Here is a 144179-nt window from a genome sequence, read left to right on the forward strand (position 1 = left end):
TGTATCCTTCTAGGGCATCTGTCAAAGATTGGTTGTCATTATTGTTCGTCAAGTTGTCCACATTAATATCACCCATAATGACTATTGGATTGTTTATACAGTGTATTTTGTCCAGTTCAGCTGATAATGCATCCAGTGAGTTTTCTAGCCTGCTGTGTGGTGATCTGTAGATTCCCATTAAGTAAAAGTTGGATTTTCTAAAAGTTATCTTTAGTAAAATGGCTTCACATTATAGCTCAGATGATATGTCAGAGATGGATACTATGCTGATTGTATTTTTTAATTTAGAGCTAACAAATACAGCAACTCCTCCCTTCCTGTGGTGAGTTCTGGAGAAGCCTCAGATGAATTCGTATTCAGGTATCCTGGTGTTTTTCAAGTGATCACTATTTAGCCCATGTTCTGTTAGAATTATTATGTGTGGATTGAACTTGTGGAGGAAGTGTGTCAATCTTTCTATTTTGTTTTTTAGGCCATCTATATTTTGGTGAGCTATTGAGATTTGATCCTGGGTTTTTTGTTTCATTCCATTATATTCTCTTGTCGTGTTCCTTCCTCTAAAAAAGTGTTCTCTGTGCAAGTTGTTGGACTGTTGTCTGTGGAACTATTATATTATATTATATATATTTGTTATAAACTAAAAACTTGAAGTCAACATAACATTTTGTATGAAATGTATATTAGATACTTTAAAGATTACAAAATTAGGTATGTAATGGGTAATAGAGAGGCCCTTCAATATTTTGCCCAGAGTTACAGTTGTAGAACAATACAATAAATTCTTTGGTTTTAAGTAGGGTTATGACAAAACAAGGAAAATGTAATTTTTTAAATACGGTATACAAAAAACTAATATGATATTATTGGACACTTTATATTTTTCAAAATAGGAAATTTTTAGATCTCTAGTACACAGTTTAGGTTTTCCATGTATTAATTAATAAAGCTATACATTTTTAGTTCACTATTACAAAAGCACTTATTTGAGCTTTCAATTTAGGAATCACCCATTAAAAAACTCACATCAATTTTGGAGATTAAAAATATGTATTGATCAGTTACAGGGTTAAGAACTTAGTTTCAGTTTTGCAATAAGAATTTATTTTGATATACCTCATGTTATACATAGTATTGGCTTGCAATGGAAATATGGTGGCACAAGTTCTTCACAATAACCAAACACAATGTTTTGTGAACTCTTCTGTGCCTGTCTTCTTTTACTCTGATAATTCACAAGCAGACATTGTCACCTTAATGATTTATGATGAAGACTACCTTGACTGAAAGGGAGCAATAGAATAAACAACAAATACAGTCTGAGAACTAGTACCTTACATATGAAAAGCCAAGATTTACAATTCGCCACATGTAATGATGCTGTGTTTTGTTTGTAGGCAGAAGGGGAAGCAGCAGGCATCAGTAGTGAGAGCCAGTATACCTCAACAAAGGACAGGGTAACAAGGGTTATAAGGACTCTAAGGAGAAGACAAACCGCTGCGCTGTGTGTCGCAAGAGGGTTGGACTGACAGGTGAGCCATTGTTGTGAAATATGAAACCATTACTATGCACACATTGTCATTAATAATTGAGTTCCATGAGCTATTTTTTACATGTGCCCTAATTTGATGGTATGTTAGAAGTTTTAATGCGGTCATTCAATATTGATCCATAACCATCATTATAACAATACCAAAAAATAAACCTTCCTTGAATTGTATAATGTAATACATTCTTTTTCTTTTTAGAAACATTTAAATTAAAGTTATAAATTCACAAAAACTTACAAAAAATACATATTTAACTTCAAATACACAATACCATAACACTATTATATAGTACAAGATTTTGTAATTAGTTTGTCTTCAATTTGCAGAAATCATTTTTAGAAATTTTATTGGTACAAACATTTTTGCAATTAGGCTACAAAAATTTCAATCATAAAGGTTATTCAATTCTCCCCAATTGATAAAAATGTTTTATATGTATTTAAAATTAAAGCAAAATAAGTATAACTTTAGAAAATGGCTAATATTAAACCATTTTTTGTTCAAACTTATGACATTCAATAAACAAATTTCTTCCTCATATGAACTAGCTATTTTCAGTAAGTGCCAAACTACCATAATTATGTTGAAATTTTGTTTATATTTTTTGTAATATTTTCTTAGTTGTTTGTTAGAATTGTTTGAAAAATAAGCGCAGTACAAATCAGATTATAAATACAATGATATGTACTAAATTTGGCTTTAAACATTCAAGTTCTGGTGTGCAAATTGTTACGAGAAGAGACCATATATAAAATAAGTTGTAATGAGATGAGATTATTACTGTGAGCTTATCACAGTAGCACAGTATAGTGAGTGTTGTTACTAATACAACTGTACTTGTGTAGGTATCAAGTGTCACTGCGGAGGCCTGTACTGTGGCATCTACAGATATTCGGACAAGCACGACTGCTCGTTTGACTACCGAGAGCTTAGGGCACAAGAGATCCAGGGCAACAATCCACGTGTTGTCAGTGAGAAGATTAAAAAGATATAAGAGTAGTTGATTGTGTGTGGACCCACCACATTTTAATGACAAAATATCTTAGTATAAATTAATACACCACGACATTTTTACTATAAAAATTGTTATTTTAGTAACATAGGTCATGTTTTATATGTATACGAGTGCACTGGAAGTTTTGAGTGCAAAGGTAGTGAGTGACTAGTATGAAAGACAGTCATTTTTTAGTCTGCATAGACAAGCCACTGAATGTACCTGTTATTTAAGGTGATATAAATTTTATTAACTTAGGGTAGTAATGAGTTATCTATTTTTTAATTGTTTTGATAGTGTAAATCCATAAACTTTGTTATTGTTCCACCTCTTTAACTTTATATTTATAAATATTCATCGATAACCACTTAAGTCTTTATCTAGTTTGCATGCTTGGACATTTTAATAAATGTGTGGTTGTAAGTAATTAACCAATTCATTCTTTATCTAGTTTGCATGCACTTGGACAGTATGAACACAAATTGTGTGAGTAGTTTTTGTTAATAGTTAATTTAAATTGTAATTCATGTTGTAGATTTTTTAGCCAAGCCCAACTGTTTTCCTAGAGAAAAACCAATAATGTACAATGTTTCTAAGTCTGCAAATTCAGTTTTCATGAAACATGTAATAACAAAATCAGTTGTTCAGTTTTAAGATCATGTATTATATGCAACAGTATTCATGTTTTGACCTTCTTAGTTAGCCTGGTAAAATTGTCACACTTTATCCATGAACTATAATGAAGGACCACAACTACTGTTAATAGTAACTACTTAGTTAAATTTAAGAATGTTGAACTAATAATAATAAATGCAGTACATATGTAATACATAATATACATTAAGTTATTAGGAATCTGTTAGTATTTAATAAACTTTTACTGGATACAATTTAATTTTATGTTTTTTGTATCTATTAATTGAGCCATTAAAACATGTTACGATACATGTATACATTTTGTACAAAACAGTTAAATTACTATTTCATTGTCAGTTTTAGAATGTGAATTCTTGAAACAGTTTTATGTAATAAATACCATTATTGTATTCTCTGAAAAAATGTTTTGCTATTTTATTATCATTAATGTGTTCTACTAGAGTAAATGTTGCCCAAGTTGAGTGCTCAATTTCAAATGTATGTACCAGAGCCAGTGCCAGACAAATTAGTAGCTTTTATTCTGTTTGGACATACTCATATTTGAGTTATTTATTCAGCAAATACAGGTCACATGTTTCAGTCAAGATTTTAGATTCATACATTGATGTATTCAATCTAATCATTCGCTTTAAATAGAGTTCTGTGATAGAGAAGAAAATAACTATTGAAAATTACTTAATTTCCTCCAAAATTCATCATGATGAGCTGATTCCTAATCAATATTAAATCCACATGAGGCTCTCCTCTCCGATCTGGTTTTCATAATCTACTGGAGTATCAACTGCTATATATGTATATTTGAGTCTATATGATTCCCATAACTGGCAGAGAAAGGTATTGTTTTTAAATACTAATATTAAATATGTTTGTAATTGAGCATTTTATTTTTCACAAGTAACAAAGAAAGGCTGATGTTATAAAAAGTTGTTATTATGTCAAATAAATTCTCCTGTGTTTTTTATGTTTAATTCTTCACCTATCCACAGCTAGAAAAAGAAAAGGCCACAGTTTCCCCACTGTTCATTACTACTTTTGATTACTGTACATTACGTTTTCAACTGTCTTAAAAATATATTTTGTAAATATTATATGTTTGGAAAGTATCCTCATTTGTTAACTGGACTTGCTAGAGTGAAAGTTAGTGAAACTTTTTCAATACATGGACATGCATTTCCAGTGATAAACATTTGCAGTGTAATTGATTTTATTCGGAATTAGTTGAAAATTTAGCTATGCGAAAGCTTATATAGTCATTAATAGCATGTTCATTTGAAGATAGTATCAAAACTTAAATAGTCTTTGGAGTTTCTTCCATAACTATATTGTTCTAAATTAATGGAATGTATTGAGGTATAATAAACAATATGAATAGTCCTTCTTTCGACCTAGTCAGTACTAGGCTTTAGATCAACCAATATCAATATCCATTCTTGTTTCGTTAAGAAGTTTTAAATAAAGTTTTTACCGGAATGTAAAGCAATGTCTAAGGATCACAGTTGAATATTAAATTTTCAATGATTTATTAAATATATAAAAATATTAAAATTAGCCATAAAAATGTAGTAATTTTTATATATCACTTGTATGATTAATTAAATTTTACGTCGTTCAATTTTATAGTGGAAGTACCTAATTGTCGTTATTACAATTTTGATGTATTATCGTGTTATAAAACAATGGGTTTTTTAAGACATAACTATTTATAACAAAAACTTTTAGTTTAACTCTGCAGATGCCATGTTAGGCCAATTGGCCTGACAGTCATAGTTGTTATGGTATAGCTTGTTGGGTAAAGTGGCCCAACAGGGTCACTAAGCAGATGGCTATTTTTATTAGCTTCTCTCTTGTGCTGCGTATGGATGGAATGTGAGGAAGCACATTTCACAGCACTCTGTCTTTTGTGAAGTTTATTTTCAGTAGACAACTTAGATTTAAAGATAGGTCATTATTGATGCCATATGTTAGTTACTTTATATACCTACTAGTTACTGATTAAATATTAACATATAAAGTACTTTTATATTTGATTCTTGTAAATTACCACAAACTTTCCAATATTTATTTCATTTTATATTAATATAATTATTTTTATTTATCATTTTTCCAATATTAATTTGTATTTATTGTTTAATATCAGTCTAATTTCATATTTTTCAATATTATTTTATTTTATTAACTTTAGAAATGGATCATTTGTGAAGTTGGCTGATAATAGAATTTTTGATTTTGAAAGGCCTTGCAAAAATAAAGTTAATATTGGAAAATGTGTAATAATTTACCACTGGTATTAAATTAAAAAATTTCCAATGCTTCAAGAATCTTTATAAAAAGTACTGGTATTTATTAATATAAAAAGTAACATAGTTCAATTATTTATAATTTACTGAATTACATACAAAAATACCCAATTTAATGGTAATGACATTTGGTAATAACTAGTTGTTGTTACTCATGGAATAAGCGTTTCTTTTTCAAGACCATCTGTGAACAGACCAATTCCTTTTTGAACTTAGTAAGTTTCCAACAAAGCTTTAAGGATGACCGTATAACTACAGTAGCCAAATGCACACAAAATATTGTGCTGCCTATCAATAAAACAAAATTTCTTAGAACAAAGTGTTGTGTATTTTGCCTATGTTATGACACTGCTATGTATGTTAATTAAAGGTTTTAACGATTTGGTAGGCGTAAGTATGACGATTTATAAACATAGTAACAACCATCTAATCATAGTAAAGTCCATTGAAGATATTTAAGTGAATATATCCAAATATACTTTGGCATTCTACCTTTAAAATAGAATTACTGAAGTTGGCAGTTAACATTTTACATAACTTTTGACACTATAGTTTTATTGTGCTATGGGGATTTGGAAATCTGGTGCAAAAATAAAGGCTTAATACAAACTCAGTATTTTACCTAATTTTGATCATATCTTTATAAATTAATATATAAAATACTAAAATTGTAAGCAAATAAACAGTAAATTTATAATAACATAAAGCTTTGAGACAGCATATCACACAATCTCAAACACATTTTTAAAACAAATAATTTCAGTACATACATAGCATATACGCAATACTGTATATTGTGTATACACCCCCCCCGCCACTGGGACCTCCATAGCTGCAATCTGCTTATAGAATTCTGTTTAGTACTGACAATAAAATTTATTGTCCTATATTAAATATAGGAATAAGAATAAATTTATTTTATGATTATTTAGCATATGACTAACTAAAAACTAGCCAAGATTTACTAGCCGTCTTGACAAGTCATGTTCATTAATTTCAATACTCAGTCAATATGTGGTGGGTTCAGAATACAAGTGAACTAAGGCCTTTTTAGCTTCTTTTGAACCACACAAATTTAAAGTTAAAGCTTCATAACAAAATTACCTGTTAAAATGTTTTTAAGTATATGTGTTCAATTTAATAAGTTAAGGAGTAACTTAGACATTTATATAGGTTTTATTGGCAAAATTTTATGTTATAACTCCAAAAAATCCAAAATAGTGGACTTGGCTCAAATGTATTCTGAAGATTTTTAGGGAGATAATGAACCAACTCCAAGTGTTTTTAATACACTTAATTTTTATATTAGAGATCAAATTAGAAATATTAAAAGAAAATATCTGTTCTTAGTTGAAAGGAATAGTGAATTGACGAAAAAACTAATCACTGGTGTCATACAAATGATGTCCTTGATTATATACTTAACCTCAGACTTTAACTCAATAGAGGAGTCTCTCAATGAGAATGGACCAATACCCTCCAACTGACGCTCTTTTGTAAAGACAACCAACCACTTCAGCCAAGGCGGGGTTGACACAGAGACCCATCCCATCACACCAGTTTCCTATAATGTTCAGAGTAGCATTGGTCAGTTCCGTGACTACTCTGTTGAACTTGAACAAAAATCACAAAAGAAAATCTGAAAAGAATAAAAATTTCTAAAATCAAGAATCAAGAATGTTTCTTGTTATCCCACATTAACAATATCACAAGATTGGCATGAATTAGGCTATATCATTTGTACTAGTTAGGCTTTCATTAAAACTAATTTGTTATAACTAAATTAAAGTTTCCTTATACAGTAATTAGTTTAAACTAGTTCTTAGATTATTTCTTACAAATAGATTACAGTTTCCTTATAACTAGATTAAAATTTCCCTAAAACTAGTTTAAAATGTCCTTATAGCTATTTTAAAATTTATTAAAATTAGTTTAAAATTTTAATATCATTAAAATCATGTAGGTAGCCTACACCTCTTCAACTTAATAAAATGCTTTCATTTTCAGTTACTTAAACAAAACATTCTTACGGTTCTTAGTGCACACTGTTTTGGCATAATGAGGTAACTTACTGAAAAGATTTGTACCAATGTAGACAAAGCTATGTTGGAACTTGCTTAGTCTAATGTATATCACATTAATTAGATTTGCAGATCAGGTATGAGAGTGTACATAATTTCTTAAACTAAACAAGATCAGATTTTCTTTTATATACACTAAGCTCTGTAAAATGTAGAGACTAAGGAATGTGTTAATATGCCTAATTCTATAAAGAAAGGTCTACAAGAATCTCTCTCTCATTAATGGTCATGTAGCTGAGGATAGCTTTTTTTACATTTAAAAAAATTCACTTGCACCAGGAGAGTTACCTCCAAAGAATACTGTCATTCAAAATGTGACAGTGAAAATGTGAAAAATAGGCGTTGGTAATTAAATTAGAACTTGTACTTAATTTAATTTTCTTTAGACAAAATATGACTCTGGAAAAGCGGGAGAAGAGAGTTGGTATAAAAGCACGCCAAGTAAGCGTAAAATCTAAATTAAGTCCTGAAAGCTTAACTGATTTATTTTCAGAGTCTGTTGGCCTACTACTTAAACTAAGAATTATCTCTTCAATTATTTTTTAAGTACGACATTGGAGAGAACAAAAACATGCTCAGATTTAGAATTGCTTAGCAATATTGCAATTTACAATATTACACACATCAGCAATGCTCACTTCAGACCAAGTAAAATTAGGTGAATCAGAGGATTTAATACCCGATGATTTTAATATATCTATTTGACAAGCACTGCTTATGATATCACTATTAGTATTTACAGTATCAATAATATTTACAAAGCAGTCATTAAACTCAGCAGATGTAATATAAAAAGAAGGCTGTACACCTTTTTCATGGCCGGTTGCAGAGTTAGTAACTGCCCAAGCAGCTTAGCATTGATTATTAGTATAGAAAGAAAGAATTAAACTATAGTAATGATCTAAATTAGTATACTGTAACACAATAATGCTCATTAGATTATTAGGCATGTATACTATTTTTCTCAAAAATGTTTCAAACAATTGGAATTTTGAATGTTAGTATGAAGCTATCAAGATTAAAATTTCAATGTTTTTAAGAATTGGAATAGCTTTGATAACCTTCCACTCTGCTGTGAAGACAACCTGAGTTATAGAGGAGTTGATCAAGAGAGTCAAGACATGGGATAATTCAAATCATATTTTTTTAATATTAAAGAAAACAAATAAAATCTCAGTTGTAAAATACTCATTTTAGGATGAGTAAATCCATCCAGAGACTAAAAGAACTGGATTTTTTTTAAAGGAAATTGAATTCAATATATAATCAGTAATGACAATTTTACAGTAGATTAAACAGTAGTAAGCTTGCCTATTTGAGGAAGAACAGGATTTAGATTTTAATGTTGACTATAATGGAATTCAGTCAAAATTTCTTTGAGATAGTGTATAACATCCGTTTTTCATTTATCCACCTTATGGAGACATGACAATTATGACAGTTTTAATTGTTAATAATTTTCTAGGTTGCTATCAAAGGGATTTTATTGGCAACAATCAAGTTCATGGTCATATTTTACTCTAGCGATAATTGTTACGTTCAAACTTATTTATCATAATTATTCAAATCTTGTTGGGTAATAATCTGCTAAATATAAGATATTCTTGAAGTTCTTGTCTCATATTTCTACTTTATGTTCTCACATGTTTTGTTTATAATAAACTGATATTGTTTAGTGAATTAAAGTTAATGCCCTGTTGAAGTGTGTTTTCAACATATGTTTTATTGAAAACACTAGTCCAATATTCTAGTTACAATATTTTCCAAAAGTTTTATTTGGTTTTCTTAATAAAGCTTTTTACTTAAATTTTTTTAGGTTCAGTATACATGCTACTGAGAAACTATTAAATAAAAAGGCATTTGTGGTCAGACAAGCGAGAATGGAGAGTTTATTAATTTGTTATGTGAAAGATGTTATCAATATCGTGCCACCTCTGTCATATCTCAGGTTGATGCATGTAATAGTTTGTCACTGAAACTAAGAAGAATATGTAATGTTGCGGTTATGACAAGCTACATGACATTAAAATATCCAAACTAAATAGATTGACTTTTCGTTGATTTATATGCGTGTAACTTATATTTGTTTATTTTTGCTAAAGTATCGCTCGCTTACATTTGTTTGTGCCTAACTTTGTTTATGAAACCCTGAAATTAAATAAAAAATTAATAAAATATCATATTTAACTAGAATTTTGTGTTTTCTAAGTCTATGTTCGTCTTATTAACCTATCAGCTGTAAAACACACGGCACAATTATTTATTTCATGTTTCACGATTAATAGTGTAGTTTTATATACAGTAAACATATACTCTATAAAAAATATATATTGATTTAAAAGCCAATAACTTTTTACTATGGATGGCATGGTTTTAGATTTTTTAACGTTTCAATGTACAAAACTTATTATTTAAATAAAAAACTCCCATTCTGAAGTAAAAGACACATAGGCTATTTTACAATCTATAAATTCATAGAAAAAGGTAAGGATGGGGCTTGTAGTTCTTAAGATACATCAATCTTCCAGAGCCTCTGTAAATACCTGTAAAATAACGTATTTTTTTATTTTTATGTGTTACAGAATGGTCTACAACAATTTGTATTTAAATAAGAATAAGAATGCAATCATAGACCTACATTTTCTCAGAGGGCTGCAAAACTTACAACTTTTAGTATTATAGTATTAAAACACATTCCGGTGAAATGCTCTTGACCCACCAGCTTGTCTAGGAGGGATTTTCCGGTAGTGGTAACCTCCTCCCCACTATTACGTCATTCGAGATCGCCTGTGGCCGAAGGTCACCTCCCGCGACAGTATATTGAGAATCTATCGCCGTATTCCGGTCAACGAAATGAACGGATAAGTCATTGGCCAATCAATAGTATAGATCTGTAACATTGACCTGTTACCAGCCGATCCACACTGTATTGTTATTTCCCAAAAACTTATTGCCCTATACACTGTTCTTTTATTTTATACTACAAACATGCTGTTACTGGCTATCATTGAATTTGCGTTATTAAGGTTCAAATAAACTGAGTCATTCTGAATCTACATACTTTGATATTCACACATTAATGTAGAACAGAATGTAAATACATTTTTATTGAAGTAATTGATACGATTAGCATGTGGTAAAACAAGATATTTGTACATAAGTTGCGTCAGCAAAAAGTCCAGGACATATTATAGAAATCCTTAATAAATATTCACTAATTATATTAAATTTTATACTTTGAGCTTAATGTTCTCACATTTAATTAATCATTTTCTAATGTTGCTGAATATTGTAGGCAACGTTTGCTATATTACAATATAATGTACAGTGCACTTTTTCTGGCTCAGTGTATTAAAATGCTTACACAAACTTACGCATGCTCGGCCTCCAACGCTTCTAACAGTGCATATGATATTATCTTGGCATATCTAAAATAGGCCTTGATTTAGTGTAAACATTCAACTGAAATCATAGCGGCCCAAGCCCAGACTGTCAATAAGTCTCGAATGGTGGAGAAACGGCTATATACATTGTATAGTTAGAATATAATTATGTATTTTGATTTTAATTCATTGAATACATTTCTTCTCAATATAACTTTATTGTGTAAAACTGCATAAGGTCTTACCTTACACCTTGCTCAGTTGTTTAATAAATTTGTACTATTCCAATACATAGGCTACTTATTAACTCTTTCCGGTTATAGTTTTACGAATGAACCAAAACACTTTAAACACATTTTTTATTCTTAGACCTAGATGCACAATGACATGTTTTAATTTAAAAACTGTTGTTTTTGTACGAGTACAAAAGAGAATATTTGTATGAATATATAACTTTTAGACTTAACAGATGATATATCAAATGTTTCTTTTTCAGCAAAACTAATTGTTTGTTACATCCCTCGTCAAAAAAGTAACGATGCGATATGTCAAACAACAATAGAATTTGATATTGTGTTTGAAATTAAATAAATAGTGTAATTCATATATTGATTGTTTTGTTTAATTTAATTTACGATACTAAAATACTCAAAGACGAGCAGCAGCGTCTAAAATTCGGCAATATAACTTCTCACTTATGTATATATTAGTACTGTGTATAGTCCTTTATTATAGATCCTTCTGGGTATAATCTAGGATACAGTATGGAATGTCTGTTTATTAATATGGGTTTGCTTCCATATCCGGTAAATTACGATACTTCCGGGTTCTCCTCTTTTCCATATCACTTCGGCGCCCATTATTACCAAGATCGTTCTGTATTTGATAAACGGATAAGCCAAATATAATTAAGTTTATATTTTTACTCATCCCTTTTTATTATCCTTTTCCTGTTATTCTTAGGTAAGAAAATAAGTTCCTTTAACTTTATTTAATGTTAGTTTGTATTAGATAAAATAGCTTAATAGGTTTTACATCTTCAGAAGTAACAGGTCACAATTGGGAAATTATTAAAAAAGAATTTTTAAAAGAAATAAATGTTGAAGTTAACTATAAGTTTCCAAGTACTATCAGTCAAGATGTATTCATTTAATATATGTTGTGTTTGCTAAATATGTTAATGGTTTTATTAAATTTGTTTATGTATTAATTTCATAGATATCTAAAGGCAACTATTAGACTATGGTCTCACTCAGACTATGAGACTAATAAAGCAATATTTATTTTGCTTAATGTTTAGTTTCACAGTAGTCATAGCTATGTATGATATTCGAGTATTTTAATAGAGCTTATATTTAGTGAACAGAAAATTAGGCTAAAGCATATATTTGGAGGAGGGCTAGCCTATAGCCAAGGTCTATCAAGAAATAACAAAAACTGTAGGTCATTAAACTTAATAAATGATTCTGGCTGTTTACATGTAATTTCGTAGGACCAAAATCTTATGTCCTGTGCTATAAGATATGTACCTGTTATGAAGATGCTACTATCTAACCCTAAATCCCATTATAACAATGACATAATATTTTTTCCAGAGACCACTTGTGTGTATTTCAATTAAGGACCTATGCCTGTATAAATTCCATTTATAAAATATGACAAGTTTATGTTTCTATACTCTACAATATGTTACATTCTGTAATTTAGTCTAAGCTTTCACTTGCCCTACGGACTCATTGCGTATTTACGAGGGTGCAAAAAATTATTTATGTAGAATTTTGCGATTAAAGATGAAATTAATAATGAAAGTGATGAATAACAACCAGTACCTACTATAGTAAGGATACGGCTGTACTAATACTATATAAATGGACTATGTGCTAGTGACGCGTCTCTGTGAAGTATATAAAATTAGTGCTGAACATACTGAATATATTTTATTAGGTCTGAAATTAAGCCAAAAGCTTATGCTTTTTATGTTTCCATTAAAAACTGGAAACTTTTAATGCTCCATTACCATTGCACCCCAAATATCACAACCCAAATCTGCCCATGTATCTGGTAACCGAAGTTGATCTACAGATTCTTTCTGTTGTTGGCATATATCTTGTAAAATTTTTTAATGTTTGGCTTCCTGTTGTAAATATTGTACTGACTTTGCTCATAAATGTTAGTTAAATGCAATATTTCTCTATTGCAGTGTTCTTAAATTAATTTAAAAAATAATAATTAGCGTAGATTATTTACATAGCAGCGACATATTGTTTGTGGAGTAAAACAAGTGCATTAAGGGCAGAACCACTGGCAGAACCAATTCATGTTATTCATAGTCATGGTCTGGAATGTGTATTATTATTGTACTAATGCGCATGGAAATGAGATTTTGTTCAATAAAGAATTTATTTTTCATATTTACATTCTTTTAGATAAAAGATGTTAATAACATTAATCCCATTTTTTTAAACAACTTTCATTGGAAAAATTGTCCTTTTGCAAGTATTAGTGAAACTTAATTTCAGATCATTTCATGTAACAATTAATTTTATTTAGTTATGATTAATTCGTGCATATAAAATCTTCACTGGAGTTTACATAATGCAGGATCCTGTGTGAGGATTGCACCTATTGATCAGATCCTGTAGCCTACGTAGGCATGTTATATAATATGATAGATACAGTACTAACTAGATACTCTGTATCATTGAGTGTATTATCACTAGATCCACTATTTAACTGGATAGACTGTACTTATGTAACACTGATTAAGAACATTGATTATGTGGTGCAGCACTAACTAGGTACAGTCTCTACCCCTCAGTGACTAATAAATGTAATATCTGAGGTGCATGGTTTTGTCTGAGGATCATATCAATCAGATCCTGTTGGCAAGTAATACTGTATATGATTGATACAGTACTCACTAGATCCACTGTATACATATGCTATACAACTGGGTAGAATATACTGATGCACCACTGATTAAGAACATTGATTATGTGGTGCAGCACTAACTAGGTACAGTCTCTACCCCTCAGTGACTATTAAATGTAATATCTGAGGTGCATGGTTTTGTCTGAGGATCATATCAATCAGATCCTGTTGGCAAGTAATACTGTATATGATTGATACAATACTCATTAGATCCACTGTATACATATGCTATACAACTGGGTAGAATATACTGATGCACCACTGATTAAGAACATTGATTATGTGGTGCAGCACTAACTAGGTACAGTCTCTACCCCTCAGTGCCTATTAAATGTAATATCTGAGGTGCATGACACTGATACAACATTAATTATGTACTCCGTGCAAAATTAACTAGATTGTCTACTGGCACAGCACTAATCTTAAAACATCCAGAAACAACACTTATTGCTAGGCTTGATTGTATAAAGACTTTGAATAATTGTAAGTACCATATTATAAGTGTCATTGGGTCTTAAATTACAATTTATTTTTAAACAAACAAAACAGTACGAAGGTAAGAGAGAAAATATAAGAAGAGACAGAGAGCACTGTACGTTCTGTTTGAGTCATAATAGCTATAACTGATTCCCGACCCTTCTATCTTTATTTTTCTAATATCTGATTTGATTTGATGAGCTCCAAAAAAATTAATATTGTAACATTATTTCTTTTTAAATTTTGTTATTGATTACTAAAGTGTTTTTTTAAACTTTGATTACAGAATGCTTCAGCCGAGGTATGATGAATTGGATTTAGTCTTCATTAAGAGAGGAGGGCTTTACTGCCAACAGCCACTTTGGCCCGCAATGATTCTTGATATCTTGAGAACAAGGGATGGACATTTGCCCATGTACAATGTTGAAATGTTTGGGAATCACAACCCGCCTTGCGTAGTTGTTTCTGAAAACCAAATAAGGGCAGCAACAAGCTACAGGATAAGACTCTATACAAACAGGGATCTTCATAGCCGCTTTCAAGTGGCATTGAATGAGATGGTGTCATTTTCCGAGATGACTAAAAACAGGCAAAGAGGAATAGGGAGGGCACAAGCCATTCCTAGGAATATACTTCCGGAACAGGACCAGATAGCAAGGGAGGATCGTCAGAGCATAAAGTGGAGAAGATTCATCCACGGAATCTTAAATGGCATAGTAGCCCTTTGCCAGGTAAGTAAAAGCTCTATAAAAACACCTTATCCTTAATACTTTGATTTATTTACTTCTGAAAAAAAATACTTCTTGTAATGTTTCTTCTTGGAACAAGAGATGGAAATAAAAAGCTCAAAAGGGAGACAGGGCTAGGTTTTTAACAAGAAGTAAAGAAAAAATGTAATTTAGGGATTATTTAATTAAATTTTTATTGTAATGAATATCACAAGTAAATTAATTCCATTTTTGTTCACTCTTAAAATAGTCTGAGGAAACCTCTTCATTTAAATTATAAAGGCCTTATTTGTAACATCCAGAGTAGCGTATTCAAATACCCTGTCTTTAAAATATACTATGTTCACAGAATTTCTACCGTAAAAAGCTTAAAAGGTTTCATAATGATCTATGAAACAGTGTAAAAATGATCAAATAAACCTACTTAGGAGGGTAAAAATATTTCAGTTTTATACATAATTAACAACTTTAACAGTTGCAGTACATAGCAGTTAGTTTTATTAGAAAAATGTGAAACTATGTTGCTGATATATCTGATTTGTGAAGTTAACAAGGATTTCCTGTTCCAAAAAGTGAAGTGATTGATCAAAGTAGAAATAGCAATTTAAAATTATTGTGGTACATTATTATAAATAACTTCTCACTTTTCTAAGATTAATATGATTGGAAATTAAGGTCTTATAATTAAAAATATTAATATTGATCCATTTTATTAAGTTTTAGGAACTTTAGAAACAAGCTTTCCACCAATTACATTTTTTAAATACTTAAAATCTCATCACTCACTAAAGATGAAGATATGTGTGCACATTTAAGAAGTGACTTTGTTGCAGTTTTTAGACAATAACTATTAATACATATATAATTGTTCAACATTTAAAAGTGAACCCCGGAGGTGTTTATCAGATTTCTTCAAATTTGCACTACATTTTATGCAACTTTCTGGCTCACTAAAGTTAAATTCCTAAAAAGTTTTATTTTTATTTACATATAAAGTGTTTGTTCATTAATTTTCTTCTTGAAAATCAGAAGATAAATCTACATATGTTGAAGTAATAAGAAAATGATTTATTTCTTATAGTACATATTGAATATATACCTACTTTGATGAGTGAAAAAAACGAGGATACATTATAGTGTTGACATCTAAATAAAATTTAACGTGTGTAGAAAATCCTAAACTGTAAGAAATCTAGTTTTAAAAATAAAAATGTAAAATGTTATGGACAAATGGTAATCAGTTTTATACTAATAAAAGTGCAGATTGTTCAAATCATATTTATTTTTAGTGGCCAAGCTACACAATTAAATAAATGTAATTAATTAAAACCTTTATTGAAATGTGTTATTTGTTATTTAGTTAATCAAACTAATTTTAAAGAATTTAACACTCGACAATAGATAGTAGCCAATAGAGATTAGCAACTCGACAAGGGATTGAAATATCAAGTAAATCAATTAAATGAAATTACTTATTAACATTTACTTGATGTATTGATGTTGGTCTGTAGCTAGTAAATTACGAATGCACCTGGTTTATATTGATTGCACTTTACAAGTTACCTCATCCACTGACTACAAATTGGTACACAACACTTTTAAGGTTAATTTCACCATATCAGGATCACACTCAAATATAAAATTCAACAATTATGCATCTTTCATCCATTTGCAAACACCCTACAACACTACTCTATAGGTAAGATGGGGGTAAATCAAGACATAATATGCCGTTATTAGAACCTGAATGGGTAATACTTGGCTAAAGACCTCAAAACTATGCCTGAGGATAGTTTGGTGCAAACATGGTGAATGTGTTCATTTCATGTTAACCCTCGATCTAGGTGTATTCCAAGACATTTTGTGCTGTAGACTTCATCCACAATTGATCTGCAACATGACAGCACGGCCACATTCTGAGTCTGGCTGCAGAGCAATGTTTATGACATTGGATATGGATGTATTTGTTTTGAGTTTGAGGCTGTTGAAATATTGAACACAATTGTTGGTTTCAAAAAAAGCCTTCCAAAAGAGATTTTTATGTTCTACTGAAACATAGTTGGGTCACCAGCATACTGCATGACATAGTACAGTGGTGGTGACACAATGTCATTGACATATGTGAGAAACAGAATAGGACTGAGAAACAGTCTTGATTCTGCAGGACCCAGTAGCTCAACTGGATTGGATTTTTAAAGTTGATTTGAGATTTAGATTTGGATCTTAAGTTCTGTCGCTTAGAAATTGTATAAGCTACAAGTATAACATGCCGTGGATTCCAGTTTTTCAAGCAGAGTTTTGTGATCAACATGGGCAAATGCCTTTGATGTTGAGAAATTGTAGTATTTCAATTTTCTGATCCCTCGACAAACAAGTCGACCAAATTCACAACAGCGTCTATAGACAAATTATATTTCCACAACTAAAACTGTTCATCTGAAATTTGGTTTTGTTTAACCAAATACTGCAGCATTCTCGTCGAAAATGTTTTTTTCAAAAACTGCCCAAAACTGCCATAATTGTTGAATCAGTATTTTGCCTTGTATTGTATTCTCCATATACAGTACTGTTTTATAAGAGCCGCCTTAGGCTAATGACAACTTTAACAAAATTTAGGTAGCATAACCCTGAAAATGGAACAGGCGTCTACATTTTAAAATTAAATAAACAAAGATAATGTTTAAAAAATGTATTAAGTAAAATGTTATTAATTAGGTAGTATGTTTATATTTCATTTTTAAATGTCAAATCACAAGTTGTGGCCTTCAATTTGTATTTAATGTAGTGCTTTTCATTCTTTGTTTCAGAGGATTGTACTTGGATGGTGGTAAACAGGCCAACATGAAAATGAGAATGAATGAGTCCAGTTTGTTAATATCCAAATATAATAACCAAGAAAAGAAGCATATACAGTGTTTGGATAGTTCTGAATGTTCACCTCCAGAGGTTCTTGAAGTTTATTTCGTCTTCAGTTATATATTATGATTAGCTACAGAAGATTTTGATGAACACTCTAATATTGTTTCCATGTATTATGTATTTGTATTCAAGAAAAAAATGATTTAAATTCTGTTTCATAAAATTTGTTTGTTGAAAATTATTAAATGTTTACCTTTAAAATTGCACCTTTAAATTGGATGATGAGTTCATAGTCATATTGCATTATATGGATAACATGCGATTCATTTTAAATTTATTTAGTATTTGAGATTTCAAGTTTTTAATTTCTCAAGTACAGTAAATCTTAAACAAAGTAGAAAGGTTTTTATTGTATTTTAATTCAATTAGTTCTGAGTAACTTATTAATTACTCTAATATTAACATTCTCTCAATGTTGATTCATAATTATTAACTCTTTGTGGTCAGATGTCTAGCATTGCAAGCCACTGCCATTTTATACTAGTTACGAGTTGATTTGTCTCCTCAGGTCTTGTGGCAAGCTCTCCTAGCTGTAATACTTTCTGAGTCATCTCCAACATATTTAGTCAATTGCTTTTATCCCTGTGATTGCATATCCATCATAACGTACCAGTAATATTTCTTTCATCCTTCTGATGTCTAAAGATATTTAAAATTTGTAATTTATTACATGTGGTTGCTGGAGAAATGGAAGAAAGATACAGGAAGCATGGACAGTTTTAGGGTTGTGCCCCCACATGAGGTGCCTTGGCAAGGGTTTCAAATTAAAAGAAATCATAAAATATACTCTATAAAAATCAGTTACATCTAATAGGAGAGTAGATACTGTTTTATAATATTACTAATATAATGGATTTGTGAAAAATCTTGTATTACATGCTTTACTTTCCTTCCCCATTCTTCTGAGGATTGAAAAATAAACTCGCTTGGCAATGCAGTAATGCCTTCCTGCTTACAGCTTGCCTGTGCTTCAAAGTGGAGTGTATTCAAAATTCAACAAATAAAACCAAACTACCTATTAATGTGTAACTGCAGCAGTATATTCAAATGCCCGGTACTTTCAAGACACTTTATATGGTCCAAGATTATGTGATTATTGGCTGAGCGTCACCGAAAATCATCTCTTAGGTGGCTTGCATAATTTCTAATCTGGCTTTATGTCTATGTGTCTATCGACTGTCCGTTTTCCTCAGAATATCTAGAGAATTCTATGAGATATGGATCTGAAAATGAAATGACATGTAACATCTTTAGAACTGTGTCCTCTAGATGGATAATTAAATTAGATATTAGAGTTTAATATTATTTATTAACACAAAACATTGTGTGTGCTAATGCAGCATGTTCTAAAATACAACTTGGCTGAGTGTTAGAGAAGCCTAAATGTATGCAAAATATATTGAGATGAAAACAAATTCTGTTCCTATACACTTTTAATTCCGTATGAATTTAATTAATATGTAGAAATTGAGGTTTACAGTTATTAATGTTTGCACAAGTAATTTGGCTGAGGGTCAGGAATATTTCGAGAGTCAATTGAGTTGTGGACTCTGCATTTTTAATATTCTTACATTTTTACATAGGAGCATTGAGTCTGATAACGGTGTTTGTCCCCCAATACGATTTGGGAGAGAGTGTCACCATAACCTAATCTTTTACAACATATCTTATGATCGATTTTACCCAAGGACTTACAATTTTGTATGAAACATCATCACTACATACAGAAGATCTTGTTTGATGATAGTGCATTTTCATACATATGACTCTGAGTATCAGTGAAGCTAGTGACTTATATTTCGACAACTAATATCACAGACTTAATATTTTCTATGAATCTTTACTTCTAAATGAAAGAAAACATTGAATTTTATGATGACACTTGTCCTTCCAGGATATTTTCCTGAGCATTAATGTGGCCTAAATATACACAGAATATCTAAAGAACGATAGGATCTTTAGACTTTACATTTTTTGTGAAACTTGATTCATACAATATTAACCGAGTTTGACAATGGGGCCTTTTAGTAAATGAGATATAGCTGAATGTCAGCAATTCAAACTACTCAGGAGAGGGGGGAACGTTGATAATGTACTTAATTATGAAAGTTATTATATTATCATCTGTACAATATTAAACCGAGTTTGACTATGGGGCCTTTTAGTAAATGAGATATAGCTGAATGTCAGCAATTCAAACTACTCAGGAGAGGGGGGAACGTTGATAATGTACTTAATTATGAAAGTTATTATATTATCATCTGTACAATATTAAACCGAGTTTGACTATGGGGCCTTTTAGTAAATGAGATATAGCTGAATGTAAGCAATTCAAACTACTCAGGAGTGGGGGGAAACGTTGATAATGTACTTAATTATGGAAGTTATTATATTATCATCTGTACAATATTAAACCGAGTTTGACTATGGGGCCTTTTAGTAAATGAGATATAGCTGAATGTAAGCAATTCAAACTACTCAGGAGTGGGGGGAAACGTTGATAATATACTTAATTATGGAAGTTATTATATTATCATCCGTACAATATTAAACCGAGTTTGACTATGGAGCCTTTTAGTAAACGAGATATAGCTGAATGTAAGCAATTCAAACTACTCAGGAGAGGGGGGAAATGTTGATAATGTACTTAATTATGGAAGTTATTATATTATCATCTGTACAATATACTTTGGGTTTGATGATGGTACAAGTTAGTCCATTTGATTTTGCTGTGAGTTTTTATATTTTTTTCAAATTTTGGTTATTTTAAGCACAGTTAACTATCATTAAATTGTATTTATTTGAAATGGGTTTTCTTACATAACTATTTACTAACCATAATTAGATCTGCTATATTAACACACACCCTGTAACAATATAAAATAAAATATGCGTAGATGAATGGAAACTAATAAAATCATTTTGTAATTACAACTTAGGAGTACTTGGCACCATGTGTTGTGTAATAAGCTTCGCTGAGGTTGCATTAATAATTTCTAGTCTATAACTCATTTAATTCTCAAGATACTCTGCAGATCGATCATAGAGAAAAGAAATGTTTACATCCATTTGATTCTGAAAAGAAAAACTTATTGTGTAAACCTAATCAAATGTGCATTGAACTCAAATTTTGTCACCAACTTTTATCAGTGACTTTCGAATCTATTTCTTTTTTGTTTTTCTCTATGAATAAAAGTTTATAAACAAATTACTATAATGTGTTGGAGAAGGTAGGCAAATGTTTTAATAGTAACAATTTACAAGTGGCTTCACCCACAATTCCTCTGCATTGTACTGCATTTAACATTCCATGTATTTAATTGAATAGCTCCAATGAATTCAGTAACACTGTAACTAATACCAATGATCAATGTTAAGAAATTCCAAAGTCAAAGTTCTTAGCTTTCTTAATGAAAGCATTTACGATATAATACGATGGATTGAAAAATGGACGCAATTTCCTTCGACAATTTCATGTAATTAAAAATATCATTTAGCGCCTGGTGTATTGCTTTGTAACTACAGTTGTTGTTACCTGAGTCTCTGCACACAATTTTGTAAGCTTTGTATGTGTATGATCACTTCTGGTTCGAGTGAATTATATTTCCAAGGCCAATGTTGAGTTTGCCTTTATCCTATGATAAAGAAAATCTGTCAAAAAGTCTATATTTAGGGCTTTTACATTTACTCTGTTCCTAATATTTCTGTTCCATAGTTGGTACTGTCTTGTTTCCCGATCAACAAAATAAATATAAGGTTTGAAGTAACACGTCTGAGAAGCCTTAATTACTTCAATGTACAACTAATATGGGTTTTATAACAATCAAAAATTTATAGAGAAGGTTAGATGGTAACTGTGTAATTTCTATCTGCATTGTAGTACTGACCAAGCACTGTATTTTTAACAATTTCTAAAATAAACTGTTAAAAGTACATTTTTTAAAGTATTTTAATATTATTGTCGGGACACTTTCTTATTCAGTCTTCAACAGAGATTGCAGAAAATGGTGTAGTAAGAAGTGTTGTTACTATCTAGCTTACTCTATGGTTTCATACTATATACGTAAACAAATTAAAAATAGTGGTTTAAATTAATGAAAACATAGTTGTGCTGTCATAAAACAATGTATACAGAGCAGTTGTATACATTTAACAAGCTACTTATATTAATATTTGACAACTACAACCTTAAAACAGGTTGGTGGGGGAAAACCCCATAAGTGAGTAAAGGAAATTTTGTGGTCCTGTTTTCTGGCTGAAATGCTGTGGTTTCTCTGTTTCTTTTAGAGTTAAAATTTACACCTGTGTCAAGTAAGATTTTTTCTTCAGTAACTAGGTGAACAATTTGTAACATTTATAAATTTGAAAGAAAAAAATGTTTAATTGTTCTATTTTTCAGCTATGCATAGACTTGAGTGAGTTATTAGTTAACACATGTGGAGATGACTTGATAACATAGTTGGTGCTGGACTATAGTTGCAGGGTGACCAGCCTGGTCTTATCTCTGCTGTTCTTATCTGTACTGGCCTTGGATTTCAATTGGCTGACAGCATTTATTCAATACTTATCAACTAGTCCAGATAGCTCAGTTGGTAGGGAGCCTATCTCTGAAAACTGTTAAACTGTAGGAGCATAGGTTGAAATCCCTTAATTGATCAATAATTTCTGTTAATTGTTTTATTGAACTAAATTATTGTATGACTTATTGTAGACGCCTATCATAATGTGTAACATTTTCATTTATTTCTTTTAAAATTGAATTTGAATATTTTTTTCATTTATTTAGTGCTCTAAATTAATATCAACATGACATTTAGGGTGGGAAACATTGTATTTGCTAAAATAAGAGGACATCCCCAATGGCCTGCTATTATTCTTCTGTCTTTACACAACAAAGGTGGTAGGAAAAAAATTTAATTAATTTTTTTTCTACTAATCAAACAGCATACTGTGTTATATCTTGCCTTAGGTCCTTTAAAGAAATAAAACAAATTCGTATGAATAAATCTTGAAACAAAAAAGCCTAAAGGATGCTATTACAGAGGCAGAAACAACTATGAATCATAGTAATTGTATATCTTCTATCCACCTGGAAATTAAGGATATTGATTTCCCTGTCTTAATTTAATTCATTGTACCCTTTCATCATATAGTGAATTATCAGCAACCGAGCTGTGTAAACATATTGATAGAGACAATGTTAACATTTCAATACAAGACGAAATGTTGAGCTTTTTGGTAGAGGAAAATGAAAGCCTGAGAGAGGAGCTTCATTACACAAAATTTAATATATCACTCAGAGAAAATGCTATTTAGGAAAAGTTTTTTGATAATATTACATCTCTTAACTCTAAAATTGAACATCTGGAATGATAAAAGTATGCTGAGTATAAAGTTGAACGAAATGAAACGTATGAAGCTATATTCTGAATTAGTTACACTCCAACTAACTGGAGGATAAAAAATATGTTATTTATTGAAAAGATTTTAAAAAATCTGTTTTCTCTGAAAAGTAAGCTAACCAATAGCAAGGCTTTTATCATTGATCTTGAAACTAAAAATGAAGACCTTATAACTCAACTAAAAACACAAATTAACACACAGTCACTGTGCTACAAAATACTTTAAAGGAAACAAAACAAAAACAATTCTGAAATACATCATCAACACAAGTTGTTATAAACCATAATAAAGAGGTATTGTAGTTGCAAAATGAATTTAAACTAGCTCAAAAAAAGGTTGAAGAATACAAAACCAGTTTATTAGACCTTGAAAAATTAAAACAGCTTTAATAGAGGAAAAAAATAAATCTTCACAAGATTTCATGAGAGTCAAACCCCAAAATGGACTGTCAACAGAAGCTAATCAGGTTATTACACTTACCATGACAGATAGAACTCTTATGAGCAATTCTTAACAACCACTGGCTCACTGACGATCCTGTACAGTTTTATTTCAACATTCTGTCCTCTACAGTTACCAAGAAAGAAATATATCTTATGGAGCCAATAGTATCCCAATCTCTAAAATGCCATAATGACAAAAATGATTATATCAACCAAGAAAGGTTGCAAAGTAACTATATATAATTATACCAGTAAATAATTCAACAGTAGTAGATACACTTAGTGGATCAGGGACTCATTGGAGCTTACTTCCTTATAGCAGGGATCAAAGAAGGTTTTTAATATTTCACCCCATGAACTTGTTTAAACTATGAGCATGCTAAGCAAATAGTCTCAGCCTTGGGTAAAAAACTTGAAGTGAACAAAACCTCTTATTTTACTGCGGTAAGAGTTCCACAGCAAAACCAATGGTATAGAGTGTGGGATTTATACACTTATTTTTGAAGAGACCATTGTACAAATCATTTTGATGGTAAACTCTTTGTGGGAAGATTCAATCCCAAACATTACTTAGAATATTGATCTTGCTAAGCGGGCTCAATTGATGTACTGTAAAAATCAACTTCTCCTGACAAAAAAATAGTATTATAAATGATGCACCATCCAAAGAAACTCTTCATGATACAGATTGTAGTGAAACTAAATGAACATGGTACAGTAGTAACTTGTGGTATTCTGAGGCACTAAAGCAGAGCAGTGGTGCTGTGATAGTTTTTAATTTTATCTGTTAATAGCTATAGTGCAAACCCAGTCACCCGATTCATCTTTAAACTTGCTGGTTCAAACAACCCTTCCGATAATATAGTTAAATCTCAGTCCTTTAAACTTTTCCATCAAAATATACAGCTTCTTTATTCCAGAATAAATTCATTTAAAATCATTTTTTAAGATAAAACCACAAAATATTATATTAACAGAACATGATACAAAAGAAGAAGAAACAGAATGAATTAGCATTAATAACTATACAGTAAAAGCTCCTTTTTCAAGAAAAAACAAATCAAAAGGAGTTGTAATGATATTAGCGGAGGAAGGATTTGATTTGATCCGGGTGACTATGCCAAACTCTTTAACTGCATGGATAATTGAAAAGAGGTAATTCGAGTTTAGTATGTTTAGCCTACTCCTAAAATTAAAACTAACCATTATCGTAAAATATATTGATAAAATAAAGTAGGGGGGACTTCAATATTGATGTTTAAAAAAATGATAATGGTTATAAATTAATTATTTAAAAAATCGTTAAGGGGCCAGATATGAAGTATTTAGTACATTCTCCCACAAGAGTAGCCGAATACTCAGAAACAGCTACTGACAATTTCTCAGTAAAAAAATATAGATTTAGATATTGTTAAAGTCAAATGCAGGATAACCAGTCTTTCAAATCACGATGGCACAAAAAGTGCCCTTAATTTGTTTAAATCTTATCTCTCTGACAGATCTCAATATGTAGAAATAAGTCATTTATAAAAACATAGTATAATTATAGAAGTCTCCACTCATTATAATGCTCTAAGGTTTGTATGACTCAAGGGTCTATCTTAGAGCCATTGCTGTTGTGTTACCTGAGCGGTATGGACAAGGCTCTGGCACATAAGCCTAATAGTGAGATTTGCCTTTATGCCGATGATGTAAACGTAGTGATATCATCAAAATCTCTAGAAGAATTATAAATTCATACAATTAATGAATTGTAAAATATTGCAAATTCAATAAAAAAAACATAATTTACTATTAAATTTAAAAAAGACAAATATAACATTTAAAACACCCCAAAACAGAATGTTAAAGTACTCAACAATAGTTTGTGATTCATTCCATACTGAAAAAAATAGCACAAATTTTCTAGGGTCAAAAATAGATCATATATGATAGAAAAATTGATCATTATCCAAATTGGGATGTATATGATCATAAGCTCTTAATTAAAATAAATTCCGGTGTCTATGTACTAACAAGAATGAGTTATTAAATATCGTGATCTAAAAACTTTGAAAAATGTATATTTTGCTTATGTTCATTCTTATGTTTCCTTTTAGACTGCCATATTTGGATCAACCAAACAAATAATTATGGATAATATTTTAAAACTACAAAAAAAGTTTGGCTGAGGCTAAAACATGATTCAGCTAAAGAATACCTTAAATATTTAAACATTTTTCCTGTTTATGGTCAATAAATTTTTTAGTGCTTAGTCACCCTTACAACACTAGAGCAAAATACAAAATTAACCCAGCTCATAGGCTAAAGTTTTTGGAAAAACCTACTTTATATTAGGAATAAATTTTAAAAATATATACCCACAAAATATACAAACTGAAAATGGCCCAAAGTTAAAAAATGTACTCAAAGATTATTTAATCAACAAGGCCCTCTACTTTATTGAGGAACTATCCACCTCTCTCTAATTTAAAATTGAGTTTCATGAATTGAGGATGTAAATATTGTAAATATTAATTTAAATTTGTAATTATTTTTAGTTTATAGAATATAGAAATTAGATGCTATTCAATGTATAGGCCTACACATGTACATAAAAAACGAATAAAGAATTTTGAATTGCATTGAAATTTAGAATCCAATATGGGACTTTTCATTACTTTATGAACCAGTAGGGAATAGCTGGGAGGAATATTTTAAATACGAATAGGCTTATGTTTATAACAGAAACCCTAAGAATGTTCATCTAAAATTTCAGTTCAATCTGTTGAATAGTTTTATGTGTAAAAGCAAATCAAGCAAATAAAGACATTTATTGCATTATTAGTTAGTCAAATGTTAAAATCTTGTACAATTATTCTTGTTTATACATTTATTTATTCTGCTATTTTCTTGTTGTTATTATGGTTACTCATAAGACCAATGTAAAGATATTCGCTAACGCTCAACCAAATTCAGAGTAGTGACATAAAGAATCATGGAAACCAGTATTTCTTACACACACACACATACATACATATATATATATATATATATATATATATATATATATATATATATATATATATATATATATATATATATATATATATATATATATATATATATATATACTATGAAGCATCATGCAAAATTTCAAGTCCATAGGTAAATTCATTTATGTGAAATTGTGCGTATATTCAGACAGAAATTAAACTCTTCCAGCTCCTTGAGGGATAGGCTTCGCTAAATATTTGGATAATAAAGGAAAGCCTTTTTGTAACTTTCATGTAAAAGCCAACATAAATATCACTTCACATATTACCACGTAATGGGCTTTAAATGATTTTAAGAAAAGCAAAGTTAGTTTTAATACTAGTGTCTTGATGATTTCATGTTTCTGGGACAATTACTATAGGTATTACAACAGTTTTTTTTGTAAAATTTGAATTTGTTTGAGTTTATTTTAAGATAATCACATGTCCTCAGAATAATAATAATAATAATAACCCCCCCCCCCCCCACCCCCCCCCCCCCCCACCCCCCCCCCCCCCCACCCCCCCCCCCCCCCACCCCCCCCCCCCCCCACCCCCCCCCCCCCCCACCCCCATGCCAAAACCAAAAAATTAGTGTTTAAAAAAATTGTAACACTGAAATCATTTTATATTTTTTCCTCTATTTTTTTAAAAATTTTTTCAGCTTTAATTTTACATGTCAAATATTGAAAAAACAAATCTATGGATATTCATACCTCAAAAACATACTAGCCGATTGTGATAAAACTTTCTATACACATTCAATACATAGTCTACTATATTATATTAATACCCTCATTCTTAGGCCAGATCTATTTTCAAATCTACATCGATTTTTACATTTCAAATACTTAAAAAACAAATGTATGTATGGTTGTATATAAAAAACATACAAGCCGATTTTAATAAAACGTTCTATATATATTAAAGACACAGTATACAGTACTACAATACAACCCTCATCTTAGAAATAATTTTACAAGTATTAGTATAATTTACAAATTAAAATATAATATAAATTTTTATTATTACAACAAAATAATAACATTTAATTACCTTATGTATTTTCAAGGAAAAAAAGTGATCGCTTGAGAAACAATGAATAAATGTACCTTTCAGTTTTGCTGCCATTAGTCAGTAACGTAATACCTGATGATAATTTTGAACTTTTTCCAAACACGATTTTACTTTGAATTAATTTAGACCGATAATGTTGAACTGAATTAAGTTTTCTGCCTTTAAAATCGTATTATAGAAGTTATATTTTTATATGTAAAATAAATGTATTTGTTTCAGATTACATAAAAGAACTAAACTTTATTTAAACAACGTGTGAGTTTTTTGTTTTTAGATACATCATGTTTGTTCTTACATTTCATGCAGCGAAACACTATTTGATATCCACCTTTAATTCTAGTTTTCAGCTCGACAATACTAACTTAACAATTCAGATTTAAAGGAGTAATGTCATTATCTTGTAACCATTTAAAACCATTGATTAGTGTTATAAAAACATTTTGAGGCAACATCTGCATATTCATTGTGATTATTCTTGTCGTTGTCTCTAGTCTTCTCCTACATAAATTAAATAACAACAGCTGGTAATGATATCACTACCAACAGCTGGTAAAGAAATCACTAGTCTAAATGAAGAAAGCTGGCAATGATGAATGTATATATATATATATATATATATATATATATATATATATATATATAATACTATGAATATCTATAGGTCAAATGTCATATTATATAATATCGATATTTAAAATCAATTATCAAAATCCAATTGTGTTGGTGACCGCTTATTATACTGTAGCCCAGGACAATTACTGCAAGAACCTATGGATGGCAGTACCTTAAATATGTACAAGTTGATTTTGATAAAAATTCCTATACACATTCAATACATTGTCTACTATATTATAAGTAGCTCCAAAAATAGGCACGACCTAAGAATGTGCATTACATTGAAGTATAATAGACTGTGTCTCAAATGTGTATAGAAAGTTTTATCGAAATTGGCTTATACGTTTTTGAAGTAGACTCATTTATAGATATGTTTTTTTTTATGTATTTGACTTGTAAAATTTAGTTGTCTTTGGTCATTAAAACTGGTGTTTGTTGTTTTGGAATGCCAGTTAAGTAGATTCTATAGATTTTATTTTATATTTATTCTGTTTGTATTACAATAAAATTCATTCCGTTTTGTTTAAAGAACTGGTTCAGGAACTAGGTTAGGATTCATGTCATAGGATTAGTTCTTTCTATGGATGTTTTAGGGGGTACAAATAACAAATAAGTATTTTTTATTAACTGAAATTTAAATGTCAATTTGTGTACTGTGCTTCTTGTTATCTATGGTTTTAAGAATTATCTGCTCCCGATAACTTATCCGAGTGTTCTGTGGTCTGAACAGCTTAGTACAGCATCAACACTATACTTATACTATATACCATGCAGTAGCTTTCACTGACTTAGATAACAGTAGCGTCCATTACCTGCGTTACTTTAATTAGTTTTGAAAGTGAGTTACATATTTGATTGTGGATTACTTGAGCAGTTATTAGAAAATAATTTATTCCGTTTTAATTAGACATTGTGTTTTATCAGAGTGAGGTCATGTAATCGTTTGTTATTTTTAAATCGAGAAAAGCCATTTTTATGTAATCCCTAAGTTACCACTTGGTATGTAAGTAGATATTGAGGGTGACCCTCATTGAAAGCGATCTGCATGAAGATTTCTTGCGCATAGGGGGGGGGATTAGGAGGAGCTTGACCACGCCTACCGCCACGCCCACTTTCATTGCTTGATCTATTTATTGCTGGTGTTTTGCTTCCCTGTGTTTGTGTTGTGGAGGATCACACTATTTTTTGTTATTCTTGTTGTTACATAATAACAAATATTATTATTTTTTTTAAGAATAGTGCATTGCATCTATTTAATATGTTAGTATAGTTAATGTTGTTTGTTTATTGTTTACAGCTGTTGTTATTATTACTGGGTTTGTAAAACAGCTGTTATGTAACACATACCCTACGAGTGTTAAAGTGGCGACTGATTGGTTGGTAAGGAATGTGGAGGGGGAAGTGAGTCCCGCACATCTTCTCCCTCTCCATATCTCTCTCTCTCTCACTTTCACACCCCCCCGCACTGTTCACTTAATAGGTCGCTTTCAAAGCAGCTCATCTATAAGTACATACAAATTTAAAAGTTACGTTTGTGTTAGATCTGCTCCTTTATTAAACTTATGTTTGTTTTTTATACTATTTGTTTGTAGAAAGTTTGGTTCGTAACGAGATTCATGTTATTCACCTAGTGAAATTGTCCTCCTGAACAAAATAGTATAAGGTTTTAAGGGGTGAAAATGTCAAATAATGAATAATTTTAGTATGTTAAAAGTTAAACAACTTTTCTTGCAAGGTAGTAAGTAGAAAGTTATGGTTACATGAATTTACAATATTTGTTTGTTTTGTCGAGTTTTGTTTCCTAGCTAGAAAGAATTTAATCTTACTACCTCGAGAGACGTTTTTTGTATGTCAGCCTAAACCCGCACTCATGGCCGGTGGCATTTGTGTTTGGCTGATATGATTTTTATTCATATAAACTTTAAATTAAGAAAAACATCTATTTATTTGGATCAAATTCTTCTGATTTTAGCGTTAATGTTATTTTATGTATTAATAGATGCTGTACGGCTGACATCAGCAGCTACCAATAGAAGGTTGATTCATGATCATAGCAAGATCACGTGTTGCCTGTAGAACAATTAAATATTACTTTGCTGGAGAAGTAGTTCCAGTTTTAATGTTCTATAACCTTGTTATTTGCCATCTGCACACCTTGTATTGATTTGTTTAAAGGTATGATAGCAATAGGTTAATAACGTGAAACTTTTCTTTTATCACTCCGGCCGAAAATAAGTTCATTACCTTTGTTGTTTTTCAAAAGGAATATGCTTAAAAAGTATAGGTAATTGTTTACTTTACATCATTTGGGTTTTTTTCAAGAGGGAAATAGCTAATTTTTACAAACCCAACTAATTATATTATTTTAAGTAGCAAGAGAACAATGGCCGACATTACATGCATGTAGCTTATATGCAAAGAATTTTAATTCCTGTTACAAATAAGCAATCTAAAACCACTTTAACAACTTCATAAAATAGTATAGGACTACTTTCATTTCCTGAAAGAGTTTTTAGGTAGTGACGAACCACATAAACTATAAAAGTGTTTGGTCTTAGGTTATGTCTTAACTCCATCAGTCTAGTGGACTGGGGGAATCAGATTTTCTGGGTGGGGGAGGATAACAAACTAAGTAGGGGTAGGTATAAAAGAGCGGATAATAGGGTTGTCAACATTCACAAGAAAAAGACGTGGCATATTATTAGGAAGATTAGGTCTACCAACTGCTCTTTAAGGGTAGCAGCAATTCAAGAGTTTTTCAGTACTTTTCCTGATGTTTTATCATTTAGACCAGTTTCTACCAAAATGATAAAGTTTATTGATTTTTCCTCTGTTACCATTTTTTGCTTAACTTATATGGGCACTTCAGATTTGATTTATTTTAGACATTTCTCGATTGCTTACATTTTGTTGTGTACTTCATTTTAAGAGCCAGATGAGGTGTTCTTTCTCTATTGTGGTGCTAGTAATTGTTACTAAGTAATGTTTTCTGAATATTCAATATAAAAGTTAGTGTTATCAGTGCATATTAAAGTAGACTACTATTATTGTGTCAGAATGGGCAGAAAAGACATACTTTTTAGTGAGAATTAACATTCCTTTTGTACTTCAAGTATAGCGGCCATTGTTCTGCTTCTTGAAATAATATGGTTCATTTGGTTACTTTGTTATAATTTTAACAGTAATAATTTAATAATGCTCCCAAGCATTAGTAATCAGCCTTTTAGACTAGATATTTTACTTGGTAATACTATCTTGAGGGGTGTTTTTCATTTGCCACCATCGGTATGGTGCGCTGGTGCCGTAACTACCAGTTTAGGTGAAACAACAATTAGGGTGAAGTAGCTAAAGTGAATATTTACTGTAGCAGTAATTGTATTATAAATACAGGTGATTATTTAAATTAGTTTATAATGCATTTTGTTTTTAGTTAATGTCTGAATAATATGGTTTTAGTGAAGGCTATTCCATAGTTACTGGTGTCACATCTCTAAAAGATTAACCTTCACAGTCACAACAAGAGTTTACCAAAATTGATGACTAATCTTATTGAGACATTACCGTTAATATCAGGAGCAATTTTTGTCATTTTTATTAAGGTTCAGAAACTTATCGATATGAATTAAATTAGCGGTCAAGAACTAACAATGGTGATTCTTCTCAAGACTCAGGAACTGTTATAAAGCATGTGGGTGAGTGCGTACTCTAAGAGAATACAACTGATGAATTAATTCAAAGTTTGATTGACAATTTTTACCAGATTGATTTAAGCACCAGCTAATCAAATCCAGCCAATCAAATCCAATATTTACAGGGTTTAAGCAACAAAACGTGTCATTAACAGATTTTGTACTAGATATTTGGCTGTGATTTTACTACCATCCACAACAGACAAGACTATACTTCACGCCGTTTTGACTGGTTTAAACAATTGAACCAGAGCACAGTTACCTGGTTTTCCATTTGCGAAATCATTATTTGGATTGTTGCAGTTAGCCCCCCACTGGAATTGATTAAAACAGTGCATCAACTGCACAATCATCCTAATCAGCAATTTAAATGGCCAACTTATATACAGTCTTACCATTGACCAGTTCCCTATGGCCGCCATAGAATTACTAAGAGCCCCGGTGCACCCACCCCCAGTTGTATACTCATGTCAACTGAGTAGTGATTGCACAGAGCCAATTCAAAATTTTCTGATACCCAAAATCATAAAGCAGGTTTCCAGGTTTTAAAAAATGACAGCCTTTTATTCAAAATTTATTAGACAGTACTTAGGAGATCTGTCAGCCTCCCAATGCCCCGAAGAGGAAGGTAGCCAAATTTATTTGGGGTCCAGATGAACAGACCGCTTTTCAAATGCGCAAACAATCTCTGCTGTCACATAATATTCTAAATTTGCCAGATTTCAAATGACAATTTGTGCTTCAAACAGATGCATCATGTATAGTGCTTGGAGCCCATGCCACCAGTAAGTAGTTACTGGGGGCATTTGCGTATAGAGCTCTTAACAAACACAGAGTAAACAAATCTGCTCTTGAACTTAAAGTATTTGCAGTAGTTTTTGGAAAATAGTGAGTTTGTATTGCAAAGCGATTGCTCGGCACACTTGTGACTGTTTATTCATGCTGAACATATCTTAGCAAACCAAAATCCGATCACCAATTGTTTGAGGCAAATGTTCAAGGAAACAGAAGAAATGGCAATGCCCCTATGTCAACCTGAGTTTAAATTATTTGAAGCTTCCCAACTAACAATCACACTATTACAGAAAATTTCCAAGGTTTTCAAAGATATCACAGAACTTCAAAGGGAAGATTGGGACATCTATAAAATAATTATAGAATAGAAAAGGCCAGAACATTTTATTCTGAAGCAAGGAGTTCTAATGCATCAGAGTTCCAACTAAAGAACACTTTAAATACTACTATTAAGTGCCAACGACGGCACAATATATAATCAGAACAACTTGTGCAGACAACCTGAACAATATTACAAAAGACCACGTGAAATTATATATAAAGTGTCAACGTTCCAAACAAGCATCATATCGAAATTGGGGATGATAATATAATTAATTCATAATTTAGAAACTCTATAGCTATATAATTTGTTATAACCATATTATTTATTTATAAAAACATGGATTATTTTGATATTTTTTTGAATTATGAGCTCATAACCAAAGGAGAATGCTGCACAGTTGAAACAGTACCATTTTAGAGAAAACCAAATCTTCATTGTGAAGTAACCGATAAATATGACAGATGATGAAAGTTAGCATTCTAAGGAGGCTCCAGCAGGAGCACCAAAACACTGAAAGTTTATTTCCGTTCCCCACGTTTACAAATTGCCCTAAATTTGCCTATTTTGTTGGTAAGGCTTTACACTCACCGCAAGCAGATCTTTGAATCAAACCAAAGCTTTTTGTTGGTCTTATGATTTATTAGACAGACATACAGGATAAACTTGTTATTTAGTGGGAGCGTGAGGCGCTCAGAAATTAAAGGGGTTCATGAAGATTTGAACTAAATTATGGCACGAGTGTAGTCTATATTTTCAACAATAACAATAAATGGACACACCGTACGTGCAGATTGAAAGTAGTCTACGGAAATATCAATATGATGTAATTGAACACTATTGATAAAACATGAATTATGCATAGGAATTTGATAATCTGTACACACCTTCACCAAACATTGATATTTTGTTACAAATTAGATATTCTGCAGATTTATTTAACATTTTGATACACATTATTAGGCAGGACAATAAAATTTTAATGTGTTGTTAGATATAACGACTTGCTGTACTGTAGCTTTGCTTGTTGATGTAAAACTGCTAAAAGCACATAGCAAAGAAAAAAGAAAATATTTCATGCAACTATTTGAAACATAAATATTTCCCCAGGGAACTCATAAACAATTTTTATGAGTTTGTGGACAGCAACCTCGGGGTTACTCGAGCTGAGTTTGTCATTACTTCCCTTACTTGTGACATTCTCCTTCAAGTAGGACCTATCTTTATTTTCGTGAAATAAGGTTTGTCACTCAATCTTTTAACTAACTGGCCTGCCTGGCCTTCATCTACTTCTGACACTAGAATTATGAAATACTTTAACAGGAAAACATTTTGAAAATAATATTTAATGACTAACAGTTCATTTAAATATTTTGTATGAAAAATTAAACAGTGTGTAGATATGTAATACTTGAATTATATGTTATGAGAAATAAAAGTAACTATACTATGAACACAAATTTAGATTTGTTTTAAGGAATGTTTATTTTATTGCAGGGAACCAGTGGAAGTGTCAAGCAGGATCGGCTGTGATATAATGTGTTCAGCTATGTACCAGGCAAAGAGGTAAAGGATGGATTTGATACTTCAATGACTGACGTTGGAAGAACTTGCTGTAACGCTCAGTCAATACAACAATCATGTTAGTGATGGTGAAGTTAACACTTCTGTATTATTCAGATCCCGTCTTTTTATAGAACTGATGGAGGAAGTGCATGAGGTGCATATAGATGGAAAATTCACAAGTAAGTTTTCAATTTGGATATTCTGACTGTCCTTATGTTTTATTATAATGCAGATAATTTTATTTAATATATTATTTCACATGTCAAATACACTGTATATTTTTATGTCAATTTGTATAATATATGCTGTAAAAATAAATATATTTTTATTTCACGAGTCTACGTACAGGCCATTAAGGCCCATGTTTCTCTCATATTATTTTTAACTATACAGAAATTATGTAGCAAATTGTGGAGATAAATGTGATTTGATTTGATTTTTACTTCAAAACTATGTAGCTTTATTCTCTGATTTTTTACAAGAAAAATGGTATATAACTCTACAAAATCTAAAAAATCAGGGCATACTTTAGAATTCTGATAGATGCTTCCAGGGTTTATAGTAAGCTTTTTTGAACTAAACAAAACTACTCCCATAAGATTAACATTGAAATTTAGGAAGCATTTATTTAGGGGAAGAGTATTACTGTAGCATACTGTATTCTGATGTATTTCAAATCCAAAAGAGGCACATCTAGAGGGTAAGAGTTTTCAATTGGTATGAAATAATATTTGTATACAATAATATTTGTAGATATGCCTAAAATGCCAAACTTCATCTAGAAATTCTTTTAATAATATTTATTTTAACTCAACCGCATTAACTGAATTTTCTGTATTGAGGATTAGTTTATGTATTACAATATTTTCTAGATGAAGTACAGCATTTTAGGCATATCTACACATTTCAATTAATACTAATCGAAAACTCTTACCCTCTAGATGTGCCTCTAGTGGATTTAAAATCCATCCCACTACAGTACGCTAAAGTAGTACTCTGCCATAAATGAATGCTTTTTAAATTACAATGTTAATGTTATGGGAGTAGTTTGTTTATTTCACAAAAGCTTATTATTAACTTTAGAAGCATTTATCATAATTCTAAAGCGCTGATTTTTATAGGTTTTACAGGATTGCTTTGTAAATGTTGTATAAAATATAGACTATAGCAATTACAAAAAAATTCACATGTTATAACAACATGTTTTCAAAAATATATTACAACATGTTTATGAATAGGTATTTAGTACCTACAAAAGATGCATATTTTATTATAAAACATATGATAACCTACATCTTCAGTTTTGACTAGTATAGGTTGTCTTACATTGTAGACATAATTTTTGTTACCTCGGTCTTTTATTATGTTTCTTTACATTTTGTTCATTATCACTGCAATTTTTATTGATTGCTTTGAATTAAAAATATATGAGGTTAAAACCAAATAAATGTACCGTATCTGTTCTACTTGAATATAATGATCATAGATTACAATAAGACCAAATAGATGGGCTATGCCTATCTTGCCAACATTGGGGCAGGTGAAGCCAGGTCCGCCATGTTTTCGTAGGATAGAAACTCAAAACTACGCTCCGATTAGTGTAAAAATTCAGTTCTCCCGTTTCAATCAACTCGTGATCTACCCTACTTAGAATAAAGAAAATACTTTGAAACTTTGTATGAGTGAAGTCAATAAGCTATGGATGCCTGTGGTATCATTCAAATGTTCAAAAAATTTAGTTTTGCAATTTAAATAATTAAATAAAGTCGAGAATTATGTTTACATTTTAAAACTTGACATAAGAAAGTTAGTCGGCTGCTACTTTTGCAATTTTTTAGGTCAGGCAAGTTTAAAAACGGTGGAATATGATGTTGAATAGTTGAAGTTTTCAGAATATATTTTCTTTTTTTAATTAGCTTTTATGGTTTAGCCAGAAAGTTATTGTTTGTAAGACGTTAGTTTACGAGTGCCGCGACCGCTTGGAGCTCAACGCTCCGTGCCGGGCCATCTGTTTCCTCGTATCGTGCATTATAGCATATTATAAAAAGTGAGTAGAACACGCTTTATTTGTACTTGTTTACAGTAATTACTTCAAATAAAATCACATAAGTTATGTAATTAATGAAGGAATTCAATCTGAGTCAATACTCTAAACAAGTACAACTAAGAGTTTATTTGCTATTTATTTTTTGCATACATACTATAATATGAGCAAAGTTTGTATATGCGGGTAAATTATTAGATGAGATAAACATGACTTTAAACCTTATAATCCTTCAGCTGAAAATATCCCAAAACACAACACAAACAAATTTTTTGACTGTTTACCGCAAAATATTAACCCTTTTACTGCCGACGTCCGACATATCGGACGTCGGCATTTTTGCCGAAAACGCCAACGTCCGATATGTCGGACGTCTGTTTTTTTTATTGTTACTGGCTACTGTTATGTTCAAATGCCGAAATATTCGGTATTTTGGTTGTTTAGGAGGAAAGGATAGTGAAAGAAGCCATTTGAAGAACTTTGGATTTCTATTTTCGTCTTTGACTAGAATTGACGAACTACCTACACAGCTGTCAAAACCAGGTGATCGGGTTAGGTTACTGAAATCTTCGTTCATTGTTGTTGTTTACAATGTTATCGAAAGTTTTTTGAAGTGTTACTTTTGTTGATCAAGGATAAAATGAGTAAGAGAGTTACATCTAACTCTCCTGTGAGTGAGGGAACAATAATTAACAGTCTAATTGATGGTGGTGTACAAGTGCAAGACGAACTGAGTGACGATTTCCTTCAGAATTTGTCAGATTCAGATGCCGAGAACGATTCTGATATTAGTGTTAGGGCTATTGTTGACAATCAAAGTGATGTGGATGACACTGATGACGATCCTGACTTTATCTTCATCAGATAATTAGGAGTTATTAGATAGTGAGGGGGATGTGGCACAGATAAGTTTACCTTCAACTTCCACTGGTAGGCCTAGAGAAGGCCTACCAGTTTTGGGAAAATCCTCATAGTGCAGCTATGTTTCAAGGTAGCACCTTCAAATTTGGTATATGTTCTAAGCAATTGCTCTAGTTTATAATGATATCATGCTCAAAATTTTAGTATAATTTTAAAAATAAATTATCAGATGACAAACACAATTTTTATTTTTTTATTTATTTGTTATTTACATAATTTTTAAAATTAAATAATGAGTTTGTTTCAAATTAAAATTTCTTTTTATTATTTAAAAAACAGCATTTAAATATGAGTAAATAAAGTAAAAATTCATGCAAATCTAATGAAAAATAAAAAAGATACAGCATTTTTTGTAAATGAATGCACGACAGCGATTTTCCCCCTTGGCAATTTTGACTGGTACAATAAAAAAATGGCCGGCAGTAAAAGGGTTAAACAAGAGAAAAATCCGAACAAATTTCTTAAATCATTAAAAAATTTTTTAATAAAATCTGCATTTTACTCAACTGAAGAGCTACTTACTCTAAGAAACCATTGAAATACATTGTGCTTTTCCCCTTTTCGTTTTATTCAAAAGAAAATTGTTAATGACTACTCTAATAGAACAGGTATGAAAGTTGAAAGAAGGTGAAAACACTTAATTTTAATATTTTTATTTGTAGGCTCAATGTTTGTATGATTGTTTGTAAAACCTGTATTTAGAACTAATGTTGTTCTGGCCCGAAGAAGGGGAAAACCCCTAAACTAATCTGCACAAACCTAGTTAAGAATGTGTAATTTTGTGTATAAAGAGGTTCTTGTTTTCTGTTTTGTCTCATTTGTTTTTATTGTTCATAGACATTGTAAATGTTTAAATTAAAACCAATTACTTTGTTGACACTATTTCTTGTACGATATGTACATTTTTATGAAATAAAGATGTTTGATTGATTGATTGATTGACAATATCTAAAGTTTATGTTTACATATTATAACAAAGTATATAAAGGTTTAATACAATATTTTGTTAAGTCTGTAAACACAGCAACATGCCGGAAGCACACGCGTCAGTAAGCGGAGTGTATAGCAGGTCACTACAGTAAACTCGACAAGGGCGAAGTGAAGAGCGGAGGTGCAAGGTGACGCTCCTCAGTAGGGTGACTCACGCCCGCGCCGCCATATTGTTGAGTATTAGCCACTCCGCAGTGGCTTCACCTGCGAGCATACAATGTCCTATCTATTGGTCTTATTGTAATCTATGATAATGATTTGATATTCTGTATCTGTTAAACTACTAATGTATTTATGATTTGGCCCCTAAATACATAAATAGAATATTATTATTTGTATTTTCATGTGGCCCTAATTTTGCCTCTGTACTTGTGTACAAATAATAAAATCGTGACTATTATTATGACTCTGACTATTTAGTATAATATGTACCGTAATGTTACAGAAGAGTGTTCAACTTCTTTCTATAATGAAATTATTCACTCACATCAGTGAGGAATATCTCTGACTATGAAAAACAACTGACAGAGGAAGGCGGCGTGTAGTATAAAATTTCTTTTAGATTTTATACTCAAGTTACTTCTTATCATGAATTAAACAGATGGCATGAGGTGAGAGGAAATCCTACATTAGCTTTGTGGATATCAAGACACAATTAACACCATAACTTGGTTGGTTATCTTAATTGCTGTAAAATCCAGACAGGTAGTCCATCAGATTTCATATGACTTCCAACAGACAATAATAATAATTATTTACATGTTTTAACCATGTTTGGGTTGTTTTGGTAGTCATATTAAGCAAATAAACTTGATCGGTTGTTTTCTGTGGTTTGTAGAAGTACCCAAAATAGCCAATTTTGATAGAAGAAAAAGTTATTATGAATAATTTAAAATAAGTTTCCTTTAAATACATAGATGACTGGAGTGATTAATACTCATATCGTGAGTGAGAGGGATAGGCAGAGGACATCATTTAAAATGCGCAGTAAAACATGCATGTGCAATGGAGTGTCAGGACTTTGTTTGGAAAAATATCAACAGTTTTTATTAGTAACTGTATTATTTTGTTAGTCAAAAGCGAAAAATAACCGTACCTGCCACAAAATGTCAGTTTTAAAATAAGACAACCCTAAAGTAATTTCATTTAACTTCGGGTAACGTATTAGTTTTCAAGACCCACTTTGCATGTTTTGTTGATTATTGGAAAGGAAAGTGGTTAATAAGTTAATAGTGCTTTATTAATTTCAGTATTATATAAATAAAAGTGAAGAAAAGACTACAAAACCGTAACAAATTTCCTCCATTAAAGAGGAAATCTCTCTTGGGTAGGGTGGTGTAAATCCTTAGGTGCTGCAATGGACGTAGGCAGCTTTAGCGGGCCCCAGACAAAACATTTGGTTATACCCCACTTAACTTGAAACTATTCTACCCCAATTATTTCTAAGTTGAACTAGCTGTATGTTTGTATTTACAAAAATTATAATTGCTTTTGATAGATTAATATAAAAGTGTGTTTTACTGGAAGGCTGTGTTATACTGTACAGGAGATAGCACACAAATGGATTCACTAATACCTGAGAAGCAGAACTCAGTGTGTTCAGATCCAGAATGCAGTATCGACTAGTATTAGAATATACCAAAGAGTCCCAAAGAGATCTATCTTATTTTTTTTCTTTTAAGACAAGAAGCTAAGAAATTGCACTAGTCCGAAAAGGAGCTTTGTGTCACTTAAGGAGTAAAAGGATATTCTGGGTAGGTAAGGTAAAGGTGGGGGTAGGGGTAACCTCCTGTCAAGATCCATGAGGAAGGATTTTGGGCATTAACCTCTCCTTGGAAGAAGAGAAAGCCAGCTCTATACCAGCCTCAGTTAAAGCAGAAAGGGGGGTGGCATGCCCTTATGTCTAGGCTAGCAACAGCCCTTAAAACTTAGGGAGGCCCACCAACTCCATCAGTCATCCTCCACAGTAGATGAGATCGATCTACCCTTGCACCCTAATATCTCGGCATTTGCGGTTAGGGCATCTATCCTACATTTAGATTCTCATATCTAAAAATAAAAAATAAACTGATTTAATGTAAATAACCATAAATAAAAATGTGTCATCCATTTCATTAGGGAGATTCCTAAATTTGCACGTACAGTATAGAATGTTTATATTTTTCAGTTTTATGGAAGTTAAGTTTAAATATTCTACCTTATTAGATCTAATTAGGTTCTACCTTATTATATCTATAATATATAAAGCTGTTATATGAAAATACTGATAGAAAAAAAAACCTTAGAACCACACACAAAAATGAAAAATTATCATTGAGATGAATTTAAAAACAATTCAAAGTGAATGTTTTTTACATTTTGTAAAACCACAGAAATTTAGGTTTACCTCATCTAATTTCCTATAACAATTTCTTTACAACAACAGCTTTTGCAACGGCTACCTCTTCTGTGGTTAATTTGTGCCATCTTCATCAGTTATTCTTTTGGGTTTTTTCACCCTCTTGGATTGTTTGGCTGAGTGATTGGGCCATACACATGTTCAGCTCATATTGTAATTTTAGTATACAGTTTTTCTATCCTACATTTAGATTCTCAAAGACAATGTCAATAGTCATGCTGCGAGTTTGATTTACATTGTTCTACTTGTAATTGGAAAAGACCAATACTTTTTAAGACTAGATAAATGTTATATATAACTAAGCAGTCTAACAACCACAAGTATTGTATATGTTAGAAATGTAGCATTACTAGATTGAGTGATCCCAGTCATTCTTAAAGTATAATTTCGATGTGGCCTATCGAATCGGGAAATGGTGGATGGTGAGATAGGGCCCGGTCTGGAGGCCCTGGCAAAAACACCCAAGAAAAACTACCTGACTACAGCCCAAGACCCTACAGAAAACCCCTTGGAAAGGCCTTGGGCCTTGGAAAGGGTTAAATGGCCTTGGGTAGAGTGATAAAGCCCACAGGAAGGGTAGTAGATCCTCAGGTTACCAAGATAGTCAGTATATTATTTATAAAGGATTCCCTACATTGAGGAATTTACTTCCTCATATGGAAATTTTGATATCAAGACTTTCCTCATTTCTTTCCTTTAATATCCCTATCCTTAAAACATTTTATCAAGTACTTTCCACTAAAATCATTAACTAAGCGTGGGAGGTGTAAGGGCGCTTGGGGCAATCCAAGGTGAAGAGATAGGAACGATTGAAAAATTGAAAGTAACTTTGAAAAATCTGTTATAGGAATCATTGGGGGCAGTATGCCGTTTGGTGAACTACTTCCACCAAGATATAATCTTCGAAAGATGCTGGAGGTCGTCTTGACGGGCCGTCCGGTCAACTCGAGGCAGGTTTCAGGTACGAATTCACCGGTATCCAGCAGAATATAAAAGAGTATTTACGGGAAGTGAGTGAGCTAGTAAATTTACTTCCTAGATGATGTGCCAAACGCACCCTAATATCTCGGCATTTGCGGTTAGTGATTTGCTGCTCCTGGACATTCATGGGGTTATCCAGGTTTAAGTTTTACATTGGATTTTGCTGATCCAAATGCAGGTTTAATTGGAAGGTATAAACCAGCCAGAAGTGAACCCCCATGGGGGTAAAGATGTGTTAGTATTGGCAAAATTGAATAAACTTGTGTTCTTCAGCAAGGAACAGCTATATAATATTATTAAACAATGTCATACCACAAACAAACACTCAGACAGACATTGCTTCTCATGTACTTAACAGATTTACAAATAGGCCTACTGTGGTTGAAGAAATAAATTTTATAGTGTAACAAGAAAAAATAAAACTGATTTAATGTAAATAACCATAAATAAAAATGTGTCATCCATTTCATTAGGGAGATTCCTAAATTTGCACGTACAGTATAGAATGTTTATATTTTTCAGTTTTATGGAAGTTAAGTTTAAATATTCTACCTTATTAGATCTAATTAGGTTCTACCTTATTATATCTATAATATATAAAGCTGTTATATGAAAATACTGATAGAAAAAAAACCTTAGAACCACACACAAAAATGAAAATTATCATTGAGATGAATTTAAAAACAATTGGGAGGGACTAGTGAACATGTATGGTCGTCTGCTGGTTTGTGCTTGTGTGGCAAGTTGCAAACTATTTTAAACCAAGTTTTTAATTTAAAAGTATTTCAAAGGTGTTGTTTGGATGTTGGATAAGTGAGTGTTCTCTATTCTGAAAGTACTGGAATAATAGGTATCAGTTTGTTTTTAAGTATTACATTAAACTTTGATCAAGAAAATTGCATGGACATTATAACCTATATACATGTTTATTATGCAAAACAGTTTAAATGTATTACACAACATTAATATCTTTTTAAAGTAACAGACTCTATATCAGATAATAAGAAACAACCTTCCAGACTAATAGTTTTTAATTCTGAATGGATTGTTATGTATGGTTGGAAAGTGAAGCTGAGTCATATGGCCTGTTTGCTGTGACATGGTATAAACAAGTTTGCCTGTCAATTGAATACCTTATCTAGCACTGATTAAGCTATCTTAACCATCAAGTATAATAGCTTAGTGGAAAGAGTCTCCGCTTGGTAACCTAGAGGTGCTGGGTTCAAATCTGACTTCAAGCTAATCTTTTTGCTTGATAAATCCTAATTGAGCCAATATTACCTAGTGATTTTTATTTTTATTTTATTGAACTGACAAAATAAATATTATTTATTTGACAGTAAAATTTGTATATTTTTATATGTAGGACAAACTGGACTTCTGTACATATTTTTATATATGGGGACTACCTGGATATCTGTAAATATTTTTATTTCCATTGTCACATAAATTATTGAAACTGTCTGTCCATTTGCACTGGCAGTTTGACCACTGCTAGAGGACAACTCTAATGAATTAATTATATTTTAAAGTACACAGACAAAGCTGTAAATAAACAATTACACACTGATATATACACCGTTTTATAACCAGACATCCGTCTGTCTGTCTGCTCACTTCGGCAGTCAGCTGTGAACAGTGACTAATAAATACTGGATATAACCATTATATACAAGCACAACAATGACAAACTTTCCCTGTGGCTCCTGTGGCATAGGGGCCAAGTACTCGTCAATTGCTTGCACAGGGCCCTGCAAGCACTGGTTCCACGCGAAATGTGCTGGAATGTCAAGCACTGAACTCAAAAAGATTATGAAAGCTGGATACACTACCTGGAAATGTAAACAGTGTGACATGCCCCCAATCACCATGCAGAATGAAAAATCACCTTGACAGAGAAGACAAGCCAACTGACCACGTGCAGAAACACATCTTATACCATTGTGGAAAAAATTCAGAACTTAGAAAACTCTGACAAAGATGACCTTGATCTATCCCTGACCCTGGCAGCTGAAGCGGGAAACGCCCTTCTACAGGAGAATATAAAGTTAAAAAAGAGAAAAAAGGTCAACTTCTTGAAAAGTGCATAAGACTCGAGGCAGAGCTGACAGCTACCCACAGAAGAATTAGAGAAAATAGAAAAAAATAAAGAAAAATGCCAAAATAAAGTTGACAGTCTACACCAAGAACTGGCAAACCTGCAAACTCAACTGGATAGAGAAAAACAAAAACAATTACAACTACAGCAGTTCTACGAAAGAGCACGACAATGACCAATGCAAACTCATTAGGAGCTACGAAAACAAAATTGCCAATCTAGAAATAACTGTAAAAACACTAAAAACTAAAACAGAACCAGGGCAAAATAAAGTAGAAATCCATCGAGACACAAACGGACATGTTGGCACACAAACATGCCCCACCCACCGGAGATAAACTTTTGCCACTGCCAACCAATTGCGAAGTGACAGACTGTAGTTGTAAGCTAGGTAATGACCATTCACTAATGCAAGATATGATAAATTTAAAAAACCCGCCAAGACCGAATTGAGAACTCTATGAAAGCACTACAGAGCCTGCTGCAGCACGACGCTGATGAACCCCAGCCCAGTCCAGTGAAGTGCCTACGCTCTAGCAAAGATAGAACCAAAACTGCAAAAAGCCACTTCAGTGTATCTCTGCAAATGGCTAAGAGCAGAAAGCATAACCAAAAACCAAAAAGCTGCACATGCTGCGTCAGTATCTGGCTTCCTGCATAAGCAGCCAACAGAAGCTGCCCCAGTGCTATCTCCAGAGCCTATCTTGAAAACAGACCAAAAGCCCACCCTTAAACTCAAAGCCAAGGGCTAAAGACGAGACTTGTGAGGTGTTTTTCTCTAAACACATCATGTTCTACAAGAACCACATGATCAAACACTATGGCTATCTGGCTGACAGTGACGACCCATCCCTGACTGGCCCTCATGCGCTAGTACCAATCCATCATGATCTGGATCAGCAACCCTCAACATCAGGCTGGCTGTCTCCTCCCGCAGCGCTCTCAATGTCGGATGTCCTGCTAAAACCGACCAACAGTTTTTTTTAGACCACAACAGCTTGATAAACAGCAAGCAGAAGTAGTTGTCAACTCTCCAGCCAACCCGGATTTGCCCACTCCAGAGGACAAAACACCGGTACTAAACTCAGAAATAGCAGAAATCCCAAAACACCAGAAAACCTCTCTCAGAATCCTGCACCAAAATATTGACTGGCTCTCAAATAAATAGAGCGGCTCTCTCTCCCACTTCCTCAGTGTGAAGATAAATCCAGATATCACAGTATTAACAGAACATGGACTATCCAAGGAGAACCTAGAAAACACATACATACCTGGTACTCTCTGGTTGGTGGCTTCTCTAGGAAAAATCATACAAAAGGGGGGGTTGCAGTATACATTAAAAAAGGCCTAGAAAGCACAATCCAACTTGTAAAAGTAAGTGAAGATAAATCAGAACTCATCTGTGAAGCTGCACTCTTTGAAATAAAAACTGAAAAGAGACACTCTGCTACTGTTAGGAGTCTACAGACCTCCAAGCGCCAGCCTAGATAATGCCATAGACATTCTGACAGAACTCCTGAACAAGCCACTCCAAACAGGCAAGAGAACAATATTCATGGGGGACATCAACGTGAACATTCTCCAGGAGAATAATGACAACACCAACATCGAAGAATTTCTTTCATGCTTTAATATATCAAGACTAAAAACTGCCACCTACTCGCATCACAAACACAACATCCACATCAAATAGATTGGATTTGTACGAACATAGAACCCGAAAACATTCAGACATCAGTCATTACATCAGGGTTATCTGATCATTCAGCACAGCTGGCTTTGTTGAATTTGAATATGAACATCGCCAAAAGCATTAGCTACAAAAAAAGAAACTTCACAGCCGGGGCTCAATTGAACTGCTCCAACTGAAACCTGAAGAACCAAGACTGGAGACAGGTTCACCAGACAGAGGAAGTAAACTCGGCCTACAACATATTTAACAATATTATACAGTCAAATTTAAATCTCTCTTGCCCGTTCACAAAATCCAGAACCAAACACAATAAAATTAGGCAATGTTGGGATGAAGAGTGCTCAAGATTGAAGAATGCTTACATACAAGCCCTTGACCAGGAAATTCTCTATGGACGGACAGAAGATAAAGCAGAAACAAAGACAAGGAAAAAGGAATACGACTTAAAATTGAAAACCCTATACGGAAACAGCAAACAGCCATGTACATCAACAGAGCAGACAACAAATCTAAGGCACTCTGGCATGTGATTAATAGGGAGAGGAAAACCTTAACCACCTCAGAGAAACTCCAGCTTCGAGTAAATGGACAAATCACAGAAGACCCAGTGGAAATAGCACATCATTTCAATTATTTCTTCTCAACAATAGCAGAAAAAACACTTCTATACAATAATATCGATCCCAGAACTACACACCAAAACAAATCCACCCATAGCTCCAACAACCAATATGTTTCAGTTTCAGACTATAACACAAAAAGACGTTCTAAAAGCTATAGACACGTTGAAGCCAAAAACATCGTCTGGTGCCGATGAAATAAGTGCTATGGTCACAAAGACGTGTAGAGAAGAACTGGCCTCTCCGCTGGCGGCTCTAATAAATAAATCTGTACAACAAGGAATTTTCCCAGAACAACTCAAACTCTCTAAAGTGTATCCCAAGTATAAAAAAGGCCCGAAAAAATGAAATAAACAGCTATCGACCGATCTCGCTCATCTCAACTTTCTCTAAAGTCATGGAGAAAATCGTTCTGGAACAGCTCACGAACTATCTTGACCAGAACAATGTGCTTACCAACCAGCAGCATGGATTCCTGAAAGGCAAATCAACGGCAACCGCACTGATACAACTAGTCGAATACATCATAGACAAACTAGAGGAAGGTTTGCATCGTTAACAGCCTTTTTCTGGATTTTAGCAAGGCCTTTGATTGTCTCAGCACAACTGCCTACTACAAAAAGCTACAAACAATAGGCATAGTAGGGAAATCAGCAGAATGGTTTCAGAGCTACCTAATAAATAGGAAACAGCAAGTGGAACTACAATATATATCTAACAATATATCACAGAAATATCAATCTGAACCCATCAGTATACAAAGAGGAGTTCCCCAAGGCTCTGTTTTGGGCCCCAATGCTGTTCCTCTTACTAACAAATGATCTCCCTGCTCCATCTGCAAGACAGCTGCCAGACTGTTATGTTCGCGGATGACACTGTTGTAACTCTTGCACGAAAAGATAAGGAACAACTCTTATCTAGCACTGAAGAGGCTTCACTGCGACCAACGAGTACTGTTCTTCCAACCACCTGGTCCTGAACAAATCTAAAACGGTACAGTTGGGCTTCACTACTAAGAGCAAGGAAGCAAACGTTATGGCACTGCCTGGCCTGGAATCCAGGAAAAATACTAAACACCTTGGTATCTTAATCGATTGCAACCTAAATTGGAAACCCCACATCGACCAATTGTGCAAGAAATTGAGCTCTGGGATATGTTATTCGCAGACTAATTCAAGTAAGCAACTCAGAGATAGCAAGAACTGCTTACTTTGCTCTGCTGGAATCTCATCTGAGATACGGCATAGCTACATGGGGGGGAACTGCCTCTTCTAAACCTAGAAAAGGTCCTTATCCGACAAAAAAAAAGCGGGTCAGACACCTAACAGGACTTGGCTACCGGGACAGCTGCAGAACGGCCTTTGTTGAGCTGAAAATTCTTACCGTTGTGGCAATCTACATACAAGAAGTCATCCTCCACACAATCTCAACTTCGCAGCTCAGAAATCAAGATGTCCACAAGTACGGAACAAGGAGCTCTACAGACTTTGTCCTGCCACCCCACCACTTGACACTCTACAGCAAGAAACCCACTTACGCCGGAAGCCAAGTTGTTCAACCTATTGCCAGATGACATGAAGAACCACAACCCCCAACAGCTGAAGCGGCATCTAAAGGACTGGCTGCTGAAAAGACCTTTCTACTCCATAGAAGAATATTTAAGATGGAAGGACTTCCCAGACTATACCTGACTTCGTTCCACAGCCCACGGACGATACTATACTACTTTCTCATTTCTCTGTAACAGTTGTGACGCCACGCTGATCTCCAAGATTATGCAAAAATAAAGATATTGTCTATTGTCTATTGTCTATTCAAAGTGAATGTTTTTTACATTTTGTAAAACCACAGAAATTTAGGTTTACCTCATCTAATTTCCTATAACAATTTCTTTACAACAACAGCTTTTGCAACGGCTACCTCTTCTGTGGTTAATTTGTGCCATCTTCATCAGTTATTCTTTTGGGTTTTTTCACCCTCTTGGATTGTTTGGCTGAGTGATTGGGCCATACATATGTTCAGCTCATATTGTAATTTTAGTATACAGTTTTTCTATCCTACATTTAGATTCTCAAAGACAATGTCAATAGTCATGCTGCGAGTTTGATTTACATTGTTCTACTTGTAATTGGAAAAGACCAATACTTTTTAAGACTAGATAAATGTTATATATAACTAAGCAGTCTAACAACCACAAGTATTGTATATGTTAGAAATGTAGCATTACTAGATTGAGTGATCCCAGTCATTCTTAAAGTATAATTTCGATGTGGCCTATCGAATCGGGAAATGGTGGATGGTGAGATAGGGTCCGGTCTGGAGGCCCTGGCAGAAACACCCAAGAAAAACTACCTGACTACAGCCCAAGACCCTACAGAAAACCCCTTGGAAAGGCCTTGGGCCTTGGAAAGGGTTAAATGGCCTTGGGTAGAGTGATAAAGCCCACAGGAAGGGTAGTAGATCCTCAGGTTACCAAGATAGTCAGTATATTATTTATAAAGGATTCCCTACATTGAGGAATTTACTTCCTCATATGGAAATTTTGATATCAAGACTTTCCTCATTTCTTTCCTTTAATATCCCTATCCTTAAAACATTTTATCAAGTACTTTCCACTAAAATCATTAACTAAGCGTGGGAGGTGTAAGGGCGCTTGGGGCAATCCAAGGTGAAGAGATAGGAACGATTGAAAAATTGAAAGTAACTTTGAAAAATCTGTTATAGGAATCATTGGGGGCAGTATGCCGTTTGGTGAACTACTTCCACCAAGATATAATCTTCGAAAGATGCTGGAGGTCGTCTTGACGGCCGGTCAACTCGAGGCAGGTTTCAGGTACGAATTCACCGGTATCCAGCAGAATATAAAAGAGTATTTACGGGAAGTGAGTGAGCTAGTAAATTTACTTCCTAGATGATGTGCCAAACGCACCCTAATATCTCGGCATTTGCGGTTAGTGATTTGCTGCTCCTGGACATTCATGGGGTTATCCAGGTTTAAGTTTTACATTGGATTTTGCTGATCCAAATGCAGGTTTAATTGGAAGGTATAAACCAGCCAGAAGTGAACCCCCATGGGGGTAAAGATGTGTTAGTATTGGCAAAATTGAATAAACTTGTGTTCTTCAGCAAGGAACAGCTATATAATATTATTAAACAATGTCATACCACAAACAAACACTCAGACAGACATTGCTTCTCATGTACTTAACAGATTTACAAATAGGCCTACTGTGGTTGAAGAAATAAATTTTATAGTGTAACAAGAAAAAATAAACTGATTTAATGTAAATAACCATAAATAAAAATGTGTCATCCATTTCATTAGGGAGATTCCTAAATTTGCACGTACAGTATAGAATGTTTATATTTTTCAGTTTTATGGAAGTTAAGTTTAAATATTCTACCTTATTAGATCTAATTAGGTTCTACCTTATTATATCTATAATATATAAAGCTGTTATATGAAAATACTGATAGAAAAAAAACCTTAGAACCACACACAAAAATGAAAATTATCATTGAGATGAATTTAAAAACAATTCAAAGTGAATGTTTTTTACATTTTGTAAAACCACAGAAATTTAGGTTTACCTCATCTAATTTCCTATAACAATTTCTTTACAACAACAGCTTTTGCAACGGCTACCTCTTCTGTGGTTAATTTGTGCCATCTTCATCAGTTATTCTTTTGGGTTTTTTCACCCTCTTGGATTGTTTGGCTGAGTGATTGGGCCATACATATGTTCAGCTCATATTGTAATTTTAGTATACAGTTTTTCTATCCTACATTTAGATTCTCAAAGACAATGTCAATAGTCATGCTGCGAGTTTGATTTACATTGTTCTACTTGTAATTGGAAAAGACCAATACTTTTTAAGACTAGATAAATGTTATATATAACTAAGCAGTCTAACAACCACAAGTATTGTATATGTTAGAAATGTAGCATTACTAGATTGAGTGATCCCAGTCATTCTTAAAGTATAATTTCGATGTGGCCTATCGAATCGGGAAATGGTGGATGGTGAGATAGGGTCCGGTCTGGAGGCCCTGGCAGAAACACCCAAGAAAAACTACCTGACTACAGCCCAAGACCCTACAGAAAACCCCTTGGAAAGGCCTTGGGCCTTGGAAAGGGTTAAATGGCCTTGGGTAGAGTGATAAAGCCCACAGGAAGGGTAGTAGATCCTCAGGTTACCAAGATAGTCAGTATATTATTTATAAAGGATTCCCTACATTGAGGAATTTACTTCCTCATATGGAAATTTTGATATCAAGACTTTCCTCATTTCTTTCCTTTAATATCCCTATCCTTAAAACATTTTATCAAGTACTTTCCACTAAAATCATTAACTAAGCGTGGGAGGTGTAAGGGCGCTTGGGGCAATCCAAGGTGAAGAGATAGGAACGATTGAAAAATTGAAAGTAACTTTGAAAAATCTGTTATAGGAATCATTGGGGGCAGTATGCCGTTTGGTGAGCTACTTCCACCAAGATATAATCTTCGAAAGATGCTGGAGGTCGTCTTGACGGCCGGTCAACTCGAGGCAGGTTTCAGGTACGAATTCACCGGTATCCAGCAGAATATAAAAGAGTATTTACGGGAAGTGAGTGAGCTAGTAAATTTACTTCCTAGACGACGTGCCAAATGTGGTCTGGTGGACACGGGCGGTCACGTCGTAAAATATCTTTTTGGTACTCTAGTTAGTTGCAATTTGGAAGGAATTATTAGTGATATAAAACGTCCTTATGACGCCTCTGATACTATGATCTATAATAGTCAGGAACAAATAACTATTCTGACCAATGTTCAGTCAGAATTAGTGAGTCATTCAAAAACAATAAATTCCGTATTATCAACTGTAAAAGCTTATCATGTGGTAATGCATCAAACAGTTATAGACTTTTCAAAAGTGACTAAATAAAGCAAAACACCAATTAAAGAAATTTGTGTTCATCAAAAGTAAATTGATTAGTTTCAGAAACCAAAAATACAATTCTGGAGAAAAATTAGAAGGGGGAAAGTTAAGCAGTGACTTAATTTTGCCCCTGGAGTTCCTAAAATTTCTGCAGGAAGTGGAAAAGGATGTACCCTCCCCAACCAAATTACACTTGCCAGTAAAGCTGGAAAATACTCATGGGTTTTATTCGGTTGTCATTGCCCGTAGCTATGTAATAGAGCAAACCCTCAGGGGGTTGCAATTGCTGCTAAAAAGCGACTATTAATGGTTTCAGGTATATAATGTTTACACGTATCCCATATACACACTCAAAACATGGTCTCAGTGGGATGTGACTAGACAAAATTTACTTATCAGTTAAGACAGGTTGTAATATACTTTGTATGATGAGGCTAAGTTCAGTCAAGAATGCCTGAACAGGTGACTTATAGACTTTCTGTTGGAGCAAGTTCTAATGAGTGTGGCTAAACGACCGCACTGTGTGTCTGAGCTGTTTATCGAAAAAATGTCCTCTTTCTGTGAGCGAAAGTTAATAACTGGATTGAGATCCCCTGTACTATTGAAGACACCTAACCACTGGGTGCACAGCACCTCTGAACCACACTGAGTGACCGTAAATTGTTATGAGAACATCGTTAAATAAATGGGACTTCCTTGCTGATGAGTGGTGTTGGAATAATTACGGAATCTTACAAATGTGATATTATCACGAATGAGTACAAAGTGCCTGCGCATATACATGGCAGCAGTACTCATGTGGGACAGTTAGGAAAAATGGTGATCCCAGATTTGAGATCGATACTCTCTGATGATGAGATGAATCTTATCACTATTAATGTAAACGCCACTCTAGAGGTCCTGAAGGTCCTCGACGATGAGCTGCGCTCCGTAGGTGTTAGGTATTTCCCCCTAGAATGAGCTCTCTTTCATTTGCGGTCCCCACCATGACTAGACGCAAGGGTACAAAAAATGTCAGTAGTAGCAGTGATAGGAACTTGTATTGTTTTGAGCCTTATCCTGCTGTGTGTGTTATAGACACTGGACAAGAGTTGCCACCTGGTGCCAGAGCTCCAGACTCCGTGTATGAGCGCGGGAATCAGCGACTCTGACCAGTGTGCTGGCGATGAGCGAGGCGGCGATGCCTGATGTTGAGATGGGCGGTGAAGCCCGTAGAACTGAGGAATTCGGGACTGCAGCCCCGGAAGTGACGACCGCTGGTGAACTATAGACTCAGACACCAAGAGCAAAGTGTCGTGAGTAGGCTAGTCTAACAAGAGATAGATTGAAAAAAACGAGTTTTAAATTAACATCTACGAGTCAACTAAAATAAAAGAACAAAGAACATTATGCCAATGACTGTATCGCGCATTAGGCGATGAGTGGTGGGGGACGCCCTGCATATGTCGTTAGGACTCTCATAAGAGTTGAGAAATTGCGAAGTTTGAGTGATAGTACATGTGAGAGCGTACTGAATGGACTCAGGAACTGTGGGCGAATTTAATTAAGTCTTATTGGCTGTAACATAGTTGTAATGTTAACAATTTTGGTTTATAATAGCAATGTTTATATATGTAAAGTATATATATGTTTATATATATGTAAAGTATATATATGTTTATATATATGTAAAGTACCAATATATTTTGTTTATGCTTAATTGTTTTAATATAAAGGTAGTTTTAAGAAATTTATGGAGCTGTAGGTATATTAATGATAATTCAATAATTCAATGTGATATTATAAATTTAGTATAGTTTAAAGGCAATAATAAATATATAAAGAGATAGACATGTTGTGGTTTATCAGGATCTTCTTCGCCAGGAAAGTTTTTGTAGTTAAGTTAAAGCATACTTAGTTGAAGATCGAGAGTTCACTCTCTTTTCTAGCACGGTCCTGGCCAGTGTAGGAGATTAAACTCAACTACAAAATCATTTTTTCCTTACGATATGGTATTTTCTTTATCACTGTAGCTCAACCATGGCGACCCCTGGCTGGAGTTCAAGGTGCCCCAGGGCGCCGCCACACACAATTTGGAAATCACTGCACTAGAAGATTGAGAGTATTGTTGAGCTTAAGGATGAGTATACTTCTTTATTATTTTTTCCTAATTTCTGTATTGTTCATCTGCTAAATTATTGGGCCCAATCAAGGACATGGATATGTGGGGCTGACATTCTTATAAAGTGGTTGGATTATTTCTAGAGATAATCCATGCAATATGTCTTATAATGAGTGAGATGCACTTGCATGGATGAAGACGTGGTCGAATGATTGTTTTCCGCATTTTGTGGGTTGCTGGAACTTAAACTGATGGGGCTCAAAAAAGAAGAACATGAATGAGTCAATTTCAATATCAAGATACCAACTAACTAATATAACTGCCATTGGTAGCCTCAGGCTTGATACCATGCTATTCGGGATAGCCAGTAGTCAAGACACCTTTTAGTGCTGGAATAATTTCTGAGGTCCTCAGTGTAAGAATATGACTGAAAGAGTATAACAGGTGTATATCTACAATAGCTTTCCCCAGCTAGCTTATTCTACAGTGATTAGAACTCACATCATTACTGTCCCACACAGTGTACTCTGTTAATACAATGTATACTGTTATGTTTTAAGAATGGAAAACTTTACTGAGGTTTTATTAAAAAAGAAAATCACTAAACTGATGCAATGGATTGTCAAAGAGCCCAACAGAAGATAACGATTTAAGTCCTACCAACCAAACTCAACAAAACAACTTTATCATGTGTCACGGGATAAAATTTCATATGATTGTAGTCAGATGTTAGAATTTCTCGTTGCGTTCAGTCGCCCATAAGACCAATTTTAAAATTATAGAATTTTATTTTCACACACAATTTTGAATTTTTGGCCAAATAGTCTATAAAGTTCTTTCTTGGACCAAGGGGAACCTACATACTAGGTTTTGTGTTTCTAGGACCCTTCTATCAGATGGATAGACAATTACTCAATTTTAAGATGGTCCAGTTCGATCCTTTATAATTAATCTTCTTTTATTAATAATTACTTTCCTTATGAAAGTATTTTTATTGGTACTGAAATACCAAAATTCTGTTATATCGATTTACTACATATAAAGAAAGTAATAAATGACACTATAGCAAACAAATTTAAATGTGTTTTCATTTAATTTATATCTAATAATATGGACTGAAATCACTAAAACATTATAATGCTGTTTCTTAGTGGAAAAAAGGTTACAAAACAGTAAAAGAGAATATTGTTCTAGTATTTTATTTAACATTATAATTCATAAATAAATAGGCAATAAAATTATAACAACATCAAAACATTTTGATTTCAAATCATATGTTTTTGTATTTCTCTCTCCACCTAAAGTTGTGCTCCACTGTTTGCTCCATACCATCCAAATCTGCAGGTGTCAAGCCTTTGCTTAGATTCATCATATTCTTTAGCTGCAAAAACCCAGACAGTAAATTACATTATTCTTTTATTATTTATAAATATGGTACATAAATAAAATTGTAATGACATCAACTCAAAATACAGACTCTCTTTGTAAAATGTGAGGAGAGTGAAAACATAAAGGTAAGAGTAAATTTCTTGTATAAATCTGAAAGTACCTGATAATTTTTGAAGAATTTCAGATAAGAAATGAATTTGAAGAATGTTTTAGGCCCATGGGCCATTCACAATTTCAAGTGATTGTGCCTCAAAGGGTGAAGTGCATCCAGACTGAACTCTTTAATAAACAACCCCTACCTTTTAGTAACAAATCGTTGGATATAGTATCCTAATTTGAAACAAGTTAATAGTAATATCACTTCTGAAAAACTGAAAACTAATATGAGTGCAAAGAGACTGAAGAAAAACTAATAGAGCAGAGGTCCAAAATAAATAATTGAAACAGTATTGAAAAAATAAAAAGTAATGTTATATTACAGATTACTTTAAAATATAAAAGATTTATTACTTAAATATAAAATATTTTGATTGTTAACCCTCCATCGGGCGCTTAAAATTAGAAACACCATCAGGCGCTCACGGAGGTTTCCTCCAGGTTGGCGAATAATGGATATCATAGTCGTTTAAACTGTTTTTATTTGTTTAAATATTCATACTGATTTAATTACAATGTAATATATTCATTTTTAGAAATATAATAAAAATTACACTCTTATGTAATGAATTTTCGAAATAAGAAATTCAAAATCTTAAAAAATGTTATTGTATAATAACAACATGATTAATTTTAAGGAATAATGCAATTAATTGTAAAAATGTTTAACCTGCTTTAAATATGTATGGAAATTAACTTAGTTTTTAACTTCTTACAAAACAACTTACTTCAATTCTTGAGATATTATACAATTGTAATGTCAATTATTGCTCTGAAATAAAAATTTATTCTTTACTAAAAATCTTTTTACACACTGCACAAAATTTCAAAAAATTTTCCTTCTGGTTCTTATAACGGCAATGTTCACTCCATAATCATTACTAAAATGTTCCCTAGCACACTGGTACTGTACTGACAAGTCTCTCGTCTTCATTCTCCATTTCAAAAAAATTCAAATAAAATATATGGTATAATTTAAAAAGAAACCATCACAGGTCACACATTTAGGCGCACACGGATTATTACAACATAAAAACTAAACACAATAAGGCGCTCACGGAGATTTCGTCCAAGCACTACAAACACACCATCGGGCGCTCACGGAGGAATCGTCCAGTCACGCACGGAAGTAGACCTCATACTGACACATTTTGATAAATAAAAGCGGGAGGGTATTGTTTCGTTTCCCCGAAAGATGCTCGTGAAGTACACTGCGGGAAACGACTGCCGACATCAGAAAAGTAGTACTATTTTTAATAATAAAACATACACGGAGGAAAACTCCGTTTAGCGCCCGATGGAGGGTTAATATTGTGACCATGTTTTTTCTGTATTGGAGTATTTTATGCTACTTTCTTGCGGGATAGCCTTCTCCAACAGCAAAGCTCTGGTCAAAGATTGGGAAAAGAGGATAAGAAACATTAATTGGAGTAGAGCCTCAGGATTAAGACTATCCAAAATGTTTATCTCTCCTTACATTAAAGAGTGGACAGCTCTCTTTGATCAGAGTAAGGAGAATATAAGACTGATATTAGGGATGTTGACAGGACATGGCCCCCTAGGGAAAAATCTTATGAGGGTGGGCCTTAGCCAGACTGACGAATGTAGACTCTGTGGAGAAGAGGAGGAATCAGCAGAGCATATTTGGTTAGATTGTCCTGCCATCTTAGAAACTCGGAAAAGATTCCTGGAAGCATATCTCCTCAGCCCCAAGGACATCAGAGGACAGGAGCCCTCAAATCTGATCGGTTTTTGCAAAAGCCTCGAACTTTAAGGACACAAAATTAAAGTAAGGGAGGTGCAAAGGTCCTTTTAGGACTAAGCGCGTAGACAAACTGGCCTTTTCCCTCAGGACAAAAAAATTGATGATATAAAATGTTCTCACAACATACACTATACAAACATGATATTAAAACTAAGTAATATATAATAGAAACAAGAAATTAGAAATACATTTTATTTGACATGTATTCAAAGGATGATAAGATAATGTTATAACATTAAATTGAATAGGAATTGCTTTTTTGTAAATAAGGTCTGATACAAACCCACAAGTTTCAAAACTACCACTAAAAAAATTGTATTACAGCAACATTAAGATATTATTTAGTAACATCTTAAATGAATACTGAGGTTTGCTAAGATAAGTTGGGGGATTAATTCATTAGTCATTTTAAACTTACCTGATTGAGTTGTTGTTGGGTAAATATTTGCTGAGAGAGATCTTTCAACATGGTCTGGTTCCACCTCAGCTTCCTTTTAGATCTGCAAAGTGTAAATTACAGAACACATTCAAAATACATCACCTACCAAAAGAAGCCAAAACTTTAAACTATGTCAAAAACTTAAACATAAACTTAAACATTCTTGAATGGATAAAAGATTTAAAGGCACTGTTACCGATTCTGGAAACCTAGTAAGGTTAAAACAAATGGCATTATGCATGGTAATTGGGAAATAAAATGCTAAAGCTCTAGCCCATATGTCTAAAAACTTAAATATTTGAAATAAAATTAAAATAATGTATCAAAATAAATTAAAATTAATTCTAGGTATTAAAATATATTTTGTTTGGAAAAGTAATAAATAAATTGTAGTTAGCAGAGCAGAAAGTTAAAAAAATATAATGTATCATGAAGTTGTCGATTTAATCTGACATTTTTATTGCGTTTTCTACGTGAGAATAAAACAGTTTTTGATTTTCGTGTATTTAATAGACAATAGTAATAATCCAACTGTTTGAGAAGTTCTCTATGTGACCTGGTAATGTTCTTCTCTACTTCAATATTGATTTTAGTAATGTAAACGGTGTTATATTACTCCATATAGACATATTTTATTTGCGTGATGATGAACAGTGGAGTTTTAACAATCTAGGGATCTAATGTAAACAAAATCACCTGTGCACATATTAAACCAATATAAACCAATTTCTTCTGTTTCCTCTCAAGTATAAAAATTGAAAAAGGCATAGCCTCAAATAGTATTAAGTTTAGTCTTATTAGCTTCAGGAAGCCAATATTCAACAACACAAACTAAAAACTAAAAATAACAGTATGGTAACTATATAAGCCGAAAAACTAAATATCAAGTTGATCCAGGTTACAGAGATAGCCTTAAATACCTGGATAAATAATGCAGGTGTTTTGTTAGGGGCTGACATAAACATTGAAACCACGATATAAACCTGAAAATGTTATTTGGCTCATTTATGTCAGAGTAATCCACTCTTCCAGGCCAGCATGACATAACGACATCCTCACTTCTAACACCACAGGAGTTTGAACCTTGCATGGCACACTGGTGGCTTCACTTAACCTCTAGATTTGTGAGCCCAGCATGACACATATCTGGTGTCCTCATTTCACCACAGATATGTAGATGTGTCTTTCTCCAATAAAGTCAGAGTTACTCAGGACACATAAGAGGAATCAGAATTACCATGTTCTTGTCATAAGACTACGAATAGATTAAGGTTCTTAGTTTTCTCAATGATACTCCAGTGATGTCACAGTAGACTGAGATATCAGTTGGTTGTTGAGGTCCTGAAGGAGAAGAGGGAGTTTGGACACCTTATTTTCGTATGGGAATACACGTACGTCTGAGATACTCAAATTGGAGTAGCGTCTTGAGGTAACTTTTTGTTTCCTTAACAATGTCAATTGATTTTTAATAGTGTTGTCAGAATACTAGCTGGAAATAAGTACAGCAGAATAGTAAATAAAACATGTCAAGTTGAATAAAATTTTTAAAGTTGTTTTTGCCCTTTGCTTTGGGAAGTTTAATCACTGGTAAGTATAGTTTTTTGCCCAAATAGTTATACTGACTATTCACAATAACAAACTTCACTTCTGGTTTTTTAGTAAATTTGTTTAATTCTCATGTTTTCCAGATAACAGTGTAAGGACATCTAATATACAAGTATTAAAGGCATGCTTTTTATACTGATACAGTACTTTATATGTTGTACACAGTGGCGGCTTGTCCATATTGTGCTCTAGGGCACAAGTATAAATAATATTTATATTACAAACTATATAAAAGTGTCCATCAGAATCAATTCAAAACAACACAATCCCAATAGCACAATATTTCAGTCAGCATTTCTATCACAGTCTCCACTGATGTTGTCAGAGTCACTCCCAAGGCATCATTGTAAATAAAAGGGCAAAAGCTCTTGCCAATGACTGTTATGTAGCCAAGTTATATGTGTTTGAGTACAGGGTTTTCTGCAGAGTCCTGAATACAATGATGCCACTATCTATGGTGGGCAGTGAATCAATTAAGTACACTAAGCAGACAATGTTGATGGTAATGTTTTGGTACTATTTATATATATTTCTGCCAAAAGAAGAATAATGAATAAGGGCCATTTATGCTTATTTTGCTATACCAATTTTAGAGTATAAATAATAATGCACGTGTTAATGTATTATGAATTACCCTCGTATAGCTAAATGTAGACTTACAATATAATAGAAAAATATTTTACACTCTAAAGCCATTTAGTCAAAATAACTTGTTGTTTTATACAATATTTTTATCCTACAAACACTAGTATGAATTAAATACAAGTTTTGCACTAGATTGAGGATTTCAAATGTGGTATGTTTAAAAATAATAAACAGATAGACAAGTTTTCATCATACTGTAACCATCAACAAGATAAGATAGATAATATTCACACATAGAATTTATTAAGTGAGATAACTTAAAATTTTATGCCAGTTTATTTATGTCTAAATGTCATAAAAAATTATTTTTAATTACTAATTAAAAAAACCCCACGGTTTATTCTCTAATGGTTGTAATCCGTATGTGAATAGCTCCTCCAACATTCACACATATGAGCCGCCATTGAGCTTATATGTTCTATGTCCTAAGCTGTAATTACTTCATTTCAAAACTGGCCTAAGTTGATCATATAATTAGATATAATGTTCAGTCCAGTTGGGATAAAACCCAGCATTTTAGATTCAGTACTTAGAAAAAAATATATGGCATATTTTTGTATAGCTAGTCAGACGTGTCACAAACAGGGCTGGATTTACATATAAGCCGAAGGGCTATAACCCTTTAATAAATTTATTATTTATTTTAAATAAGTAGATTTTCAAATCTGCCTCTGATCCCAAACTATTATAATATTTTGGAACGTTTTAAAGTAAGATAGATAGCAGTTTTCCCTCTGCTGGTTGGGAACCAGAAAAGAAAAAGAAAGAAAGTAAATGGACAAAAAGACAAAGCCAATCCGAAAAACTAAATAGTTCCCCTGGTAACCTAATAAACCCCTTTCTGATCTTTTAAATAGCACTGAAATTCAGAAGACGCTTACGCTTTTTTTATGTGTTATGTAAAAGAAAATTTGAATTATTCCCATAAATGTAAAATTTCTTACAACATTCAACTAATATGTCCACGTGTTTATTACTTTATATTAAGTGTATCACAAGTTAGCCTTTCAATACATATGCAACCTTTGTTCTAAAAATGTTATTGGTTGGCAAGATTTTTGTTCAAGTACTTTGATCTAAACATTTCTGACTTTGGTCAATTGATATCCTTTGGTTGAGCAACATCAATTAATATCTACAGAATACTTTACTGGTACTTGGATCAGGTAAGTGACAAGTAAGTCATATTTATGGTAACTGCTCACACAGTTTTGGTCTGTTAGCAGATGTTTTTGTTGATTTACACTTTCTTTTAGTCAATCACTTTTTTCTTTTGTGGATTACCCAAATTATGACAATTTGTATTCGAAAGTAGCTGGTAACAAAATAATCTTCAGTGAACAAACTTAACATCAGAACTTACACTGACTTTAGCTTCACCATTGAACTCTCCATAAAATCCAAGACAGGAGAAATGTCATTGTTGTATTGAACAAGACCTTGAAGGAGTTTTGTAAAGTCACGCTTTGTAGTAGTGGAATTCGCTAAGTAATTCTCCATAAAGCTGAAACAAAAGAGCACGAGTTCTGTTATTGGTAGTTAATAATATATGTGTACATACATACATCTGAAAGTGCTTTCTATGTTTGTCTGCTTGTATGTGTTTTAGGAAAAATATTTTAATTGCAAAAATGGTTTACATTACATCACTTGAATTTGGTAAATATATTTCAACTATCCTTAAGGATAATATTTAAATACAAGAATATTAAGACGTGTACAGTTTTCAAATTTTAATAAAAAATTTCATGAAAACTGAAGGTAATGAAATAAAATAGTGAAATATGTACAATTTCATTACAAACCCAATGATACCAAGTTCTTCATAATATGTCAAGGATTGGCTGAGTTATAATTTATTTCTAAATAATGTTATTACTATATTGGAGTACTAGATTTAAATATCTTTAAAATGTAGGCAGTAATATAATTAAATAACACTATCTTGTCATATGATCAGTGATTAGATGGTGATAGAGTGATTGCTTTAACATTTGTTTTTTTTTAGCAAAGATTATTCTTGAATGGATGTATTATTTTTAATTGTAAATTTTAAAATCCAACAAGATCAAGGGTTTTACTTAAAACAAAAACCAAACATGCATGTTTATGAAAAATGCAATAGTAACACTTGTACTACTACTATTGTGTGCAGAATGAGGTATCTTTGTTATTCTGCATGGTATTCTAGATGGTCAACATGACCTCTGGAAACCATAGCACGTGTGGCCTCTTTCCCTGTTTTACATGCTTCTCTCCAATAATTTATTAATTCTACAATTTTCAATGTATGTTTGGATGTACTTTATGCATGAAGAGATTGACTTGACTTTGTAAAGCACTTACCCGTAAAGCAGATGATACTTGTCACTACAGCCCAAAGCTGTGAACATAATGTCTCTATTGACTGGATCACGAGACGCCAATGCTCGCTCTTGGAGGAACTGGAAATGCTTTATTCCATGAAACCTTAATCCAGTGCAGTATACGCTGAATCGGAGATCTTGAGGTATCCTAACACGAATTCAGAATTAGTAAAACATGTTACAACAGTTATTAAATTCATAGTTTAAAGTTTTTGGCACACAACATTTTGGGAATTGATATCTGGCCTTTTTGTCATCCTGAAACATAAAGTTAAGCAATCAAAAAAGTAAACACATGGAGATGAAAACACGAAAGTCAAAGTTGACATGAAAATTAAAAACATCATAAAATATAAACATATCTGAAACCAAACCACCACTACCAAACCACAGGAAGCTTAAATGAGAAATTACGTCACAATAAAGATCAACCACCAATAAAAGATCCCTTACATTCCTTACAACTCATCTTACGTAATACCTCACCGCTAGAAGCTGACTAATTAGTAGTTAGAGACATCTGTACATTCCTCCCTCCTCTCCAAGCCATGCCATCCTATCTTTCAAATATATTCAGGTTTAAGAGCTGGTTGTAATGGCGGCATCATGATTTCAAGTGTAAATTTCAAACACTTTTCCACTTATGTTTTTGGTCATGGTGTTAAGGGAGATGTCTCATTTTTAAGTTGTATTTAACATGCATCAAAACACTAATTAGATTTTTTTATATTCTTATTTGTTATTAAAAAACCTCAAACTTATGTGTACTTTTTTGTTCAAATACTCAACACGAGAAAATTAAAACCCTTTGGATGCATATTGATCATATCTATAAGATAAAACGTAAGTGAGAGAGTGTTTTATATTTATCATTGTTGTTATGGGGCAGAGTTCAGTACAGCTAGCTCTATAGATACATGGACACTAATTTCAACATTATTCATGAATGTCATTAAAAGAGCCTAAAAATGTGTATGTACTGGTGATTTAAATCAAAACACCAAATTCAACATTAATTCAATAATGCCACTAATATAGCTAAATAAATGATACAGGGTATTCATAAAATGCTTTCTACAATTTTTCAACCACACATGTATTTCTTATCAAAGCATTAACACTTACATTTCAATTTGACTCTGTTGTTTCAATACAAATGTGTTATTTTAAATCACTAGGAAATTGAAAGTTTGCTCATATGTTGCACTTTGTCTTGAAGAAAAAAAATATATTTCCTGTCTTAAAATGGCAGACGATCGAAATATTTACATTTAACTAACATAAAATCTGCATTTTAAAAATAGTAAAGACCCAAATATTTGTTTAATGTATACAGGGTGTTCAGTTAAACTGTTCCAATACCTTGGGATTTTGTTATACACACAAAAATTAGCAAAAAGTTCACATGTCCTAAAACCTTTAGTTTTCCTGTCTATTTATCTGTATGTGTTTTTTATAACAAAATTATACAAGTATATTTTGAACCAGTTAAGATAAAGTTATGAAACTTGACAGTTGTATTAAGCTTTGGTATACATTTTTGAAAATAAAATATTAACAAAAGCATTTTACCCGTTTCGACATTTTGCCTGTTTAAAATTTGTAAAGTCAAACAACAACAGAAACCGGTATAGTTATAAAAGACGCATAGGATACCAATTACTTAGTCATTTTTATAACAATTCCAACGATACCTTTTCCAAAGAAATCCGTCAACGCATAAGCGAGCACGATCACTTTATAGGTATGCTTGCAGAAGCCGGGAGCAATTTAGATTTTGTCTTTTGATAGTTTTAATTTTGTTTAGTTTTAATACATAAAATTTATTATTTCAGTCGACGTTTTGGTACCGCTTCAGCCGTCACGAGACTGTACCGTAATGAAGACACACGTTATTAAATATTTCTTTAAACAATTAGTACGGGCTAACATGATAAAGTTTATGTATTAAAACTAAACAAAATAACATGTACTATACATATAAATATGTATTACCCCCATAAAAATATGAGCGTGACCGGCGTTTTGGTACCGCGTCGACCGTCACGAGCCGGTACCGTGATGAGTGGTTAATGGGTTAATGTATTTATTAACTGATATCTGTAATCTATCTTCATATACAGATTAATATTTTTAGCAACGGTTTATTATAGATAATATCTGAGGATGTTTCCAAAAATACTCACGGGTTGATCTTATCTGGTTGCTGTTGTTCCATCCATTTCTGGAATAATCTGCCAGCTCGGAGTACACAGTCAGGCAGCTGGTAGAGACATGCTTGCTGCACAATTTGGTTACGGTGTCGAACTAGAGGTACACTGTCATTCTTGCGGTTGCGTACACCCACCCTCTCAAACTCTGGAGCGAGCAGCTCACGTACTCGGTCCTGCACAGTACACCACACAACTGGTAAAGTCAAGTACTGTACCCATCTTTGTGCAGGCAGCTCACCACCATCTCAAACTCTGGAGCTTTCAGTTTACGTGTATGTACTTGGTTCTGCATAACAAATCAGACAACTGATAAAGACAAGTACCATGCCCTTCTCTGTACAGTGTAGCCAAGGCCGTACTCAGCTTCGACGGGGCCCCCGAAAAGGTATTCGGCCGGGCCCTATCATGTCTCGCCACACTGCTTCACTCCCCCCCCCACCGTTATCTCATTGAAAAAATTTAATTATTTTGTTAATGATAGTAAGATTCAATATATGTTGGTAAAAATAAGTACAGAAAAAAATCTTGTTAATTGGACCATTTTAAGCATTGTTTTCATAAATCATAACAGTTTAGGGAATTCTAAACAGACATAGTGATTAGTTTATTTGTTATCTGATATAAATTAATTTTAAATATTAATGATTGTGGAAAAATCTTTAAAAGGCGCACTTTTTAAATCTTATTTTCGTTTTCAACTAAGATTATTCGTCTTTCGTATTTACATTCCAGTTATGTTTTATCTGGTCAGACCGGACGCAACTGTTGAGGTATTTGCTGTTTGATCGCAAAAACTGATATTGACTTTTCCGCTTGAATGTACAATATAAATAAACACGATCGAGATTGTTAAATCAAAAGTAAGATTAAAAGTAATAGTCATAGTTTCTTCAAAATTGTAATGAACGATATTACAAGTTTAGCCTGTAATAGCGTTACAGTAATTAGATTGAGCTATCCCGTCCGTCGACACGGTACCATCAAATAGACGAGTGGCGGGGCCCGGGCCGGGTCCTTTGAGAGCCTGGGCCCCATAAAATGCCCGAAAATACTGGTCTGAGTACGGGCCTCGGTGCAGCTTACCACCCTCTTAAACTCTGGAGCGTGCAGTTTCAGTACTTGGTCCTGCACAACAAATCAGATAACTGATAAAGACAAGCAACATGCCTGAATGTATACAGTGCTTCCAATATTCGTTCTTGCTTTCCAATATTTGTTTCGTAATTTCTGATCCTACTTCAGTTCTGTATCTTTGGGTTCTTCCGAGACGCTGTCCTTTTGGTTACTTTGTTTGCATACAATAGGTGCTTGTTCATCATATATTCCTTTTATATTAAAACTGATTGCTTTTTCAATTTCATTTACATTTTTTTATTTCACAAATATATTCACCACTTTACGTCTGCAATGTGGCTAACAGGACGTTGACTATCAAACTTTGAAAAGTCTATATAAGTGGATATTTCGGCTTAGCCTTTCCTCCTCGAATTTCAATACTCAATATACACGTTTATGATTCGAAATCTGCATTTATTTGTGGTATTGTATATTTAATATGCTGACAAAGTGGTCTAACAAAGTGTGTGAGTATTTCGTCACCCGTGTTGGCTCATTTACCAGCTGAATTGTATTATTTTCTCTCAACAGTCGACGTAGATACTTAGCTTCACATGAAGTCTCTGACAGTAGGTCAATGTTAGTGTCACCGAGACAAATCACTGAGTTGACCTTGACCGCTAAGTCAACACACAAGGAGTGAAAACGAGGTGATATAGCTGTATCTGACACTCGGCGGTCTACTCACTCACACAAGCGTACCATTTCCCCTTGAAACCCCAGAGCATGTGTTATATTGAAGGGTCAATGTTTCCTGGTGGAACATACCTTTCATAGACAACGTTATCTCTAATGTAAATGGCGACTCCACCCACCTATCTGACTTCCTTTTTTGCTTGTACGCCTACCACAACGTACCAAGGAGTACCCTGATTTGTTTGTTGTAGTTGCCTGATGGGGTGTCAGGATTCAGCTACGTTACAGAGACACCAAACATATCAAAATGAAAATCTTTCACAAGTGAACACATCCAGAAGAAAGCTGTGTTCAGAGAATGTGTGTTCAGAAAAGCTACCTTGAGTCTCCGTTTGCTCTCTCCCCCCCCCCCTCAACCACACAATAAGCTAATTTTCCGAGACAAGCCTAAGCTCTCAAGAGACTCATGATTACTAAAAACGTCAATCCCGGGCTCGGAACCCAAAGCCACCGGAACAGCCCCATCCTGAGAACAAGGAAGGGTGGCTGCTACTGCAGAGCCCAGCACAGCTGAGATAACATCCAGTAGCTGGGAACCCAGGCGAGAGACCCCTCTGCTATTGAAATGGAGCCCATCTCGGGAGAGGTCCCTCTCGCCAACACAATAGCTGATTCGACAAATGTAACACCAAAGTTGTTACACATTAACTCCTTTTGACAATTGAAGTCATAAAAAGGCCGCTAGCCATGACTTGCCTAATTAAAACACCATTTATGATGATTTGGATTTTGGAACTGTGTCAAAGTAGTATATAACGAATCCGCCATATCGTGGAGAACACCACGTTTCCCATACCCGACGTTATACCCTGGACATCCCCGATATCCTTTTCTCAAAGTGTTACATCCAACATGAAAGTAAATTGCTGAGAATTCTACTCCTAGATAAGTTATTGACTAACCTTAATATCTAAGATCCCCTCCCGGACAACATTCTCTAAGTGGCTCCAGTTTAACACATTGATGCTCAAAAATTTCAAGTGTGAGTCCCCTACTACCAGTATACCGGCAAAAATGTTCCCACATTGCAGAGGAAAGGAAGATCTAGAGCCCTCAGGAGAAACAGTGGCGGTATTATGACTGGCCCACAAGACTGCACGGGATCTAGAACAGGTTCAAGAGGCGCGTGTACAAGTGTAAAAGTGGCAATACAGATCTCGTCAAGGGCCGCATCATTCGCCAGAAGATCAGCGTTAACAGATTAACTCTCGCTGCCTCGCTCTTGACTCTGCTCGACTTATCTCATTTAGTGTCAACCCAAAGAACCTCCACGGTTGGGGGGGGGGGGATTCCTTTTAGCAATTAGAGAAAAAACATTACCTCTTCGTTTTCTTTTATGGGTTTTCTACATCTGTAGGTTGACGACCCATCTTTTTCAACCGCATATTTACTCGCTCTTCTAGTTGAGTTGTAAAGTTGCTGAAGTTACTGTCATATTGGTATTCTAGTTCACAAAAAGTCTGTCTTTAAAGCTCTTATCGATATTTATAACGGATCAACTCTTAAGGAGCTAACTTATTCTTTCTTAACACTGTTGTCTTTGGCAAAATCGTTTAGTTTTGCCATGAGCAATGTAACGTGGAGTGTAGTTTTTACAGTGACAATAATTCATCTGATGTCGATATAAAAGGTAGATGTTAAATGTATAACATCCTGGTCAAGATAATACAAACCGTCTAGTAAATTGCATTTTACGCCAATAAAGTTATCTATTACTATCTATACATATTATATTATGTATATATTATTGATATAAATATGATATAATAAAGTCGATACAATAATAACGTATCAAAAGTTATAAAAGAATTAACAGTGATTTAATAACTTGAAATAACAAATAAGATTTAACAATAACAGCAAATATAATTATACCAATATTTTAACACATTACTATCAATAAAATATTTTACAGAAAACGAGACACAAATTAAACACATATCCTACAGCAGTAACAACAAAAATAACTATATATTAATAATTAATGCAATGTTGTTATGGTATTTAAAAAATAACAGCCAGCGGAGTGGCACTTCCTGCAATTTAGGAACTGACAACAAGCAGCACAGGCAGCCTCTTGCGGATAAAAAACTGAAGGCGCAGTTACAATCTAGTCACCACAGAGTCTTGGCAAAGAGCGCTGGACAGCTGTAGTGAAAATGAGCTTTGACAATAGTGAATAAGTCCAAATTAGTATTTTTAATCTAAACGAAGTACACATTCATCCGTCAAGAACAAACTTTTCTTAGCGATTATATGTGCAAAAGGTATAAATCGTGTGGATAAAATAAATAGATAATGCTTGAACAGTTAACATTTATGTAGTCTTAATATACTCTTAAAATTAGATATTTCTAAATTTCATTCTGTGTGGTTTCACAAGGCCAGTAAAAATGCATTTCCTGATTTATTTATAATTGGACCATAAGAAATGGGACACTGGACATATCTATTGCATTTCTAGTATTGTGTTTGTTTTCGCATCGTTTTTCGTGAAATTTAATTTGAAAGTTGAATATGAATATTGGAAATATGAAAAGTAGCTACCATTTTGAAATTACTGAAAATGTTTTTATTTATTATCAGAAAGATGGGTTATAGTACGATAACTATTCATGCCATTTTGCAACACCATAACTAAAATCATTTTAAAATTTAAAACAAGTTTCCAGAAACGTGTTTGCATTTAAGAGATGAAAAAACGTTTTGAATGTTCATTAAACTGCATGATTAAAACAATTACTGATAAGTGGTTAATTACGTTTACACTCATATTTATAGATAAATATCGTGTCTATTAAATTTGACATAAGAAATATAATTAATACATAGTTTCTGAATATCATTGATTAAACTGTCCAAGACTTGTTGGGGATTCAATGTGCCCAACAAAGACATTTTGCAAACAATACAGAAGTGCTAATTCACTCATTCAAATGTTCTATTTAGACATAAAAACATTCAGCTTTCATCAAAACAGTAATCCGTTTATACTCACGGAGACCCTAAAAGGGTACAGGCTAGGCTACTGATTGCTAAAAGTTTTGTCTCACTCTTAAAATGACCTTCACAGATCGGGTCGATATTTTGATTAAAAATTTTAGCAGTTGATTAGTGTATGAATATAAAAAAACAAGCAAATTATGAATCTATCATTTCGGGTAGCTGCTAATTTGGTACATTATTTGTCAAACATTTACTTTTAGGACAGTTAAGTTATAGGGCACTGTCATGACATGAGAAGCAGATAATATGTCTGTCAGTTTGGGTTTAAGAGGTCATTGTAGTTTTAAGGTTTATGTGCCTAAGAAACCAGATAAGTATGACAACAAAGTATATCCCTCTTGTGATGCTAAGATGTACTATACGTCCAATCGTGAAGTTTTTTTAGAACAACCACAAGGACCATACAATGTAAACAATTTATCAAAAGCATTGTCATGAATGAGAAGGTAAGCCATTTTGAATGAACAGAACGTAATGTTATATGCGATAATTTCTAAATGTCAATTCCAGTGGCTGAGGAACTGTTTGAGAAGAGGCTAACGGTAGTGTAAACCTTACGTAAGGACAAACCGGAGCTGCCAGCTGTCTTTCTTTCAAAACTGGTCGTCTATTGGACAGTTCCATTTTCGGGATCACTGTTTACTGTGGTTTCTAATCAGTGTAACAGGTCAAAAGTTGTGCCGTTACTCTCATGTATGAATTTCGAAGACAATATTTACGAGCATACAGGTGATTCTTGTAAACCAGAAATAGTTACATTATACAACTCTACTAAATCGGGCTTAACATGAATGATGCTTTACAGAAGAAATATTCTGTATCACGGAAGTCACACAGGTGATCGCTAGCTCTGTTTTACTCTTTGCTAAACGTAGGTGGAGTGAATGCATATATACCTTTCAAGAAAAAATCCCCGCAGTGCATATTTGTCAACACCTGGGTGTAATCTTTTGATGGGCCACATGTCAAGGCAAGTTCATGAATCCCGTATTAAATTCATGATAAAATGCAAGTGAAAGACGTTGTGCCTTTTGTTTATCAAGTAAGAACAGAAAAACACTTGTACTTTGCCAACAAAATTATATGCAAGGAACACATGACTGTTAAGTGTAAAGGATGTTAAATGAAAAATTAAGAAAATTACATGAGCGAATAAATGTATAATGTTTGATAGAATTGTTTCAGAGACACTTTGACAATTTGAATTTATTATATAAATTATATAAAATAATGTTTGTTTCCATAACAGCAAAATAAGTTTAAGTTCATATATGTTTTTAAGTTTTCAAAAAATACAAACGGGAATCCCGGCACGTGTTTTAAGTTCTTCGATTTACCAGTTTCTAACATGGTCTCACAAAAAGCTTTATTATTACGGATTTACGTAAAATTATATGAAAAAAAACTAAAACAAAAACATTTTGAATATTTATTCATACGTAATAAATTTATAGTGCATGAAGTTGAAATTGAGGGAATCCTCGCTCTTCGTGCAGAAATTGTTCAAAACATATGCACGTGCTATTGTGTCAAGTATACCATATGGAAGAATTGTGATGATAAAACAGAAATTTGATAAAAGCCTTATAACTAAATAGAAATACTAACTATATTTGTAAATAAAATACACGCTACCATATTTCAAAATATAGTATGATACGAGCTAGTATACAACGCCCAATTTCATTGTGAACTAGATCAATCTCTTCCAAATTTAATCACCCCCTTTCTCTCCTTAGTTGCTGGCTAAAAGCACAACTGGAAAAAGAACATTTAAAACAGTGATTTGAAAAATCGCTTGTTACAACTTAACCAAACACTTTAATTTGCAATGGATAGTCTTGTATTTGATCAATTAAATAGAGAGACTATACATGTATGATCGTTAAGTTTGTGAAACAGAACAAGACTATGGATATTGTTACTTTTGTATGCTAAACAATCCTTGATATTCCTTATTCCCATCAATAAATTACACAAATGGTCCCAAGAGTTTTGTTATGTGATAAAAATGATAACAAAATCTACATACCTTAAGTCTAAAACCTGCTTGGGTGTTGCGTAACCTCTGATCCATTCTCCAAAATATTCTGATACCAGCTGCCCAAGGAGCGAAGTGTTGCTCTCTCCCTAAATAGTCCATTAGGTCTAACACCTGAAACAATAACAACACCTTTATACTATAGATAAATAGTAACACATTATCCCATTGGCTATAAGAATTCCTTTTTTATGTATATATTAGCAACAAAAGAACTAGCGTGTATAGTTCTAAACTACATGTGTTAAGTTTAAATTTGACATAATATTAAGTTGATATTAATCTTTTACTAATAATGGGTTCAATGGAAAGTCAACATTTGAAGCCTTATAAACAATATTTAGAATGTAAAATATGTGAGCTACAAATATATTAGAGCTGTTGATCTTTCCAATGCCTGAATACACGTATCTTTATGGAATATTCTAAGAATGATTAATATCACAATTTCTTAATGAAGTCCGATTCTAAGTATTACTACTATTATTATTATGTAAATGCTATAATCTGACACACTGACGCACTCATTGAGTGATTATTGACTGAATAGTTTGTATCATTTTCAATTGAGCTGGAAGCATCAACTTTTTCAAAAAGGAAGGCCTCTGATTGACAACACAGATACAATTTTCTTTTTCTTTATTTTAAGTATGTTTTAAAAAGATAAAATTATCATCTTATATTTATCACAGGGAAACAATGAAAAACTAAAGTTTCGAATCTACCTTGAACAGTACTAGAATGAGCATTATCTAAATTTGTCTGGAATTTGGAATTTATGAACAAGCACTCCATACTTGTTTTTGCATTTATAACGAAAAGTTAATGTAATTAAAGCAAGAAACGAAAAATACTAAAAATATAATAATGTTTAATATATTTTTATTACTTTGGATAGAGAAATTAAATTGGACATATTTTCTACCCCAGTGAGGCAACCTTGTAGGTTATATGAAATTAAAAGTCTTCGTAACAAAACTTAAAATGCCCTAAATATTTTAAACGGTAAAATGTTTTGTTTACACGTTCACAGTGTCCCCAATAATTCAATTTTTTATAATATAGGTAAAAAAGGTTGGCTGGGAATCAAAACTAAGAATTTGTTCCTCATTATTAGGAAAATTCCTAGAGCGTCTACATGAACCGATTGTAAACCATCTTCAACACCACAAAAGCCCTAAAGATTGAAGCACTGAATTTACATGATAAAAATGTAATATTAATTAATTCGAATATATACATTTTCATGTAAAAATAGATAGAGTTGATTATCATGCGATTCATAAAAACTTGAATCCGACCCGTATATAAATTCTATTGCCTATTAAAAAATTGTGGTTTATACGTTTTGCAAATAAAATTTAACTGTCCCTTCTGTATTTAAAACAACAGATCTTTAATACACGTCTTACGAATAAATGTTATAAATTAATTTTTGAGGTAACTTTAAGATGGAAATACTTGTTTCTTCTTCACAAGAAGGGAAACTGTAGGCCTACATCATTTTGAAATAGTTATCCTTCTTTTTTTTACTCATTACATAAAAGAGTAGAAAGGAAAAAAATACTTAAAAACGTATTTGAACTCGTATCAATGGGCATTTATCATGTACTTTTTATTCTAAATTTAGGTTTTAACAATAGGCCTGTTTATGAAAGGGAATAGCTAAAATGTTCTGTAACAAAATTGTCAACACATATAATAAACACCACATAAAGCTTCTGATATTTGTGGAACATGTTTATAACACTTTTGTTTATGTGTTAAGGCAAATAAAGCAAATTATTTACAAGCAATTACTTCCAGTTTTTATAATAGTAAGAACGAAGAAATGTATAAATTTTTGATAATTTTCGACCAAAATGCAATTTAAAAATTATTAATTTGGACACTTGTAATCCGATTAACACCAAATTTTATAGAATGTAGGTACAATAGTGTTTTTTTTTTATTTAATATTTTAGAGGTACGTGAATAAACGTTGTTATGGCAATTTGCATCTTAAAGTTTACTCTTGACCGGTTCAAAACAATTAGCACTGGTACGGCTGTGAGGCTCCTAAAGTCACTCACTGTCTTGAGTGTATAACTTTTTAACCCCTATTTAAAATTTTAAATCCTTAACACATATTTAATTGAACAAATTTTGATAATTTATCGCTGCTTGCGCGGAGCGGCGTCTGCTCGTTTGGACGCGCGAACCGCCAGATTGCCGAGGTAACACCACACCGCTCTTCTTACAGCATTTCACACAAATATGCACATACGAAAATAATACGAGTACACACACGTATACGATAGATAAAATATTAGCATCGGTTCATTAACTGAAATACTTTGATTGAATTGAAGTTAGGGCTGAGAAGCCCTCTCTAAACTCTTAACCTGGGGACCAACGTCTTAAAGGTGACTTACGAACCAAAACCAATGACTGGTCAGGCGGGCTGCTTGCAAGGACAGGGTCGTTCAGCGGTGACCTATCCAAGCAGCAGCAATGCTTGACGATGATTCGGTATCAGCTGTACCCGCTACACTGCGCTATTAGCAATCATGAGTATAAATGTTGATTTATGTGAGGAATAGTGGTAAATGATAATACATTTTTTCTATTAGTTCTTAAATGTAGCACTGTATCATTTGTATAATTAAATTTTATGATGAAGCAAACTTAATACCTATTTTACTTTACTACCAACGTATAAGATAGGAAATACCTCGTCCAGAGGCTCCAAGCCAGCCAAGCCAAACATGCCGTAGTCCAAGACCAGCTGGAATCTGTTAAGTGGAGGAATATCGTCCAGAGAAGAGTTTCTCAATGCATTCTTGATCAGTTCAAGGTTGGCCTTGTCGTAGCGGACATGGTAAGTGCCTGCCGGACATTCGAATTTTTGTAGTATTCAGGAGAATAGAATAATAGTTCTAATTAATGCAAACATATAATTATGAACACTGATATGATAGCATACACTGTGGAACTATTTATACAGGGTAAATAAAAAGACAAGACCTCCCCTCTATTTGTGTCCCCCAAAACTTGCGGGAGTTTGAGGGAAGCTCAAAAATTTGTAATGGAAATTCCTCTCAAGTGACCATTTATTTTGAAGAGCATAAGAACTTAAAGAATGGTGGAAACCAGAGATCGCTCTCTCTTTTCCATGCAAAATAATAGGTCGTCAAAATTTTGATTAAGTCTGTACACTTACTTTTTAAGTTACTGTCTTAGTGGAAACCGCTTTATTGGTAGTTTAAGTCCTGAATTAATTACGAATGCAATGGATGGAGGATCAAATGAAGATTATAAAGTATAAGAAGTTTATTTGCAAAGAGTGACCGAGCTTTCTCGGTTCGAACTACGGTTTAGTGCAAACAAGTCCTTCTTTATTTCACTCTCGTCAGAACAAGTAATACTTGTAGAGTGCTTATTATCTAGTGCCTCAATATTATCCAGTGGTATCATTATTATGTGGTTACTGTTTCGTGAGGGTTTTTGAGAAATCTTTGTGTGTTTTAGTGATATTGCAGTTAGTGATTTTGAACCGCTTTGTCCATCTTACTTTTAAATAATATTCTCAAATTATTACTGCCTACGAGTAATAATTCCCCGTAGTTAGGGTGATAAAGTAGAAATGATATTTATTTTAGGGGCTTCGAATGAAAATTGACCGTGTGGCAGGAAGGTGGTTTAATGTTGCACATTCTGATGGCCAGTGACAAGTAATGCTTAAGAATTTTAGTAAATAAGTTTCGAGTATCTGGATCTATTTCAGAGGCTCCACGCTCAGCTCGGCTTTCTTTAAGCGAAAACAAACAGTTTGAAATTGTAACACAATTATTGCAGATCCGCAGCAGTCCACCAGTTCAGTAGCAAATCTTTGTGTCGTTTCCCTGAAGAGCTGTGGTACGCTTAATAAAAAAACCACCCTTATAAAATTCATGTAGTACATGAGTTAAACGAAGACGATCCAGACCGCTGTTTATAATTTTTTGAGAAAATGGAAGCACTAACTTCAGCTCTTCCATTTTTTGTTCGAAACGTTATGGTGAATGCAATTTTTTTTATCAATGGTTTGTAAACAAACTCAACTGCAGGTACTGGGACACAGAAAATCCCTGTTTTCTGTGAATCCTGCACCCAATATCCAGAAAAAGTTAAATGTGTGGGCCGGGAATTTTTTGGAATCACAGTTTAGCACCATATTTTGTTAATGGGAATCTTAATGGAGAACTGTATTTGCAAATGTTACAAAAATAAAGTTTCCCCGCAATAACTACTGTTATTAGGAAGAATGATCATGAATTTGATGAAGACATCGTTCACTTCCAACAGGATGGTGCCTCAGCACATTTTCACCGTGCACCCCGACATTTTCTGGGGACGACTACGTGGTCATTGGATGGGTAGGCGTGGTGTAATGGAATGGCCTGCGCGGTTTTTTCTATTCGGGGACATTAAAACCATAATGTACAAATCACCAGTTAAATACGTTACGATTTAAGAAACAGGATTGTTGAGGGCTGCAACAAAATACCACTTCAGACTTTTTAAAACGTGAGAGAGGAGTTCGCCATACGCTTGTCTCGCTGCCAAATAGTGCGAGATCTTCAGTTTAAACGTTTCATTTGACTAAACAACGTGGTGAGTTATTTGAAATATTGTTCTGGTAACTCTGAATATTATTTTGGATAGGATAGAGATAGCCATATCTAGTTTTCACAATTATTAAGTTGTTTATGCTCTTCAAAATGGGGGGGGGGGGGTCACTGTCGAGGTATTTACATTAAAAATGTTTTTGCGTTGCCTCCAAAATCTCACATTTTTTTGGGGATACAAACAATTTTGAAAATCACCAAATTAAGCTTCCTTTCCACATTGCACCACTACACAAATGATTTCTCTTTATATAGACTTTACTTTAGAACAAAATAGAGGGAGGGGGTCCTGACCTTTTGTTCGCCCTGTATACTGCAGTAGAGCACAATAAATCCTGGACTGGTTGATTTTTATTGTGATTAGACATGGTTGGGTTTATTATTAGACATATTAGGAACATGCAAAGGGAATTAAGTTATTCTGAGAAACACATATTGGTATTTGTTAGTTCAATTGGCCTGTGAAGAAGAAACGATTTAATTTAAATAAAAATGTATGGTAATGATGTGATTAGAGATTGCTCTAAATTATACAAACACTGATCAAGAGTGGACGTAATCGCAATGTCATTGACTGTTACTGGGTTATTTATCCATAAGACCTTGCACATCGAGAAGATCAATAAAAAAACTTGGTTTTCTCTTTTATTTTATGACTAGCCCCACTACTTTTATTAGAGTATTTTAGAGGAAAAGTAAAATAGAAACAGTTTCTCAAGTATATACATACAAGGAGACCAGAGCAGGCTTTTTTTATAATTGAGTTTGTACAACCTATTTACGTAAAATTAAACATTTTCAATATTTCATTCAATTTTAGTTATGCTCAAACTCAAAAGCGTGAAAGGTTTTAATTAAATTGTTTTTATAAATTAATATTGGTTTTATGAAGGAATAGGGAATGTTTCCAGACATTTGCTTTAGCTTGTTTAGTGCTAAAAAATAAGAAATACTAAGCCTCAAGATATGTAATCTTATCTTTTGCTCAGGTAGACAACTTATCTAATCCATAACTACAACCTAGGTTAAAATAAAGTAATCATATCAGATCGTTGTGACACGTAAAAGTCAGAGATAACACAAGCATGTTGTGTGTTAACTCCAAAAGCACTGTCTCTAAAACACGCACTTAAGAAAATCAAAGCGCAAATTATTGAAAACGGGCTAAACGATACACAGTGGGGGTTTCAGGAATTCAGTTTGTGGAACCATACTTATTAACCCATATTTTGTGACAATGGAATGGATTTACTTTGTCGTTTTAATAACATGTATTAAAGGTGTACTAGGGTTGGGAAATGATGAACTTTTAGGAATAGGTACCTAAAATGATTTATCACTCAGAAACTGCACAGAAATATTAGCTTCTTCAACATCACTACAGGCCTTATGCAACGATGGATAATAGCCTACGAATTAACGAACATACTTATTTACCATGATTTATATAAATGGTAATGGAATCTAAATGTATGTCTGATTTTGTTTCAACATATTTCTTTGGTGATCTTGAGCATGTTTATAAATTGGTTTCTAATCGAATAATAAAATTTGAGTGCAAATCACTAAATTGCCCAGATAAGCTTCCAGGTATCACTATATGAAGCACAGTGCTTCATATAGTCCTCTGTTCAGTGCTTCGTCCGATCTTTGGATCGCACGGAAGTAAATTAAGCAATCTTTGTACTCCTAACTTAATATACTGAAATTTTAGATTTTTCAACTAGATATCCACATAATGTTTAATTTTATTTTATAGAGAAGTTCTACATAAATCTAAATATACTCATGTCAGGGGAATTGTGTTATTTTACCAAACAATTTTGAAGGGGACCCCGCGGACCTCCGAATACGCCTCTACAATTACACACCAATAGGTATTTTTGTGTTATTTTCGGGTTTTGAATTCACTCAATTCAGAAATCTAAGACAGGAAGCAATGACGTCATGCTAGGCGAGTCTGCTTTTCAATTTTTCTTCACTGTTATGTAGGAGCTTTCCAAAATCTTATTATGGGCGCAATTTTTAATTTAAATCCATTTTATGGCGTATATTATAATATTTATTTTAAATATACACCCCGAGCGTACGTAAGCACAGGCATAGAGCCGCCCCTGGATACTAGAGATCTAGTTCCACAGCAAAAAGAAAAAAAAAAAAAAAAAAAAAAAAAAAAAAAAAAAAAAAAAAAAAATTGCCAATGTTGTAATAAACTTTATTTGTCTTAAACATATTGATATAATAGTATGTGAAGCCACAGTTATCGATTTACTGCATTATCCAAGTTAAAGGATACTAACAGAATTATTTTTTTACATTGGTTAATCAGTTACTTGGTTCTAATATTAAGAATACCGATTGCTATGAATCATACTAATATGTTATACAAATCATCTCGATAAGCACAATTTAGAGAACCCTGTAAGAAACAAGAATCTATGTGTTCTCTCGACCGCCTAAACTTAAAATACCATTACGTTGGACAAACCTGCTGCTTGCACATTTAGAAGTAACCAGTCCTCTGGTTTGGCTGGGTCTTCTAGGGTTTTGTTTTCATCATTGAACCAAAACTTTGGCTTAGGATCTCCAAAGCTTTTCTCACTGTTAGAGGTGTAACTAACAGGAATCCACCACTGTGTCTTTTCCATGGTCTTAAGTTTTTCCTCAGACTGGTAGAGAGCCATGTAGAAACGTTCCTGAAAATATGACACATATTTTTTTATCAACTATTCAGGGTTACAAGGATAATTAAAGGGACATTTGTGGAAGAAAATCACAATAGTATAATTTTAAAAATTAATGTGACATTGATATGTCTGAGGTATGTCATTTGATATCCCACCCATCTCTTCGTAACTCTTACAATTTACAATGTATGAATGACCCGACATGGCATTGACAAAATTGTGTCGTTCTCAGTGCTGATAAAAAGATACTAGATACTTGAAACTTGTTACATGTGTTCCTCTTGATCCAAAGAAGAACTCTATTGATGGTGTAGTACCTGTCAAAATGAAAGGTACAAATACAATTCTAACGTTTTTACATTGGTCTATGGGTACCCATGTTGGTAATGAAAAATCGCAGTATAACAAAATTTGTAAACAAATTGAATACAACCACATAACATTTTATTATAACACATAATAATCACTTGTGATGAAGTTACTTTGTCAGAGTTTGTTCTGTCGGAACATTCGATATTCTGCTGTATCGGTTTATTTGCTGATTAAATTTGGCTTTGTACGTCTTGTCGAAAGCTATTCAATACAACTCCTTTCGTAACTTAAACGATTTGATTTTCCTATGTTCTTAAAAATTACGACCACATTTATTTGTTTTGTTTTCAAACTATTGATCAACTATCATTGTACCTGGAAACCTATCTTGGCAACATGGCAAGTTAGTATCATGTTGATACTGTATTGCTGTGTTCGTCTCACCTGACTCAAAATAAGTTGTCCTTCTGATCGGTTAACAAATACAACTGGTAGTCCAGAGCGATAAGTCCAAGAGTCCATCAGTTTGGAAAGCTCCTGCCCCTCGTAACTGTACTGCATGGCTTGATAGAACAATTGAGGGGTCGTAGTTTTGTACTGGAGTTCTGACAAGTAGCGTTGGATACCTTCCTGGAACTTTTCCTTTCCAAGAGAAAAGTACAGCATTCGGATCAAAGAGAATCCTGAAAAATAAAACAAATAGGTTACCCTAAACTGCATTTTTCCTCTATTAGGAGCAAACTTATAACTCGCGGACTAGTTTTCGACGGAATCGTCCGAAGTCGCTATAACAGTACGTACTTGCAGAAATCCTTCATGCATCACTCTGTTGCTTCAGAGAGCTCTGGTTCTCCAACATTAAACAGTAATTTTCGTCTTATTTCCCATATTTTATAATTACTATTACAGCTATTACTGTTAAAATGTTACAACTATTACTGTTAAAATGGTATACAATTACAATAATTGTGATGCCACACTAATACCATAAAGTATAATACCATAATTGACAGGATTCGTAAATGAAATCCAAAATAAGTAACATTACTTATTATTGTCGTAATAAATTCTTCACCAAACATGCACATAATTGGCAAATTGGTATAATGCAGAACACAACCCGTACATACTGTGAAAACATTTTATAGTGAATACTCGTATAACATTTTTTTTTATCTTCTGTCTTAAAATGACTAATTTGGTAGAGTTGAGTTATTATTATAAGAAGGGGTCGTTTGGTTACCCACTAAACATTGCGACCAATTTTAGCGAACTCGCTAATTTTGCTAAGAGTTTTAGTCTCTCAAAAAAGAGACTAACGTTTAGGGGTTCACACTTGCCATTTCATTAGCATAGTAATCTTACCAAAGTAGCTGAACCTTTACGAGAGGCCGCTTCACATGAGCAAAGAATACGTTCTTGCCGTCTCTGACCCCTCTCGATAGTGACAGCATATTATGTTGTTCTTAGCCCTCCTCTCTTAAGTTAATGATAGTTGAGGCCACAATGTCCAGTCAGGCACCTTGGGTGCCTCTAAGGGTACTTGCTTGGTTCTTTTGCGCGAGTACCTGATGAACAGTTTTGCTCGTCTGTTGTCTGGTGTATTGTTTCCGGACCTTTTTCTTGTTATTATCTTCCCACTGTCTGATTCCCATCATTAGCTTGCTTTTAGATGTACCAAGAAACGATTCTGGACACAAAAATGGGAGAAAAGCTCCAGCTTTAGTCAGCTTGTTAGTCTTCTCGTTCCCTACCACACCCACATGACCTACCCTCGTGCAATGGTCACACGTTTATCCCTTGCCAGGGTTTTCAGTGTGTTAATGCATTTCAGCACAGTCTTCGACTCACAGGTAGAGAGTTTGGTTACCACTTTGAGTAGTGGCGTAAAATTGTTAGCGATCACTTAGAGAGATGCAGTGGTATGGGCAACCGCTTCTATCGCGGTTTAGGTAACGGCAGAGGACAGTTCCCTTTTATCTGCCAAAGATACAGATAGTACCAAATGGGTTATCTGTATATATAACGCAAAAACTCTCAAAAATGTCCTAACCTTCTCCGGTTCAATTTGTAGATAAAAGTTTTAATAATACAATTTTCCATTACAAATTACCATCGTGTTTGACAATTTTAACCCTCTAAAGCAGTAGTCCCCAACTGGTGGTGCGCGAACCCCAGAGGTCGTGCAAAACAGTCTACTAAAAAAAATAAAAAAAAAACAAAAACCCCCCAAAAAACCCACAAAACATAAACATAAAATGTCTTCCATTGTTCTATATCCAGACATACGTACAAACGTTATTACAAAAGGGGTTCCCCAAAATAAGATTCCAGGTTTTCGGGGTCCTCCAAAAAATCTGATTGGAAACCACTGCTATAACGGAAAAAGTTAGATTTCTACTCCATTCAATTTTGGTACTATCTTACTAACTCATCAATTGCGCAAAAATTGTTACTACTACATCAATTAAAATAAATCATTATATAAATGATGTATGATTTATATGAAAAAAAATAAGTATAAAAACTATGATACATTATTTTTATTTATGGTTGATAATGATATAGGACAGGTTTATCACCTTGAAATTAATTTAGATATATCTGTCATATTAATGTTTTTTAGTAAAAGGGGGAAACACGTGACGACAGATTAATAGTAGGTCTATTGTAGTATCAGCTCTTGTACACTAAACACATTAGCGCAATATGTTTTGAGTGTATTATGTGTAAGGGGCATAAGCATTCACGCTTACAAGTATTTCGTCCATCCCAAATATCACATCAAGTTGATTAGTTATTGGCTATGAATCATAATCTGAACATGCGATTCTTTCCTTTCGCGCATTGCCTAGGGGATTCATTTATTCGCATACGTGGTGGGAAATATGTTTTGTTGTTTGAATACTTAATACGTATAAGGTTTAAGAAAAACTGAGAAACATTTGGATGCGTACTAATAAGCTTTTAAAAATCACTCATAACACTAAAATAAAAAATAAGGCCGTACAATTGTATGATTTGACATTGTTCTTATGGGCACAAATTAAAGGTTGTTTCACGCAGCTCTCACAACTAATCGAGTGCGTGTCTCCATGGCAGATGTCACTAAGAAAAACAATGTAACTGAATGGATTAATAGCTGAAAGGAAAAGCACACATTTCTATGTTATTCTCATTAATTTATTCAAGCTGTCGCATGCAAACTTCGCTGTTGGTATCAACGAATGCAAGAGTGAAACTGTCTAACAAACAATCTTACGTTTATTCGCTACCGTCAACGTTATAAAACTGAAACCGTTGAAATGAGAACAATAAATCGTCAGTCGCGGCGGCGAGCGGAAGTCACTGTGACTCGTACCGCAATCGCATCAGTTTCGGTCGCACGCACTCACCAGCGATTTACTCCCAGCCAGAACGTCGCGTAAGATACGCTGTAATTCACCACAACATAGTGCGTTACGCTACCGAAGCGTGAAAGTTTATTGCGTAAACTACCGTAATCCATTTTCTTTCAGATGAGTTGAAACGTTTTGTTTTCCTTAATTTCAGCATCTGGTTTTCTCCACGGAGTTTATTATAAACTCTGGGTTAACCGCGTATGGGTTATCCGCTTTGTGTATGACCCGTAGTGTCACACTATAACACACTTTAGATTTAAAAAATACACTAAAATAACATTTAAAATTATCCAAAGTGGTAAGAAATAATAGGGTAATAAATTGTTGGGTAATTTGCAATAACTATTGCCAATGTTTCACATTACAAGCTGTACTAAGGCGAGTAACGAACTACATGGCAAATCGAGAGTTTACTTTAGACTAACATTTTAAATAAACCAAAATGATTCCCTATTTGGTATTCTCAAATAATACTACAACGAATGTTGTGGTGTGTTACCTTTGAAGTAAGGTGCAGAGCTGACAGTACGTAAATCTTTGGCCCATTCCACGGGGTGGTTGAGGGCATATCCCGGTGAAGATACGGCGTTGGAGAAGAAAGTTGTCGTCAGGTGCTCTTCAGTATCGCTATTAAACTGTTCCCATTCTGGCTCCATCTACACACCATCACAGCCCTTTATCCATCACTGTTTAGTGTCAGTAGTAGTTTTGTAGAATATTTGCAGGACTTATACTGTGTGATGTGTCAAAGTATTTAACCACTTTATGATGGTTTGGTTTGATTAAAAATTAAATTAATTAATCGGCATTGTTTACTTACATTGGGTGATTTGAAAGGATGACAGGATTTCGGACACCTGCTAGCGTTATATGTCACCAAAGTAGTAGATTAGCTACCATTTGCGTTTCTCAAGTGATTCTGATATCTGAAGAAGAGGATGGATACCAATCCTCTCTTTTGGTAACATATAACAATAGCAAATGTCTTGTATCTTGTTATTAATTTTTTTGTAACTTTAATCGTGGCGAATCGTGGTGCATTAAATAATAATTAAAGGAAACTTCTTTTTCTGTTTCTTATACTTTGTACTCAATTACGTATTTAAAATTATTCCTTTATATATTACTCACATTTGCATACAAAAGTGATATCATTATATAGTAGTTATTAGAAAATATTACAATTTAACGTTTAAGTTCTACAGTATACATAAAAATCCATCTCGAAGCATCTTCTAAATTGGTTTCAGTAAATAATTGAGCAGTAGGTGAAAGACACAATTATTTGGAAAGGTCTCCCATTTTTTCATGTGATGCTTCAGAGAGTAATGGTGATTTTAAAATACTCGATTGTATCGCACCCATCCCATTAATGTGGAAAAAATCCAAATCCATGCAAACAAATTTAAAGAATATATTAACATTAACATTATAGAAATATTTAGTTTTTTAACACAATTAAAAGTAGGTCTAATTTTGTATTCCCACCCTACATAACTGTACACCATTACATCAGTGTGCCATAATTCGTGTGAATATTTTACTGCCTTATTCAGTCTTCTGTCTACTACAAGTAATTTTTACTAGGAATAAGAATCTCTTATTTTAAGTTCGTTATAAGATCACAACCCATTACTACATTTCGAGGATGTGTACTCTACCATCACTGATCCTGTTGTAATCACAGATGTAAGGATCTACTGACCTGGTCGATGATCAAAGATGTGAAGAACGTTGCCGCGCCCTCCGACAACCACAAGCTGTCCCACCACTGCGGCGTGACCAGGTTACCGAACCACGTGTGGGACAATTCGTGGGTCACTAACTTCGTGCTCAACACTCTTTGTAACATGCTTCCATCTTTGCCAGGACGGTAGATTAGTCCTGAAGGCCTGTTACATGCAGTTACATGAGCAATAGTTACTGTAGGAATGTTATTGTTTGGCATATGCATTTGTTTGATAGGCAAGTTAGTAACCAGTCCAGACGGAACAGCTAAACATAAGTATTTGATTTTTTTTCCAGTTTTAACGAATTAAACCTTAGACCATTATACAATTTTGAGTTATGACTTAAGGAATCAACACTATTTAAATTAAATAACATGTATATGCATGTCATTCCTCTCAATCGTTCTTAAATACTGGACCCAAGGACGTAGCCAGCGAGGGGGTTTAGGGGTCCTGACCCACCCCAAATTTACAATGTTTTCAATTATTTTTTTAGTAAACGTTTATAATTATTTAAATAATTCAATATTACTGACCTGTACTGCTGAAAGATCGTTCTCGACAAAGAAACGGGACTAAAGGAACAAAATGTGGCCTTACTCTCCGTTCACTACGGCAAAATATCAGTTGTCTGGACCCCCAAAAATGTTTCCTGGCTACGTTCTTGGTGGACCAATAGCATAGCCTTATTTTCAGCTACTGTTCTAAGAGCATGATTTCAAGATGTCTCAAATTCCTACTAAATTAAAAAAAAAACTAAATTTCTCGTGGAGTGATGAAAACATTTGTCTTTCTTATGTCTTAAGGAAAGCTATCCGAAAAGGCTGTAACTGATACATGAACACGGAAGACCAGCGCCTCATGGTATAAGAACAGAGTATTTTATATTCTAAATTATAGGTTGGTAGTTGTAATAAATCAGCGATCTGAACGATCAGATTTCTATGACGAACGATACAAAATACTGTGTATGGCATAGCATGTGCTCTTTGTTGAAATATTTTTGACGATGGAAGGATTGTGAAAAATCCTATTTCCTTCACATGTAAAATGTTATGCCCTTAATACTTTTGAGTTACATAGGCTTGATTACATCTTGAACGTTATTCGAAATTTACATTAAACAATACATGGGTTGTTATTTTACCGATATAAGTATACGTAACATATATATATATATATATATATATATATATATATATATATATATATATTGGACTACATGAGCAATGATAGTAGTTATTGAGCAATGATTTATCTATCGGCAAGAAATTTGTGGACTCATCGCAATGAAATAATAACATTATGCATAGAAAGAAATATCATATGTAATCTCACAGGCCAATGACCATAAATAGAATTAATGTGAAAACTTTATTTTACCAAGAAATATGTAAATAAATCATTAGTGCACACAAACGATGTAAATTATTACTTTATAACAGACGAACATTATCAGAAATTTGTTAATAGGAGTAAACGAAGTTAATAAAATACTATTTCTGTACACTTCTATGTGAATTAGCTTTCAGACAATAGGTTTTTTGAGCCGTAAGAATTATTATACTGAGATTGAACGGTGCCGTGTTGACAAACATTGTTATTATCAAAAACAGTATTAGTATAAAGCTGTACAAAATTATGGCTATTTGATTACTAAATATAATTTTTATTTCTTTTTTTCAAAAATATCATTATTTTTTTAAGGAGAAGCCGATCTCCTTTTATGCCTTGTTCTGCCCGTCCTCACGGGCCACTGGCCTGTGCGAGGATCCTATCAAACAGAATATGGAAGAGAGTCGATACAGTAAAAGGTCGACGGTTGTGATAAAGTGCAATAGTCACAGACAGGATTTGAACTTGCGCTATCTCTAATTCAGATTCAAAGTCCAACGTCTTAGACCACTCGGCTCTCCCAATGGGTATTATTATTATTGTAATTATAATAAGAAGCAATATGGGTTCTAGATATATGTCGAGGTTGTGAACCCCTTTAGTACTGCGACTATACGTACATAAATGACATGACACCCCAGTTCTCCAAAGCTCCTTGAAACCGAGGCACGACGACGAGGTCTTGCTTGGGTAGAGGGTCTGACAGACCCGTGAGCTTCTCCAGGTGGGAGAGAGCTCGAGGGGCCAAGTCCAGAGAGTCATTGACCCAGCGCAACTGCTTGGTAGAAGCCCACACCCTCAGCGGCCGTCCATCCTCTGCGAACATATGCAATGCAATTACAGGTTGCTTCATTTTTATAGAGGCTACCCTCAAATACAACAGTTTCAGACCTTGCTACACTAGATTTGTACAGTCTCAGACGATAGTAACTGGGAACGAACAGTCTCAGGGACAGAGAGAAACTGGAATTGTGAAAACCCAACTTGGACACCAGTTGTGCATTGTGAGGTCTACAAAATGTTGTCTTACCACGTTTTTTGAGAGACAACGAGACAGACCACAATTTCCATTGTAATTTACTGTTTTTACCTTTCACAAATGTAGAATATTTGTCGAAACCATTTTTCAGTGAAAACCAAGTACAGAATGATACAGCTTATTTAACTTTTAACTATAATATTATTTTTGGGATTACTAACGAGTAAATTTACGACATTTTCCAGGATTATCGAATATTTTCATTTTGGACAATACTGATGGTCACCGGCTATATAGAAATGTAATTTATACTAGTAAGCTCTGTGTCGGGGTGGAATTAAACATTTTTATGATCCTTAAAATGTATTAAGATGACATTTACCTGACACATTTTTAACATTCATGAAGAATTTAAAACATGCTACCAATCTAATCTATTCGATCTATCTTATGAAATGGACTAATTTCTGAGTTGTTTTAATATGAGAGCTAAAATAAACGGTATAAGAGTGTAGAGGAAAGAGTCAATGCAACAGTAAACAATATAAGGTGATTTATACATACCTGTCTGAGTCTCCCGGAAGCCAGATTTCAGTAGGTGGTAGGCCACAAGATAAGATGACAGCATTGGTGTGTTGTCGAAATGGTCCACCACCCAGTCACCTTTGTTCTCACTGATAGAATATCAGATACAATGAGAATATTTATAATATGATCTTAAATATATGTAAATTCAAATGTTTTTACATTATACATAGTAAAACTTTTATATATTCACAAATGTTTTATTCAAAAGTTTAAATAATTTCACACTTCTTCCCGGTAATTTGACATTCCTAAACTTGTAACTGTTTGTATAGTTCAAAATCTAGTTTTACCCCCAAAACAATATCCACACTTAAATACTTGTGCTCTTATTTTTGAAGAACTACGAGAACTGTCTCATGTTAACTGTGTTAATACGCATGAAACATTTCTTGACTTTTTCTTGCACGTTTTGAATATGTAAAATATTAAGTAAAACATTTTGACATATTTTATTAATAATCTCTTCATTGGTTTTTCACAATATATCACATTGTATAGCAGTCGTCAATATATTAATATTTAAACAGCAAATACTCTACACGTTCACACGTAGCCAAACTTACATTTCACTCATTCACACTGTCTTTGGATCCAGCTTTTAAATTTTAATAATTTCAGATATTTTTATACATCTCAGTGATTCATCACAAACAAAAAAGTTTTGAATTGGTTTTGGACATGAAAAATATTTTTCTCCTATTGTGGCGGAGTATCTATAAATATAACAATTTTGCCTCCATTCTGTACGCCTCTACGGGCTATTGTTCAGTGCAAAAGGCTTTCAATCGGGATAAAGGGAAGACTTGGTACTGTATACTAGATGATATAATGATAAAACTGCTACTATCACAGTCAGGATTTCAATCTGTGTTACCTCTAGCTCGACCCTAAAGTTCAATCAGTGTGTTAACAAGTTAACTGGCATGCTGACCCTAGGACTCAATCGGATCGGCAACATTTTAGATGCCTCGTATTTGGTACTGTCGACCCGATCGGTACGTCTTACATGTAGTAGTTTCATGTTCTTGCCGCTTTGAGCGTTGTGCGTGACTTTATTGTGAAATCAATCAACTATGTATTCAGGATGGATACCAGGCTGCCCAGTTGTTTCAAGTTATTTTGACATTTATAAGTTACGTAAAAACATATTTTAAACTGTGCAGACACCGGCCTTACTTTTTTAATTTCAAACAAAACAGAACAAAGGATAAAACTATACCGTCTTTAACTCTTCCCTTTGTATTTTCAGGTCCCAGTAATGTTCTTAGCACATGCATACTTTGTACTTATATCGCAGCAACAGTAAAGCTGTACGTATATGATGAAGTTGTTCCCATCAAAGTTGAGTAAAAAGAAAACTTACTTCTCAGTATAACTCTATAACCTTGCCTATATATCTCCAGTTAGATCGGTAACCATGTAAAACGCAATCAGTGTAACTAATTATCGTAAGGTTACGAGATTATTACGTTAACGTAATAGCTATTCTATTGGGAAAGAAAAGACAGGAAATGCTATTCTCTAATCAAAGAAAACTGAAGAGTAACGTGGTTCCCTGAATTATAAGCAAAATTTTAATACTAAAAATTCTCTTATGTTATCTTAAGACCAAAATACGAACACGAATTCATTCACTTAGATAACTTTGTCAGGTCTCAAAAACGCAAACAGTTTCAATGCAAAAAACTGCACAACAAACCCATCACCATATAATTGGTTTAGGTAATGATAAATATTATTCTATGCATGATTGTTTAAATTAAACATTGCAAAACGATACAAAAATGTCAATTCCTCAACATTAGATTTACAGTAGATTAGTTTTGACATAGATAGGTTTAGCAGTGATTTCCTTACATCTACCTTACAAATTATGTGTGTCTGCACGCAGGTATATTAGAACATATACACGGTTCTGGTGCTATTAGGTGTAAAAGCTCAGGATACTACTGATGTTGTCACATGTAACTTACGAACTGTGAGAGCTGAGAACAGGCATGTTAGAGAGCGCCGTGTGGTTCTGGTGCTATTAGGTGTAAAAGCTCAGGATACTACTGATGTTGTTTCTCACATGTAACTTACGAACTGTGAGAGCTGAGAACAGGCGTGTTAGATAGCGCAGTGTGGTTCTGGTGCTATTAGGTGTAATAGTTCAGGATACTAGTGATGTTGTCACATGTAACTTACGAACTGTGAGAGCTGAGAACAGGCATGTTAGAGAGCGCCGTGTGGTTCTGGTGCTATTAGGTGTAATAGTTCAGGATACTAGTGATGTTGTCACATGTAACTTACGAACTGTGAGAGCTGAGAACAGGCGTGTTAGATAGCGCAGTGTGGTTCTGGTGCTATTAGGTGTAATAGTTCAGGATACTAGTGATGTTGTCACATGTAACTTACGAACTGTGAGAGCTGAGAACAGGCATGTTAGAGAGCGCCGTGTGGTTCTGGTGCTATTAGGTGTAATAGTTCAGGATACTAGTGATGTTGTCACATGTAACTTACGAACTGTGAGAGCTGAGAACAGGCGTGTTAGAGAGCGCCGTGTGGTTCTGGTGCTATTAGGTGTAATAGTTCAGGATACTAGTGATGTTGTCACATGTAACTTACAAACTGTGAGAGCTGAGAACAGGCATGTTAGACAGCGCCGTGTGGTTCTGGTGCTATTAGGTGTAATAGTTCAGGATACTAGTGATGTTGTCACATGTAACTTACAAACTGTGAGAGCTGAGAACAGGCATGTTAGACAGCGCCATGTGGTTCTGGTGCTATTAGGTGTAATAGTTTTAGGATACTAGTGATGATGTCACATGTAACTTACGAACTGTGAGAGCTGACGACAGGCATGTTAGACAGCGCCGTGTGGTTCTGGTGCTATTAGGTGTAAAAGCTCAGGATACTAGTGATGTTGTCACATGTAACTTACAAACTGTGAGAGCTGAGAACAGGCGTGTTAGATAGCGCCGTGTGGTTCTGGTGCTATTAGGTGTAATAGTTCAGGATACTAGTTAAGTTTCTCATAAGTAACTTACAAACTGTGAGAGCTGACGACAGGCATGTTAGATAGCGCCGTGTGGTTCTGGTGCTATTAGGTGTAATAGTTCAGGATACTAGTTAAGTTTCTCACATGTAACTTACAAACTGTGAGAGCTGACGACAGGCATGTTAGACAGCGCCGTGTGGTTCTGGTGCTATTAGGTGTAATAGTTCAGGATACTAGTTAAGTTTCTCACATGTAACTTACAAACTGTGAGAGCTGACGACAGGCATGTTAGACAGCGCCGTGTGGTTCTGGTGCTATTAGGTGTAATAGTTCAGGATACTAGTGATGTTGTCACATGTAACTTACAAACTGTGAGAGCTGAGAACAGGCATGTTAGACAGCGCCATGTGGTTCTGGTGCTATTAGGTGTAATAGTTTTAGGATACTAGTGATGTTGTCACATGTAACTTACGAACTGTGAGAGCTGACGACAGGCATGTTAGACAGCGCCGTGTGGTTCTGGTGCTATTAGGTGTAAAAGCTCAGGATACTAGTGATGTTGTCACATGTAACTTACAAACTGTGAGAGCTGAGAACAGGCATGTTAGACAGCGCCATGTGGTTCTGGTGCTATTAGGTGTAATAGTTTTAGGATACTAGTGATGTTGTCACATGTAACTTACGAACTGTGAGAGCTGAGAACAGGCGTGTTAGATAGTGCAGTGTGGTTCTGGTGCTATTAGGTGTAATAGTTCAGGATACTAGTTAAGTTTCTCACATGTAACTTACAAACTGTGAGAGCTGACGACAGGCATGTTAGACAGCGCTGTGTGGTTCTGGTGGTGGATCAGGCTGATACGAAATTTAGATTTGAACTCTGGCTCGTCGAAACATGGAAACGCTTCTCGGGCATGGTTGAACTCAAAAACAGTGCCCGACATCCAGCTACAAAATATGCCATATTTATGAAATATTTCGATACATCTTACTTTATCCAACAAAATACACAAAACACTATAGTATTTATATTATTTTAGGCCTATAGTATATTTGGTGATGTTTATAAGCTAATTAAAGAGTAGTAAATCATTAACATAGTATCACTATCAATCTTTCCTCTTGTACATTTGGTTTGGTCTGACATTTTGGGATTGTTCTGCTTTAAAATCTGCATAAAGGGTTTCGTGAAAATGTATATCTGTATATTTCTTTTAATATAGAAAACGCATTGGCCATTCTTTCTAAATCTGAAAAGTAAGTGTGGTCAGTATGCTTTATATATATATTAAGTGGTATTTCTTACCGTGTTTTAAACATGTTTGCCATGTATAATTAGGAGAAAAGTAACACAACCACAAAATCTTTTGAGTTCCCCTACTCCTGTCTCAGTGGGAACAATTCCTATTGTAGCAGTATGTAAGAATGTGAAATACATATCATGGTTCTAGATGTTTGGATAACATTTTCACCAGCTCTTTCTATATTTTCCGAAGAAAACGGCACAGATCGCATTCCGAAGCAACTAATTCTACTTTATAACTGCAAATTATTTTGTTTTTGTACAGTGCAAAATTTAAATTGTAATATAGAGTATTTAGGTAAAAAATAGGACAGTAAAATTTTGTAAATAAGTCTTCAACTGTAGGGATTTGAGAAACCATTCACTTAAAAAACCAGCACACTGGAACAAGAAGCTATCCGATAACTTGTTAGTAATTGGCTACATATATAGTAATTTCTGACAATTGCAATAGTAAAATACACACGAAATTAACTTGCGACATTAAAATTATATAGCAGAAGAACTTCTCTAAAAAAATCATTCGTAATATATATTATCTGTTAATTGGCGAATACAATCACGTTATCCGACCCAGCCGATTAATTACCGTTATTTTTTCAAACATATCTTTCATCTCTAATCGCACTTCACTTTGATGTAATCCGAAATGGCAAAAATAGGCTCTTTTTCGTTGCTATTGGCACATCACAAAATATTTAGTTATACAAGTCAATGAAATACTAGGAAAAATAGATTTCTCATTGGCATTGTAAAATTTAAACATAATTAAGGCTAAGACACTAGAGTATTACTGTTCGCAGAGATTTTAAAATTTCGATTTCCAAATTTAAAATACGTTTTGAGAAGTATGCATTCTGTATACGATCCTTAAATAACTGACATGCGTTTTCGGCAATTCCTTAAACGTGTGTGCAAGTGAATCTCAGAGCTAGAGCATATTTTTGAATACAATAATAATGTTCTGATCATTTTGTTAAAGATTTTTAGTGAAAAAGTGATTAGAGAATATTTAGTGATTGTATAATACATAAAAGTGATATTTTAATCTAAGTAGTAAATTAGTAATAATACTGTTAGTAGTACAGAAATAATTTTCTTTATTTAATAAATCCAGTTTTCCTATAACTCGTCTAGTGTAATGTGTTTGTTGACCATATATGTATGTATGGTTATATTTATAAAACATTCATAAAAGAGTCGTCTAATTTAATTGTACTCAATTTTGCTCTTAGACAGGAATAGAAAACACAAACTATTCAACTATCTCTGCATGCAAAATTACAGTTATTACTATTTCAAATTAAACTACTTTAACAATGATATGAATCTTGTGGTACTAAAATGCAGTGGCAGGTATGAAATATAAATATAAAATCCAGTGATGCGGCCGAAACGATCCTTAAGTTTGTAAAGAGATAATGTACGCAATATAACTGCTACTGACTCAGTATCCTGGTTGCCGGTCTTGATCCTATAGTAGCCTCTTTGCCTGGATGGATTGAGACGGCCAGAGAAAGGTATCCTAAAGGTCACTCGGTCTCCAGGTTGGAGAGATGAGCTGACAAGAAATGTGACCAATGGCCCCTTAGTCTCCTGTCCGGAAATCTCAATTGAGGAATCATTGTCCTGGAAGTTAACATGGGTTGTACTTCACAACAAAACCTACTTTAGCATCTTTAGCTGCGCTTGATACTATACCACCAAGTTTATCTAATATCAAATCAAACCTTTTGTAACAATAGAGAACTGTTGTGGTCATTTCCCATCGTTGTACTTTCAAAATTAGCCAACATAATCTTGGTGTAAAAAATTGTTCTTTATAGTTTTTACACATCCTTATGGTTACTTGCATATGCGCTGTACAGGTATTTACCCTCTTTACCCATGGAAACTGACGTTATTAGATTAAAAACCACACAAAGAAGTTTTGCTGTAATGAAAGCTCCATTTTTTTGTAATTCCTTAACACACATGATTGGGGTTGAGTATTACGTATATTCACTACGTGGACAACTGGAGTGGCAAACAAGCGGTATGCAATAAGTGCTAACTCTTTACTCCAAGTGACCAAGTGTTTGCATTATCCTAAAATAAATGTTGTTATAAATATTAGTTTTTAAATTTTGGTAATCCTTTCCCGAAGACTAAAACGCATGGGATTAATGTCATGTTTACTGTGAATTTAGCTGTAAATCCAGTACTATTTTCTTTTAACTATTACCAATTAAAAAAAAAAATTGTTTTGAATGCTTTAAACAAAAACATGGCAACACAGAAATAATTCACTGAAAAAAATGGTTAGTACATTGCACTTATAAAACGGTATATAATAAGTGCGCAACATTTCCCAATTCCCAATCTTTAAAATGGCTTTTTCTAAATCGTACAAAAATATCACCAGTCTTTAAAGAATTAGATAAATATGGAAAGATGTTATCAAACTTACGTGTTCTCTCTCCCCATAGAGGGGGAGGATAATATCTACAATATTAGGAGGGAAAGATAGTCTACCGTACGTTAAAATAAAATCTTAACCCGTAATCTTAAACAAATGTGTTGTAGACTGTTGATTTTTGTTTTAATTTTTTATTTAATTTTAGTTCGTAGGTTTTACACAAGTTTTCCCCCTTGTGGCATTTCACTTCGGCGTGATTTCGGAGCTATAGTTCTTGGTATATATAAATGCTTTGATATATTCTAAATAGATTGAGATATCGATGTATAATCTTCACCATACCTATTTAAATACATTTTTTTACGTTTTGAAGGATACACAGTATTTCAACAATGCAACCCCTATATTGTGACATGTCATGTGAAAGGTAAATTGAAAAGAAACAAGTACAACCTTCACAATACTTATTCAAATACTACACTGGAGTTTTGGAGGGTAAACAAAAATTACACACCCCTTTCCAAGGGGGTTGATAATGGAAGGGGGCAACTTAAAATTTTAAAATCACAGTCCCTTTCTTGTGACGTCATTTTAAAGGTTTATTCAATAGAATCAGTATTGACAGAATGTGACTAGGACAAATTATATGATTGCAACGTTAATATTGTTACATTGAAATATGAGCAACTAAAAAAAAATCTCTGCACTTCGTGACATGCTGTAAATTAAATAACAAAACATGTTTGAACAAAGAATTTGAAAGTGAACAGAAACAGTAACTTAATGCTTTGTAGTCTGCTAACCTCTTTGATGATAGTTGCAGGGCCCAGAATTAGACCTTTGGCATGTAATGTTATGTTCCTGGTGGTTTCACGCACCTCCGCGTCTATCGTCACCTGCAAAAATATAGTCAATCAATAATAAACAATGATTTATATATGTTCAATATCTTTCGGATTTAATCGCACACTAGAGTTCATATGAGTTCTAGTCTCACAATTGTTCTCCTACTCTTCATCATGTAGCTATGTGCCTTTAGATTTTTAAGTACTACATGTTTACACTTTAATTTGTAAAGCTGTAAAACAAATTTGTTTTTGATTCCATGAAACAGCACAAAGCAATCCAACTCACTCTTGCAGAGATAACCGAAGGTGTTGAAAATATGTAGCTTGAAGTCTTTGTTTGCTCTAATTTTTACAGTATTCACGAATTTTCGTTTATAATCGACTATTTTATGCAACTAATTTTTTTTTTAATTTAAATTAAAATTTAAAGATTTTTAAAATTTATTTTAATTATAAACGTTTATATTTGTCGTCGTTTTCTATCAAATATTTTGCTGAGCGTCAATGAGCTACTTGCATTAATATTCACCGCCTTTGGAAATATTATACACGATATAAATTCACACATTATATTATGTTTTAATGTTTCTTTTTTGTAAATATTTAGATTGGTTTTACTTATTTATATTTATGTATTATTGAATTATTTAAATTTAGTTTAGTTTACTCTCTTTGGTTGTTTATATAAATGATGAAAGTTTTGGGGCGTTTACATATCCATTATACGCGCGTACTGAGGTTTTTTCACCACTTCAGTAAGACCACATATTCCTTTGTGGGAACATAATTGCGTTATATCTCCAACAAACAATCTTTTAAGTATTATCTGCTCTAGTTTCGTACCTTGTTTTGTTACATTAGGTTTTAGGTACCATTTAGTTATTGTTTCCTTTCTTGAGTGATGAACTATGTTCCCTACACACAGATAAGTAATATGTTCTCTGATGTCGATGAAGGGATTCATTTTGAGAATACCCAATATCTGGATTGTATTTTTGCTCTGGGATATTTAGTCATAATATATAATAATAATTTAAATATATAATATTTAAATTCCTATAATGATATCATTTGTAATGTTATGTACATTGTTATGGTGGGAATAAACTCAAATGAACCAATCAATCAGAGTGAATACTTTGTAAAGCTATGTCAGTATATTCAAGTATGTCTTGCGGAAATATTCAGTCATTACCATTCAACTGAAAATGTGTGCTAGTTGTCAAAATACACTAAAAACTCAATTTCCCTCACAAGTTTCACGAATTCTTGTTAACAAAATTAAAATTGTAATAAGTACTAATAAAACTAAAGCTGAAAAACGAGAGAACTACGTAATGTGTAGTAATAACCTTCCACGTTTTTATCTTTAATAAAGAAGGAAGGAAAGCGCCTACTACGAGGACGATCTATATGCATACAAGGCAAGTCAGTAATCTGTAAAGGACTGTCAGACAAACGTCATCTTCATCGCAGGACACACAATGTCTGATAACGGAATGTTCGGAACGCTAATAGCTTATACACAACAACCATTGTTAACCTATGTTAATCAGGTGATTAACAACTATTATTCATTAAACTATCACGCGACTCGAACCCACGCCCCGTTCCTACTCTCCTTGACATTTCACGGTCTGAATTGTAACGAAGCGCCTCCAAAATGACAAAAGCGAAAGTACGTCGTCTGGTATGCTGTTCTTAACATGAACTAACCATTCAGTGATACAGGGATGTATGCAACGGGGAGAAAGGGGAGCTTAAGGATCTTGCCGTAATTGTCAGTCACAACTTATGAACCATCATATAGAATCAAAGAATCAAACCTAAATTGTTTGTCGTTTTCTGTCGGGTAAACTTAGACTTTTTAATTTCAAAGGTTTAGTTGTTGAATATTTTTCATCAAGGTACAGTGTCTTGTTCCAAGTACATGTTGGGTTGGTTTAATTCTGAAAGCAACCTGTTTATTAAAAAAAAAAAAAACTACCACTCCACCAGCTATTTTTTTATCTTTTTTGTTATGCTTCACGTAAAGTCTTGTCTTAAAAATCATTATCAGGTGAGTTTTTTAAAATTAGAGTACTTAATACAAAATGTTTTTTGCTTTGCTAAAGCTTAAGTTTAGCAAGAAACCGTTATGTTCTTTACTTTTGATGCGTTCTCCTGCTTTATTGAATAAAATTTTCTTACGTATTACGAAAGGCAATTTCGGTAAGCTTTCCCTGGCTGAAATTCCCGCCCACAACTTTGGTACTGATTTTATGTTAGAGACGTTAAATTTGCCTAACTAGATCTTCATTGATGAAAACACGAAATAGATTTGCTTAAAATAAGAAAATCTGGCGAGAATACAGACGCAGTACCTTCGGCTTGGTCTGGAGCCTGCACGAAAAGTGATTCAGATACTGGGGTTGAGAATAAGGGGTACTATGGTTTGTATTACTATATTATGCTATGTATGACATACGATCAGAATACTACAACGATTTTGAAGTTTTTGAACGTTATGGATATATATTTAGAAATATAGAACTTCTGCTATGTAGAATGGCGTCAGCAATTAAGAATAGTGTGAGCAGCCTCTAAATATTGATACTAGGTGTTTTTGGAACTCAGAGAATATAAAACTGAAGCCGGTTGATTTTCCTTGAGACAAATTAGAAATAACTAAGTTACTTCAATCGATTGGCAAGTTAACTTGCCTAACTTCCGATACATTTGGTAACGTCACAAAGAGTGTCGTAAAACAATGAAACAAAAAAAAAAAAAAAAACAAAGGAAGTTTACTTTGAATCACCAGGCTTACTTTTATGATGTTGAAAACAGTGTTATGTTTAATGGGTTCTAGATGGTACCTATACATAAAACAATGTAGAATTTATTTTGAGGCAGTACCAAGGATAGAGCGCAGGTATAGGAATATCTCCAAATGGCTATGCTTGACTTCATCAATGCTAGAGGACAATTCTTCTTTCATGTGAAATGTCAAGTGTTGCTCCTCAATATAGTCATGGAACTTGTGAAAACGTGAGACAAGTGATAACACAAATACAGGATTTTGATCTAAAGGACCATGACCAACATCTATGATGCTGGGAAACACTTCACTCTTCATGATTAGGTTGCGGATGACGTTGACGTCACTGATGGAGTGGAGGCCGTATGAAACCTGATGTGAAGCAGTGAGCACGACAGGATGCGGGGTTGCGATTTACATCAAATGGTCATACTCTCCTTTCAGTGATGCTAAGAGAAACTTCGCAAAGTAATTTAAAGACTTAAAGTGGAAGTTCTCACTGTTTGGAGGACATTGGTTCAAAAGTAAGACAGAAAGAATCTTGAGCATCAAGACTAAATACAATCCAGATATTGGGTATTCTCAAAATGAATCCCTTCATCGACATCAGAGAATATATTACTTTTGCATACAAACTTCGGATGATCCTCCCTTATATGCCACATGAAACAAAAAATAAAGACAGAACAAGATGTAAGGATGGGGTATTTGTCTAATTGCCATGACTTACCTTAGTTGATGGTAAGTGAGATATTGTAGTTAATTTTAAGGTTTAAAGTAACGCTCCTTTTGGAGGTCATTGGATCCTGTCCTCTAGTAGAGATTATTTGGATATCATTCTTACATGAGTTCAGTTGTTTTAGTGCAGTGTTAATAGTATTATGGTCAAGTATTTAATTGTAGTTATCCAATGTCCATTGCAATACGGTTGTTTGTATACAAGATAAATTTTCAAAGATTTGTAATACGTCTGCATAGTTGACAACCAAGACAAGAGCATGCACTAAACATCATTGACAACCCATAAAAGAGCTTGTCCTACACATCGCTGACAACCCAGACAAGAGCATGCACTAAACATCATTGACAACCCATACAAGAGATTCACTAGCAAGTACAGAACACTGCTGACCATCCGGACGTGATGTCTATACACTTAGGGCTTGTTCACATGAGCGCGACGTGTCGCGCGACTTGTGCCGCGCGACACGTCGCGCGACTAAAAGACAACATATAACTATGGCAGCATACACATGGCGCCGCGCCGCTGAACCTGCCGCTAGTTGTGTCGCGCGACTCGTAGTATACGCGTCAACCGCGCGACTTTAGCGCTGCTTCAGTTGCTTGTTTTGTATTGGAGCGTACACACGCCGAGTCCAGTAGTGATATTGGTGAGTGAATATGGAGATGGAGCAAGACCAATTTGGCACCGAACGTTTTATTGATGAAATTGAAAAGAGAAGAGCATTGTGGGATCTTGAAAGTCCAGATTACAAGAACAGGGTTTTAAAGAGATCTGCGTGGGAGGAAGTTGTAGATATATTTTCTAAAATTGAAAGCACAGTTGAAGAGAAAAAGCAGTTGGATAAGTGCTAGTTTTATATTTAGAGCAATACAGTAATTTGATAAATGTTTCATTATATAGCCTTTGGATTAACTATACCAAGTATAATGTGTTTAGAAAAGCCAGAGGTATAGAAATGAAGAATTTTAAAAACAAGTAACTTACAAAGCATCAAAAAATAAAATTGGATGCACCCACCACTGCCTTTGTCGTTGTTTGCGAATTTTGTACCGACGGTACAAAATATAGAGACATGTTGCATCTTCCACTTCCATACCGGCAGTGCACTAGTTGTCGGCCGCCCGTTCTGCCGCTCATTCGGCCGCCGAATGTGTACGGAGCCATTTTTCTGTCGCGCGGCGTGTCGCGCGACACGTCGCGCTCATGTGAACAAGCCCTTAAACCTCTCTGTTGCCTGATGACAGCTATTTACAATAAAAGGTTCCGTTGACAATACTAACTACAATTAGCACTTAGAAGGGCTAAATACCACTGACAATGTGTATTTACAGTACTAGTTTCTCTTGCTCATTTTTTTAAATGCCAAGAATAATGCATGAACTCTGAATTAATATCTCTGAATCGGCTTAGACGCTTTGAAGTAAAAAAACATAGATATAACTCCCCCCCCTCACCCAACCCCCAATTATAGCATGCCGAGTTCCAAAAGATTTGCAGATTTTTAACGTGTGAGTAAAATGTTAGAAACATATTAATTATGCGGGTTTACATTCAACATTTATTTAAGCAACACGACGAAAATAATAGCATATTTATATACGTAAAATATAACAAGGTATTCTATTACACACTAATCGTAGCGATTTGAGATTGACATTCAAGTATTTGAAAATGGAGGCAAAATAAAGAATTTTCAACGTTTTACAGCAAAAGGACTAGTGCTACCGGACACAAAGGCAGTGGAAAAAGGAAAACGAAAACAGAAAGCGGAAGAAATGTGTTCAAGCTTGCATGTCAGATGTACAAGTTGGTCATCATTGTTGTTCCAGTCACCAAGCAGCTTTTGTCTTAAAGTGGTACACTAAGTTTTATACTAACTTTTTTTCAACATCATGTACACAACAATTTTGGATTCAGGGACAATGAAACTGAATTTTATTATTTTATGAAGAATTATAGACACTTAAATTATGAAGTTTAGGAAGTGTTTTATCCAATGCAATGCCAACGGAATACGTTTGAAGTGGAGTGTTTGCACTACTTAGATATCTATATCAGTTGCAATTCATCATAAACTACAATATTCAGCTGCAGACATAAACAGCTCTGGCGCAAAGATGTCTGTACCGAGTTTCACTCTTTCATTCTGAGCCCTGGCTGTACGTTGGGCTAAAATTAACGTATTTCTCTGGGAAAATCAGCAATACACGGGTAAAATTAACCCATACTTCCTTTTTTTTGAGGTTCAAGATTGTTGATTAAAATCATATTATGTATAGTCTCTCAGTTCTAAAGGATTTCAAATTGAACTCAAAACACATGAGCAGAGCGACGTATAGTGGTAGAGAGGTAAAGGGGCCACGTCCCCCAATTATTGAACAATCCTGTTACAAAGAAGCGTTAGTTTTAAAACCACACCAAATTGAATAGTATTGTATTCACTTTTAATCAATTACAAATAATATAAGAATTTTAGATTTGTATTGGATTACAAAAACAAACCATAAGATTGGCAAAACCTGGGGATAGGCGAGATAGATGTCTCCAGCGCTGAATTACTATTGTAGTATAAACTACCCGGAAATGTTTGGACAACCTTGCGTACGTTATAAATACAATTTTAAGTTAAATATGTAAAACCAAAACATCCCAGAGCTTGTATTTAAATTTAAACACTTTCCTGAAAAGCCCTAGTAACTCTCTCCTCGGTATAGCAACCCCATAAAATAAATCATTCTCTAGAGAGAAGCAGAGACCAAAAAACAATCACGTCTTCGTCTCTGACATATTATAGATATACCACCGAACATGTTATAGATGCCTCAAACTGTTTACAAATATTAATGACTGGTTATAATATTAATGCTTTACTGTGTATTTAATCTGCATGTATTGATACAAACGTAAAATTGGCCCTGGAATATTGTTATAAGCATTTAGGATTAAAAAAAAATTAAAATTAGTTTATAATGCCAATTTGAAGTACCTCCAAAGGAAGCCTCGGATATATGTGTCCTCCCTCATCGGGCACTTTCTCCAATGTTTTATGTATCTTAGTACAAACTCTGTAAAGAGATGTTCAACAATTCGAAAACTAGACAAGCAGTGCCTGTGAGTACTGAAGTTTACCATACTTTGTTTTTATGACCTGACGTCTAAAGCTGGTATAAAATATATTTTAGATTCGGTTTTTGTCCAAATATTAATTAAAATCTTAAAAATAATTTGGATTAAATCAAAATCGTAAATATGAAGAATGTTGGTTCTAAACTTTCGTGAGGGAGGCGAGGTTATGGTCCTTGCACTTCCTATTCCGTGATCCCTGCTCGAAGGAACACTGAAACCGTAGATAATGTAAACTCACATTTCCGGTAAAGTTGGTACCGTGTAGGTCCGTGAGCACCGAGAGCGTGTACTGTGTCGGCCAGACGGTGGTAGGTAGGCGCTGTATGCGAGAGTCCCCCCAGCAGAGAGTTGTGAGCACGACAATGGCCAGTGAGGTGGCGACCGCGCATCTGTACATGGTGACTGTCGGACCGTTACTGAATACTGACTGGGACTGGGACCGGGACTTGGACTGGGACCGGCTGGGCCGGGCCAGGCACTGACCTACTGACGGACAACCGCTAGGGTCACACGGCCGTCACTGCTCCACACCGTTTGTTGTGTTAATTATGTATGTGTTGGCTTTCCTTCTTGGCTAACCGTTAAACAACAGCTACTCCCGGAATTTTCAATGTTTTACATTGCTACTCCAAGGACGGTTCGTGCATATAAAGCTATCTTAACTCGACAACTCACCGTAGAGTGGGATGGGATGGGACATGAGACGATCAATTTAAATATTCATGGATGGAGGATGAAATCATCTCTGCAAAAGGTCGTCAGGTGCTGTTACAATATCAAGTTCATCACTCACATAGTTTTATAATGTCATTCTTGAACTGCATATGTTTACTCTATGATTCCATCGTTTCTCACACTCTCCCCGACACATTCAAACTGTCCGTCTTTCGAAAAATGTTTCACGCATGATTAACTTAATAACTAAAGTCGTATTACACTCCTAGTATATTTTCAAAATACTGTTACAGACTATTGTAGCATTTAGACCAATTTAACATCCTTGTGCCAAAGTAATGTGGATTTCGAGTCAATTGTTACTTACGCTGTAGTTGGTATTATAGCGAAAGTTATTTAAAACCCTAGTAGTCTTTTTTTAAATCTCAATGTCATTTGCCATAAGAATGCGTTTTGGGACATTATATATATTATATATAGAAATGGTTACCAAATAGCAGTTCATTGCTCAAAGTTTGTAACTCTCGTTTCTTTTGTTCTGTTTTTGGCACTAAATAATAATTAATTACCAAGAACTTGTGTAAAATGTGGAAATCAATGAAAGTTTTTCAGTGCAGTTTCTGATGTCCACTCTTGGCAGTATCCTGTCACGGAGTCCTCATATTTTCAGACATAAGCGAAGTTAATTCCTGTTAATTTAGTACTTTGGACTTAATATCCACTACTGAATGAAGAAACTCTATTACCGCAATGGTATACCACAGATTTTTCTTATCTGTCTTACCGCAGTGTTCAATACTTTTCGAATTGAAGTATGGGGTTGATTTTGTCATGCATTCAGACTTTTCCTTGAGCAAATTAAAACAGAATCATAACAGACAAATCACCTGTCACTTATTAAGCAGTTTTCCTTTCCCTCGGCCACACCTGACTTTGTATTCTATATTTGTTTTAATGTCATTATGTTAGTAAAATGTATCATAATTAATCTGGGGAAAGTTGTAGAATTTCTTAGATTTCCTACTAGGCCTAACTCTAAAGACTTATTCTATTTGGAAATGTGAGATGTATTATTCCGTGGTATGCCATGTATCCAAAGGTTTTGTACTATAAGAAAGAAAGATATATGGTCAATTTTTATGCCTAAAATCATAATTATTTTCGAGAAGGTTTCTTACCACTCAACAGAATCGACGGGTGCGTTCTCGTGAATTTGATTGTGTTCAGGTTTAGAATTATTAATGTTTCATATGGTAAACTTAATTGGTTAGAAAACTTAGCTGTTAATGGTTCAAACCATATACTTAGGTTTTACAATTAGTGCTTTTCTAAACCCTTCATGTATCTTTATTGAAAAGCCGAAATTTGCCGGGTCAACAAATCAAAACAACTTTTTATTCTGTTTAGATGTCTATTGTTCCAACATTTTAATGTCGCATCGTAATGCAGTTTTACTTTCCAAGAATCCACATATTTTTGGTAAGTTGTAGTATATCTTCGCTAAGTCTGAATGTACAGTACAGTACCTCTTTATTAAGTTTTGTGTTCTTTAACTAAGGTTGAAGGCTGCACGCTAATACCACAACAGAATTCCTTGGTGAAGCTATCAGATGTGAAGTCCTCAAAGTTTCTCTTGATAACTAATTTTTTAAAGGTAATCTAACTGTAAATTGCTCATAATAGTAAACTTGTTAATAGTAAGCTGTTGAAACCATGACAATTTTCTTGTGCCTACAATCTATTTAATGCAGGGTTATATAATTGCAGTTAAATTCTTCCTGTTTTAGGGCTTTAAAATTTGTTAGAGGTAGACTTGTTGCTTCATCTTTCTAAATTAATAATTTTTCAGATTGGAATTGGTCAATCTAAAGGCTATGTAAGAAGGTTGTACGATTATTTTTAATTAGCCTATATTTTGAAATTATTAATAAATGCCGAATGAAAAATGGTTAGAGATTGCTGTGTTGATATTTATGATATAATTAAAAGGTTGAATGTTTTACAAAACTTTTATCAGGTGCATTTCTGGTGTTTTCATCGAAATTATAGTAAAACAGCACCTGCAGCTATTGAACCTGCAGTATTGGCATATGTTATACATCATGCCCATTTCTCCACTTTATTGAATAATATTTTCTTAATGTACTCCTTTATAAAATCAATAATTTAGTAAAGGAAAAGTGAAGATAAGAAAATAGAAGGGGAAAAGATTGAGAAAATCAGCTTAAAACAGGTTAAATAATATTGTAACGCCTTTTTATGCCATTCAAAATATTTTGTAAATAAAAGTATGCAACATTTACTGTAGGCTTCACTTATTATTAACCTGGCGATAAAAATATAGCCATTGTTTCTCTTAGCATTAATACATTTTGCAATGTACAAAAATATATACAAAGGTTCATTAATTTTCATACTATGATTATTCAGCGAAATGATTTTACGTTGTTAGTTGACTGAAATTAAAGACCATTACATGAAAAAAGTTAATGAAAGAAAGATATTATCAGCAACCACATATGAATGCCACATATGGTTGGTTCAGTGTGTATGATGTGCATTGTTTGCGTTCTGTTAATTTGGTTATTATCTTTCTGTGTGTCTATTCGGGAGATGTAAAGAGCAGTAAATCTGAAGTGTGCGAGACGAAGACCATCACTTTTAGCATGATTGCCAGGTCTAGGAACCACAGGTTTTTATTTACATAAATGAAAAAGATTATTGGCCTCTGCAAATATATAAGCTTTACACTTCTATAAGCATCGTATCACTTATTGCCCTTTATTTCAATTTTTAAGAATTATTATTGAATTATGAGAAAAGATTTTAAATTTGAAATACAAGTTCTCTCTCTCTCTACCACATAGAACTAAACCATACTCTACTGCTTACATATTGAAAATAAAGAACTATAAATAGTACATTACTATTTCTCTATATTAAATTAGACAGTACAATTAACCATGTACATGGCATACGTACATTTAGCCGCATCATCCTGAGTGCGGATACTCTCATTCGTGTGACAATCACTATATACTGCCAAACAAAGAGTTAAAAATACAAGGAATAAATTTAGTATGTGTTCTGAACCTGAACATAGCTGACCACTATGGCGCTGGGTACCTTCGTCTGTTTACTTGAATTTGGCGCTCAGTGCAAGGTTTCAGTTCGGCGCTTAGTGCAAGGTTTCAGTTCGGCGCTCAGTTCCCACAGCGCTCGGCGCAGGTCACCAACACCATGTAGCACAGAAAGAGAAGACAATTTTCTGAAGTTTAATACTACTCTTCAGACTTGAAACTTACTAAATATTCAATGCGAGTGTTGCGTTTAGCTCCACTTCACCTTCCTCCTAAGTGCAGCATTTGAAATATTATAAAATTACAAATAAAAATAGACAAACTTCTCTTGCACGGTGGTCAATGCTCGATTCGTGTGGCATTTAGACACCTACGGATATTTTACTGCCCAGGGTGTAAACGATTATTATTTTAGAGCAGCGACGTTAAAAATCCGATCGGCAAAACAGCAAAATGCGTTCCCGGCCTTATTTAGCAATGGTTAAACAAGCATCAGTATATGGCAGACCGTAGCTCGTTTGTCCTCAGTGTAAGTAATGACGGGTTTTGCCCAATTATCCTTATTGATTTCAAGGATTCTTACAGACATCAGACCAAATACTAAAATATATTACATTAAACCCCTGCTGTAGTGTTCAAGCTGGCCTGGTGAAGAATTATGCACAGCATTGAGCTCAACAATATTTGGAAAAAGTTCCCATTTAGGACAGTGTGATCGGCGATGTCCCTGTTTCTAGTCCTAGGATGTATTAGAATGTTCTCTAGGATTCATTCTTCGGGATGAAAAAAACTATAGAACCTTGGCGTTACTTATAAAAGAAACTGGCAGGCCATGTGCTCTCAGGACAAAGATAAACTGTTTATTTTTTTTCAATCTCGATCTGTTTACAAAAAGCATCTGACGGAAAAACAGCCCAAATTATCATCGGACATTACCAAATAAGTTGCGTGAAACATTAAACATTTTATAGTTACAAAGTAGATGAAACGTACTTAAATCTAATTAACCTTACTTTCTTAGTGCTTAAAGTAGTGCTCTCTTTGATTACATTTTAATTACTTGTTTAAAGATAAAATACAGAGTGCTTTCACTAGAAACTATTTTCCTAGGAACGTATAATGAAATTAGTTTCAGAGCGCACTATCTTTCAAATAAACTTCAAGTGCTTTACGGTTAATTATTTTTACATATAAATTCAATCCCAATCACACAGTTCTTCCTTCGCTAGCCTCAGCATGTATCAACTCTTTGTTGTAAGTTTATGAATTCCTTTACGCATAGTTATTATGTTAGTAATTTTGGCACGATTCTGATAACAGTCTAATTTGTTTTATCAGTACGGAAGAGTTAGAGATTGGTCAGCCTTAGCATTTATCAAGTACCTGTGTATATATTGTGGCTTTAGAATGTTTTATTTTTCACAAACCTTGGAATATTGTATCCCTTGAGCTTCTATATGCTCTCTTCAAACACACTCCTAGTAACAGTTTACATGATCTTGCGACGAAAGATCTGAGTTGGCCACTGCTAATTCCCTATATAAGTATTTTAAATCTCATGCTAAAGGTTTATAATATCTAATATTACGAACTTGAACTAAATCCATTATGATACAGCCAAAACGATTTTACAGATGATCCTAGAACATGAATTCGACCAATCTTGAAGGATTTAGTATAGTGTTTCAAAATAATATGATAATGTAATTCATAAGCGTATTACTTCTTTAGAATTACGTATCATCAAATATCGTATTTATATATAGCTAAAGAGTTTAACAAAGTGACACTGCAATTTTTGTGTTGGATATTCCACCGATCGGGCTTTTAATTTTAGGTTTGTGGAAGTCAGGATCGGGTAGAGCAGACAAAATCAGTGTAGAAGCTTTTTCGGCAAATTAACTTTTCATTATTGTATTAGTCGACTAAGTTAAGAAGGACGAGGAAGTCACGGCTGCCACGCAGACCTTGGGAAAGAAATGTGTGCTTCTTGGTTGCGAAACGTGAATGGTGTAGGGTCACAGTAGAGTCGTGACATTCACTTTGAAATACCAGCAGAGCTCCTTCCTCGTTATTAACCGCTCTCAAAACAACAACTACTCATTGACGAGCACAACTCACGCCTGATTTATTCGATTTGATGATTGGTGGGTAATGTTGTCGAAGTCATAAGGAACGAGACATTGTTGCATTAGAGTCCCATTCTGATTGGGTTACGGAGGTAGCCTAGGCTCGGACGTACGAACACGGAACAGAAAAAAAAACAGTTTACTAAAGACTTGCAGAAAAGTTTGTGTTAGTGAGAATGCCACAGTTTTATGGAATGTCCATATCACTAAGGGTACGCGCATAGTGAGGAGGTGAAGGTGGAGGTGTAGGTGTAGGTGCAGGTCGCCGTTAACGGCGAGGTAAAACAATTTCCATTAGGTTAAATGCGTGCGCGCATGGTGAGCAGGTCCGCGGTAGAGGTGTAGCTCGCCACTTACAAGGAGGCCTAGCAGGATGTTTTTCGAAAACAAACTAGTTTGATTTACCTCGCTGCCTAGCTCGCGGCTTTGCTCGCTGCTTTAACGTGATTGGTCCACTCAAGGCCACGCACCCCCCAACCCCCCTCTCCCGGTACACCCCGCCACTACCCTTCAGTCTGCTTTCACCCAAGTCAACGTTTAGTTCCGCTTGTTGGTTTCTGTTAGTTTTTGATAACCTGTTATCCGAAATGAAGGAAGATATTATTATTGCTGTCCAAAATCGTCCAGCCTTGTGGGACAAGAGACACAAGCAACATCACAATCGTCACGTTCTGGACAAGGAATGAATGGAAGGAAATTGCGAAAGAACTAAAAGTTACAGGTAACTAAAAAACTTTAAATTTAAACTTAAACCAGCTTTGCTGTTTTATGTGGGATATTCAGTTTAAAGTGTAATGTAAAAGTATCCATAGCAGACTTTCTAATTAATTAATATATTTTTTATCTAACATTAGTAAGTAAAAGGTTTGAAATAAGGTAAAAATTAGAAACTTGCGAATGAAATCTTTAATGAACTATAAACAAGGACACACAGTTGCAACTAAGTATTATCTTGATTACGGATTGTTTACAAAATAATTCCTTGAAACTATTTCTAACTTCTTTGGCTCGATTAGATGTAGCATTTCCCAGATCTACCCAATGGTTGTAAGTTCAGTTCAGTAGGAAAGGCAGGAGTTCTGACTCATGTACACCGCAGTATCCGTCTTTGTTTATGATTATATTGTGTAAAACGCATGCAGCCTTTATTATATCGTCTGCAGTCTCAGGCAAGGTTTCAATGTAACCACTTAATATCCGCCACTTAGCAAACAGAATGCCAAAGGCACACTCAATGGTTTTTCTAGCACTTGATAGCCGTTTATTATACACTTCTTCTGCATCCCCAAGAGCTTTTTTCGAATAAGGTTTCATGAGATTCTCGCGCAAGGATACGCTTCATCTGCAATAAAAAACGTGTGGAACTTTTATAATGCTGTCAGGCAAACACTTTTTCTTCGGGAATACACAATTTGTTTTGTTCCAACAACCTTCCAAAATCTGACGCCCTCAAGGTTCCCCCATCGCTTTGTTTGCCGAAAACCGCCAACATCAATAAATATAAACTTGTAATGGTCATCCGCAACACCCTATAGAACAATTGAAAAAGTCTTCTTATAATTGAAGTACATAGACCCTGAATGCGCTGGGCATTTTATTCGACAGTGTTTACCGTCCAACGCTCCGATACAGTGTGGGAATTTCCAAATCTCATAGAATCTTTTTGCAAAACTTGCTCATAATCTTCAATAGTTGGAAACTGGCATATGCTCCTGGTTGGAACGTCTCCCATAACAGTTTTGCACACATTCTTAACGATTTTGCCCACTGTATTGTCTCCCATTCGAAATGAAAATCCAAGAGTTTTAAAAACTGCTTCCAGTTGCCAAGTACCTGCAACCAAAGAACACACAATATAACCAAAAACATAATATTAAAAATATTAGTCGTTTACGTTTTCGTGTTTTGTTCCAGATAAAGTTGTGAAGCAAATTTGGAAGAACTTGAGGCAAGAATTCAGAAAACAATTTTCCAAAACAATTAAGTCTGGAGCTGCAGCACCAGAAACACCCACATGGAAATATTACGACAGCATGGCGTTTTCTCAAAGACCAGTTTTTGCCCCGCAAATCAACAGGAAAACCTTGCAGATGTAATAGCAGATGACTCAGACCACGACCTAAACGAAGAGGAGTCGGAAGAAGTGACCGAGATAGGCCAAGAATGTGATGAACCTGACAATCCACAGTTGGACACAGAGAATCTGACAATAGTACCGGCGCCGGAGAGTGAATCACGCCAGCAGCAGAAATCTCATGCATCACGCCCTGCAATGCCACCAAGATTTAATACGAATGACCTGATCACAAGAACAGGATTTAAAAAAAAGAATCACGACACAAGGCAGCTATTGGACGGGAATTAGTGCAGTTGGAGAAAGAAAAGTTGAAGTTAAAGCAACAGAAAAGTGAGGACAGGGCAAATGACGAGGATGTTGGGTTCTTCAACTCACTGCTACCCCATGTTAAAAACCTGAATCCTAGAAAGAAAATGTTGTTCAGGATGAAAGTTCAAGAAATTCTTTTTGACATGGCATACTCACCCGAACCACCATCATCAATTTCTCAACAACTACATCAACTGTCACTAGACCTACGTCAGTAGACCACAGTACAAGCTCTCATCGCTACAGTCCCTACGACAGTTCCTCTCCTAGTACCATGGCATCACCATCACCATCACCTTCGCACAGCTGGTCCGCGACGTGACTTCACCATTGAACTACAACCAGGATGGCGGCGAAACATATGTTCCCGAGTACAACTCACTTTTAAAAATGTCTTTGTAATGCCGTTCAGCTGGCGATAAATTAATGACAGTTTAATAGTTCTTTACGTTTTTTATAAGTAACTACTATTTTTCCTTTGCGCAAATTTACTTAATAATACCATTTTTTAAGATTATGTTAGGCCTACTATTATAAACATTTTCAAACATTTGCAGCATTTTTATGTAGCGTACATTAATATCTTTCGTTTGTATTTTACTTTGAAAAGATCCCTGTTAGTTACTATCATTTTACCAATAAATTGTATTTTTCATGAACTGGAATTGCTTTCTTATTACCAACTTCATTTTTACATACAACAAACAAATTCGAGAATTAAATAACAGAAGAATATATGAAAATTTATTTCTGGCACAATTTTATTGATTTTACTTCAATACATATAATTTTTTATTTTAAATTTACACTGTTTATCTTTAACAAAGCATATACTTTTTAACTTACAGAACATGTGCAATTGCAGGCAGAAGGTACTTGTAACTTACCTTATAGTCAGTACAAGCCTGTTCTTTTTGGACCGATAGGGTTAACATGCAAGTTGCAGTATTTTGTACAACTCTCCAACTTTGGAGAAATGGTTTCACATATGTACTTAAACGTTTCAGGAGTCATTCGCAAATAATTTTGAAACTTCTCAGGATAATTTTTTTAGTTCATGAAAAAGATGATGATATTCACCTAGTTCCTGTCGCACTTGATTAACAGGATGTGCACTAAATGTTCGATTACTTAACGTTTCCCGTAAGCCACCACTTACATGCTGAAGACATATCATCGCTATCATCACTATCTTCACTTATCATCACTGACAGAGAAAATTGTTGCAATAGGCAAAAAAGCTACCACTGTGATTAATGGATAGAAACAACACTCGACTGCTTGTGTTGACGCGTGTGTTTGGGGGAGGAAAGAGCTGCGAGGCGGCGAGCTAGACGGCGAGGTAAAACCTCCTGCACTATAACGATGCTACCTCCATCTGTACCTCCACCTGCACCTACACATCCAGCTACACCTCCACCTTCACCTCCTCACTATGCGCGTACCCTAAGAGAGTCTAGATGCAACGTTACTCACCATGAGAGTTATCGGTATCTTCGGGACGTCAGTTTTGGATTATGATCAGTTAGTCCAGTTAGAATCAACTGACTTTCAATAAGATTACGGAGAACAATGAAGGAAAGAAGATATTCAGATGCCTGATATAGTGCTGGGTTATAGAGTACTACGTGTGTAACACAGTGTAGTCAATATCCCAAAGAAACCATTGGTTGTCTTATTAAACGACACGATGCTGTGTGACACGGTGGCTTTGGTTTTATCCAGCACTAGTCGTAGCCTGCTATGGCAGAGCTTTTTTATAATAAATAATATTTTATTCGTTTAATTCAAAATGTATATACAGTATGAAAACGTTCATCAATGTACAATAAAATCCACATAACTGTAAATCAAAGTCATTAATGAGAAACAATAAAACGTAAAACTAACTAATAGTAAACTTTGTGCCATTAGGAGGATTTTTACCTCATTACATTTAATGTATTGATGTCATAGAAACATTTATATATATAAAATAGTCCCCGTTTTTAAAGTAACTTATTTTTAAAGGCAACTGCTTCATATATAGTGTTTAGTTCGTTTGGTGATCTATTAAAAAAATTGACGTCTAGGTATAATGGTCATTTTTTGTAATTACGTGTGCAGTGAAAAGGCACTGAAAGCTGTTCCCTACCTCTTGTACGGTACAAATGAAAAACTCCGTTCTTGGGGAATATATCGGGATGTGATGTGACAAACATGCAATACTCGTACCCCAACAAATACTATTACATTAAACTCTGCGAACAGTACTTTATACAGGTCCTGCTGTTCACAAGGTTCTTAAGGATCTGGTTCTGCAAAGTCTACTAAAACCACTTTGACTTGCCAATCCTCAGAAAATTATTCCATAACATAAAACCGCCTCTACATTTACATGGCACACTGCAAGAAATACCACTGTGCTACACACTTGGGAAAAAAACGGCCCAGAGCATAGCACATTGTGTGAACCCGTTTACATGCGTGATCCAAGATCCCAATTAAGATTAACATTGATATGGAGGCCTAGAAATTTATTTGAATTCAGATATTTCAATGAACTCAAATCAGTAAAATCATGCTTAATAATAAATGACGGATGAAAAGCTTAAAATTCAAAAATCCAGATGATGCTAGTTTAAATATTAGTGAAAAATCATTAAATAATTTAGAAAATAATACAATTCTAAGTCCATTAAGTATAAACAATTATTTAAGCAACCATAATTTATTATTAGATGCAAGTAAAACCAATTTTATCATGTTATGAACAGGGAAAATTAAAAAAAAAAAACCATTGATCCAGTAATAAATATTAATAATCAAGTTTTGAAAACTTGACATGGAATCTCCACATTGACCATATAGTAAGTAAAGTTACTTCAGGAGTATATGCTATTTACTTACCGAATGCCCAAATTTCGTTCAAGTAATATATTAAAGGCAGTCTATTATGCACTAGTCCAATCATCTGTTGCCTTTATTATTGCTATTTATTATGGTACATCGAAGCAGAACTTAGATAGAATTCTTCTTTAAAAAAAGAGCTATAAGAACCATGATGAATCTAAATGTTGACGTTTCAGTTCGCCAACATTTTTCTCACTTGGGCATTATGACTGTCTGCAGTCTTTATGTGTTTCATACCACTCTACATGTTAAACAATTATGTAATGATAGTTTAATTCTAATGATAGGAGACAGATATACTTATTTTAACAGACATAGAAAAGAAATTGCCATTCGTTCCTACAGGTTAAAACTCGCCAATAAAAAAAACATCAAGCGCAGGTGCAAAATTTTTATCGAGGCTTCCTGTGGAATAAGAGGCATTGATAACTTAAAAAAATTAAAAACAGCTAAACCTGTATTTAATTGAGAAACCATTGTATGGATTAGCTGAACTATAATAAATTTAAGTTTTATAATATACTATATATATTTGATCAATATGTATGTATATATATATATGTATGTATATATATATATATATATATGTGTGTGTGTGTGTGTGTGTGTGTGTGTGTGTGTGTGTGTGTGTTTTAATTTTAGTTTTTAAGTTTAAGTTTATTCTAATAACGCCTTTCAATGTCTACCACTGTATACTTTATTAATCAAGTTATTTTCAATTCAGTTCAATTCATTATGTTTCTTCTATAGTGTTATCTTCACTCGAGCAGACTCTCTCCGATAAAGTACAATCAGACATATGAAAAGACCAATTATTAACATACATAACTGCTCGACTTTCATGAACATATAGTTGGAGGTCTTTCATATAAATAGTGCAAAGTATAGGGCTCAAAATAGACCCTTGGGAAACACTACTAATAGCAGACGCTCTATTAAACTACAACTGCTACTGGTTGGATTCTGTTACTCAGATAGGATTCTGAGAAAATTAAGGGCATAGCCGCGCACACCGTATGATTCAAGTCTGCTCAGCAACGCATTATGCGGCACACTATAAACATATTTGCTGAGGTCACTAAATTTACCCATTGAAGACAATATTTTCTCAAGTGAAGATAGTGGAATGTATGAATTCAAATATTATTTAAAATATTATGAAATTTGAAGCAGTTGATTTGCTCCTTACAAAGCCATGCTGATGCTCAACGTACAATTTTTGTATAGATCTTGTATGTGTGTGTCTCTCTCTCTCTCTCTCTCTCTCTCTCTCTCTCTGTGTGTGTGTGTGTGTGTGTGTGTGTGTGTGTGTGTGTGTGTGTGTGTGTTTTGAGATATTCTACGAGCTGCAAGCTCATCATTGTCTATGACCGTAGTGAAAAATGGTAAAATCGATATTGGTCTGTAATTATCTTCTAAAAGAGAATCTCTGAATTTAAAAATGGAAATTGCTTTACTGATGTTTAGATAACGCCAGAGTTTAAACATACGTTAAGTAAATAAGTGATATAGTCTCTATCATCGGATGTTTCGATGTTCATCTAAGCCACAGACCATATCTTTCATTCGTACCAACATCCGTAGGTCAGAGACAGTCACCTTTCTTATAACCATGCTGTGCATAGGACTGGGAGACATGAGCGTCGTGTATCAGGCAATACAACCTGGATTTGTTGCATTTTGTCCTCCGATATTTGCGAACAAAATCATTAAAGTAAGCTGCAACTTGCATTCAATCTCTGGTTTTGAACCCATTAATGAGTTCTTAAAATATTACCATAAGACTTTAAGTTTTCTTCCGCAGAGTGTTATTTACAAATCCCATATAACTTTAGTGAGATTTTGAGTTCAAAATTAATTTGTCGTAATATTTTTCTCTTTCTCGTAGAAACTTGGTATTTAAATTTTGCTTAGCAGCATTTTTATTTCACTTGCCTCCAAATGCGCCAGAGGTAAAATCTGCCGTTCAAAAAAAAAAGAAAAATAATACTTCGGAAATCTGGTGTTATGCAGTTTAACTTTTCTTTTCTTCTTAAAGACTTAACTTTTTTCTTAACAAGCGGAGAAACAGTGTTTCAAAATAAATCAAAATATATAAGATTTGTCTTCAAAAGCAGAGTACACTTCGTCCCAGCCTTCAAACAAAATACTTGTAGAAATATTTCATAGACTTCCGTAAAAATAACGATTAGTGATCATCTTACCTTCCGGTTCATTTTTTGTGTTTTTAAACTGAAACATTTGGGCATAGTGGTAGATAAACTATGTAAGTTTTAAGTCAGTTTATTTTGTGGTTCTACAGTATATTAGTGAGAATATTATCATTAGGCTTTTAGTGTTTTACTGGATCTTGTAGGGAAGATCATGAAACCCAAACAACCTTTGCTTTTTGTTTGTCGTGTGTTTGTAATGAGGAAATGTCCAATAGCAACATTCTGCTCTTACACTGCTGTCAAGGAAATTAATATTAACATTCCTACAAATAACAGTTTTGTAGATGGCTTTAAGAAAATATTTAAAGTCACCACCTGGAGAACTGTACAAAACTACCAAGTTAGCTTTATACTTCGTATTGAGATTGCAGTGCACGCTATATGCATTTCACGTGAAAGTTCTTTTATTTCTTGTATTTAAGAAACGTGATAGAAAGAACCTGTTGGCAGAAACTGCGACTCCACCAAGAATAGTTGTTTTTGTGGTGAAGCAAGCAGCCTGCATATAAATTTTACAGTGAGTGCAATTTGAATTCAAATCATTTTGCCAGGTTTCTGTACGCAAAGTTTATTATTTTCATCCAGGATCATATTTATGATGTTGTATTAATTTTTTGAGCAATTATATTAATGTATTACACTTAAAGTGTATTATTTATTGTTTGATTGTAATTTTGGTTTATTGAAATATCTGACTGGTTGAAGTCACAGTTTGTGTCACACTGCTTGTAAATAAATTCTAAATTATTAACACATTTACTAGCTGATGAGGAATTATTATCAGTAGAGCTTAGTTTAAACCAAATTTTCTGACTAGATTGTTTGGGTTGATGATTTTTATTGATAATAACACAACAATGACTATCATTTGTTCCACACTGAGGAAGTCTCTAAATTTTACTAGATCTGCAAAAGAGACGAAGATACATTTGTCTCAATTTCACGCAGTGATTAGAGTTATTATGCCAAGCAGAATTGAGTGGTATACATACAATAACATTTGCCTAACCAGTTACTGAAACTTGTCCTCCTACTGCAATGTACAATGTTAAAACTACTAATATCGAGTTTTCGTCATACAGGTGCATTTAGTCTTCTCAGACTGTGCATGGTAGGGTTTGACTTAATACCTTGGTTGCTTATTGGTAACACGACTAGGCTTTTTTGGGGGTAGCTTTGCAAGTTTTACCAATTTAGAGCAAGATGGGAAATTGTGTTGCCCCTGAAAGAGCTGTTCATGTCATTGGTCTACCCATCCTACATGTAAACGTAGAAAACATAAGTTTTGATGGAATTATCTTTGTACCAAGCATTATTTTCCTTATTATTTCTATTACTTTCCCTGTTTTATTGCATATCTGAAACGTTGACAAATGTCCATATCTGATGCTGGTTGAGCTGTGTCCGAGGAATATTTTTTGGTGCTGACGACTTACGCTGTCATCCCGTTATAGTCTGTAAAAGAGTTGACAACTATTTAAGAGGGTTATTATGACGGAATTGTAATCAGTTGTACTGAAAAATGTTAGGTAGAAATGCCTAAGACTGTTTGAAAATTGTTACTGGCCTCCCCAGGAATCGAACCCTCGACCTGGATCCTTGGTTTGAGAGCCACAGCCTTACCCCTTCAGGACGGTTAATGTCTAGACTTTCAGGTGGAAGGTGTATGAAGGTATGTATGAACTGGGTTATTATCTCGACCAGCACACTTTTGGCTATCTTAAAATAAAGAGCTCTGGAATAATCTGGGTCTACGACAACATTTTTTCATTACAACCAGACAAACTCTACTATGTGGTAATCTTGTGCCACAAATGTATGGGATTGTTCAAAATGCTATAAATTAGGAATCGATGGAACACTCAAGACTTGGTGCTATTATTTGTCAAAGTGATAAATGTATAGAAATGAGTGAAGAAGATATAAAACTTGTATCATGAACGAATTATACTGTAAGGGAGGTGAGAGCCGGTGTGTTTACAAACATGTTGTAAACATACCAAACTCGGAAAGAAACATCATGAAAATTGATTGTGATCAACCAGTTTATACATACTTTACACATGTAATATTGCATAAATAAAAATTTCCATTCATAAACATGAGTGTGATTTCAATATTTAAAATAAAAATAGCATATTAAGCTACAAACTCTAGAATGAAAAATATGATCAGATATATATATATACATATATATATATATATATATATACATATATATATATATATATATATATATATATATATATATATATATATATATATATCAGAGTGCAACCTTACTGTCAACCAGGAGATACCAGTAAAAAATGTAATTTTATTTGGGTGAATAGATTTCAATAATTCCTATTAGCTATTTGAAGGCTTATATATATATATATATATATATATATATATATATATATATATATATATATATATATATATATCAGAGTGCAACCTTACTGTCAACCAGGAGATACCAGTAAAAAATGTAATTTTATTTGGGTGAATAGATTTCAATAATTCCTATTAGCTATTTGAAGGCTTATATATATATATATATATATATATATATATATATAAAGGTTGCACTCTCCGAGTTCAAGGATCAAACTCACAAAATTTTTCATTAATTATCATTCAAATTAGAAAATTTGCCGAAATAAACTATTTTCTTATGACAATGACCTGCCGAGAAGGTTTGGATGTAAAATTAATTGCCTCCAGCGCGGCCTGTATGAACCAGATACTATAACATTAAGTTAAGGACTTAAAAATGCCATTGTTTTATTATTTTTATGTTGTTTTAGGTTATCGGTCTAGCGGCTGTCTCAGCTGCGCTGCCGGATGTCCTGTCCCCTGTTCCCAAGATTGCACCTGAAGGACTCGCATATCTTCCCGTAGATGAGACTGTTTCTGAGATACAGTATGGAGAAACAAATCAAATGAGATCTCAAACTATCATTGATCTGGCAAAAAAGAAGTTAAGGGCAGTTGAACTGTTGAAACTTATCATTGATGCATTTAAAATATGTATTTGTAAGAATTCAGAAAGTGCGGAACGCGAATTTGCGCACGAAATTGCATCGTTAATACCTATCGGCTGGCTTGAAAAGCTTGCTGAACAATCAATTTTTTCGCTTGTTGGTGCAGTTCACAATGTTTGTCAAAGATTTATCTAATATTATAACTATATAAACTGTAATGGTACTGTAAAAATAAAACTGTCACTTAATACTAGAGAGTCTTTGTGAAACATTGATTTCAGTTCTAATGCTGATTCATAGATTAAGGAAGTGATGAGGAGATTTTGAGTTTAAAGCAGCTTATGAGCATACATGGGTGAAGCAACAACGAGAAAACCCTGTTATCCAATAACCTGTTAACCGTTTCACTTGGTAGTTCAGTCCTTTTTACCTCAATAGTATGTTCAAGCTGTTGTACAGCTTTATAAAATTTTAATATCCCGTATAAAAACGTTTATAGCTTATCGCCACACGACTTAATTTTATTGTTATCTTGTAGTGACGGCCATAAAAAGTATGCTTTTGTGACGACCAATAGAATAAAAAAATAATCTGTTTAAAAAGTGACAAACTTAAAAAAAGACTGATATTTTACAGTGCATATATTATAAGACTTAAACAGTACAAGTAACACGGGGTACCATGTTCCAAAATTTGCGATTATATTAGAAAATGACAATATTTACGCTGAAAGGACATTTTGAGCTTGAACATCCTAATATGCGATCAACCCTTTTGTATAATTTTATAATTCTTCTTGGCATTAACTGAGTTATTATATTATCTTTGGAGATTTACTACATTTTAAAATAAGTTGAAAAATGTGATACCTAATACCTTTACGACAGTACGGATATTACTTTATTCCTAGAATAAAAAATCTCATGAGTTAAATATGAGGTTCATAATAAATCAAAGTAACTATTACATTTATAACAACTGAGAGGAATAGCCATTCCCTAGTCAAAATATAATCTTTTACAAATAGTAAAAACTTCAGAGAATCGTTTAAGAAATATTCTTCTTAAATACTGAGTACCTACCCCATTCTTCAGTTTTAGGCCCAATTCTTGCTCATTAACAATACAAGATTTTCAAAGTTATACCACCATATCTTTATGGAATCTAAAATAAATGTTATTATGATAATGTAGGGCAATGCGTACTATTACGTAACAGTAAATTACAAAACTGTTTGGGTCTTGAGGGATCAAGCGAACAAAAGCCACCCAAGCGTACGGTTAGTTTTGTTATGAACGACTTTTTGTTTTTATTAAGAATATAAATCTAACTACATAGTATATTGCTAATATTTTTTAGGATTATAGTATTTGTAGCCTTTTCCTTGACTTCTATCGGTTATCATAACAGTTTTTTTGAATAAAAGAGGACTTTCACTGTGTTTCTCTAAAACTCAAAAATATATAATAAGAAATACATTGGGCGATGAGTCTGAAATGACTTTAAAGCATTAGTTTACAGTATTTAATTATACAGGACCTTAGTGTCATAATTAATAACTTTTGTATCTATATTGGAATAATAGTTTCAAATTTAAATGATTTAAGAGAATTCCAGTAGAAATATTACTGAAATACACATATGCATACAAATGTACAATAGAAATCAATGTAAGTGCTTACTGGGTCTGTTTAACCATGTATTACACTATTAGCTTGATTATTTTTGTTATTGTCAGTAGCAAGTAATATATTATTTTCAATTCATAATATAGTATGTATATATTTGTAAAACCTCTTCCCAAACCTGGCAAAATCCAGTTTGTTTTGGTGATTTTTCTCCACTTCTCTAAAACTATCGGAAGAGAGATTCATATAAATGTTGTTACCAACCCACCTAAACCAATTTGGAGCCAACTTAATCCTCAGCTTAAAACCGGGAAGTAGATGCAACACAAGATTTGAGATATTATGAAAATTGAAGAGTAGAGCAAAAGCTATAATAGTTATAACATATATCGCAGTTTTCCGGAAATAGGGCATGGCTAGGCTATATGAATATTACTAAATGATGCAGACGAATATTTACAATGATAACTACAAATAAAAAATTACTCAACATTGCTAGGATTTGATTATTTCTTCGTGTCTTACTTAAAAAATATAAATGAATCTATGGAAAAAAATTCAGAATATCTCTAAACGATTACCACACGATAAACAAAATATTTTCTACGAATATTCATGTATTGGGTATACGAACCAATAAAACAGTCATAGGCTTCGTCAGTGTGTGGGTGTACGCACAGTAAAGGTTTTGATCAGGGCGGCCCAGAGGGGAGCAAAGGGGCAGGTTGCTCGACCCACAAAGCCAGGAAGACTGAATATAAAAATTAAAAATAAAATCCCATAAAATTTGAATCCGAACAGTCCCGCCTCTCCCGACCTGGTCGGTAGGGCGAGGCAGGGTTGAATATGCTCTGAGCAACTAAAATTGAAGCGCTTTAAACCGAGTAGCAATGCTGTAGCATACCTTATGTGCACAAATCAAAGCTTGTTCTAATTTAATAAACGCTAGCAGAGTATGTATTCTTACTCGGAAGTTATAATAGTTGACGACACAAATAGCATGGGTTTCTACGAAAGATAAGGGTAACAAAAGGAAGGATGTAAAAAGAAATCACCGGCGCACATTACTGTCCACGAAGGTGGTAAAATTGTATTTAATTTGGGAAAAGCCTTTGACCATCGGTGCTCATTACTACTCCGGTGAGTATTGTGTGTGTGTGGGTATGAAATTATCGGCCCTAGCCCAGGTCACAAACTGATAATGGAATAGCGAAATGGAATCGGCACTTAACGGGCTGGTCCCTATCCTCTGCACTCGTGAGTGTGAGTATTACGTGTGTGTGGTTATGACACTACCGGTCCTAGCCTAAAAAACGAAACAGCGTCTGAGATAAAAGCCTTTATTGAAATAAATGCATGGCTCGATCATTTTTCAAACTTTACTGAAAAAAAACTGTGCCAAAAAAAGCATAATCAATTTTGGTCTTCATAAAAACAAAGACGAATACTGACCATTTGTGATAATGGAAGAAGCCATCTTAGATGAAGCTGAAATCACCAAGTTTCTGGGGATGCACATGAATTGGAGCGATCACATATACAGCGTTTGCTCTCAGGTATTTACGTCTTAAGGCCATGTCACACTGCCGTGGCGTCGCGTCCGTCCATCCATAGTATGAACGTCCGCGTATGCCGCGACGGTCTCGAATCCCGTCAAACTACCAGACACGCGTCCGCGTCCGCGGCCAACGCCACGTCTTTCTAGGAGTTGCTTATGCATTTCAACTACTTTGAATTTGTTTAGTTATACACTGATAGTGGAATTAATAGTTTGTTATAGCTCTACAAAATTAATTTATTGTTCTGGAGCGTATTCATTAATAATTATTATTATCAAAATTATATTTTCATTATTACATGCAATACTATTTCTATTATGAACTTAGTAATTAGGGCATTCAATACTTTGATATACCTCTTTCAAACTATTGGTTTTTATATATAAGATGCACTTGAATGGATTATTTTGTAATTTTTGTGTTGGTGTTTTCGGTTTTGTAATAAGTCTTTATGTTTTTAAAATAAGGCGTATTTAATTTTGTTATAGATCAAACATAATATGAATAATAACAAATAAAATGATTGCATATAAACATGACACCAGAGTATTCATTAAACCTAGAACTGGCGGTCATTTCATCCTGGAGTGTCGGGCTGTTTTAGAAGGGGTTTTTTAAACAAATTATTAAAAATATAAAATAAAAGGAGTAGGCAGCGGCAAGAGCGCGCGGTGCCCCGGTGAGGGGGTTGGGGAGGTGCTTTATGCGCATGCGCGAGCCTTCGTAGCATCGCCGACGTCGGCCAAGGATCGCTCCAGCCGCATAGCGCAGCAGACAGTGGCCGACGCGACGAACGTTGCGCCACGTCGGTTATGTCAGTGTGACTTGTCCTACTTGACAACATGGTTAGCGATTATTTTAACAATCCATCCGCAGATGGACGGACGCGACGCCACGGCAGTGTGACATGGCCTTTACGCAATCTAGAACATTCTGCTCTCTGGACGTACTGAAACAGCCTATTTTGGTCTAGCACCTCCACATTTGGCTTACGACTGAGGGGCAGCTGTTCTAAATACAAATTTGCTGTCAGAATCACTTAGAAATTAAAACCCAGATAGTAGTGTGAAATTGCCTTCAAAGAGCTTGGACTGTTGACCTTACCCAGCCTCTATATTCTCGATGTCACCCTGTACTGCCGATTCAAATGGGAACTGGTTCATGGCAGGGACGTCCACCAATACGAGACCAGAGGCAGGGATAACTTCGGAACTGAAAAGCATAGAATTTACGCAGTGAAGATTTTACCTCTCCTTCAAATACAGATCCTTCAGTATGTTTCCTCGCAAACGTTACAATACGTAAGTTGCCGCGGCGTAAGTCGCAGGAGTTGCATTTCTCACACTGTTGAACATTACAGTTATTGGCCAGAGCTCAGGGACAAAGGATGGCTTATCACTAGCTCCAGTGATAAAAGTGCAGAGTTTAATGGTTGCTTTGTTTCAGTGATTTTTTTAATCTATTAATTTTTTATAATAGTGGTAAAACAGATTTGTTTTTTTAACTGTTTCATAGATAATTTAAATTTATATCTATATTCTAAAAATGTATAAATGTGGTATTTGTGCAGTTAAAGTTAAGGCTGACAAAGTTAAGTTGACATGCAATGACCCAAGTTGTTTTTCATGGGTCATGCTTAAAAATGAGCAAGGCAAATATAGATTGTATCACTGCAGATGATCTTGTGTGGAGATGTTAAACATGTGCATCACCTAGGAGAAAACACGAGGCTTGAAGCAGATATCACACAAGGTAACATAACTTTGGAAGACTTCATGAAAGTTATAAGTGAAATTAGGGACAAAAAAAAAAGAAAGTGACCAAAATGAGAACAAAGTTTACGAGTCTTTAAATGAAAAGAATTGATGAAAATACTAAAATGCTGAATGAACTGAATTCTAAAATTAATGAATATTTAAAAGCTATTGAACAAAATTAACTAGAAGATATGGAACGGTATTCCTGAGGTAACTACTTTGAAATACATGGTATCCCTCAGTAAAAGGCTGAAGATACCGTAAAAGTAGTGAAGGAGGTGGGCAGAGCACTTCACATGTCAATTACTGATACAATGATCGATGCTTGTCACCGATTGGGCAGAAAAGTAGGAGCTAACAATCAGCCACCTGCAATTGTGGTCAAGTTTGTGAGGTGTCTCGACAAAGAAAAATTTCTTCGGAGAAGGCGTGTGAAAAGAGATTTTTCCACAAGACACATGAATTTGACCATGGACTCACCTATATATATATATATATATATATATATATATATATATATATATATATATATTCCTGTTCATGGCGGCTAAGGAAGTGAGAAAAACCAAAAACTTTAAATTTCTGTGGCGCTTCACGGCAAAAATTTTCTACGGAGGGAGGATAGTAATCTGGTCATCCATGTGACCAGCCAAGACGACGTAAGTAAATTTGTTAAATATTAAGGATGTAGTTTTGTTCATTAATGTCGTTTTATTTTTATCAAAGAAGTATTATTTTATTTTTTGATTGTTTTTGAGTTAGCAAGCTGTAATTCATAACATTTGTTTTTTGTTCCAGTACTTCATTCTAAAGTCGAATTTTTGGTTCTGTTTACTAGTAAAATAGTATATAGTTTAAGATGACTGAAAGAGGTTACTCAGATTTTAATAAAAAGAAGAAAATAGAAATTGTTTATCAAGACATACGGATTATGAGAGCTACAAATATTAAGTCATTTACCTGAAATTAATGTGTTATCAGAAATTTGGATTAATAATAGTGAAGCTAATTTTTATGAAATTGAGAATTACACTTTAAAGATTAAATGTAATAATGAATATAGAGCTGGTGGTGTGGCAATCTATATACATAATACAATTGATATTATTAATGACAGTCTTATAACAATGATCTCAGCTGATGTTATAAAATTTTAACTAAAATTCACGAATGAAATTTTCCATGTCTTTGAAATATATAGAACTCATTGTTATAACAGAGAAGTATTTATAAATGAACTGGATAACTATTTTAATATTAATAATCATTTAAGGAGATACAACAATATTTTAACTGTAGGAGATTTTAATATTAATTTACTGGAAAACTCAAAATTCGCAGATAATTACAAATTGGTTACGTCAACCAATGGGTTAAGTAGTTTTATTGATAAACCAATAAGAATAACAGAACATATAAATCTGTATCTTGTTGTTCAAATAGTTATTTACTATTTCCTTAATTATTTACTAAATATTTTCTTTTAAGATTTGTGTAAAAATTACACGCTGATTTCGATATTTATGAATGGTTTCAACGAAGTTCTAGGGTAAAATCAATATTAAAATAGAGCATATTGTTAGAAAGCCTTTCTTAGTAGTTTATTGTCAATCAACGTTGGTTAGAGAATACAGAGTTTACTATGTTTTGATTATGCTGATTACTATCTAGACCAATACATTCCATTTTGACACTATAAATACGGCTAGAATAGGCAAAACAGTAAAAACCTAAGATTTCTCACTATCGGTATTTTACTGCATTATAGACTTATTTCTAAACTTGCACTGTTATTAATATTTATTCAAAGAAATGTAGAGAGTGATTATGTCTCATTCTTGTCTGCATTCACAGCATCGGAAGCCAATTTCACGCGGTACGTATATCAAAATCAAAATCAAAATCTTTTTTATTGCAGCGACATTGTATATACATTGTATGGCAAACGTCAATACGGGGTTTCTAAAATTCCAGGCATTCATACACACAATACACATTCATACTTACAATTTTACAATCACGCCTCTTTCATTCTTCGCCAATGCAGCCCACTTAGCACAGCAGAGTCAGTCTTCTAATTGGGCGGTCTCCCAGTCAAATGCCAAAAACTCACCCGCATTATAGAATGCCTGAGACACCAAGAAGCGTTTGAGGCGAGTCTTTAACGCCTTAGGTGTTGATGCATGTTTAATTGAATTGGGCAGTCTGTTGAGGAACTGCACACCCGCTTGCGAGGGTAGGCGTTCATAAACCACCGTTCTGTGTCTCCCAGTCCGGTAGTTTGCTCTGCCACGCGTCTCATACATGTGTATGTCTTGGCCTCTGGTTAAGGCACATTTACTCATACAAAACAAAGTTGTTTCCAAAATGTAGAGGCACGGCAGAGTCAACAGCTGCAATTTCCTGAAAGCTTCCCTGCACGACTCTCTAAATTTGATTTTGGCGATTACTCTAATTGCTTTTTTTTGGAGTCTGAATGCTCTTTGAAACTGAGTGTTTGCGCAAGCTCCCCAAAGGACCACTCCGTAGGCAAGATGGGGGTAAATCAAGCCGTAATACGCCGTAATCAGTACCTGACTCGGACAGTATTTGGCTAAAGACCTCAAAACAAAAATGCCTGAGCAGACTTTTGCGCAAACATGGTCAATGTGCTCATTCCAAGTCAGCCCTCGATCGAGGTGCATTCCTAGGAATTTTAAAGAGCAGACTTCTTCCAGTGTGGAGTCATCTAACAAAATGGCCGGCTCACACTGGTTGCCTGCAGTGCGCAAGGCAAAATTCAAAACGTTGGTTTTTGAAGAGTTTGTTGTTAGATTGAGGCTGTGGAAGTATTGGACACAGTTGTTGATGTCAACAAAAGCCTGTTGTTCCAAAACTTCGCTTGACATTACATTGAAAAAAAGAGTCGTATCATCGGCAAACTGCACCAATTTTCCATGCAGAAGCGATGATTTTATATCGTTTACGTAAAGCAGGAAAAGCACAGGACTGAGGATAGACCCTTGAGGGACTCCATATCTCAGGTCTATTGGTTTGGATGAATTATTTGATATATGGACAACTTGGGATCTCTGACTTAGGAACGAGCTAAGCCATTTAAGAGGCACGCCTCGAATGCCGTGGGACTCAAGTTTGTCAAGAAGTGTAACGTGATCTACGCAGTCGAATGCTTTGGACAGGTTTAAAAACACACTCATTGTGTGGTTTCGACATTCAATTCCCTCTACAATCATATCGACAAGACTCACAACTGCGTCTGTTGTCGATTTGCCCTTTCTGAAACCAAATTGTTCACTTGAGAGCTGATTGTATTTGTCCAAAAAGTGAAGCATTCTTATAAGAAATAGCTTTTCAAAAATTTTGCTTATCACTGGCAAAATTGAGACAGGCCGATAGTTAGTAATTGAAGCTGGGTCGTCTTTCTTAAAAATAGGAATAACTTTAGCAATTTTCAGGAGAGAGGGAAACACTCCTTTTTGGAATGAATAATTTACTAATTGGGTTAAGGGTCTCACTAAATGCTTGCAGCATTTTTTTATGAGCCATGGAGACATTATATTGAGGTCGTTTGATTTTTTGCCTGGGAGCTGCTGAATAATTCGGTGAAGCTCATCCTCAACGACGGGCGCCAACACCATTGACGATGTGGGGCTCTGTCTTTGCAAGGGGCGTACTTGAGGTTCAGATGGCCGATGACCCCGCCCATCAGCAACGGATGCAAAAAAGTTATTAAACTGATCGGCAATCTCCGTTTCATCGTCCACAAGCCTAGACCCAATTTTAATTTTGACTGATTTATGAGTTTTCGTTTTATTATTAATGATGCCCCAAGTTGTTTTTGAAACATTTTTGGAAGAGAGAATAGATTTTGAGACATCATATGCTTTTGCAGCTTGGATCACTTTCCTGTATGTTTTTTTGTAATTCTTGAAAAAAGTTTTAAATTGTTCGTTTGAAGTGGTTTTGTAAATTTCGGAGAAAAATTTTAGTTTTTCTCTAGAAACTAAGATACCCGCTGTGATCCAGTTATTTTTGGAAGTTTTTTCGTAAACATTAATAATTTTTGTAGGGCAGCAAATGTTAATGTGGAAATTTAGAGTGTCGTTAAACAATCTAAACAATCTACAGGTTGAAATGAATTTAGAAAATCCCATCTTTCTTTAGAAAGAGAAGTGTTGAGGTGAGCGATGTTTTCTGGCCTTATGTCTCTTACTGTTTGTTTAATTTTGGGCTCCCTTTTGAGTTGTACCCCACTAATGACGGCTTCTTGGCCACAGTGGTCTGAGACAGCTGTATTCACTACAGACACCGCGACACTTGAGTGGTTGGTGATCATATTGTCGATAGCAGATTGTGTTGTAGCCGTCACTCACGTCGGAGTTCTGACTAGCAACTCCAGGTCAAATGACCTAAGTAAATCGACTAATCGAATTGTGGAATGGTGAGTGTTGTCCAACGCGTCAATGTTGAAATCCCCCATCACGACAAATTCCTGACGTTGGTTAGTCAGGCATGTCAATAATTTTTCGAATTTAGAAAAAAAAGTGTTTACATTTCCACTAGGAGACCTATAAATTCCGATCACTACCTACTAATTTTGATTGATGCGTTTGAAGTTTGATCCCGACTGCTTCAAAATCTTTTTCGATTAATTCTTGGATCGGAAAGGGGGTAAACAAGAAATTTTGTTTAAGAAAAATGCTAACGCCTCCTCCTTTGGAGTGAGTTCGACAAAACGCGGAAGCCAATTTGTAATTTGGAATTTTGCAGAGTGTGACGTTCTCCATGTTGAAACCGCTTTCGGTTAATACAAGGAGATCGGTTTTCAGATCCTCGCACATAAGTTGGATTTGATCCAGTTTGTTGGTTGCAAATTGAGAATTTTGATGAAGCAGTCTTACTTCAGTTTGTTTTTTTAGTGTTTGTTAGTTTTAATTGGGTTTTGTCTGTCAATTTTGTCCGCTGTTTCCAAGTGGGGTCCCTAAAAAAACAGAGTTTGATTTTTCATCAACAACAGCTGTAGAGCTTTCGTATGAGGGTGAAGATCTCACTGCCTCCGCGTAGCTGTTGTGGGGTGATGTCCAGGGTGTAGCCGGGCTGGGCGGCACACAGGGACCACGGTGTCGGCAGCCGGCGACGGCATCGGCAGACATCGTGGCTCCGCGGTGGTGACGCTCGGAGACTGCGTAGTTGATGACGGCGGCTCACCCGAGGATGGAGGTGGCACCTTAGGAGAAGGCCTCGAGGTGAGCTTCTGGATCTTGGCGAGGCTTCGCTGTATCAAACCAGCTAGTTTTCTCTTGCCTCGCTGGGACAGATGCATGCCGTGCCTCGTGAACATCTTCCGGTCTAACTGGTTAAAATCCAGGAATCGAGCGTCGTGTCTCACGGCCAACTCCTGGATGTAAGCGTTCACGAGGCCGATATCTTGATTTGTGCCGTCATCTCCGGGCAGGTCGTGGCGATATGGCAGAGTAGAGATGACCAGGCTAGTGTTGGCGGGTCTGGTAGTCATATAATTCTCCAGATGACGGTATATATTCTGCTGTTCACCTGAAGCCAGATCGTTGGTACCCGCTATCAGTACCTCGCAGCGGGTACCGGCCACCGGTGGAGTCGGGCTGTGGTCGATGATGTCGCAGAGTCTCGCTCCAGGTTTGCAGACGCCCGTCACCTCGGAGTTAACCATCTCCCCCAACAGTCCGGCGATGTAGCGTGCATGACTATCCCCCCGAATTACCACCGTATTGAAGCCAATGTCTTGCTTTTTAATAGTTTTTTGCTGCAAGGTATGTTATATAAGTAGAGACACAAACATCCGGCTGGGCCGATAGGGGAGGTAGCTGCGAGCAGGCGGTACAACTCGGCAAATTACACCGGGGTCCACCCAAGCGGTCCAAGGGACAACCGGCCCAACTCTGCCCATAACAAAAATATAGCCATTCAAGAACAGAGTTATGAATATTTAACTAACCAATAGAAATTGAGCCAAGATGAGGCAAGATAAGGCAGCGTTGAGGGTAGCATCATCCAATTCTCTTGCCAACCTCTGTGCGCCTGATACTCTTTGCTTATACTTTGGAGGTTGCGTAAACCACGCCCCCACCGCCATTCTGCCCTCTCATTTGTACTTAGTGTTTTCCAATAGAAAAATTGGCTCGCTTGTCCCTTGGACCGCTTGTCTGCCTCCGGTCCACCCAAGCGGTCCAAGGGACAACCGGCCCAACTCCGCCCATAACAAAAATATAGCCATTCAAGAACAGAGTTATGAATATTTAACTAACCAATAGAAATTGAGCCAAGATGAGGCAAGATAAGGCAGCGTTTCAATGTTTCACCGTAACTGAGTAACTGAGAGATGGATAGAGGTTCAGGTAGCAGAACCTTGGCGATCACCGATTCCATCACAAATAACTGGCGATCGATTGAGGAGGGCAGTTTGAATGAGCTGCACTGTTTTAAACAAACATATGTTAAATAAACCTGCGCCGATATATTTATTTCTGAACATAACATTTCTAATTTCTATAGTCATTAACTGAATAAGTTGGTGCTTCTAACTGGGTGGATTTTTAACAATTACATATTTATTGTAATTTATTTTAGTGAATTAAAACTTATAATCGAACTTATTTTGAACACCGTTAAAAACATAAAAAAGGAGTAAGCTAGGAACTTTTTTATTATTGGGCCAGGAAAACACTTCCTGCGGCCAAGTTTTGGATTAAAGTACAATTTTAATCTGTAATTTAAACGTTTTTGATAGGAAGTCATTGTGCACCGTTTATAAGCGATTACAAATAAGTATTCAAGCTATCATTACAGTTTGAATACTGGTTATACCCACTAATTAAAACAAACTTATTTCACAATCGTGTATCCAAACTACTGCCAATGGCGCTGTGTAGCGGGTACAACGGTTATCGCAAGATAACTGGATCAAGCAACGTCGAGCGTGGCTGCTGCTTGGATGGGTGACCGCTGAGAGATCCAGTCCTTGCAAGCAGCCCGCCTGCCCGATCATTGGTGGTGGTTCGGAAGTCACCTTTAAGCCGTTGGTCCCCAGTTTGTGTTAGAGAGGGCTTCTTAGACCTCCACCTGGTAGAATAAGACATCTTTACTGAACTTGTTTTTACAAATGAGGGGAACTGGCGCGGCACTGACACTGGACTCTCGACTTCTGTTCTCAGTTTGGCGGAAGCTATTATGTATATTGAGTCGCACGTAATTATCATTATAATAATATGAGAACCATATGAGAGCCACAAGTATTGGAATTTAGGTCATTATTTCCAATTTGGCTAATAAAAGTACTACCGTGTATTAACTATATTTAACACAAACACATCAGAAGAGTTGCATACAACTTTGTACAATAGTACACTTATTTATTACTTTAAAAGAGATCGAACTAATTTAATTGCATGAAGTAGTCAAAAATCGATCTTTGACTTAATAAAACTGATTGTTGGTTGACAACCAACAAATGGTGGATAGTTTTTTTCTTAATAAAAAACCTAGTTTTTTTGGTTTTACTCAGCGCTTTTACTGCTAATTTCACGTTTATTATTCGGCTTCTATAAAATACATACTTAGGCTGTATGAAAGTTTGTTTGTAACTTTCAAACCTTCTGCTTTTTGACGGTTCTTTAATTCTTCTTGTTTAATTACTATGCCATATTGCGATTCAAATGTACGCATGTTGTGTGCTAGTTTGAGCAGTGGCAAGCGTCTAGCTAGCAGAACAAATACTTTACGCCCTATCCCTTTAATTTGAAAATAACGGTTGTGAAGGTAAACAACCAATCGAGTTTATTTACTTCAGAAATAGTTTATTTACTACTAGTGCTTGCTCCATCGAAAGATTATTTTGACGTGTTACTGTGTCGTTTCCAGTATTATTAAGATATAAAACTTCTAGATATTGAAAAAAATTAATTACTCACATTAATAAATAAAAGTATCCTTAGTAAATCAATCAATCACACACAAGTCCCAAAACTGTCTCCATCTCTGCGAACCCAGCTATCGCGATTAGATTGATCGGACCGGAGTATCAGGAGAGCAGGAAACTGTACTAGTTAGGCCGGTATCGACAGTGCGAGGCTGCTAGCTGCGAATGCCTCGTGCCATCTGCCTCATGTTGAGCTCTTCAGCTAGCAGCTAGTTTGTAACAACGAATGCTCACTGCGAGCACGCATTCGTAGTGAAGACAGTCGGGACAATGTTTTTTCCCTAGAAGTGCGCAATTTGCTGCCGCTGCTTTTATTATGATGGCGACGATTAGCAGGAAAAAACAACAGAAAAAGCGACGTAAACCCCGTGGGTGGGTAAAAAAATTTATCGAAATCGGTTATAATTGACTGCGATATTTAGCGCCACAAGTCTTCTCTCTTGTTTTTATTATAATATTCAGGGTGTTTCGAGTCCCACAGTAAACGTTTTGTTTCATAACACTTGACGCACAAATCGGAGCGAGGCACCTTTGAGCACTGCTCTAAAACCGACAAGCACACGGCTCGCCTCACATTGTGTAACGCGAACGCCTCATAGCGAGTAACCCCGGTATCCACAGTCCGAGGCAAAGCCGAGCATTCGCCAAGAGGCATTTGCAGCGAGCAGCCTCGCACTGTCGATACCGGCCTTTAGCAATGTTTGTAGTTGCCTCTACAGGGCTAGACCGGTTCAAGAATAAAGGTTTCTACCCGTATGAACAAGACTTCTTCCGTTTGTTGTTTATTTTCTCATCTAAGAAAGATACTTCTTTTTTATTACATATTGGTAACATTGAAGTCTACCTACATTTTATACAGCGTCCTATGTTCTGTAAAAATAATATTGTAAAAATAAAGGACAAAGATTTATGAATCATTTTATCCCTTTGTGGAATTGCACTATAATATATATATATATATATATATATATATATATATATATATATATATATATATATATATAGATAATTTTACGTTCCATTTAAGAAATCAAGTGACCAATAATTATAATAATGTGTTATTGAAAGTACATAAAACATAAGTAGAAACTATTCGATTCTTAGAATGCACAAAAATACCAGTCATACAAATACAATACCTCTTTTCTTTCGTTCAATATTAAAATGACGGTTTATTTTGACGCTCAATATTTCAAATGTAAGTTTTTCAAGCATAGGTAATGTGTAACCAAGTACATACAAATTAAACATAAGATTCAGCAAATACATTTATTAACAGTCAAACAAATCTTTAACAAAGTTTCTAATTTATGTCAATAATTGTAAAAACCCAGCATGTAAGCTTGCGTATGAGCGTACCCAATGTTTTCGAGGAAGACACTGCGAAAGATAATGTGTTATACAGCCTAGGAGCTATAAATGTATAAATATTTGTGTAAACTTCTAATTTAGGAAAAGGCATAGTTACGTGGTTTAACATTAGTAACCTAATTGAGTGAACGTAATATATTTCCTAGTGTGTGGCCGCCTCTAGTTTATTTTTAAATTCAGGAGACAAAGTGACATATTAGGATATAACATATTAGGCTACATACTACCGCATGTAAACTAACCGTTTTGCCTGAAAGAAGTTAAAACATGCTATTAAAAGCTACATTGATAGCATCTCTCTCTAGTTCTAAAGATATATGATATAAACAGTTATTTCCTCTGTGGGTGAGTCAATCAGTTGCTCAAGGCCATTACTTGACATGATCGCTAAATACTTGTCGACGATCGTGACCGCTTAAGCAAGCATAAATTCATATCCCCGGTAACAACTAAATTCCGATCTTTGGATTCAGAAATAAGATATTTAATTCGTTCAAGAAAGACGCAATGGAATGCGAATGCGGCCTAAAAACCGTCACGATCGCAACAGAAAGCCCAACAGACTCAATGTCAACAGTGACCTTGAGCTCGTCAGCTGATTTCATAGTAGCGCCTGATCGTCTGGCCTCATATCGCTCACTCACATAAACAATCACTCCACCTGATCTGTAGCCGTCATTACAGTTTGAATAATGGTTATACCCACTAATTTAAACAAATTAATTTCACAATCGTGTATCAAACTTCTGTCAGTACAATTACATCCGGCAAAGACGTATTAAAATAAATTAAAAAGGAAACAAAATTTCCCTGAGGCCGTGTTGTTACGGGTATGAAGGACGGCTTGCCTCCTGACATTGATAATGTTACAGCTTCATTGATTAAAAATGTAAAAAAAAAAAACTGTTCTGAAGTGATTGCAAAGCACCTAACTGATCGCTATCCAGTTAGGATATTTTACCAGAATAGTTCTAAAATGAAAACTGATTATGGGGTTTTGCAGGGAAGTATGTGGGGTCATCTCCTGTTTCTCACTTTTGTGAATAACCTAGATAAAGTCAATTTTGTCGGGAACCGGGCGTTCTTTTATGCCGACGACAAGGCTTTGTTGTTTGAGGGGAGCAACTGGGAGGAAGCTTTGGGCCTGGCGGAGCGTGGTTCTAACTTAAAAATCTAGGAATTTTTAATAATAGGAGTAGAATCTGTATGTTGATAAAATTTTGTTTTTGGCCCAATAATTCAATTTTATCCACGTTGTAGCTATGGAGCCCTAATTATGTTTCTACACTGGCGCTCGGTGGTGTCACCCGATGATCCCACGAACCAAGTCGCCAGGTTGCCCTCCTCAGCATTACACTACTCCTTGTCTATTCGTACCAACGTATGTTCTGTTTTCTTGGGAGTATCGGCTCGATATAACTAGCTCTTTAATACTCCTTATTATTTTGCGATCTACGAGTTTCCAACAACCCAATCCCTTTAATCTTTTTATATGTACAAAAACTAACTGTAAAATAAATTAGCGTTATATGATTTTCAATGTATTGCCAGGTTTAGGATTTTAAAGTATTTTTAAAATTATAAGAAGCCAGTCATAAGATATATCGTTTACAATTATCTATTTTTTAAAAACAATAATGTATTCAAAGTTATTATGTGTTTTTCCTTTTTACAAAAATTCACTAGTTTCGGTTCAGGAGTCAGTATGAAAACTGTAATAAGCACTCGACAACATTTAAAACATTGAACCTTTTTCATGGATGGTGCAATACAAATATAATGAATTGTACCGTTTATAGTAGTTATCTTTGCCTCAAAGAATTTAGAAACCTGTCACTCAAATTTCAAATAAATCAATAAATTTAGCATGAACAATTATTTCTACATTGTAGACAAAATCGAGTTCAATGATGTTGCATGTCACTTCATGAGATTTGGCTGAGCGTTTGTTACATTTGTCTTAATTGTACCCATGATAACAACGAGAAAATCGGAGAATAAATCAATGTGTAAATACAAAACGCAATACACAAGACTTTCGTTACGTTTTCTCAAATATTTTTATTAAATATTCTGAGTAAGCCGGAATATTTTCTGTTTTATCTATTTGTTTCTATATGGACAATATAGAGTTCTAAGATAAGTGCATATTTATCTATAGGATTTGGCTGAGCTTTATCAAAACCACTAACTTGAGATAACTCATGGTGATATTTTGATAGTGAATTGAGCTATGAACATGACATTTTTCTAAGCTGTTAATAACAGTTTTGGCAAAATAGTTTTGGCGTAGCCCGAAAGGATTTACAAAATAAGAATAGGCCTATGTTTTCTCTTGGAACATTAGGAATGTCTATGTAAAATTTCAATACAACATATTGAATGGTTTTAGCGTAACAAACAAACTTACTTTCGCATTTATAACAATATTAGGGTTAGGTAGGATTATGACAAATTGTTTCTTGTATTATTTTACAATATGCGTATAATTGTGTTTGAAGCTACTGAGTTGTATATTATAGCCTACTTACTACTCATTGAAATAAATCATTCATCTTCTTCTTCATTTATTTTGAATGCTAGCTTGAATTTAAGTTCGTATTATGTAAACTTTTGTTGTTTCTTAAGTCTGGTTATTTAATATCATAGATTTAAGCAGAACAATAAAAAAATAATATACTCAGTATAATACGTATTTCTATTTATTTTTCCTCACCAAACTTTTTTAATGGCTATACATACAACCTGCTATTTAAAAATAGCATTGTTAAACGTCTATCTTAAAATTTGGATGTTTCGATTCAGAAATAGCCTAGTTATGAGAGAATAATGAGAATAATGATTTATTCCAGCATTTAAAATGCACAAAAACAAACTAAATGAAAATTTCCCTGGAAAACACTGACCACTCTTACAAGTATTGTGGTCAGTGATTGTACTAAATAAAAACTAATAAAATTCTTGAGTCCATAAAATATTTCGTTGCTACCAGTTGAGCCGCACTTTGTGGCGTCTGTCAGACACAGCTGACTTTTACCTTGTTAATTATAATTAACAAACTACAATACATAATCATTTAGACTAAAGACAAAATATACTTGAAAAGCTGTAGTACTTCATCCAACAATATTTTACTGTATGCTTATACCAAACAAACAAAATAATACTCACAGTGTTTAAAAGAAAACTTTTAATTAAAAGTGACAATTAAACAGAAAAATAAACAACTCGCCCCATATTAACAGAATAAACTTAAACATGTTGTAACATATAAAATATTTCAGCTAAACAGCTTCCCTGATACAATTATTAATCCTTAAAATGAGAAACATCTGGTTGCGAAAACAACCAGTTTTTAATTTGAACGCAAAAATTATTTATGTTTTGCACTTTCTTTATTTCCTCTGGTAATAAATTGAATAATTTTGGACCGCTATACTGAAAAGAATGTTTAAATAAAGACTTGGATACTTTCAACGTTCTGAATATTCTACGATCAATGCTTCTGATCAAATATAAAAGATCTGTTGTCCCAGTGTTTCCGCTACGCAAATAAAATAATCTCAAAACTTTAAAAACATATAGATGCTGGATAGGTAAAACCTTCATATCAACAAATAGAGGAAAAGAGCTTTCCCTTTTTTGTTTGCTTAGAATTAATCTTATAAAGTGGTTTTGTATTACTCATAATCTTTCAATTATGTACTTGTGGGTCCCTCCCCAACAAATCACACCATATTGCAATCTAGATTCTATTAATGAAAAATAAATACTCCTTAAGAGTTGTGTACTACAAATATTTTTTAAAAAGTAAAATTTTCTAAGTGATGATTTTAATTTAGTTTGAACTGTTTTTACGTGTGCTTCCCAGTTTAAATGTTGATCAAGAACCACCCCTAAATATGTAAAACTTGACTCCTTCGCAATGCATTCGCAACTGCAATTTTCGTTTATGCAATCTAAACTATGGTACTTTAATACTGTACTTAATTCAAAACCCTTAAAATCAAAATTTACATACTTCGTCTTTTTCACATTTATGTACATTTCATTTGCAGAACACCAATATCTCAGTGTATTAAGATCATCTGTTATTCGGTTTGTCAAAATTTCAATATTTTTGCTTGTGTAAAATAGCGCCACGTCATCCGCAAACGCACTAGGTTTTCCAAAGAAATTTATTTTAAGCATGTCGTTTATAAAAACAAGAAAAAGGGATGCAGAAATGACAGATCCCTGAGGAACTCCGCGCTCAATCCTTAAAGGTCCACTAAGGCAGTTTCCTATGCGGACTCGCTGCTGACGGCCTGTGAGGAAAGTACGGAACCAGCTGAGTGCTACTCCTCTTACCCCTGCTGCCTCCAACTTCACAAGCAATATTCTATGATTTACCAAATCAAAAGCCTTCTTAAAGTCAATAAATAAGCCCGTGGCCTTATTTCCACTGTTTAAACTGCTATAAATCAGATCCGTTACATTTATTAAAGCATCCTCTGTATTTTTGCCTTTTCTAAAACCATATTGATCTTCACTAAAAAAAGATATACTGTTTAAATAGTTAATAAGCCTAACTTTCATTAATTTTTCAAAAATTTTAGAAAAAACAGATAACAAACTAATAGGACGTAGATTGTCTAATTTTATTGAAATTCCTGTTTTGAAAATAGGGACTACTACACTTGTTTTTAGTCTGTCAGGAAATACCCCAGTGTGAAAACTCAAATTAATTATATGTGATAAGACCGGTGATATAACGTCTGCTACTAGCTTAATCAAATTAGTATTTATATTATCAAAACCGCTAGACTTCTTGTTTTTCAAACCTCTTATTACTTCCAACACTTCATTATTTGTGGTTGGTAATACATAAAAAGAAGATATATTATGGTTGAGGTGGAGAGGTCCGACTTCACCAACATTTTCTTGAAGTGACTGTACCTTGATAAAATAGTTGTTTACTTCATGGGCGATTATGTCCGGCTCTGTTATCAGTTCTCCGTTATCTAGCTCCACTCGATCAATAATTTTACTTTTATTTACTCCTGTTAAACTATTTATTATTTTCCATTGTTCTGCTGAATCATTTCCACAAGACAAAAGTTTTTTTGCAAAGTAAGCCTGTTTTGTTTCATTTATTTCTTGTTTCAAATTCTCACTAAAACGATTAAAATAATTTATATAGTTCCGATCATACAACCTTTGTTTTAGTATTTTATATAAATGTTTTTTTCTATTCAGTTTTGACAGAATTGTCGCATTAATCCATGGACTAAATTTTTTAGCCCTGTACAGCTTTTCATGTATACCTTCAGACCTCTTACAACTTTTTATAATATTACTGAAAACATCATGGAAAGTGTTAAAACATATATTTACATCAGTATTCATAAAAATATTCTCAAAGGACATTTCATTTAGTTTTCTTTTAAATAATACATAATCGGTAGAAAACATTTCATTGGGAAGGTTATTTTTGTTTGTATTTAGATAATAATTACGTTTATTGTTTGAAAATACTTTTAAGCCAAGCAGGCAGTGATCTGTCAAATGAATGTCAAAAACTGTAGTAATAAAACGCGATAAATCTTTACATCTGATAAAAATATGATCCAAACAAGACTTTGTCTGGGGAGTAATTCTAGTTGGGCAATTAATACTTTGAGAGAATCCTAAACCATTCAACATTGTCAAATAGTGCTGAGTTGTCTGTGAACCGTCTAGTAAGTCTATGTTAATGTCACCTACAATAATTGAGTTATTTCCCACATTTGACAAATGTGTAACAAATTCATTAATAAAATTTTCTCCACTAAAAGCCTGCAATCTATAAATACAAATTAGATTAAAGAATGCACGGTGTTGTACCCTTGAATATGAAACAAATCAACTTCGTCGCTACTTATCCAAATTTCAGACATAACTAATATGCTAATTTTCTTTTTAATTTGGCTTAGTTCCAAAATAAAAGCATTGAAGTTTTTTCTTAAGCTCCGTATGTTAGCATAAATTAAATCATAACTTTGCTCGTTATTTTCTCCAACAAAGAACTTATTTAATGAAAATGAATAGTTAGTCATAATTTTTTATTTTGTATGTCAAGCAAAAGAATTTTTAGTATGAATGGTCTACAAATAAAGCGTACTTAAAAACAATTTCCATTTACGGTAATAAAACAAAAAATAATTTTACTGTACTCACATAAGTTGTAATACTATATCAGTGTTTATTTGAGCTTATCAATGTCCTCGAAGTTGCTGATTTTTTTAACAGGTTCTCCTGGAGCTTTCCTGGCAAAAAACTTGGCGTCCCTGCACCAGGCATAGGTGTAGCCGATTTCGCGACACTTCTGCTTCAATTTGGACAAAAGTTGCTTGTTCTCGGGCGACAGATGGTCGTTTATGTAGACTCGCTGACTTGGGAAGCGCTGATTCACCTGCTGGGTTGTCAACGATGGTTTCTTCATCCTGTACTTAGTGATCCACTCTTCTTTCTTAGTCCTGTTGACGAACTGCACGACCAGCGCAGGATCCCTGTCTTTTCTGAAGGACGGGACTCGGTGAGCGGCGGAGATGTCACCGACGAGGACCTCGACCCCGATGGCCGAACCCACATCCCTCACCAAATCATCCACACTCTCGTCTTTGGTTGCAGGGAGACCACTTATCTCAATATTGTTCACTCTTGAGTATTGTTCCATATTTCGCATTTTTTGACGCAACTCTCGCACTTCGTTAACAAGGAAGATGTTTTTTGTTTTTATTTCTTCATTTTTTTTTTTTCAATTCAGCAAATTGTGCAGTTAACTTTTCCATTAATTTACAGGAAGAGTCCATTTTATCAGACATAAATTGCAGAGACGATGACAGCTCGTTTACCTCTTTCCTAAATGCTACTATCTCTGTGAATACCTCCTTTTTGAAACCCTCCATTTCAGTAAAAACATCTTTTTTAAAGCCTTCCATTACCTTAAGTAAGAAGTCCTTGCTCAGCTCACATGATGCAGTAGATTTTGCGCTGCTTTGTGAAGATGAAGCCCTGCACTCTTTACATTTGAAGTCCTTAGTTGACCGTGTTTTCTTCTCATCTCTGATGCAATCCCCATGAAACACATAACCACATGATCCTGTGCACTTCACATCACTCTCATCATTAGAAGATTTTCTACAGACGCCACAAATTGCCATTTTTTACGACTTATAAAAGAAAACTATATGGCAAAGACAGGAAAAGACACGCGCGTAACACGAGGCTCTTATAATCTTGAAACAGATAAGGAGCTCTTATCGGCTCGGCTGATAGAGCTGGACTGAAGTCATTATGAGTCATTGTTAGACTGGACACGTGTGGCAGGTGGGCCGAGATAGCGAGCTTCCTGCGCTCCCAGACTGTATATCCGACATACACAGAATGTAGTTAAGAATTCCTAATCCTTGATGTGTCTGTAATATTTCTAGTGATTAAAGTGTCATCTCACTCGATTATTTTAACTACGTATATTTTGATTGCTTATACGGTCGAGCGTAACACAATTTCTCGTGTTATCACTTTGCGTTTAATATACAGTAACTATTTTATCAATTGGCGTTTTGCACTGTTAAATATCTACTGCTAATTAAAATTTTGGACACGTTTAATTATTTTCCAATGGTATTTATTAAAAGATCACGATCCACTATTCGTAAATGTGTGAAATAGCCTTTCTTAACAGGAATTGTTGGGATTATTCTAACATATATAAGGTCCCTATTCTATCAGTCTGTTTCCTTTCCCAGTCACCAATCACTGTGTTTATAATTCCTTTCTGCATTAAAACCGCCATCGCTTTGCTTGTTGTTGGATTTGAATGAGTTCTTGTGTTTAAAACCCTTGTTTATTTGACGATACCTGTATAATGAGTGTCATGCAGCTCTCTATTAGAACTTTCACTACCTAGAGAACATATGAGACAACCCATGATTTCTGAAAGCTCATGATTATCTTATTTTCAGTTTTGAAGTAATGCCATAAACTTTCTCTTGTTGTTTGCAAACGCTTTCAAACATAAGTCACCGTAAAGGACAGGTGAGGGTAAGTTATACTAACTCAAATTAGGGTAGTTCTAAGAATATTAAATTAAGAAAAACATCCACGAATGCACAGAACACTGTAAAAACACTACAGAAGTATTGGATGTGATGTATTGGAATGTATAAATCCACAAAAAAAGAAAAACATGTTCCTCTAAAAAACATGCATAAACGAAAAAAAACAAAATTTTGGGTAATGGGATTAAAAGTTTAAGGCGGAACAATCTTAATTTCTTCCTTCTTTAACAATGTATATCGCCATTAACGCTGCATTTTTTTCAACGTTGCTGTAAATTATGGTTAATTATCATGAATTAATTTGGAGCAGAGCTTACTTCTGTATCATTGCATACGTTACACTTTTGTTCACAAGATTCCTAACTTTATTTTAAAATAATTTTAATGAACACGCTTTTTTAATAATCAATTCTAAATGATTATTGGAGAAGGTTTATTCTAAAAATCTCTTGTCTTTCAAGAAATGTGCAACTATACAGTTGTATGATGAGGTCGTTTAATTTAAACACATAATTTCTATCCAAGATGTAAACATGAATTAGGGAATAATTTGTTTACAATATTGTAAACTATCACCAAGACATCAACGGGTAAGTTCGGTGGATATTATACATATACCACTTATATAATGTAGCAAACATCTTTTCGATGAAAAACGGATAAAGAATTTGTCTATTTTAACTCAAACTTACAATTGCTAATCATCGCTACATCCCGCTGCGACAAAGTGTAACGATATTTCAAATAGTGATACAGGAACGACAGGAGATTAATTACTAGCAGTTACCAGTGACTTCGAACGCAACAAATTCTTAAATAAATTCTTAAACTCTATTAGTTTATTCCCTTTCAAATAAAACGTTAACCTTCAAAAGTTTTAAAATTTGGAGTTTAGTTAATAAAAAAAGAAAACACAAATGCTGTTAGGGTTTTGAAAGATACACGATTACAATTCATGTTAAAAGTAGTAGTTCCCTAGGCTTTCGTATGAACACTTCTGGTTCGAGTGAACTGTATATGTCCGACGCCAATGTTGAGATTTCCTTATTTCTACGATCAAGGAAATATTGCGGCATATGTATATTTACGGGAATCGTAATTTATTCCAGACTTAATATATTTTGTGCTCTAGTTAATGTTGCTTTGTTTCCTCGATCAAGGTACATACAAAGGTCTGAGAAGCCTACTTCTGTCAAAAGTTAATTAAACTATGCGGTTTACAACAGTCGTTAAACTTCCAACTAAAGTTATATAGTAAATTCCTTTGATATCTGCATTACAGTACTCACCAAGCACTGCATACTCAATATTTACTAAAGTGTACAGTTAAAAGTAGACTTTTACTAAAACTTTTGGTTTTCTTATTTAAATATTTTTCTTACTTCTGGTTAAATTAATTTTACAAATGATTGTGCTACCATAAAACAATGTTTACACAGAACAGTTGACTAAAGTTAACAAGCTCTTGCACTATAGATCTCGAAACATCCGTTCAAGTGCTGCAGTGTGAGTACGACGATCCCTGGTCTACCCCTCGTCAAAAGAAACCCGTGAGTCGGACAGTGGGTCCCAGGCCGGGACCGTGCACCCACTGTCCACCCCTTAAGAAGTAGGTAAGAAATGGTCCCGACAGTTTTACGACGTGGGCCTACAGTCCGTTTACCCTTATGCCGGGTCCACACCAAACCAACAAAAGAAAAACAAAACAGCAACTCAATGTTTCCCAACATTTTTGAAACAAAAGCGAAACATTTCGGCAACAATTTTGTTTTGTTCGTGTTTTCAACAACTTTTTGTTTTCCCGTCGCCTGGCGGTAAAGATCAAACTGTTGCTGTTTTGTTTGTGTTTCTGGCAACTTTGTTGGTCTAGTGTGTACGCTTTCCACAGGAAGAAAACAAAACTTAAAATTTGTGGTTCAGTTTGTCTCGTGCTGTGTGCAAAATGACTTCATCGGGAAAAGCAATAAAATGGAGTGTTGAAAATACATGTAAATTAATCGAACTTTATAGAGAAAGTAAATTGTTATGGGATGGCCCGACACCTGATTATAAAAAATCGTTATAAAAAGGCAGACGCCTTAAAGGAAATAGGAATATTGTGTAATGTTTCTTCAGAGGAAGTAGACAGAAAGATAAAAAAACATCAATACCCAGTACCAAAGAGAATACAGAAATTATCAGTTATTGAAAAAATCCGGAGCTGGTAAAACTTTCGTTTCGAAGTGGTTTGGTTATTCACTATTAAGTTTCTTAAAAGATAAAAACAAGCCAAGACCAAGTGGGAATATAGGCGGATTATCGAATACACAGGTAGATATTTATTTATTTTATTTTTTATTTATTAGATATAAAATTTACATATATTTATGCATTATTTATTTACTTATATTTATTCATTATACATTCTATCATTTTATCCTTAAAAATCAGTACTTTTGCTCAATAGATTAACAAAATTTTAACTGCCATGGAACTTGTTTATTAGTTATTAATAATTAGAATAATAAATCATTAAATCAATTAAAAAATCATTTTCCCTAAAAATCAGTACTTTTGCTCAATAGATTAACAAAATTTTAACTGCCATGGAACTTGACCTTGCTCAGACATAAAATATTCAGCAAATTCTTTTCTTATTTCCATAGCTTCTACAGATGATTTTCTTGCAGTCTGTTGTAGATTAAAAAACGGACTGTAAAGTTTGTTGATCTTTTCTCCATGCGCCATCTTCTAGTGTACCACTATCAATATGTTCTACATCAAAGCTGTTTGGTGGGAATTATATTTATTTTTCGACAAGACACACCTTAGATAATTATGCAAACAAATGCATGCCAAAGTCACTTTTTCTACCTTTTCTGGTTGTAACAGCATTGGTTTTGCGAAACACTCGAAACACAGACGCTAAAATGCCAAACACATTTTCAACTATTCTTCGAGCACGTGAAATTCGGTAATTGAAGACAACGTTCTATTGACCCCTTATCTTGATGGGCCGCTATATGGTTTCATAATGCATGGTTTAAGGGGGGAAAGCATCATCTGCGACTAAAACATAAGGACTTTCTTTGTCCCTTCCAAGAAGAACACGTTTTTGTGGCAAATTTAGTTTTCCTTCAACCAATAGTTTGTAAAATGGCGTATTTTTAAAAACACCTCCGTCAGAGATTCGTCCCTTGACAACCAACGTTTGCATACAGAAAAATTATAATTTGCGTCAACAACAGCAAAAAGAACTACACTGAATGTTCCTTTATAGTTAAAAAATTCACTGCCACTGAATGTAGGTGCCTCGATTACAATGTGCTTTCCGTCCATTGCGCCTATGCAATGTGGAAAGTGCCAAATCTTGTTGAAATCATCGCTAACTTTTTTCCCATTGCCTCTTCACTTTTAGGAGTCTGAAATAAAATACAAATTAAATTTAATTGAAAGTTCTTATTATATATTTTTTTTTAATATACATTTTTTTAATATATTTTTTATGCAGTTTTTTAATAACATACATTCTTTACTTTACAGGAAAGTGATGATTCAGACAGTGATGAAGAGGCAAAAGAATCCGAAACAAATGACGATGATACCGCTAGCGTCAGCCAGAGTACAAGTAATATGGGAGAATTACAAGAAAGCTACGAAGATTTGCAGGCTCAAAAGGAAATTACTGATAAAAACACCAAAAGCTTAAAAGCAAAATCTACCACACCAAAGAAAAAGAGTTCTAACCACTAGTGAGAAGCAAAATGCAGAAGTTTATGGAATGCTACAAGAAGTATAAATAAAAAAAATCAGCAAGGAACATCTGTACAACCCGATGATTTTGATATATTTGGTGAGCTAGTTTGCTAGAAAAGTGCGAAAACTTCGTACTCCTTATGCGCAAGCTACTGTGCAGCATTTGATCAATGATCTTCTCTACAAAGCAGAAATAGGAGAATATGACCAACCAAAAAACACAGAAACTCAAGAGCAATTGACACCGTTTCCTTCATTTTCGATCTCCAATTGCAGTTCACACTAGTTCTACAGATACAAACAACCACAATTATATGAGTCCAGATAGCATTCGGTCTTGCGCAAGTACCCTTCAGCGTTGGAACCTACTCAAATCCAGGCGGCATACAACCTTATTCAAACCCACCCAGCGTTTCAAACCTACGAGATACTGACTAGTCCGTCTTGCTCATCGAATCAACATACCACCCAGATTGATGAATCCTGGCCAGCTACGCGGATAACAACAAATGAATCAGCTCAGTCATACATGTAATTTTCAGATACAATTCCAAATAAAAGTTATTTTAAAAAAATCAGTTTTATTTTTTAACAGCTACCTATTTAATAATGTTAAATTTTACCTTGACATATGTATTTAGGGCACTTATGAGAGCATCGCAGGTTTCTGG

General features: G+C 34.2%; 3 protein-coding genes and 1 long non-coding RNA gene across 4 annotated transcripts in view; 2 read left to right on the forward strand and 2 right to left on the reverse strand.

Annotated features, from left to right (window-relative positions):
- Positions 1 to 2541, forward strand: part of LOC124369426 (zinc finger A20 and AN1 domain-containing stress-associated protein 9-like) — a 7820-nt gene extending 5279 nt beyond the window's left edge. Inside the window, exons 2-3 of the mRNA XM_046827432.1 lie at positions 1395 to 1422; positions 2393 to 2541. Coding sequence (XP_046683388.1) covers positions 1395 to 1422; positions 2393 to 2541 — 177 coding nt within the window. The remainder of the gene's footprint in view (positions 1 to 1394; positions 1423 to 2392) is intronic.
- A 46859-nt stretch (positions 2542 to 49400) lies between these two features.
- LOC124368502 lies at positions 49401 to 53381 on the forward strand. The gene is made up of 3 exons (XR_006922953.1): positions 49401 to 49516; positions 51134 to 51242; positions 52681 to 53381. It is a non-coding gene; the product is annotated as an uncharacterized LOC124368502 (long non-coding RNA).
- A 1556-nt stretch (positions 53382 to 54937) lies between these two features.
- LOC124368503 (aminopeptidase N-like) lies at positions 54938 to 101476 on the reverse strand. Its single transcript, XM_046825750.1, has 17 exons — positions 101315 to 101476; positions 94364 to 94456; positions 92610 to 92791; positions 90652 to 90807; positions 86859 to 86968; positions 85936 to 86131; positions 83896 to 84082; positions 82690 to 82846; positions 79234 to 79472; positions 78279 to 78486; positions 73855 to 74009; positions 71133 to 71255; positions 64256 to 64455; positions 62050 to 62217; positions 61067 to 61207; positions 57433 to 57514; positions 54938 to 55085 (listed from the first exon to the last, which is right to left on the reverse strand). The coding sequence occupies exons 1-17, from the start codon at positions 101471 to 101473 to the stop codon at positions 54975 to 54977; spliced, it is 2667 nt and encodes an 888-aa protein (XP_046681706.1). The 5' UTR covers positions 101474 to 101476; the 3' UTR covers positions 54938 to 54974.
- Positions 101477 to 137912: 36436 nt separating this feature from the next.
- Positions 137913 to 138386, reverse strand: LOC124369427. The gene has a single exon (XM_046827433.1). The coding sequence runs from the start codon at positions 138384 to 138386 to the stop codon at positions 137913 to 137915; it is 474 nt and encodes a 157-aa protein (XP_046683389.1).
- Between the last annotated feature and the right edge of the window lie 5793 nt (positions 138387 to 144179).

Source organism: Homalodisca vitripennis, chromosome X (genome assembly GCF_021130785.1).
Source record: "Homalodisca vitripennis isolate AUS2020 chromosome X, UT_GWSS_2.1, whole genome shotgun sequence".
Lineage (NCBI taxonomy): Eukaryota > Metazoa > Arthropoda > Insecta > Hemiptera > Cicadellidae > Homalodisca > Homalodisca vitripennis.

Bases quoted from the DNA above. Each gene is read 5' to 3' on its own strand.
- LOC124368503 (XM_046825750.1), bottom strand. From the start codon at position 101,473: ATGTACAGATGCGCGGTCGCCACCTCACTGGCCATTGTCGTGCTCACA. The intron at 92,792-94,363 runs GTTAGCAGACTA...GTTAACTTCCAG, and splicing joins CTGCAACTATCATCAAAGAG to GACAATGATTCCTCAATTGA. The intron at 82,847-83,895 runs GTCAGTAGATCC...GATGGTGTGTAG, and splicing joins CATCTTTGATCATCGACCAG to ATGGAGCCAGAATGGGAACA.
- LOC124369427 (XM_046827433.1), bottom strand. From the start codon at position 138,386: ATGGAACAATACTCAAGAGTGAACAATATTGAGATAAGTGGTCTCCCT.